General features: G+C 47.0%; 2 protein-coding genes across 6 annotated transcripts; one reads left to right on the top strand and one right to left on the bottom strand.

Moving 5' to 3' along the window:
- The first annotated feature begins 27,138 nt into the window (after window positions 1–27,138).
- Window positions 27,139–67,791, top strand: RNF44 (ring finger protein 44). 5 transcript variants are annotated; one of them, XM_075600773.1, is made up of 12 exons: window positions 38,886–39,261; window positions 45,742–45,920; window positions 49,851–50,029; window positions 50,395–50,596; window positions 51,349–51,516; window positions 53,598–53,765; window positions 60,677–60,838; window positions 61,109–61,224; window positions 61,763–61,850; window positions 61,969–62,090; window positions 62,442–62,541; window positions 63,440–67,791. In XM_075600773.1, the coding sequence occupies exons 3-12, from the start codon at window positions 49,926–49,928 to the stop codon at window positions 63,500–63,502; spliced, it is 1,293 nt and encodes a 430-aa protein (XP_075456888.1). In that variant the 5' UTR covers window positions 38,886–39,261; window positions 45,742–45,920; window positions 49,851–49,925; the 3' UTR covers window positions 63,503–67,791. The 5 variants fall into 5 exon arrangements, with proteins under 5 accessions (XP_075456887.1, XP_075456889.1, XP_075456888.1 ...); XM_075600772.1 differs by lacking the exons at window positions 38,886–39,261; window positions 45,742–45,920 and adding an exon at window positions 27,139–27,580; XM_075600774.1 differs by lacking the exons at window positions 38,886–39,261; window positions 45,742–45,920 and adding an exon at window positions 35,095–35,224.
- Window positions 67,792–70,033: 2,242 nt separating this feature from the next.
- Window positions 70,034–89,764, bottom strand: FAF2 (Fas associated factor family member 2). The gene is made up of 11 exons (XM_075600776.1): window positions 89,618–89,764; window positions 81,952–82,020; window positions 81,559–81,693; window positions 81,389–81,465; window positions 81,138–81,276; window positions 78,148–78,233; window positions 77,973–78,064; window positions 77,710–77,887; window positions 76,414–76,585; window positions 75,604–75,747; window positions 70,034–73,008 (listed from the first exon to the last, which is right to left on the bottom strand). The coding sequence occupies exons 1-11, from the start codon at window positions 89,678–89,680 to the stop codon at window positions 72,826–72,828; spliced, it is 1,338 nt and encodes a 445-aa protein (XP_075456891.1). The 5' UTR covers window positions 89,681–89,764; the 3' UTR covers window positions 70,034–72,825.
- Window positions 89,765–144,179: the final 54,415 nt, after the last annotated feature.

Below are 144,179 nucleotides of genomic sequence, written 5' to 3'. Positions count from 1 at the left end.
TTTTCCGTAGCTGGCTGGGCCTCAGTCCTTCCCTCTTGGTTGTAACGGGGGACTAGGGCAGCCTTGTCTGTCAGCTCCTCCACCTCCGTGGTTGAGGTAGAGCAAGTAACAGCATCTTCATCTCTGTGTTCTGCCATCTGAGATTCCTGCTTGGGATCTGGGACTGTAGACTGCAGCAGCACAGGCTTTAGAAACTGTGCTCCGCAACAAGCACACTTGGGACCCCAGGTCGGTTTGCCACCTGGGAAGTCACACTGGTCACAAACACATCTTATGCACCCGTCATCAGCCACCACTGCCAACCGCCATTCTATTGGTAGCCTAAAGGGGTTAAAGTCCATACCACCAGATAGCTTCAAATCCTTTTGTAGACACGGGCACAGAAGAAAGGGTATTTTTCCTCCTTTTGTCCGCCATGCCCCATACAACTGCGGGTGTGTTTCTCTACAATCTGTACTGTCTTTAGTGGGAACAGCGGTTGCTGATCGCTGTTCACTGAGCTTGCTCCCCCTGGTGGACTGTAGCAGCACGGGTTGCAGGGTCGGCGCCCTGCAGCAGACACATAAGCGTCCCCAGGCCAATTTACAACATGGGCAGTCACCCTGGTTACAGAAACATTCCAGGCACCCATCCTCGTTCGCGTCGTCCAACCGCCCCTTTATCAGGCACGTCAAAACATCAAAGTTCATACTACCCAACGGACTCAACGCTTCTGTCATACACGGGCACACCAAAAAGGATACGCACCCGGCTTTAGTCGGCCAGAGTCCATATAACGGTGAGCAATTTTCTTTGCCCCCAGTACTTTCTTTGATGGAGACAGCAGTTAGGGGTGAAGGCTTACAGTACTTGCTCCCCCTGGTGGAATCTGAAGGAGGGGCTCGCTCTATCACTGAGTCACTCACATTGCGGGGGCGGAGCTTAGGGTTTCCCGCCAAACCCGGCCAGTTTGCAACATTTTCCCGCGCGGGCGGGAAATCAGCACGTGACTTCTTCATGGCGAACAAAAATAGCACAATTTAGAAAAAAATATACCGGGCACCCCAGGTCATTCTCTCAGCAGCGCCTCCAAATGTAACGGGTATTCCCCCACCCAATCGCAGATTCTACTGTGTGAGTGCAGGAAACATATATTGTTACTCAGGTGTGGTGCATTACCTGTTGGCTCACAGGAGGGCTGAGCTTCCGCCACGGGGAACCTGGGGTAATTATACTAGGGGTGATCACTTACAACATCTTCTCGGTACAGCGCCTCCACCTGCGATGGCTCCCACCAGAGGGGGAGTGGTTCCTCGCAGGACAATCAATAATACCATACACAGTGCTTTATATAACGAAGGACTTTACTAACGAATAATAATGATAACCTGTGTCTCTCTCACGGTGAGACACTAACAGTGACGTCTCGCAGGACGATTCCCAAACACTAGGTGATCCCACCCAGTGTCCCAAGAACCCCACCCAATGTCCCGTACTCCTACAGAGATAGTCAATGGGTGACTGCGCAGTCACTAAGAACCTATAGGCCTGTTGGTGCACATGTGATGGTATAATACCTGCCGAGCACTCCTGTACTCGGGTCAGCAACAATCTTCTCAAAGGGTCAGACGTGTGATGGATCCGTCTGATCCTCCAACCGAACTCCTGGCACGTGCGAACCGCTTCACAGGAACCGCAGCGTCTGCTGTGTCCCTGTCTAATCTAAATGGTACTAACGTGACAGGAACCCTAACCTAGGGCCTGTCCCTGTAGTACAGCAACCTGTAGTGGCTTGGGGAACTCCTAGGGCCTGCAGGGGTAATGACCTGTCTCACTCCCCCAACTACCCAAGTCCCTTCGGTAAGTGATCTGGAATGGACTAGAGTACTCTTCCATGCAGTACTTGGGCGTCTACCTACTGTTGGCTAGCCTAGTGCAGATCCTCTCCAGAATTCCTGCTCTCAGTTACCAGTTTATCCCTTCAGGCATCCTACCCCTAGCGCTACCTCAAGGTGACTAGAACAGCTATAGCCCTTCTCCAGACCCACTACTCTCTGACTAGTCCCAGCGCCTACAGCAGCAAGCTGTAGCTCACTTTTGACTGCAGCCAACGTGCTACGCAACAAGGTGCCTGCCTGTCAGACCTCACAGCACTGACAGCCGTGACTCTGACAATGCAGCACTACACTAAGGGCAGCGTCCCTATCTTGGGCCTCCCTCAGCAATTACCCACTAACCTAGTGGGGAGTTGGGGCCTACCTGGGGTGTAGGTACCTATATGGGGCAGAAGCTGCACTCGCTCCCCGCACCCTACTTCCCTACAGCTCCCTGACTCCAACTCTATGTAACCTTCCTTTCCCCAGCTCCCACTAATGTAAGTGGCAGGGTCCCTAACCCGAGGGCTGCCCCTGGCAACACTCACCTTACTGGGGAGCTGAGCTATCTCGAGCCCTGGGGGTGCTGGCCTAGTACAGGGAGTCCCTGACTCCTGTACCCTACCTCCTTCCCTGGGCTGCTCCGGTCTCTGACTAATCTAACGTGCTCCAAGCCCGCCAAATGTATCTCTTTTCTCAGGGGTCTCCTAAGCCCTATTGGCTCCCTGGTGTCACATGGGGCTCGCAAAGGCTCTGGGGATATGTAGTCCCAGCTCAGAGCCTTCCCTGGTAGGCTAGGGGTTCGCGGGCTTTTCCCTACCTTCACTGCGCTTGCGCAAGCTTTCCCGGGCTGCCTCGACCTTCCCTCAGCTTTCCCTGCTCTCGCGCGATCTATCCCTGTCTCGGGGGCTGTCCCTGCGCCTACGCGTCCCTGCGCATGCGCAACAGTGTCCTCAATGGCGGCGCCCTGCTTGTCCGGCCGCCGGGACCTTAGAGACGCGATCGCGGCCTTAGCAACCGCCCGATCGCGTCCCTGTCTACCGGCCGCAGGCAGGAGAAGCCGCGCTGCTCCCTGCTCCAGCCCCCACCCTTGGAAGCAGCCGTCGGGTCTGTCGGCACCCGCGACCGAGCTGCACAAGGGGAGGGGGGTCTCCAGGAGCCACGGGAGCTCCAGGCTACATATAAATAATATAACCGGGTCAGTACCAAAAGGACACAAAATTAATAGTATCATTAAGAGTATAAAAAAATATATATATATAACACATACATATTGCTATAAAAATGTGTTATATTTTATATTATTAATTTTTTATTATATATTATAAAATTATGAAAAAAGTAATTACATTAAGCAACAAATTCACAATTAGATTGTTAATATTTTTAATAGAGTGACCAGATGTCAAGTTCTTCCACCAAGACGTGAGTCTGATTATCAGTCTCGAGAACCGTCTCTTTTTTTAGAGATGCTCAAGTCGAGATACCAGGCCCCCAGAGGTTCAGAGTGTTCAAGGTGAACAGAAAATGAAAGCGAAATTTAAACCTAAATTAATTAGGGTTTCTAAGTAAATAAATTAACTGATTGAATGCAAATAAATATCACCAATGGAGATGCTGCTGATGTAGGGGTTAAACAACCCCTCAGAAAACGACACAGAAAACACTTAATGCGCCAAACTCCCACTGGTTGTATTGAAGTGATGATCACACAAGGAATCTGGAAGCAGGAACTCTCAGGATAATATAAAAGAGAGATAAAAGAAATATAGTGCAACACAATTTAATGAATATATGATAGAGCAAAAGAGCTCAATCCACTCAAATGCTGTAGAAATAAAACAGGCGGTTTGGCCACTCTGGGTCCTGTAGTGCTATACAGCTGCAGTACTGGAACGTTTTGTGTATGCTTGTAAAACGACCAACGCTTCCCCACGTTGCCTACTTCCGGGTTCGGGTGACGTCATCAACATTGACAGCCAATGGAGATCCAAGCCTGGTCTCCAAACCAAACCCCGTAGCGATGCTAGTTGAGAGGTAGATAGTGGGTACTTCGGTTGCACAGCTCGTCAAAGTTCCAGGTCAGCATACTGCAGGATAGCTGGTAGTCCACGGATAGCTTTTAGGTAACCCAACGCGTTTCGTTCAGATAACCAAACTATCTTACACCCCTATTTTTGGGGGGGGGGGGTTCTGAGAGCTTGCTGGGTATCTGTGTGTTTGTTTACTGGTCTCAGCTGTTTTGGAGGTTAATGGCTCCGGCCAGCTGGGGTTTAAAGCTCGCCCCTCCTCACTGTCAAAGTAACCAGGTTTTCTTTTCATGCAGCTGATTGTGACAGGTTCAATGCCAGGACCACCCTTCCCCTAATTATAGAGATAAATAAGGATTTTAACCAGTTAGTGTTAGGACCTGCGATATTATGGTCATGCCTTGAAAGTGGCTCGCAAGGCTTATACGCTTTGGCCAAAGGGTTAACTAAATTACCCTTTTTTCAAGAGATATATAGGTATTTCACTGTGTATTTTTGTCACATTGGATGTTGCTCTGGACTTCTTTGTTTCTTGTTTTATCCTTTTATTACCAACTATAATTCCGGTACTTTTACAATACAGCCAATTATTAAAAAACATTGGAGCATATTGTCTAATGATCTGATTCTGGGCCCACATCTAGATAATAAACCAACTTTAGTTTCATGTATAGGAAAGTAACAAATCTAAAGAATGTCCTGGTTCCGAGTGACATTGGACCGAGTATAATTATACCATCGATCAGTACATGGCTTACTTCAAAGTCTTGGTAGCAGTTTTCAGTATCACAGTACTCCCCATTGAGATATATAAATTTTTCTCTGAATCAGCATCATTGTTTGTTAGGAGTCCCTATCATGATATATCTGCTATCCATGTACAGGCATACCCCGCATTAACGTACGCAATGGGACCGGAGCATGTATGTAAAGCGAAAATGTACTTAAAGTGAAGCACTACCTTTTCCCACTTATCGATGCATGTACTGTACTGCAATCGTCATATACGTGCATAACTGATGTAAATAACGCATTTGTAACAGGCTCTATAGTCTCCCCGCTTGCGCACAGCTTCGGTACAGGTATGGAGCTGGTAATGCTGTTCAGGACGTGCTGACAGGCGCATGCGCGAGCTGCTGTTTGCCTATTGGGCGATATGTCCTTACTCGCGAGTGTACTTAAAGTGAGTGTCTTTAAACCGGGGTATGCCTGTATTTTGTTATCATTCTAGCATAAATACACGGCCCACTGTGTTTTTAGTGTTTTGTTAGAGTCTGTTTGTCTTCAATTGGCTGTTTGTTAATAAAATTTATACTTTTGTATGCATACTAGTGCGCCCCACTTTTGAAGTCTTAGTAGGTCCTGCTCTATGGCACCTACAACTATTCCTTCTCCATTTACTTTGCTTCAAAGTCTGTAGGAAATTTTGGTTGTGGCAAGTGTAGGGCCTGCAGTTATCTTCACAGCTATAAAAAGACAATTACATTATTTGTCACCAATGCTAAATTCGCACAACGACCATCCGACTTCTCCAATCCCAGACCACGGCGAGTACAACGACGATTCTGACCTCTCCTACCCTGACATTGCTACACAACTTCACTCTGCACTCCAGACGCGGTTACGCGGTTACAGGCTGGTGTATATCAGTATCCCCTCACGGTCCCGTCCTGTTTGTGGTGTGCACTCGTTAACCATAACCGATAGGCCACTGGATTGATTTTCTCAATGATGGTAAATGGGCCAATAAATCTAGGTGCCAATTTCGCTGTGGGTACCTTCAGACGAATGTTTTTGGTGGACAGCCATACCTTCTTCCTTGGATTGTATGCTGGAATTTTCCGTCGATTCTGATCCGCCTGTTTTTTCTGCATGGAAACTGCTTTCTTGAGATTCTCTTGAATCTTTTTCCCATGAGTTCTGTAGTTGCAGAATCCTGTTGTCAGCTGCAGGCACCCCAGATCTGGGTCCTGTAGTGGGAAGAACTGAAGGGTGAAAGCCTTAATTGATAAAAAAAAAACGGTGAGTCCATTGTTGACTCACTACGTAAGTTGTTGTGAGAGAACTAGGCCCAAGGCAAAAGATCTGTCCAGTTGTCCTGGGTATCTGAAATAAAGCATTGGATGAATTGTTCTAGTGATTGGTTAGTCCGTTCTGTCTGCCCATTGGTCTGAGGATGATAACCAGAAGAGAAGTGGAGAGAGATCCCCAAATGTTGGCAAAAGGCCCTCCAAAATTTAGAGATAAATTGGGACCCCCAATCCAAGACAATAACTTGGGGTACCCCATGGAGATGAAAAATGTCTGTGATGAATACCTCTGATAATTTGAAGGCATTAGGCAGTCCCTTAAGCGGAATATAATGGGCTTGCTTGGAGAATCGGTCCACCACTACCAGGATGGTATCCATACAGTACCTTTGGATATCGGTAATTCCACAATAAAATCCATGGATAGGTGGGTCCATGGATGATCTGGAATCGGAAGAGGCTGGAGCAACCATGTCGGTCTGTTACGGGAGTCTTATTTTGAGCACATGTTAGGCACGCAGTGACAAATTCCTTGATCTCCCGCATTCCCGGCCACCAAAAGGTCCGTTCCAGCAGGTCGATGGTTCTCCTAGTTCCTGGGTGTCCGGAGCTCTTGAACGAATGACCCCATTTCAGTACCTTCCTACGATATGCAGGTGCAGTGAAAAGACATCCTTCTGGGACTTCGTGACCCTCAGGAATATCCGACTGACCTTGAACGATGTTCTCCAAAGAATCAAAGATATTAGCAGAGATTATGCATGATGGGGGAAGTATAGTCTCCTCTCGGTCTTCAGTCTTATCTTCCACCAGAAATTGGCAGGAGAGGGCACCTGCCTTCACGTTCTTTGAGCTTGGTAGATACAAAATAATAAAATTAAACCGAGAAAAAAAGTGACCATCATGCTTGTTGTGACCCCAACGACGAGCGCCTTCAATGTATAGGAGATTTTTGTGATCCGTAAGTATGGTGACTGCATTTTCATTGCCCTCGAGCAGATGCCTCTATTCCTCTAAAGCCATTTTGATGACCAGGAGTTCCTGATTGCCTACATCATAGTTTTGTTCAGCTGAAGAACATTTCTTGGAGAAGAAAGCGCACGGTTGAAGTTTGGCCTGAGGTGTCTTTCTCTGGGACAATACTGCTCTGGCCCCGACATCAGATGCATCCACTTCAAGAGTGAAGGGTGAACCAGGGTCCGGGTGCATGAGGACAGGAGCTGATATGAAGGCTGTTTTCAGTCTCTCGAATATCAGTAGGAGACCATAAGGCGGGATCAGCACCTTTCTGTGTCAAGGCCGTAATGGGCGCTACTATGGATGAGAAGTTCTGTATGAATCTTTGGCAGTAGTAGGCTGTAAGGAATCAGGGAGCGCGTCCCCCGGCGGCGCATTCTCTCCTTACCTGTCTCGCGCAACACTGCTGTCCTTACAGCGCACACACGCTTCCGTAGGAGCTTTTCTGACGTTGCGGAGTCTGGCTCCGCCCTCACTTGCAACGTGCATCAACATCGCGCAGCGCGCACACGTGACGCATGTGCAGCGCTCCCAAGCTGCATGTCAACTCTCCTTATTATGGCTACCTGTCTCCTGTGTCTCTCCGCCTATCCGTGCCTCCGCGGAAGCTGCGCCTCCACTCTCTCATTGGTCATGCTCTCCCATATATGTTCAGCTGTGCCACTTGCACTTTGGCTGAGCATAGTTCCAGTTAGCGCTGTTCTCCCACTTCCTGGTTCCTTGTCCTGCCTTGCCTTGTCTCCTAGTTCCTTGTTACAGATTAATCTCCTGTGGAGAGACCCGGCTATCTCCTTGGACTCCGCACTTCTGGCTTATCGACCCGGCTTACCTCTGACCTTCCGCATCTCTCCAATCCTGACCACGGCATACAGACCTCTACGCTCCTACTGGCTCCAACCCCTGACCACGGCTAAACGGACACTGACCATTCTACCGGCTCCTGCCTCAGACCTCGGCAAGTACCTAACCATTCTACTCTCATTCCTGATCTGGCTGCCTGACCATCCACACTCCAGACGTGCCCCTGTGTCTGTGGATGGCATTATACCCATTCCCACCTCAGTACCGGGGTCCCGTCTTGTTTGTGGTGAGCACAGCGTTACATTGACGAAGCCCATGAAGCTTTGTATGGCTTTCAGAGTCGTGGGGCGAGGCCAATCCAGGACCGCTTTCACCTTGGCTGGATCCATGGCAAGGCCCGTATCACAGATGACATAACCTAAAAAGGCCTTTGTGGTCTGATGGAACTTAACCTAGCGAATAGATGGTCCTCCCGTAGACATAGAAGTACCTGTTTAATATTACCAGAATGTTCCTGTACGGACTTGGAGAAGATTAGGATATCATCAAGGTAGACAATGACGTATTGGTCAAGGAGATCTTGACACACAATCTTCACCAAGTTGGACTTACGAGGAGCTTACAATCTAGTAAGTATCCATCAGGGGTACGAGTGGAAGATAACCTTCAACACCCGGGATAGATATTATGAATACCTTGTTATGCCATTCGGACTTTAAAATGCTCCAGCAGTATTCCAAGACTTTGTTAACACATTTTCAGGGACCCCTGCAGTCTGTCAAAGAGTTCAGAAATTAACGGTATGGGGTACCAGTTATTTATCATGATCTTAAGTCCCCGATAATCGATGCAGGGCCTGAGGGGTCCATCCTTTTTCTTTACAAAGAAAAAACCCGCTCCTGCGGGAGACGAGGACTTCCGGATAAATCCCCTTTGTAAGTTCTCTTGAATCTATTCCTTCATGGCCTTGGTCTCTGGAGGGGATAACGGGTAGGAACATCCTCGCGGGGGAACCGAGCTGGGCAGTAGATTGATGGGACAGTCGAATGACCAGTGAGGCAGTAGTTCCTCAGATTGTGCCTTGTTAAATACGTCCTGAAAGTCAGACTAGATTTCAGGTAATTGTATGTTTACTGTGTTCCGGTACTAAAACTCTGCATCATATTTTGGAAAAAACAGAGCAGTTCTTCAAGCAAAGAGAGCTCCATTGGAAGGGCTCCAATTCAGTCCAGTCTATCTGAGGGTTATGCACTTGGTGCCATGGGAGTCCAAGGATGACGTCGACCATAGGGGTATGGATCCTCTCGTTGTAAACCTCTCCTGTCTGCAACTGAAAGGGAATGGTTTGCAAATATATAAATACAGGTTGTAAGGGACGGCCGTCAATAGCCTCTAGTCCTACTGGTTACTTCTTGCGTACCAAGAGAATTTTATTTCTCCCTGCGAATCCCTGGTCAATGAAATTACCCCCTGACCCAGAATCCAGAAAGGCCTGTGTGGTGGTATGAAAGGTATCACCAGTTAATGTGATGGGGATTAAAATCCTAGTTGGCATTTTTTTGGAAGGAATGGAAGATAGTGTTCCCAGCGTGATTCTCCTGGCTCTCCACTGGGACTTGACGTTTCGCGACTTGTGAGGACAAGCAAGTACCTGATGTCCAATGTTACCGAAATATAGGCAGAGTCCGGCATTGCGGCTGCGTTATTTTTCGCCGGGTGATAGCTTATTGCCCCCGAGTTGCATGGGTTCCTCCAGGTCCGGCGGATACAGGTTAACAGACCTTGTGTAAAGACTATGAAAAGGTTGTATACTATAGAAACATTTCGAATGTGAGAGGATACTGTGAGAGAGGAGTCGAGTGTGACCCCTAGGCAGCAAGCTTGCACTACTAGGTGTATAACAGAACTTCCAACAGTAATGTGGAAGGAGGTAGTGTGGCCAATTTGGGGAGGAAGTACGAGGAGCTCTGTTTTTGCCATTTTAAGTTTAAGGCGGCGGAGGGCCATCCAGGATGATATCGCAGAGAGACATTCAGAAACTATGATCTGTACAGCATGTGTAAGGTCAGGGGTGGAAAAGTAAATGTGTGTCATCAGCATAGAGGTGATATTTAAACCAAAGAGATGTGATTAGGTCACCTAGAGAAAGTGTGTACAGAGAAAAGATTGAGGGCCCAGGACAGAGCCCTGGGGTACCCCCACAGAGAGATCGATAGAGGAGGAGGTGGTGTTAGCAGAAGAAACACTGAAAGTAAGATGGGAGAGATAAGAGAAGATCCAGGATAGAGCTTTGTTACAAACACCAAGAGTATGAAGAATGTGAAGGAGAAGAGGGTTCTATTTGTTTTCACCATATTTACTGGTATCATTGCCACTGCACACGATATTGCTATGAATGTCACTTTTGCATGTGATGCACATTTCGTATTTAGTTTTGCACATTTGACCAGAGACTGTTCATTATAGATTGTTTATTGTGCACATTATTCTGATTCATTGAGTGACCAGACATTTTCTCTTGTCACATCGCAGCACGTTAGATTTTTTGTGTACGAGTCATTAGAAGCCAGTATCTCATAACTGGTTTCCTCCTATTACTTCACACCTGGTCTATGCTCAGTGATACAGGCCATATAGTCACTAGGAGGTCTGGTATACGTACACATTGGGGACACACTGAAGGACTCATTATCTGTTAACAATGAGTACCATCTCCCTAACCAGTTAAGCTGGGAATTTAGAGTACTCCCCTGTATATATATAGTGTGCTATATATGTACCTCTGCTTTTCTAGAGGCAAGTTGTACTTCTTCAGATATTAAAGCTCTGTATTTGGAGTTTTACTAGTGACTCCATATATATTAAGGGAGTTATATGATCATCCCCGAGCTGGTTACTGACCTTTATCCACTACACTGCTTGAGGTTAGATAGTTAATACCTGTGTAATAAAATCAGGTCTGTAACCCATACTGGTACTCATCTGTGCTGCTTGCCTATTTTATTTGTAATTATATATTAGAGTGATACATGTCTTCATTTATTAGTATTAAATGTTACATTTTAATTAAGTTTGGTGTGCTTCCAAGAGAACTTCTTTCTTTGAGTGACATTTTCCTTTTTCACTTTTTGTTTGGTACATTTAACCTTAAGCTCTTCGTGCTGCACCCTAGCCTACTGTCAATCACTGTTATATGCTCTTCACACCCAAAATAGGGTCGTACTAGTAGGGATATACTGTAAGTTGATCATTTTTGCTGCAGTTTGTATATCTATTTACAATTGATCCGATAAAAAAACAAGTTTCATCTGATTAAAGAAAAGTTAGCCACTCTTATTAAAGAGTTTTCATCAATTAGACACTTTGTAACCTCCTATTGCTCTACTACTCCTCCATCCTGCAACATATTTTAAATAGATCGCCCCCACAGGGTAAAAGTCTAATCTCCATATTGTGCTAATGTGTTATACCATACATAAAAGAAAGTAAATGTAGTTAAATGAGGCAGTAAAAGTCGGAATGTGTGAAATTCTAGATATTGAAAGCTGGGAATATATCTAGGATTCAGTTGCAAAAACCTTCATCAATAGAGTAATTAAGGAAAATAATTATAAGATGTTCTATACAGTATGTGGTATTTCACTCCAGACCGATCAAATAATATATTTAAAGATACATCCCCGTTATGCTTTGGGCTGCATACATAATGTTTCATATATGGTTGCAGTGTCTCAAGATTTCCAATCGGTGGAAACAAATCTACACTCTGAATAACAATGTTCTTCTCTGCCTATCCCAACCTCTGGATCTATGCTCAACTTTACTAAACCGGCTAACTCATTGCCCATATCTTCCCAGCTAACACATGCTATATTTTAGCCAAATAATAACAGACATCTCCCAGTGTTAATCAAATAGAGATGGGCATTTGGCAAGTTATGTTTATGGAGAAAGATACCAGCTTTATTAATGATTTCTTCCATACATTTAAAAAAAAAATGTCCAAAAAGCTTGGTCAGACAAATGTCCGATATGAAATTTGAGGAGAGTCTCTACATAATGTGATATCTTATTACGTCTTAGATCTAAGATACCCCTGAGTAAGGTCCCCCTGGGTACGGAAACTTCAGGACTCTATCTTATGGTGAAGTGATCATTACATTTCTTATCTATATTCCAGTGCTGGTATCGTCATATTCTGTATGGGTGTGCCAGATTGGTGACGTTTTCATTTATATTTCACTGTCATTTATTTACATTCACTGGTTTGGTTTAATCAGTTATTTCTGGGTATACAATTGACATTTTATAGAAGCAGCCACTAGTGCCATCTTCTGGCATGGGCTAATTGGGCTGTAGCCCAGGATCCCAAACCTTCCAAGGGCCCCCGATCTTTCAGAGGTCCACAAATACCATGGCCCAAAATTAATTTTTACATTCGTAGTTCTATCTGAACGCAGCAAATGTTACTTCATTATAAAACAAATTAAATATAGATTTGTCGGTGTGATTACAACAGCATATTGTTTTTAATTTTATATAAACAACAAAAACTTATTACAGCATGGCAAACTGGAGTCAACATTTTGAACGTTGAAATTGCTTTACAAATTCAATGTTTTCCTATCAATGACGCCCACAAACTGCAAACGTGAAAGATCTTTTTCAAAGTTGAAGCTTAGTAAGATTGAGCTCCTCAGTTGCTGCTTCAACCGAGATTGAACGCTCTTTCCTTGATGACAATCGAATGGGACATACATCATGAAATCGAATTTAATGATGTTATTTGCGACTTTGCAAATAAAAAAAAAAAAACAGAAAGTGGCACGTAGATAAATCAAATGTTTGTGGTAATATTTTCAGAATTTCATTATAAGCTTTGAATGTTGTCCAATAAAAACATACTGTATTTCTATTAATGTGACCTTTGTGGTTGGGGCCCCCGAATTTACACTTAACCTAGGGCCCCAAAAATTCTTAAGATGGCTCTGGCAGCCACATATTTCTGAGGCAATAGATACTATGATCATATAGTAACAAGGAAATACACCGCATTTTAACGTTTGCAAATCTAGAGGGTATATTTAATCCCCCCATTAGGGTTAAGTTATCAGCATCTAAGGAAGGATGCGAGCTAGAGCTCGCAAAACACGTAGGGTGCTGTAAAGTGATTTACAGGGCGAGCCCCCAGTGACATCACTCGACGTTGTGGAACGTACGATGTCACCAGGGAAGACTGGCTTTGGGGAGCTGTAGTTGTACATCGGGGATTGCACGGGAGAAGGCGCTCTCAAGCCCAGTAACCACTTGTCGAGAGACGGATAACCATGTTATTATTGTGAGGGCATTTTATCTTTTGAATATATTCAATACATATTTTACTAGACCATCGGAGGCCCATCACTGGAAGCAGCAACGCCCTCCATGGGACCTGGGCTGAGCCACTACATTCTTGGACAGTTTAAGGGCAAATACACTTGATTGGTTATATAATTGCCTCTACGTCTAAATTCATTAATTGCACCTATTTGCTTTTCTACCTTTAGGATTTTATAATGATGTGACTCATAAGGGACTATCTTGCTTTTAATCCTGTATATATTCCTTAAATACGATATATTCTTTGTGTGGTTTACCAAACTGTTTTGGTATTTTTAATAGTATCTCTTGTAATTGCACAAATTTAGTTCACTGTTCATGTTTATCTGATTTATATAGTAGATGAGATGTTTCCACAGGACCATTATGTTGCGCCTGCTGGATCCTGCTTTCTTATTCCTATCTCCACCCCCTATTGTTTTGTGTGTGTAACGGGTTTTGTGAACCGGTCTGACCCCCCCAATCTCATATTGGCCCCTGTGGTCTAACCAGTCCCCATTACGGTGTAGTGTCTGGTGGTGCACCTGTTGGCTACAGGACTCCTGAGTCTCCCGCATGATGGTGTATGGGGCGGACCCGTCCAGACAGGCAGCTGAGGTAGTGTGCTTGAGTCCTACCTAGGTCCAGTGCAGCGCCTCCACCTCATCAGGGTCCCTTCGGTCACTTGGGGATAGTCCTGGCGAGGAACTCCTCTGTGGTGCAGCCCCTTGTGCAATCACTTCACTCTTACACACGAGGGTTTCTGTTATCAGCATCATCTTTATTGTACGGTGGGCCATGCTGCCCTCCACAATGGGGTGTAACTAGCCTTCCATTGTGCCCTTACTTCCCTTTAAAAGGTATTGTCTCCTTGATTAGGGATTCCCTATCCCAGCCGGGATGTCTTTATTCTGTACCAGGTCCCTGGACACAGACTCCTGCTTCAGCTACTAGATCATAACTGAACTTGTATTTGAACTAGAACTCTTATCTGACTAGAACTCCTCCTCCACTTAGCAAAACTAACTTTTAGACACAGTGCTGTGCCTTATGTACACTCTGGGGGCTGACACAACTCTGACATCACCAACCAGGGAGTCAGAGTCTGTGACCACTCCCATTCTTACACAGGGCACCTCACCAGGGTGTGAGGGCAAACCTCCATGATTACTGCTGGCATGCCCACAACTTACCAGGCCTTACTGTCAGCAGGAGAGATGACTGTAGCCATTTTACATGTGTTTGTCTGATGCGCGTTCATGAACACCTGTATCATATTTGCAATGACCGTGCCCACACCCCTTCTTCTCTTTTCATTTCTGTGTATATCTTGATTTATTTCGCACCATCCACGTACACAGCGCTTCCCAGCCGCAGTACACGCAACAAAATAATATGAGATATAATGGAATAAGCACGTCAAAGTAAACATTAAGCAAAAGAGTCCCTGACCCAAAGAGTTTACAATCTAAGTATATTTCAAAATGTAAAATCAATATAAATTAAGATTTAAAAAAAAAAAGAATGTACCTATGAGGTTTTCAAAGTTCTGTACACTATAATGTAATCTATGAAGAATTGTAATGTAGGTCGGCTAAAAAGCTGTCACATCCTGCAATTAATATGTCGGTCAGGTACATCCTTTAGAACTCTGGGGTAGATCCTCAGAAGGCCATTAAATGTTTATGATTAAGTGCTAACGGGGATCTTCAAAGATCACTAACGCTGAGTTAAGCAATTTTCAGCCGTAACATGCCCTTGTGTTACTATAACGCAGGGATGTTACGTTCGTTAGGTCATAGCAAAGGGTGGCGTTACACCCAGACCGTGAAATAGGTCTTTTACAGGGTGTGGGTAAGTGTAAGACCACAGTTAGGTGTGATTTAAATATCATATTGTTATTTACCAGGTTGCTTTCCTCGCCTTCACCTTTTTTTTTCTTTAATTAAACAATTAATCAGGGACCAGATAGAAGTAATGCCATCTTTGGGTAAAAGAGGATTAACGCCATGTTATTTGAAGTTAACGCGAGACAGTGCTAGCAACATGGCATTAAGCGTATGATAATTAGATAACTAACGACCATTGTTTTTGCATGCCTTTAGCTTTGAGGATACCCATTAAAGCTGCAGTTCAAGCTGTCGTTTTTAAAAATCCGATGTAGCCTGGTCCTCCCTTTAGCTCTCTTCACCTCCACTGCAGGCGGGTAGCCTGTAAGGGCGCCGCCATTTTGTTTGTGCGCTCGCATGCGCAGAAAAGGTTTGCACATGCAAAGGTTCCAGCAGCCCCAGGGGCTGCACAACACATGGCACAGTACAGCCAATAGGGCGGCTGTAATCTCCTGAGGGGAGATTGGAACTTTGGGTGTGCTTGAAGTTCGAGCTGACAGTTAGGAGAGTGGCAGTTGGAGCTGGGACAAGGAAGGAGTAAGTTATATGTGCAGATGTCAGTGGCATCTGCACTAGGCCAGATACCCCCTATTATGCCCAAGCTAGGCCCCGACTCCCACATAGTTTATGGCAGCGATAGGGACTTGCCCCTCAGATAGGGACCCTGCCCTGCTTAGCAATATTAGGGTTAGGGGTACAGGGAGATGCCGCACGATGGCTGCAGCCTGTGGTCCAGGACACAGATGGCCCAGTGCAACAACTCAAACACTATAGTGGGGCAGCGCTGTCAGGCACACCTTGAGTGGGGGAGCGGAGCATTGGAGGGTACGGCCGTGCGTGGCCTGGTTGCTGATATATATATATCCTAGGTTATTTATGTTCAGTAAAACTGTTATCTTTCATAAGCGTGTGTTTTATTGTATGCGGGTCCTGTAGCAGGTCATTCTACATCATAGAATCCTGTACAGTTAGAGGCGCTACTGACCAAACATCGACTCAGGTATACCCCAGGTTCTCAGTAGCGGAGACTCAGATCTCCTGTGCACCACAGGTATTGCAACATATACACACACCGTAGCCACACATCTTTCAGGGGAGAGATATCAGACCTGGGGTGCCCTACACAGTAGTCTAAATTTGTGAAACCCTTCAGACCGCCATGTTCACACCCACCGTGCAACAGGTCCATGACTAGTCCCTAGAGTGCCGTGTGTCCCCGCGCCACGTGGTCACGGTGGGAGGAATATCCATAATTACCTCAATAACTGCTGTCCGTGACTACGCACAAAACTTCCCGGGTCTGACCAATGCCAGGATCTTAGGCCACAAACTTGATGCGGGTTTCAGTTCTAGTGCCATACTATTGCCATACTACAAAGCATGAGATATGCTTGGACACTGCCCCTCAGGCCCTAAACCAATCCGAGGCCCATCCGAGGCCCTGCCCACAGGGCACCCACAGATATACCCTGAGTTACCAACCTCCATAGGGACCTTCACTCCGAGACTCACTTCCGAGGTTCCCTATCAGGCTAGGCCGGCCATCTCCGGGCTCTCCACCAAGGTCCTTTCTCTCGCTGATGCGTCCACCTCCCCCTACAGTCCTGGGGGATGGATGGCCGCAATTACCCCGTCAGCCGGTATCAGAGTAACCCTGCCCCAACTCCTAATCAGAACCCAGTTTATAGCCACCTGTCTCTGGGAACATTCAACTTAGGAGTGATGCTACCGCAACTGATAGAGGCCCTCACACAGTCAGCTCACAGTCACCAATACAGGCGACTAAAACCCTTTTCAGGAGTATGACCCACAACACTGGGCGAAGAGACGTTCGACGATTGGCGGGATCAGGCGGAACAGGTGCTACCCAGGTGGACATGCTCAGAGGCGATAAAGACACAACGGATCATAGAATGCTTGCGGCCTCCGGCCACCAACATCGTGCGGTTGTATCGCGAAGGTCACTCCAATGCGGAGGCTCAAGACCTGGTACGTGCATTGACTAGGACCTACAGCAAGAAGGATGACCCCACTTCCATTGCCTCAAGAAGAAGGAAAATGAAGACTTGTCTGAATTCCTTCACCGACTGCAACTAGCTCTGTGGACTCCACAAAAGGATCATCAGGATTGCGGAATTGGATGACTACTGAACCAGGCAATTCCTGGGGGAGTCTCCCTCGGGGATCGCCACTGATCCAGCTAGAGTGGAAGCAGTTGTGAATTGGCCCCGACCTGAGAATGTCAAGGAGCTACGTTCATTGCTCGGATTCTGTGGCTATTATCACCGTTTTGTGGAGGGTTGTTAAAGCAAGGCCAAGCATCTCAACAATCTCCTTAAAATATACCCAGAGGACACAGGGCGAAAGGCCACTTCTGCCAGACAGCCGTTCAATGACAAATGGATGGCCGAATGTGAGCGGGCCTTCCTGGGTCTGAAGAAAGGTCTAACAGAAGCACCTGTTCTCGCTTATGCCGACCCAGAACAGCCCTACATTCTTCATGTAGATGCAAGTCTCAACGGATTGGGTGCCATCCTGTACCAAAAATACCCAGAGGGACTCCAACCAGAAACCTACGTCAGCCGTAGTCTGACTCCCAGCGAGCAGAACTATCCGGTACACAAGCTGGAGATCCTTACTCTCAAATGGGCAATCATGAATAAACTCCATGATTACCTCTATGGCTTCACTTTTGAAGTAAGGACAGATAACAATCCGCTCACTTACATATTGACCACCGCCAAGTTGGATGCTACCAGCCATCGATGGTTGGCGGCATTATCAAACTACAGATTTACTCTGAAATATAAACCGGGGCCACTGAATATTAGAGCGGATGCCCTATCCCGAAAGCAGGCCTGAGCACCACTCCCGATGATGACCTCTGTGAGGAGATGCGAGCCATGTGCCATACCGTGACGATCATAGAAGATAGAGTGGCCTTCTCAGAGTTAAGGGTCGCAGACTCCTTAGGGTGCCACTCCAAAGCCATCCCCGCCGCATATTGTGACCCTGAAGGGATGAATATCACTCATGATAAGATCACTAGATGGAAAGACATGGTAGAATACCTGATGCGGGATGCTGTGGCGGGCCTTATTCCCCAGGTTATCCAGAGGAACAAGCCTGAACTTCTGAAGCATGCCACCGGCGACATGGTCGCTATACTTTGAATATATGAAAGCAATAACCCCATATTTGGGGAACGGGTGTCATTATTAGCTATATGCTAACGGTGCAGGTTTTTTGTTGCCTTTTTCACCCACCATAACTTAAAATGTACAGGCATACCCCGCTTTAAGTACACTCACTTTAAGTACACTCGCGAGTAAGTACATATCGCCCAATAGGCAAACAGCAGCTCACGCATGCGCCTGTCAGCATGTCCTGAACTGCAATACCGGCTCCCTACCTGTACCGAAGCTGTGCGCAAGCGGGGAGACTATAGAGCCTGTTACAAATGCGTTATTTACATCAGTTATGCACATATATAATAATTGCAGTACAGTACATGCATCAATAAGTGGGAAAAGGTAGTGCTTCACTTTAAGTACATTTTCGCTTTACATACATGCTCCGGTCCCATTGCGTACGTTAATGCGGGGTATGCCTGTATATGGTAAACCTACATAGCCTAGAAATATTACAAAGCAAGTATAAACCAACCTCACACTGATGATACCCATCAAGGTTGAAACATGTCTGTGAGTGGTTTGACTTGCTTTGCTAGTCCCATGCTGTGCTTAAAAGCGGTGTGTACGGCGATACATTTGCTTAAATGGGCTCCATGTGAATGGATATTCCAGGCAAAAGGTGACACATTGTGTGCTCATTTGCATGTAATTTCCCAGAATCCCTTGCTGCAGTGGGAGCACTGTATGCTAGGTGATAATGGTTGAAAGGCAGGGTTGCAGACCTGTCTAAGACATGTGAATGTGCTCACAAGTGATATTCTTTATATATATATGTAGCCCTCTTTCCCCCATAAGGTGTCTACGGTGCATGTGGTGCTTTACCTGCAGCTCACAGAAGGTCTGAGCCTCCGCCGCTGGGAGCCTGGGGTGTACCTGATTCACTAGGTGACAGCGCTTCCACCTGCACTGGATCCTAATTAGATGGGATACCCCCAAACAGGAACACAAAATAATACACAAGGCATATAACTATAACCTTTTACTAAGAATATATATATATAGCAGATATCGGCAACAATGATAATGGTAGCACTACTGGTTACAGCTATAGCTCCGTCACGCAGGGCCTTATCCCACCACAACACCTCCTAGGTGGAACCCCCAAAGTACTGGAGTGCCTGGACACTTAACCCTGTAATGGCCACAAGCCAATCCCTCCCCAAAGAGTATGTGTGGGATAGCGCGCTTCCCTTTTGTGTGTTGGTGCACTTAAACCATACCTTCCTGGTCTCAGTCCAGACCAGGACAGATAGTATAACTCCGTGAGTCAGCAGCGTGGATCCGCGCCGCAATCTGCTGCTCCTCTCCGGGGTGGAACCTTAGACTGGTGCCTCTGGAGGGGCCTCCAGCTGGATTGTACCTCTATAAATAGTCTCTCTCAAGGAGTCTTGGTTTGCTCACAGCAACAGGCCGCACTTCTCCCTCGGGGATAATGTTCTGCAGCTTCTGCCTCTGTCTCTGCCTTACTACTGGGAAAGGGTCCTTACCTGAGGCCTTTCCCACCAGCACACCATAGCTCAGCACATCTACTGTGACTCAGGGAATCTATCTGGGACCTTATGGGGATCTGGCCTAGTCCAAAGGAGCACAGCTCCCTAGACCCTACCTGTACCCTCTTTGTTCGGATGCTGACTGCCTCTTCTTCCTGAGCACGCCAAGCGTATCTCTTCCCCAAGCAGGGGATCTGGCCACGCGATTGGCTCCCTGGCGTCACATGGTATCAGCACCAGTGGCTGCTGGATACTGTAGTCCCCGCGGAGTCTCCTTACCATTGTCCCCGCGTGTGTGCCTCATCTCCTGCGCTTGTGCGACACTGTAATGGCGACCGCTACTTTTCTGCGCATGAGTGAGCTTCCGCGCGCACGCGCAAACACAACATGGCAGCACGCTCCAGAGAGAGCTGCGGCAAGCCCGTTGCCACCCGATACAGCCCCCGCAATTAGCGGAAGTAAGGAGGGGGGGAAACGGAGGGCCGGGGAGCCAGAGGGCACCTGGCTACATTTATATAAATATACAGTCATGTGAAAAAGAAAGTACACCCTCTTTGATTTCCATGGTTTTACATATCAGGACATAATAACAATCAACTGTTCCTTAGCAGGTCTTAAAATTAGGTAAATACAACCTCAGATGAACAACAACACATGACATATTACACCGTGTCATGATTTATTTAACAAAAATAAAGCCAAAATGGAGAAGCTATGTGTGAAAAACTAAGTACACCCTTACTGCTTCCATAGGAATTAAGATGCTAAGTAGCAGACAGGTGCTGCTAATCAAATGCCCTTGATTAATTGATCATCAGTAAGTGTGACCACCTCTATAAAAGCCAAAGTTTTAGCAGTTTGCTGGTCTGGAGCATTCAGGTGTGTGTTAACACAATGCCAAGGAGGAAAGACATCAGCAATGATCTTAGAGAAGCAATTATTGCTGCCCATCAATCTGGGAAGGGTTATAAGGCCATTTCCAAACAATTTAAAGTCCATCATTCTACAGTGAGAAAGATTATTCAAAAGTGGAAAACATTCAAGACAGTTGCCAATCTTCCCAGGAGTGGAAATCCCAGCAAATTGACCCCAAGGTCAGACCGTGCAATGCACAGAGAAATTGCAAAATACCCAAGAGTTACATCTCAGACTCTACAGGCCTCAGTTAGGCAATTTTCAAACAATTTTTCACATGACTGTATATATAACTAGCTTATATACCAGTCGATGCCCGGGATTTCATGTTTTATATGTTTATAAATATCCCTCTCTCTCCACTCCCCCCCCCTCTCTCCGCTCCCCCTCTCTCTCTCCGCTCCCCCCTCTCTCCGCTCCCCCCTCTCTCTCCGCTCCCCCCCCTCTCTCCGCTCCCCCCTCTCTCTCCGCTCCCCCTCTCTCTCCGCTCCCCCTCTCTCTCCGCACACCCCCCCTCTCCGCTCCCCCCCCTCTCTCTCCACTCTCCCTCTCTCCGCTCCACCCCTCTCTCAGCTCCCCCTCACACCGCTCCCCCCTTTCTCCGCTCCCCCCCTCTCCGCTCCCCCCCTCTCCACTCCCCCTCTCTCCACTCCCCTCTCTCCCTCTCCACTCCCCCCCTCTCTCCGCTCCCCCCTTCCCCTCTCTCCCCCCCCTCTCTCCCCCGTTCACATCAATTCGGTCCCCCCCTTCACATGGATCCGGTCCCTCCCCCCCCCCCCGTTCACAGCTCCGATTCTCCCCCCCCCCCCCACATTCATAGCTACTGTCCCCTCCGTTCACAGCTCCGGTCCCCCCTGATTCCCCTGGAGTACCCCTCACTCTCTCCCCCGGCGGGCGGGAGGGTTACTGGCGGCTCACTGTTTTGGGTTGCTCGGTGGCGGGTCACTGCGCGTGCGGACGGGAGGGTTGCTTTGCGGCGGCGGCGGCTCACTGCGGAGGCGGGTGGGGTTGCTCGGCGGCGGCTCAATGGGAATCACAACACACACACACTCAATCACCACACACAGTCACAACACACACTGCCCCTCCCCCGCAGCACCAGGCGCCGGGCCCCCCCGCAGCACCGCCGCCGCCAGCCACTGCCCCCGCAGCGCCACCACCAGGCGCCTCCCCCGCCGCAGTCAATGCCCCCCGCAGCACCACCGCCAGCCAATAGACTGAAAGAGGTCCGCATTGAATCATCTGTTGCTACACCGAATTCATTCCCCACTCTGAACCACACGCTGGTGGTGTGTTGTCGGAGGATACATCCGCCAAGGACTGACGTCGCAAGTTCCTGCTGGTACGGTGACACGTGGCGGGCAGCTCGGGCGATCGAGGTAGAGGAGTGCAGCAGTGGGGATGCAGCAGCTATTGATCGGAGCATGAGTAATTACTCATAACACGCCTTTAACACACATTTGTTTGTGAGTGTAAATTTGTGAGTTTCGGATATTATATATATATATATATATATATATATATATATATATATATATATATATATATATATATATATTTATTTCAGTATCAGGACATTTGTCCGTATACCTCCATAAGTGTTTGATCGAGAGCACTCATATAGTATTTATACATCGATCCTATTCACTTCACGTCGTTGTTCTATTTTTAAAGCCCTTTATTTTATATTCTTTTTGGACATTAAATAAAGTATTTTAATTATATCATTCACCATTTGCAGTGTTAGAGTGCTTGCAACTAGGTTTTCTGTTCTTTTTCTATTGGGTCAAGTAAAAGTTGCGCGCAAATTTTTTTTTTACCATGGTAGGTGCTCTATGGGTTGGGCTGGGCTGCTCCTTTCATTTGTCCTGGGCCCCATGATTTCTGTTGGCGGCCCTGTCCATAAGGTAAATACTTATTTTTTTTCTACCAAGGTATTTTTCTGGTAACACAAAAGTCAACTGATGGCTGATTTATTTCTACCCATAGCAAGCCACTCCTCTAGCTCGTTGCACCCCCATCACTATGACGTATTTGTTGCTTTTGCACACGGAGCTCTGCAATGTTGCTGATGACCTGCAATGAACCCCTCTCACCAGGAGATGGCAGCAGAGGGACTGCAGACCGGCTCTCTGGCCTTAATCTGGCCTCTTTGTGTTGTTTCTATTTATGGGTTATTGATGGGCTGAATAAACATGTGTTTCAAATGCTGTGCAGGCGTTTGCCATTTGCCAGTTATTCCTTCCTATGAGAATCAGTCTAGTCTATTAAGCGTGCATGTCTCTTTTAACCCCCTAGCAATATTTTACAAATACAAATGGTAGTGAAAAGGATAGTCATTATTTCCTAGGTTTCCAGTGGAAAACCAGTACATGTTTCATTAGCTGGAAATATGGTTGATCAATGCTCCCTAAGGGCTGCTGTCTATTTCTCCCCAGACCTCTTGCTCTGGCAGAGGAGAATGCAACATACTGTACTGGTTTAAAATGTGTTCGGGCCCTGTTGTCAGTAAAAAGGGTTTAATGGACACTTCTTTAACTATGATCAGCATAAAGATTACATAACTCATTACTAATTCCATAAGCACTTCATTGATCTCCGTACCGCTAGTTCTGAAGGAACCAACATGACATCATTAAGAAAAAAGGTGAAAATTACCGCGCACCTTTCCTTGAAGAAGTAGTCTTTAACTACGAAACGCGTAGGAATTAGAGTGCAAAATCTGCACAATTTGGACTCCAGATACAATGTTATTGCCATATAAGCTTGTAGCAATTAGACTTTTTGATTGTCTACCGACGAGTCGCCTACTCAGTGACACAGCCAGTGACATCATCAGCAGCCGCCTGAGTTTGGCAAGTGTAATCGGCCTAAGCCGTCAGTGTGGAAGGATCCCTACAGTAGCGCTCGAGCCACCAGAAGCGCGGACAAGCGAGGACAGATACTGGGAACATCAGGAACTGACTGCCCATTGAAAAGACGTCCAGGACCTCCAATCTGGTTGTAGCCTGTGGGAATCGTCACTCGGTGTGGGGAACAGATGTCTTCGCCACGTTGGTAACATGTCCAAAACATGTCATGCTTATTTGATTTCACTATGATGTACGTGCAATACTTAACTGTCGCCTGAATACCACAATATAATTAATTTACTACACCATGAGATTTTTTGCGCAGTTTTCTTCTCTATATGGCATTGTTATGTTAGATGGTAAACTCTTTGGTACAGGGGTTCCCTTACCTAATGATTACTTTTTTGTTGGACACCCTTATTCCCATTATGTCTCATATTATTTTGCTATGTGTATCACTGCTGTGAAGCGCTATGTACATGAATGGAGCTATGCAAATAAATATATACATTATCGTAAACTGATGACGGCTTACTTTATTGACATGGTAGCTATAAGTGAGGCTTCCTATGAAACATTTTGGTAAGTAGTTGTGAGCTCGGCTTCACATCTCTGAGTTATTGGAGCAGGTGATTGATGCGTGATGGTATAGGGGTGTCCACATTAATCAATGTTTATTTGAATTATCAAGTTTATACTCTCACCATTTTTTTCATAGGAGTTTATAGTACAGTATATACTTTCTGTTCAAAGAGCATAGTGACTAGTATACAAGGGAAAGCCTGCACGCTGTAAGGTGACTGCCAGGGATGTCGACTCGAGCAGGAAGGATTCCGTCTAACTTGCAGAACACAATACGTCGCACTCTCATGGACTTTGAAAACAGTGCAAAAGTTTATTAGAAACTGATCGACGTTTCAGTCCACAGAAAAAAAAGTCCACAAGTGGGACCGGAACGTCAATCAGTTTTTAATAATCCTTTACACTGTTTTCAAAGTCCATGAGAGTGCAACGTATTGGCTTTTGCTAAGAAAATAATGAACATGTATGTATGTATATCTTTATTTATATAGCGCCATCCAGGTAAATAGTGCGTTACATAATATTATAACACATTGGGAATAAGTGCTTCAGACATAAACCAGTGGGGAAAGGAGTCCCTGCCCCAAAGAGCCTACAATCTAAGTAACATAGTGAAAATGTCTTAAAAGTGTCCTTCCTGTCTTATTTCATAGGATTAAGCACAGTATAACTACTTTCTTGTGCCAGTGACCACTCCTGCAATGTGTCTTATTTTGGTCCACACCTCATTTACATATAATAGGCAACTGGGTCCTGGTATCTCTGCTGGTTGAATAAACATGTTCCTCTGTTCCCTTTTCTCAACCAGATCAAAGGTTTACCATTTCCACAATATCTTGTGGAAAATATAATTCTAGTAATAAATCAAGGCTGGGATCAAGTCAACCTGCTCGGGTGACTTGGTAGTAATTGTGCACGGCTCTTGTCTTTCCCCCTTTGGAGACCAAGACCCTCGCTGCAATAACGAGGTGTCTCTTTAACTGGGGTCTTCCACTGAAGCCAGTGTGTCCAGGGGGAGTGGGATTGGAGAGGATGCTCTTGCAGCACCCAGTGCCCTTGGCTTAGATGGTTCTTTGATCGGGGTTAATGCAGCATCTCCCCTCTCGGAGGTAGCCTCGCCGAGCTTTCTGCCCACATCACGGCAGCTGCTGTTGCTGGGGACTGGGAACACGCTGTTCGGAGGAGGGGACGTGACGGGAATGCTCAGCTCACTCTAGGCTCACGGGGGTTGCATGAGGACAGGCTGCCTGTCTCCCAGCGGGGACAATACACCTACCATTCCACCTGCAGCTTGAGCTGAAGCAGGGCTAGGACATTCAGTTGCTATGAGCATTTTTCCTGCAATTGCCGGTAGGGCACCTTTAAAATGGGACACAATGGAGGGCTGCAGAGCATCACGACCCTATGACCATACCAAATGCTCTGCAGCACTAAAAGGCTACCTGAGTTCGATTGTACGCTATCTGGGATTGGGATTTCCTTTCCTATTGTGTGATTGTATGTTTGTTGCACTTATTGCATTATACTTCCCTGTATTGTATTGTCTCTTTCGTAAAGTTATCTGTACATTGTTGGTGCTATACAAATAAAAATGTACGTACAATTAATCATTATTGTGCTGCTCTGTGTCACCTTGATCTGTAGTTCACTACAGCCCTCTGGTGGTGTCGAGTGCAGGAAAAGGGGATTTGCATTGAAAGTGGAGGCAGGTTATATACACGTATTCATTTACTAAGTTTTAGGGTCAGCAGAATCTTTTTCAAAATGCCCACTGACACTGAGGAAAGCCAGCCTATCTGTCTATGGGTACATTTACCAAGGCTCAACCATGACAGATTTACGTGAGCCAGCAATACATTGGAGATCGAGAAGAGGAGGGGCTCTACAAATGTCATCTGATATTTTATTCCAAATAAAACGTAAATTTAACATGTAATAATACTACCTGCAGATATGTCTGGTCTATTTTAGGTTATAGAACATAGGGCATTCTGAGGTGCCCATGGGTTAGGTTGTGTATAATTGTGTCTGTTTTAGAATATGTATGGTAGTCCTTGCTTTAATGCTCGTTATTTAACATTATGTACAGTAGTAGTGGCTATGGTGCACATATTGTAGATGATATGCTGAACAGCTGTGAATTGCTATTGTTTAAGGTGATGATGTGTCCTTCACATTGTCATAGGTCAAATCTGATTGACATCTGCACATTTTTGGGGTTGATTACGGTCGTCTGTGCACACATGCCCATGTTGTAGGTTGATTACAGTAATCTTTGTCCAGATGTTTGTGTTGTAGGTTGTTTATGAAAGTCTTTGAAGCCTTTGCCCACATTCACGTGTTGCGGGTTATGTCTGGAAGTCTTTGCCCAGATTCACATGTTTTGGGTTGTTTATGGAAGTCTTTGCCTACATTCACGTGTTGCGGGTTGTTTCTGGAAGTCTTTGCCCACATTCACGTGTTGCGGGTTGTTTCTGGAAGTCTTTGCCCACATTCACGTGTTGTGGATTGTTTCTGGAAGTCTTTGCCCACATTCATGTGTTGTGGGTTGTTTATGGAAGTCTTTGCCCACATTCACCTGTTGTGGGTTGTTTATGATAGTCTTTTCCCACGTACAAGTGTTGTAGAGTAATTACGATAGTCTTTGCCCATGCGCCTGTGTTGTAAGGTGATTATGTTAGTCTTTCCCACGTGCTGGTGTTTTAGCGTGGTCATTTTTGCCCCAGTGCAGGTGTTGTAGAGTGATGATAGTAGTCTTTTCCCACCTGCCCATGTTGTTGGCTAATCATGGTAGTCTATGATAGTGCCGGTGTTCAGGCGATTACAGTAGTCTTTGTCTATGTGCCAATGTTGTATAATGATTACAGTACTTTTTGCAAACATGTCCGAGTTGTAGGGTGATTAAGGTAGTCCTTGCCCACCTACCCATGTTGTTGGGTGATTACTGTAATCTTTGCCTATGTTCCCATAGGGTGATTACGGTAGTTTGTGCCAATATGTCCATGTTGTAGGGTGATTACGGTAGTCTTTGTCCATATGCCCGTGTTGTAGAGTGATTACGGTAGTCTTTGTCCATAATCCCAAAATATAGAGTGATTACGGTAGTCTTTGACAATGTGTCCGTATTGTAGGGCGCTTATAGTAGTCTTTGCCACCTGCCCGTGTTGTAAAGTGATTGCAGTAGTTTTTTATTCCCATGGTGTAGGGGGATTACGGTAGTCTTTGCCGATATGTCCATGTTGTAGGGTGATTACCGTAGCCTTTGTCTATATGCCCGAGTTGTGGGATGATTACGGTAGTCTTTGTCCATAACCCCGAGTTGTAGGGTGATTACGGTAGTTTTTGCCCACATGCCAGTTTCATAGGAAAATTACGGCCGTCTCCCCCGCCCCAGCTGTTCAGTACCGGGGAGGGGGGGTCCCGGTCTCTCCAGCCCCCGGTCCCCGCATTGCTGCTCCCGAGCACCGGGCCTCGGTGACCGCGTTCTCCCGGGGTGGATGGTGGGGGCCGCCATTGCAGAGGAGGGAAGCGGCTGACGAGAGGCAGCGTGATCCAGACGTCCCCGACAGGTAACCAGCAGCCACCTCCTGCCCCGTGCAGAGTAACGGGGTCAGTGCGGGGACCAGAGCTGCCCGGGGGAGGGGGGTCTGCACCTCATGCACCGAGACCCCAGCATAGATATAACCTCTCCTCATTACCAGAGCAGGGTCTGCAGGTGCAAGGCAGGGTCTGTATGTATACGATGCACATGTGCAAAGTTACAACAGTTCCGACCTCTATTTACAGAGCTACATGCATTCTTACAGCTCTGCCAGGTACAGGTAAGGTGTGTGTGTGTGTGTGTGTGTGTGTGTGTGTGTGTGTGTGTGTGTGTGTGTGTGTGTGTGTCGAAGCTAAATGTCTGCGGATCTGTCTAGATCTGCACACTAGATTTGTGTATTGGGACCCTTCAGTCTGCATGGACACAGCAGGCCTCAAAAACAGAAAAGCTGCTGATGTTTGGTCCATTCTGCTAATCTTTTTAAGGTGGCTATTTATTTGCAATTGGGAATTCATGGTTATATAGGCCTTGTCAGTGCTTTGCAATGTATTGGGAGGTTTGTCTGACATCTGATGTAAGCAGTGCCCTGGCCCCTGAGAGAGAGAGCACAGGAGGGAGCAGGCAGGTGCTGAGTGTGCTGTTTCTGGCAGTTCATGTCGGTGTGCCTTGATGGTCTGAGAAAAGAGGCGTGCACTGATATGCTCTCCTCTTCTGCAGGCTATTCATACACAAATAGTGACACACCAATAAAACAGGTCATCTTCTGCCTAGGCATATGTACTGTCCCCTTCCATAGTTGCAAAACTCCTCAGATTAATCGGGTAACAGGAAGGGCACCATAACTCACAAGTACAGGCAGGAAGGAGGGAAACTTGACACTTTAAACATTTTACTTACAACTCCTCATACTCTTACCAACCTGTATATGTTTCTGTCCTGTTTTTAGTTGACTCTGTAACTGACCCCTCAGCACCTCTATCTTTCAAGGGACATCATTGTAATGTTCACCTGGACACCTTGGCTGCACCACAATAATCACCTAGCCACTGTCCTAAATAACGTTGTGCCACTTTCTTTGGGACATTACACATCTATTGGCTGTGTATTATTTTGGGGGTAAGGAAGAGGACATGCTGCACTCGATTCCTTTTCGCTGTTGCTTACAAATAAATACACGGCACTGTAACTAAAGAGCATATACATATGTTATTGGGTATGGGTGAACTCACTGATTCTCCCAAAGTTAAGCTAGTGATCATCTGTTGGCCTTCTCTTAAACGTGCAGTACCACAGGGACACCTTGGCGTAATTGTCTTTCTTTAATTAAATAACCCTTAATGTACATTTTTTATTTGTATCTTCTGATAAATTAATATGTTTTGCATTTCTGTGGGAACATAGAGATCAAGCATATAAACTACTCTCGTTTTTCTGTTTGAATAATGATGGCATTATGATGACTTTGCAAACAAATAACAGAATAAAAAGCACAATATTCCCGTGGCCTTAAAGAGTGGCAGCCAGTCTTAGACATTACTAACCTACAGGACTTTTCTTTACCATGGCAACATTAGTTTAAAAAAAAAATGATATAACCTATGAAACCTGTATATACTCCAAATTAGTCACGCTTTAAAAGATTAATTCGGCTTTTGTACCAAGATGTGATATTTATGGGTAATTAAAGTGCGATAGTGGAGATCTGGTAATCCAGCACGGAATTCCAGTCAGGTGATTCGGCACTACCTACAATTCCCATTCTCGCACCTTAATATCCTACCCACTTAGTGTGCCTTTTTCACTGATGTATTAAAAAAGTCAGGCAAGGAATTACAATGTTGTCTTCATATTATTGTAATATGTGCTATTATGTGGGGCTGTTTTATTCAGCAGTACCAATAATATGGATCAAAATGTTTCCATTGGGCTTTGCTATTGTCACTTGTGACACAATGTTGTTGACTTAAAGATGCAAGTCTTCCTACTCCATTCTACTACAAAGCTTGTTAGGCTTTCTAGTCACTCCATCCTACCAATGAGCCTTGTGTATGATTAAATTCCAGACTTCTGATTTCTAACTCCTTGTAAAATCAAACATCAAAATCTCTATATTTTAGAGCAGTTTTAATTTTCTACAGATTCCCCACAAGCGCTCCGTTTTGATTTTTAAGTGACTGGACCTCTCCAAACATGTTGCAAGAGAGGAGCGTGTTGCGTGGTGCACTCAAGAATACATGATACTTGCCACTGGTGATCAGCAAAGGTGGTCCCGCAGCCTTCTGGATGCACCTACAATCCAGAAGAGTAAAGAAGTTGACATTCAAGTGGTCTTGGTGAAAAAGTATCCAAATTATTTATTGAAGATAGATCGACGTTTTCATGCCGCTTGCAGGTCATTCTCAACATAGTGAGAGGCCCGCAAGCGAACTGAAACGCTGATCTATCTTCACAATCTTTTGGATGCTTTTTCACGGAGACCACTTTGAGTGCCGACTTCTTTACTCTGCAGGAGAGGACAGAATATAATTGGTCACCTATGTCATGTGACTAAGTGCATTTCTCTAGGGGAGTTCTGCATTAAACTGTTGTTGCCAACTATTAGTGTGCTTTTATTCCTAATATTGAGGGTTATATACCTACATTTCCAGGCTACATTTGTGCAAATAACAGCACCAAGTGAAAACAAACGTGAGCAGTACAAAAACATAGTGTGTAGCCCTAATTTTGCACACAGGGTGTGGGATTCGAATCTAGCTAACGTGTGTGTTATGTACACAAGATGGATACATGCAGTAATTGCCATGTGCCCTATTAGGCATATCCAGTAATTCACAGAAGAATATCAATGACCGTATTTGCATTGTGAATTACAGGCTTTGAATATGAATAACTGGATTTGTTTTTTATTCCCAAAGAGTCCACTTGTGAATTAATTCAGCTGCATTATGCAGCATAAAATACTATCTAGGGAGAGAGATGGTGATGGCATCACATGGTTCAGGTGAGATCTTAAACCACTTGTATCGCTCTTGTGGTTTTTAATATTTTCTGACCCACGAGATGTGATTACTTTCCTGTAATCTACAGTTGCCTATCTTTTATAAGTAAATTCAAACGTATTAAAGGTTGTTGTTCTTTTAGCAAAAACCCAAAGATCAAAGTAATCTTTAATTAGAACCTTCTTCTAGTTTTGTATTATTAGTATTTCCAATTGCATTCGAGTCGGTGGCAGTTACCACTGGATCAGGGTGTGATAGACCACCTGGTGGTACTGACCTATGAGGCCCTTCTGCTAAATTTGCATGTACTATTCCTTTTAATGCAGAGAAAGCAGAGACTGATCGAGAGGAGGGTGAAGGTTATCCTTACAGTGGCATTTTTAATAAATTGAAGAGTAGAAAGCTGTGAGGCGGGGAGGCCATTGTGGAGAAGGTTGCAGTAGTACAGGTGGGAGAGAATGAGGGCATGCATTAACTTTTTAGTAGTAGAAAAACAGAAAAGGTTGTATTTTAGCCATGTTGTGGAGAACTAGCAAAAGCATTAATGTGAGGAAGAGCAAAAAGGGAAGAGAGTCAAATGAGACAACAAAACGGGCATGGAGAAGTGAATTGATTATAGCGTTATGGTGAATGGCACAATGGGAGTTTGATTACGATGGGCTTATGAGCACCTCAGCCTTTGCCATATTGAGTTTAAAATGTCGAGCTGCCATCCAGAATGAGATTGCCACAAGATAGTTGGAGGCCAGGGACTGTACTTCAGACATGAGGTTCAGTGTGGATAGATAGTTGTCATATGCACAGGTGATGCTCAAAGCCAAATCAATGAATCAGGTTACCAAGTGATAGTGTATATAGACAAAAGAGGAGATCCCAGAACCATGTGTTGAAGTACACCAGAGAGGTAGGAAGAAGGCCAGCAGAGGGCTTTGTCCTGAAAACCAAGGGAGCTGAGAATGTGAAGAAGTGGCTGGTCAACTGTATCAAAGGCTGCAGACAGGTTGAGTAGAATGAGAAGGGAGTAATGTCCTTGGGATTTCGATTGAAAAATCAAGAGACTAAAAAATCCCAAGGTAGTGCTGCACAGCTGAAGCAGAATCCCAGCATCACTGATCACAATGTAATGTCCATATATTCAATGATTTGGAAGTCGTGAAGGATAGGTACGGGTGAGAGGTGAGTCAATTTTATATATGTAGATCTGGTGACAGTGTTCCCTCTGTACTATATATTCAGTCCAGCAATGATCCAGAAAAAATTAGGGTATACAGCAAACACTGAGCATTGAAAGGGGAGGAGGGGGATATATAAGCAAAGTGGGTTGCAGTCCAGTGAAGACTCTGGACGGCCCGAGCAACCACTCCCTCAATAATCACAGCCAGTGATATCCCCAACCAGATATCACTTAGAACAAAGTCAATGAATGAAGAAGTGCCACAATGGCCATAAGCTACTCGCTTCACCCGACCTGGGAGCGTATATTCCAACCTCCGTGAGCGTGCAATCTCCACAATACGATAGAAGACATGAAGAGGAACATGGAAAGCACTGCTCCAATAGCAAAAAAAAAACAAAAAACTGGGTTCCAGACAGGAAAAGTTGATGACAGTTGATTTATTCACAAACCGGAACCACTAGCAACATTGAGTTGCACACAGGTAATCCTGACATGTTTCACACACAGGGCGCTTTTAAGAAAAAGAGGATTACCTGTGTGCAACTCAATGTTGCTAGTGGTTCCGGTTTGTGAATAAATCACCTGTCATCAACTTTTCCTGCCTGGATCCCCAGTTTTTACTGTTGGAGCAGTGATTTCCATGTTCCTGTTCTCCATGTCTTCTCTCTTTGGGATTTAGCAATGTGGGGGCCATTTGCTACTTTGAGTGCTGTTTCACTTGAGTGAGCAGTGTGAAAATATGTTTGGAGAGCATAGGAGCCAGGGGGGGGGGGGGGGGGGGAAGCATGCAGGATTATACACACTGTTCCAGAAGTTTGGAAGCTAGAGACAGGAGAAAGACAGGGCAGCAGTTAGATGGGTTAGTGAAGTAAAAGGTGGTAATCTTGAAAATAGGTCTCACAACTACATGTTTAAAGAGGAAAGAAAAAAAAACTAGAGGAGAGGTAAGCGTTGAAAATGTGAGTGCAGAAATCCTAGTAGGAGCAAGAGATTGGAGAAGATGGGAAGGAATGGGATCAAGTTGGCAGGTAGTACAGGGAGAAGCATAAGGCTGCACTTATAGTGCTGGCGACGCGACGTCGCGGCACAACAAATGTATTGCCGCCATTGCGTGAGCTTATATTAAGCACGATGCGACGCTGGCAGCGCAAATTTTTGGAGCCGGTCAAATTTGATTTTTCAGAGGCTGTCGCCACGTGACAGCCTCTGAACCAATCAAAGACCTGGTCGCCCGCGACCTTGCCGGAAAGCGAATTACAACTTTCGCTAGCGGCAACGGGTGATGTCATCCGTCGCCATCACGCGCACTATAAGCGCGGCCTTATAGAGCTACTTCCTTCTCTGTTACAAGGGTGAAATCATCTAAAGTGGATGAAGGGATTCGGGTGAATAGGTGTAGATGAATGAGCGTATTTCTCATCTGATCATGTCAATTATGTCTTTGTAGTCCATAAAAGTTTGAGAAGAGATGGAGGGTGAAAGAGTTGCCTTGGGTTGGACCTGTGAGTATTGCTAAAGGTAAAGAAATGTCTAGAAATAGTGTTGTAACAGTGAATGTGTAGTGGAGGAAATCAGAAAGAATGTGAGATTTCCTCCATGGACCCCTGGGGTTCAGGTTTGGTGTGGCGAGGGTGCCATAAGAGAAAGGGGAGAGCATGCTGGACCACACAGTTGGAAAGGATAACGTTGTAGGTGGTTACAAAATTTGTTGGGGTCACTTGAGGATGGAGAAGAGAGGTTTTAAAGCTCAGGAAGGATTCCATAGGTTGAAGATCCACGGATTGGAAGTTTTTGGAATAGTGAGTAGAAACATGAGGCATAGTAAAAGATGAGATTAAGTTATGGTACAAGAGTGGAAAATGGGAGAACAGTTTTTAGTAAAGACAAGGTAGACGAAGTACTGGCTGTGATTATGGGTGCTGGAAGCGGGCCATAGGAGGCAGTAAGACCATAAAACATGAAGTCTGGGAGAGAGGGCAGTCATCAATATGACTATTAAAGTCTCCTCCAAGGAGGAGGGTTGGAGAGTCCAAGGAAAAGGAAGATAGATTGAAAGTCGGAGAGAAGTGGATCTATTTTGATCTGGTTTGAAACTGATTGGCCGGCGAAGCCGGCCAATTCAGTTGAACAGCAATTCTACTTGTTACCAAGTAGAACAAAAATAAACCAGTCAAACAAAAATTAAATGAACCCAACAAGTGCACTGATGAAGTGCACTTAAAACAGAAGGGTTAAATCTGAAGAACCCTGATTGGTGGATACCGAGCAAAGCACCCCGCCTAACGCCCACTGGGAGGCAAACTCTGAAACCGTCCCAGTAGACTCGGCGTACGAGTACTCTGCCCGAATACGGGAGTGCACCAGCGCCCGGAACATGACCACGATGTTTGTCGGGACCCCCCCCTCCAAACACTGCTTCCTGGTTTTCGGAGAGAAGTGGAAGAAGGATGATGAATGGGAGCACTATGTAGGGAGAGTGGAGAGAAAAAAAGACTGCATGAAATTCAAATGATGGGATAGACAGAAGTGGAAACAGATGGAACGGCAGTGGGGAGAGAACTCCCTCCCAGCTTGTGTATGGCAAGGAAAGACAGCCGCACACACTAGGTAGCGTGCCTGTACAGGCAGATGTGGTGCAAGGTAAAGAGGGGTAAACTGTAAGTCTCTATAAGGATCACTGATCTGTCCCTTCACGGCCCCTGAAGAAGGTCCTGGGAACCGAAATGTCAGGCTAAATGTTTGCTTGTTGGACTTAATTCATTTTTGCACACAGAAGACAGAAGCACAAAAAGCAGACACATTAACACAAATTTTCTCTCTCTCTCTCTCTCTCTCTCTCAAAAGTAGTAATAAAACTGCTGTTCATTTTTTTAATTTATTTTTTTATTTTTTTACAGACCTGTCACACTCCCTGATTTGTAGTATCCAGGCTTTAATAGACTTCTCATTCACAGCAGTTTTCCACTTAAACTCATTTTTTTTCTCCCCAAACCCCAATGAATTTGGTCCTTGGAAATTGACTTCTGTTAAACATATTGCTGCCAGAGGTGGACTGCAATGCATTCCGGCAGCGAAAAAAGTTCTCTAGAAGTTGAAAGCCCGGGCATTAAGAGATGATATTGTGCTTGTAAATCTGTTTACACATATAATCCCTTTGTTTCTTGAGGCCTACAGAGTTTGGTCTGAGCTGTGTAGCAGAGATGAGGGTTGTAGCCATCCAGCTCACACATCCCCTTCAGTCACATTCCATTTCCTGGGAGCTTCTGATCCTTTTCAAACCTAGAGGGAGGAGCACACGCAGCATGGTGACTCTTCCCAGGCTAATCCCTGTAGCTGAACTGACCTAGATTTGGGTGTAGTACAGCCCATCGTCTATTCTCCCAGCAGCTGTGTCCAGCAGGGAAACAGGGCAGGCACGCTTCTGAACTGGGTTGAACTGAGCCTAGCTGCTGTCAGTGACTGGTGCAGTGATGTCAAGTTCCAAGGGCTGAAATCGGTGAGATTGTGGGGTTCTGGGCCAAAAAGTGGCATTTTAATGGAAAAGTGCTGATCTTTTGTCCGGGAGGTTCTATTGATGTCTAGGTAAAAGCTGATGCTAAAAATCAGTGACTCACAGAAAATCCATGAGAGTTGGCATTTGTATATTAAGCGCCTTACTGCAGTGTTTCCAAACCTCAGGCACCGGTCTTCTAGAGGGGCCCAGGACACTGAAGAGGGTGATTGGAGGGGGGGGGGGGGAGGAGTGTGAAGATGATAGGATGGTCATACGCTGAGATTACAAAAAGGGGGGGGATAAAGGAGGACAGAGTGGCAAAAAGCTATAAAGGATCAGATAATGCTGGAGACTGTGGCTCTAATCAATCATCCAATTTCTATATTCTACTCCATAGAATTCATGTTTTTAGAGTCCCAATCCACACATCTTGGTCATCTGCACTAAAAACAGAATGGGAGTGCCAAAGGCAAACCAATTGTTACTGCGGGTCCCAGCTGAAAAGGATTGGGAAGCACTGCCTTATTGCAGGGAAAACTTAAATCAGAACTTGCATCATTCTTGTGTGTTTTGGGGCAGAACGTGCATTGCATAAATACACCAATGTCAAAGTAGTGACACTGCTTCAGTGCACCAAAGCACAGTTTTTTTGATTAAGGGAGACAGCTCTATAGACTCCATAATTCGCGATGTGTGTGTTTTAAACACAGAAAGGGAAGCTGACAATGCATTGCCTACATAATATGGAAACATAAAGGGGCCTATGTACTAAGATCATATTTACATTATTGTTCTGCGTCAATTCTAGTATGAAAAAGTAGTACAAACCTTCATAAAATGTGCGTCGTACGTATGAAAACTTTTATAGTTTGAAATCAATTTTGACACATTACATCATTTCAATACCTGATTGCTACAATTTAAAACCGAAAAGTGTATGTGCTCACAAGTGGTATTTTTATTTGCTGTACGCATTACGGTGGAGCGTTTTTTTTTAAAATTTCACTTTTATACTCACCATAACGCGTGTGCGTGTGCGTGTGCGTGTGTGTGTGGCCACTATAAACAGAATTTTTAGGATTTCTGGCGGGGGGAGAGTCGGATTCCAAAAATAATGTTGGCATATAAGATTTCCATCTATACATCAAGCACAGTTCATCTCTGTGCGGCCAAACAAAGAATAAAACAAGTAATGTATGGAGCAGTCTGAGACGTTTCAATTTTGTTCTACACAAATCTGTTTGCGACACTTGGTACATAGACTGGTACATAGGCCCGACGGTTCGAATAGCAGAGAAAGCAGGTCGCAGTTACAGGACTCTGATCCAGCCTGCAGCAACCAACACCCTCTGCAAGCATCAATACATGTGACACATGGACATTTTACATGCAAATGTACAAGGCCTATTACCGTAAAACAATCCAAAATGGATTTGATCACATTGGCAGCTGCATGTTACCCTGCACAACACTGACATGTCCCAATGACTTTTTGTGGGTTGTGTGTAGAGGGGGAGGGGGGAGGGGTGGGAGGCAAAGGGACACACAATTTAGCTCATAGGCTTTTCTCCTTAGTAGGCTGCTGTTTAATGGCATTGTAAGCCCAAGGCAACATTAACATCAGATTGTAGAAGATCGCAGCTAAATAGCGGAGCGTGTTATTGAAGGCATGGCATATTGTTAAAGCTGTTTATTTTAGGATTGCGGCCTCAGACACGTACGTGCCGTTTGATCTTAATTACATCCTTTTTTTTTTCTTCATTTATTTTTGCTCCAGTGCATCATGCCAAACATTATTATAATTAAACAAATGTTTATCTGTAGCATTTGTGCAAAAGCTTAAAAAGCGCGGTCACTAATGCACTAATTTTACTTGGAATAGTATAGCCCACCAATGTTAACATATCACAGATATTTGTTTCATTTTTAACAGGGGCACCTCAATGTGGCTTAGTATACATCTCTAGCCCTTCATCTTATTCCACTGTAATTGGTTTGCCTCTGGCAGCAAAAGGGTTCAAAATAAATAAATGATGCGGCCCTGTAAATAAAGATGTATTGGTGCTTTGTAACATCACATACAACCACTAGTTCAACCTTTAACATGCTAAAAATTACCCTGCATGCACTAATAAGAATATTAAATGAATTCCCTAGCATGTATTATTTCTGCATGTAGTTGGTGTACTGGTGCGGTGCCCGTACCCATCATCCCCGAATCCCGGCAACAGTATCTGGTATACGTAGTGTACAATAGTAGCTGGTTATCCTCGTCGTGTAGTCTGACTAGGTTACTGAAAAAAATGTGGGGGTTCCCTTATTCAGTCTGGACTCTGAAAGAACAGCGTGGCCTGGTTTTGCCTCGCTGCACACTATGGACCCTGAATTAGTGTTGAGATGCTAAAAGTAGTCCACACGTTTCACGTATTGCAATAGTGAAAGTCATTTAAAGGTCAGCAAGCGGGAAGATCTAAATAGAAAACATCTGAGTGTCTGCCTGTAGTGTTTGAATGTACAGTCATTTAGGACCAAATGTAATTAATGGTAGTGATAGATTTGCTAAACAAGGTAATTTAATCCTTTTTAGAAATACTTCTACCCATCATTTTAGAGCTTATCCTGGCAATGTTTGTAAACACTGTAACCTACAGTTTAGAATACATGATATTGCCCTTATGTCCCTTTTTTCAATTCCCTCATGTTAGGAGTGGAAATCCAGAAGTCTGAATACATTATTATTGGGGTGATCAAGATTGGCAATAATCATTTTCCTTACCCCTCTCCTCCCTTGTGACTGCGAGCAAATAAACGTTTTCAAACGATGGTTAAATAATTGTCTTTTTTATTATTATTATTATTTAAGTGGTCAATTACTTCGTTTTTATCTATTAAACCTATCGCTGCATTTAATTCTCTTAGGTCTCAAACAAGACTGAACATGTAATATTTTGGGGGTAACCTATTCTGCGCAGATCAAGTGTTTCAGGAGCTTCGTGCTCTTTGTATGACTAAGCGCCATTGATTGACAATTCTATATACATTATAGTTTGTCACTGACCTGTCTGTTAAGATAAATGTTTGGGGTGACTTGTTACAGTAGTTTTCCATGCAGCGGTTGGCTGGTTAGTTGTGGGGTGATAGTACTGTTATGACTGATACCATGTGTGGGGTAACTGTACAGTTAGACGGGGTATCAGTAGTTACAGATGGATACTTACCCTTAGTGGGGTATCCAATGTTCCTGCCTTTTGGTGTGGTGTTGGCACAGTTACAGGATTTTGCACCTCGTGGGGTATCAGATACATTTGCCCTGGAAATGGGAGGGCACCTATACAGATATAGATGGGTTTCAGGTGTAAGTGGGGTGCTAGCAGAGTTACAGAAGGGAGGTTTATGGATCCCTTAGAGGCTTCTGTACAGTTGGAGGTGAGTTTTGCCCCTAATGGGGGGGGGCGGGTATATAAACTGTTACACGAGTGTTTTGCCCTTGGTTAACGGTATCGGCACTCTCTCACAGGTGCATTTTAGGCCAGGGGCATATGCATCACGTGACTACAGATACACCCCGTGAGATGGGGGGGAGAGTAATGAGTTGTGTAGTGATGGTATTGTTGTGGGCGTGGCTTGAACACGTCATGCCTGTCATTGGTGCACGGGCGGGGCTTAGTAGAGGAAGTTGCATGTGATTGGTCTGCGCGCTGTAGACGGGACTAGAGAAAACGTCAGTGCTCGACACGAGCGGAGATCCGTGAGCGTGCCAGTGCGCGCTCCCGTCAGGTCACGCTGCGTACGCGCCCCCGCCTCGCGCTTTGGAATGTTGTGAATTGAAATTTGTCGTTTTGTGTCTTTCGGGGCCGCGCCCGGTTCCTTAAAGGGGCAGAGAACGGAGCTCGGGAGCGCGCATTCCGAGTCCAAGCCACGCTCCCTCCGTGTCCGGGGTGGGGGGAGCGATGTGTCCACCGTAACCCCCCCCCCCCTCTCTCCTCCCGCTGTTCGTGAGGACGGAGATAAAGAGGCCCGAGAGACCCCAAGCCTGGCAGGTAAACCACCAGCACAACGTATGTGACACACACACCAGCACAACGTATGTGACACACACACACACCAGCACAACGTATGTGACACACACACACACACCAGCACAACGTATGTGACACACACACCAACACAACGTATGTGACACACACACCAACACAACGTATGTGACACACACACACACCAACACAACGTATGTGACACACACACCAACACAACGTATGTGACACACACACCAACACAAAGTATGTGACACACACACCAGCACAAAGTATGTGACACACACACCAGCACAAAGTATGTGACACACACACCAGCACAACGTATGTGACACACACACACCAACACAAAGTATGTGACAGACATACAATGTGTGAGACGATGCAATGGACACCATGCGACAGTGAACGGCCAACACAATGTGTGACCATGGCACATTTTAAGACCAACGCTGAACTGATGCACTGTGACACATTAACACGTGCTACAATGTAATACACTGTCATTGTCTCATTAACACAATCCATGTCATAATTTAACACACAGTAACAAAACCTGTGACCGCCAATGTTGGATAATGGGTGTATCTATCATTGGTGTTTGTGGTGTGTTACATTGTTATGGGTTGTGTTAATGTGTGCCACTATAGTACGCACACCAATACTGATGACACAATCACCCCAACATGTCTTTATGGGCTATGTAACCTCTCTCCCTTAATTAGCCGTCAGTGACTTTCTCCCAGATTATTAGGATTCAGATATTGCTGCATAGGCTGAACAAGTCTTTATTTACATGGCAGCCTGTTAAAGAGGCTGAACAAGTGCCTTCTTTATCTGGTTTGCCTGGTAGATAGCCTCTACCTAATCACACACCCTAATTTGACCCATTAACACAAATCCGTGATACACACTGACAGCAACACACATTAGCTTAATTTGTGACACATTGAGTGTCATACACGCTGTAACGGTCCATCTCATTAACACTACTGGTGACATCTGATATATAATGTATACCCTGTTCCCTTATGTAACTATGTATTTGTAACCATGTATTATTTGTCATCTTAACTCTGTGCCCAGGACATAATTGAAAACGAGAGGTAACTCTCAATGTATTACTTCCTGGTAAAACATTTTATAAATAAATAAATCATTAACGTAAACCATGACACATTAACACAGCCCATGAAAGTCAGACACACAAGCAAAACCCTTGACACAACGTGACACCAATAACTTGACTTGTATTGAGACAATCTGACAATGCCGCACATTAGCGCAACAGGCAAAGATGACATTCACGTCCAATTTCCCAAATCAGCCATGTAAATTGCAAATGCACCACCATGCACCATGTTATACTCTGTAACACTCATTAACATTACAAGACACATACAATGGGATGAGCACTACAAAACTGGTAATGACCAACTTTTTTTTTTTTTTTTTTTATATAACTTGTATTTTTATTTAAGTCATGTTTAGATACAATTATAACATGGCATAGACATATGCTGTGAGAATATGAGTCAATTGATCAATAGAGATATTACATTGTGTTGGAATTAACAGCAGGACAACATATAACAAGACGAACTGGGACAACGGATAATTTCTCGGCAACTTGGTATTTCTTGCTCATTTAGGACAGACAGGACATACTCAAGAGTGAGAGGGAGGGGGGGTTGACTGGGGGGGGCAAGGGATTTGGTAGGCGTGGGAAACCTGAGGGGAAGAGAGTGAGGGGGGAGTCTCCCCAGACCTGCAGGGCCCCCAAAACCTTTCTATTAAGGTGCACTCTTGCCTCCTTGGTATCTAGAGGGTTTTTTTCAGCTCAGTAATATGTATTATTTGTGATCTCAGCGTTGGAGCGAGGCATACACTGGACTCACCAGAGGAGAATGCACTTAGAACTATTTGTGTCATATTGTGGTACGCTCCACCCCGGGGATATCTGTTTGGGCCAACCAAGATACCCAGATTTTTAGATATTTGATGCCAGTGTCGTTAACCAGACCTGTTAATTTTTCCATCTGGCAGACGTACCAAATCCTGTTCCGAATCTGGGGGATGGATGGAATCTCATTACGTTTCCATATTGCTGCGATCTTACACTGGGTCGCCAGGGCAATGTGCCCGGTTTAACTTATTGTTAGCTTTTGGCAGCCACACCAGTTGTCTATTTAGTAAAAACAACCACGGGTCTAGGGGGATTGGGAGGCCCAAGATCCTCCGAGTCTAATCTCGAATTTCTTCCCACAGAGGGGTGATCCGCGGGCAAGACCACAGCATATGTAACAGGTCGGCCGACTCTCTGCACTGTCTAGGGCACAGCGAGGAGAGTCCTGGCACATACCTTAATAATTTTAGTGGGGTGTGGTACCATCTCATTAGGACCTTATGCATTCTCCTTTAGTGTGGTGCAAATTGAGCTTTTGGCTGTAGCTAGGTATATATCATCCCAGAATGACCAACCTTTGACAATCGCACTGCTTGTGATTATAGACCCACTGTGACATGCTCAATACATAATCTGATGAAAACTGCACAGTAACACAGACTATTATGATTGTACACCATCACAATGACACACTGTGGCAATGACGCTAACAACAATTGATACACTTCATGACGCTAATAAAACTAGTTGGGAATATCATTCTGTGAAAATATGCAGGTTAGCACAATTTGTGACACTCATTAAGATACTGACATTGTCACAAGTACAACTGACCACCCACAATAATGCACACTGAGAAATACCCCTCTACCATTCCCTTCCTGTTATCTATCACCTTATACCCTGCGCATACCTATCTGCACAGTGAGAGACTGCACGATCAGGTCCAGTGTTTTGTGTATATAACTAAACCGAGCATCTGCATTAATTGAAGGGGAGAGCAAAATAACACTGGCCTCTCCCACAATAACGAACAAGCAGTGGTTAGCCATAAAGTAGAAGCTTGGTCTAAGTTAGTAGGGTCAAATCGTCTTGAGGGTGTTGGCTTTTCTTGGCTCATATCTTATACACCTTTCCGACTAAATCACCCATTTACAGACCCCTCCCAACTGTATTTTATGATCAGGTTCTGCGTCCTTTACTATGTTTTAACATGGATCAGGTTCTGCCCCCCTATATCTTATGAAGGCAAAGGGTCTGCGCCCCCCCCCCCCCCCCCCCATACCCAATCTAAAGAATCAGGCTCTGCCCCCCTACATTTTATGAAGGCCCATTGTCTACCCCTTCCTTATAGCGTAGGAGGGACCAGGGTCTCCTCCCCTAAATCGTATGAGGGACCAGGGTCTCCTCTCCCCTAAATCGTATGAGGGACCAGGGTCTCCTCTCCCCTAAATCGTATGAGGGACCAGGGTCTCCTCTCCCCTAAATCGTATGAGGGACCAGGGTCTCCTCTCCCCTAAATCGTATGAGGGACCAGGGTCTCCTCGCCCCTATATCTTACGAGGGACCAGGGTCCCCTCGTCCCTATATCTTACGAGGGACCAGGGTCTCCTCGCCCCTATAATCTTACGAGGGACCAGGGTATGCTCGTGGTGTGAAGGTGCTGGCTGTATCCCCCAGCTCCCCTCCCTAACATCCTGCGCACGTGCTGCAGTTGCTGGTTGTTCTCTGGGAGGAGGTGGGAGATCCTGTGCCCGCCAGCGGTGCGGGTGCGAGGTACTGAGCAGGGGGTGCCCTCGCTTCTCGCCCGGGCGGATCACTTAACACGTGCTGGTCAGTGTCCTTGTTATTGTTGTTGTTCCGCCGTCTGCTCTCTGCTTCCTCTCCCAGCCCTTCCCTCCGCCCCCATCTATCCCTCCTCTCTTTCCTTTTGTGTCTCGGTGCTTTTCTCTCTCTCTCCCTTTATTACTGGCACTCCGTCTCGCTGTGGATGTCCTGGGCCCTGTGGGTGACCCGCAGGGTGAGTGTTTGGGGGCTGATCGGGGTGATCGTGGTTTGTTTTGCACATGCTGTTTGTGCCCTGGGCTGTTTCCTTTGTTGCTTTTGTGTAATTGTGTTTCCTGCTGAGCACATGGTCCTAGACGAGCTTGCTCTTAAAGCCACAGGTTCTCTCCGGACGGGCGCCTCTGTCCCCACATACCCTCTGCCTTCTCCTGACGTGCCCTCAATAGCTCAGGTTAAAGGGGGGGGGGGGTTCATGTGCACACATAGAGGATGACAAATCCTTCACATATTTCATCAGCCCTCACTGGAAGCGCAGAGCAGCAGATCAATAAACAGACATTACACATGTCGGGAGAAATAGCTACACGTTATTTTCTATCTTTATTTATTTGGGGCAGAATTGGCGTTTACCTTAAGTGCCCTCCTCGTGTTGCAGCCACGAGCAGCTGATCGACCCTCTTGTTTGTGTGCTAACCTCCCATGTTCTGCTCAGGCACCTGGTGTACAGTACATATACTGCTACGTACAGCACACACCAGCTCCCAGCCCAGCAGATGATGTCGGATTACCATGGTGCTTCCATGCTGCTGCAGTTTGGGAGTTGATGTCCCTTGTCTTTCTTTATATCGGCCTCCATTGGCGTAGACTATGGTTTTACACAAGAGATTAGGGCTTGTCACAATGTCGAGTTTGACCAGCATTTACAATATTAAGCAAACCCATAATGGAATGAGCTAGGGATGCTGTTCTGTAGAAACATGTTTTGTTTTTAAGGAGGAAGCTTGGGTAGATAAGGAATTTAGGTTTTGGGGTGGTGAGATATGTAATGCAGGACAGTGTGGGGGAGCTGGCAGTTGGTTGTGGGTGCCAGATGTGACTGGGATCAGAGGGTAGGAGATGTCAGAAGGTTTGGGTAGAAGTTAGTGGGCGAGGGGCGCAGATGTGGGTAGAGGTAATTGGGCAGGGGGTTGAATGATGTGGGGCAGAAGAAGTAAGCTGGGGGGTGGAGTATATCGGTAGAGGTCAGTGAGTAGGGGGTGCATGGTGTGGGTAATGGGGTGCATGATTTGGGTAGAGGCAGTGGGTGTTATGGGGGTGCAGGGTTTGAGTAGAAGTCAGTTGGTGAGTAGTGACAGTTTGAGGGCAGTGAGTATGTTTGTGAGAGTTTATTCATATATCTGACAGGTCTGCAACGCTGCTTTTCACCATTAATTCTTGGCATACAGTGCTTCCACTGCAGATAGGGATTATGGGAAAGGACATGCAAATGAGCGCACAATTTTTAATTATCCATTTTAACATGGACCCCTATGAGCTTATGTCTGCTGTATTACACAGCCTTTCAGCAGAGCCTGGGTTAAAGAAGTGCATGGTCAGTAAAACCTACATGGACCATGTTGAAATGGACATGAAATAAAAGGTGACAGTGTTCTTAATTGCATGTCATTACCCAGAATCCCTAGCTCCAGTGTATGCCAAGGCTTGTAATATAGTGTGGGCGCACGGCGTGGCGCAGGTGTTTCTTGTGTTGAGGGTGAGCGGTAATTCGCGCAGCTAGGGGTCGTCACAGCGCTAGGCCGCGCTGTGATTATGTGACGTGGCGACAGCGCAAAAATACAGTTCTCTTGTACTTTCCCTGGTCTGCCGCGCCACCGCTCATGGCCGTGTGCGCACGCTTCCCTATTATAGAAACGTCTGGCTAACACAGCCAATTCTAATTGACGCGCGCACTATATTACAGGCCTAAGACATAATGGGGAAAAGCAGCATTGCAGACCTGTCTGAGACGTGATATTTTTATTTGCTGTACACTATACAGTGGAGGATTTGTCCCTTTTTTTTTTTTTTGCCCACCATAACTTATTGTTTTTGTTATATATGTTTTTTCAAAATTAAGAGAGGTCAGAGGATGCTAGTGATGTCGGATGAGATGTCAATTACATTGAAATGTTTACTCATCCATTAAGCCTGCTTTTGTTTCAAAAGATTAAAATAAATACAATTTATACAGATTGTGAATTACTCCTGGTGTAAAATAAAATCTACAGGAGTCAATCTGATCTTCACAGCAACTCATCCAGTACTAAAATGCCTCAATCTGATTTTAAAAGCGCAGTGCCACTTACCAGACAAACAATTGAACAATTTATCAATGCTATAAAATTATGTATTAATCCATACAGTACAAACATCACTTATGTGCTGTGAAAAATGAATGTAGTATTTTTCACTGCAAACTGTATAATTCTGTGTTACCAACTAACATGCCCTCTCTACTTACCTTTTTGGCTGATCATGGATTTATCACTTCTACTGAGTAGACAGGAAACAACCTCCTATTTCCTCCCCCTAAATCACCTGATTACCAATGGGGTTTGTTCCTTTAAGCATTTTAGAGCATTGCAAAGTGGGACTGACCCACTTTACATTACATGTAATAGATGTATCCGTGTCATGGGTGAAGAATGTATTGTACATATTAAAATGTGAAATACATCACAGCTATAATAAAATTGGATTCTGCAGTTCTAGATGAAGTACAACGCTAACATTATTTTTATTTGTTTTTATTTCAGTGTTTGAGTATTTTCAATGTGTAAATACCAACACGAGTAGTTAGTTCCATTTGCCTGGGTTTCTGCCTTCTAGAGCACAGGGAGTTGCTGATTGTCATACTGCTGTGAGCATAGAGGACACAAGTGCATACGGAAAGTAGTCCAGTAACGTCTAACGTAGTACTGCAGGTGCCAGCAAGGTATTACACTACATTAGAGTAACTCTAGTAATGGTTTTCGGTTCAAATGCAGAGCAGAAGGCTCACGGTCAGCTTCCTCCTTACTCTGCTACACTGCTTGTGTGTGTGTGTGTGTGTGTGTGTGTATTCCACAGTCAAACTAGCAGAAAATCCCAAATCATAAAAGGCTAATGCTGCTTCAATACAGTCTCCTACTACCCTTATAAAGGTGTAATAGTTAATAGAAAACAGAAGCACCAAAACAAATCCCGGTTCACATGAGCAGGTAAGCATTATCCTCTTCGTGTGTCCCGGGTAGGTTTATTATATATAGATGGATATCAGGATTCCCACTTGTCTCCAAATTACCTGTTTATTTACCGTACAACGTTATTCCAGCTAAAATTTACCCCATAGGGGTAATTTAAATGGGCATATGGGAGGCCCGTTGTATGTATGGACAAAACGCCCCAATGCTGCATCCAATATAACAAATTCTATAGCTAATCACTTATCTGTCTTCTCATAAGTATTTGTCATTTAGTCCATTTATTTTTCTTGGCCAAAGTATCTTTAAGCCTGTAACCATTAATAAGTTAACCCTTTTTACAGGTCCCAACACTCACAAACTCCGTAGCATTCCTTACGGCACATATACACTGTGGTGCGGTGGATATGGGTTCTGAGCTTGGACTGTGTGTATATATTGGACACCCTAAAGAGTCTTATCTATACTATAATTCAGAATGTTTGTTTGTCCGGCTATACAAATCCACACGCTTAAGGCTGCGTCCATACATGGGCAGACTGCGCGGACGCGTCCGCACACTGAGCGATCAGACTACCTAAAGGCAGTGATCGCGTCTATACAGCGTGCGCGAGAGAGGGGACGCGCGATGCGCATGAAACAACTCAAAACTGATTTATCGCGCGATGGGGCGGTCATGTGAGTGGTTCACCCAATGCGGGCGAACCAGCTCTGTGATGTCAATGGCCCGCCCATAGACACGCCCCCGGACGGCGCACGTACTAAGGCCAGGGAAAGCACCCGCTTTCCCTCGGCCTCCGCACGTCTGTACCCTCTGGACGCAGCCTAATCCTAGAGCCACCAAACTTGGAAGGATTACTTTTTGTATCGTAATAAGGCGAGCTGTCATGGTTTGGATCCTCTGAAACACTCCAAAGGGGGTGCATTCTGTGAGTTATTACAGCCACTGGGGGTTGTACCTTTTGTAGGTTATATATCTGGCACGTTACACGAGTCGGATGGCTATAAATTTCACACAGAAAGCAGACAAACATGGGCAGTCATTTGGCACGTGAGGAGAAAGCATGAATGCTGGAGAGGGAGAGAGGCGGAAAGAATTGGGGACATCAAAAGGTATTAAAGGAAAGTGATGGGAGGGAGAGAGGTGAAGGGGGGGAGGGGATGAGGTTGATTTCTTAGAATTTCGAGCAACGCTGGGAACTTTCAGCTAGTTTCATATAACATAGCAGTTTGACTAATATAGAGGGTGTGCAAACTGGGGGGTGGGCACAGTGTTTTGGGGGGGTACGACGGTTACAGAGTCCCCGTGCTCTTCCTCAAGGCATTTAAAATAAATCCTGGAGGAGCGCACAAGGCCTCTAGCTCGCTTACCTTGATTCAGCTAGTTGGGTGTCGCCATGGCAACGCGGCGTCAAATGACACCGTGGGTCACATGACCCCGCTGCATCATTTGACGCATGCGCAAAGTTATGGGGGGGCCACGAGCACTGGGGGAGAGCAGGCGGGGGGGCACAGCACCCAAAGTTTGCGCGTCCCTGTGTTGGGCTGATCTTATACTCCGTGTGTTGGCGCACGTCAAAAACAAATTGCAGACTCTTTGAGGTCGCCCCTAGTACTTATGTGCACGCAATGGCAGGAATGCGTTTTCAAAAGACAAGATTTTTGGCCCGGTGGACGAGCAATGGTCACGGCGGTGGTTCAGCCAATGAGGGCGAACCAGCTGCGTGATGTCACGGTCGCAAACCCGAACACCCCCCCCCCCCATCGCCTGAACATCGCTGGAATTAGAGTTTACAGATCGCTTGTGCAAAGTCCGCGCTGCACACCGTGTGTGCACTCTCGCAAGCAAGCGGACTCTATAGTCCCGGCCTTAGACCATGGTTGTTACTAGTCTAGGCTGTTTTGACATGATGGTTGAGCTGTAGATCTTGCTGATCACCATAAGGTGGCAGTGCACAGACTGACTTTCAGTACCAGTTTGTGCTGCAGAGCAGGAAAACTCTTCAACATGGACACTTTTGTGCCACAGTGAATTTGTTACACATCATTTAATAATACAGGCATTCCTCGGTTATCCGACGCAATGCGTTACTCAAAATGGCGTTGGATAGCGAAACGTTGTAAAGCGAAACCCGTTTTCCCATAGGAACACTGTTTAAATGAAAGGTTCCGTTCCTGAAGACATTTTTAATGCTAAAATACACAAAATATTTTACGCAGGCAATAAGATACGCAGCACACACACACACATTATATAGTGCATATACTGTATTATATATATATATATATATATATATATATATATATATATATATATAATATATAGTATAATATATATATATTATATACACATAAACAACTTTGCAAAGCGTCGTAAGAGCGTTGGATAAGCCGTTTTGGCGTTGTAAAAATGAACATAGGTATGCATTGCATAGCGTTGGATAAGCCATTCGTTGTAAGACGAGGACTGCCTGTACACATTGCTACACCTTTTGCTCCACATCTCTCCAGAGATAGTAGTATTTGGTGGCTGTAAGTGTTGAATGTTTTAGAACCATTACATTGGGATTAGTATGAGTGAGTTATGTATATTTTATCTCTATAGTGCCCACCAGACTTTGTGACATTGTCGCTGCATTGTATTATAATTTCATATATCAAAGCCTAAAACATTAGGAGGAGGGAATCTTTGCCTAGATTATTTTACAACCTTAGGTGTTTGTTGGAAGACATGCAGAGATGGATCAGAAAGCATTTCGGCCCTGAGGTAGGACAAATAGCATTCGGATTAGGGGTTAAGGTTTTTAGGGTTAGGGGATACATTACCTGCAGAGGTAAACTGTCCTGGTGGCCAAATGTGCCCGTGGTGAAACGGCCGTGGCTAATTGTGTGTGACGGATAGTTGTAAGTGCTTTGAATTGTAGTGTCTAGACATGAGGCTAAATAAGTGTATTTGGAGAGGAGGTGGTCATTTATTAATGGCTAACCAAATGCTTTGTTCAGAAAGTTATTTCAGATTAAACTTTAAGCAATTGGGACAAATTATGGCTACGAATTCACTAAAGTGCATAGAAAGTGTGTATTTAAAAAAAAAAGTACCTACCTTTGGCTGGGATCTGCATCCATCCTCTGATGGATGCCAACTTGTTTTCAGAAAAATTGGGGATTCAGAATGATGGTCTCCTGCTTCTGCTGTATTTCACGTATACCTGGCACAGTATTGGTGAGGAAGTCCTAGAGACACAGCTTTTGACTAATCCGAATCATCCATAGGATCCCTCTGTGGCCCATAACATGGCTGACGAGAGAGGTCTGGGTGAAAGGCGTGTGTCTGTATCTGATGGGAGTTCTTGGCAGCTCTAGTCTACATAAATACAAAAGGTGTGTGTGTCTGTCTCTGTCTGTCGACAGCCGAGGTGTGCAACATTTTAGCTGTGATTCTTCAATAGCAGTTGAGATTGTGTACATAAGAGGTTGGAGGTGAAACTGCGATAGTGGTGATTTGAGCACTCCTTGACTTCACTGGGTGTTTACATGTGAGAGTGCCCCCAATCAGAACGATTGCTGTTTAATGAATAATCCCCACAGTGTTATGTTTCTAGCTATGAGCTGCTAAGGTTTTACAGATTAGTTTAGATGAAGCCTCCAGTTGTGGGGTCTTAAGGTCCTCTGGTTCTTGGCAGAGAGAAGGTGACGGGCGTGAAGATACGGCGTGTTGTGGAAGCCCCTCTCGCCTCTCCGCCTTCCCGACGTCACAAATGCGACCATGGGAGCTGGCAGTGAATAGGTGGCCTCCCTCAGCCCCCATTAACCAACGGAGGTTCTTGGGGCCCTGCAGCACCCCTGCACAACTCAGACGAAGGTAGGAGCACCGGAACTCTAGAACATGTACCACCTATAGCACACTGTGCATAAGAGGCCAGCTCCCACCTGTCTGACACTGCAGCAACATTGTTACTGGGTTTGTTTTTGAAGGGAATGTTTTGGCAGTACCATTTGTTGGGATGTAGTGGCACCTTGAGTAAACTGTGATAAAACAATTGTTTCCTCTTCCTTTTTTTCTTTTTTTTCTCCCCCCCCCCCCTCTTGACTATCTCCCTACTTCTCTCCATGTTCGTTTTCTCTCCCTTTTCTCTTTCACACTGCCCTAACTTCTCTTCTACCCACTTTATTTTTTATTTTTTCTCCGTTCACTCCTTTTCCTCCCTACTTGTTCCCTGTTCTTAGTCCTCCAGTAAGACGTCAGTGGGGACGGAGGGACAGACCTCAGCAGAGTGTCCTTGGTCAGGATGACCGTTCTTTGCGGCCTGCCTTCTTTCCTGTAGATGAGCATCGAGTCTTTGCCCTTACCAGCTCTCCACCACGAATGCTCCACCCCGCCACACACTCCTCCCAGCAGAGCTCATTCATGGTTGACCTCCATGAGCAGGTAATGGTGATATTGTGGCTGGAGTCAGATAAGCATAGCCGTTTATGCTACACGGCTAGATCTAGATGAGGAGCACAGCATATGTTTCAGGGCAGACTTCAGTTGAGTGGCACAGTTGCGTTATAGTACATGATTCATGTGAGGAACACAATGTGCAGCATTCACGTGAGACGCACATTGCGTATGGAGCTGTGCAGGATTCACCTGAAGAGCATGCTGTAAGTGGTAAAGGGCCGGAAACGGACCATTACATTTGTGTGCCATATAAGGCAGGACTTCTATACACCATAGGACTGGTGCAGTACTGTGGGATGCAGGCACGACTGAGGTGTACAGCTGGGTGTGGGTGTAGTGCACTACTTGGCCGACGTCCAGGGTTGTGTGCACACTACTGAACGCGTGGTTGCCGTTGGATACGGTTGGGATGTTGGACTTGTGTGGTACATTCCAAATTTAGCATATACAGATGTTTTTGTGTGGTTCATGGTAGCATGATAGTACAGGGGGCAGGATTCAGCTGATATTGAAGCTTTTTTTTGCTCAAAAAGTGGTGCTTTACCCCCGAGCCCCTGATAACTAAACAGAGAACTTCAGCACCCTCTTCTGTCATGAATAAATGCAATAGTAAAACAACTGTAAAACCCTTGTGCTGGGCTTGTGAGTGTGTACTGAAATATACTTGCAATGGTCTAATAATACAGGAACAATCTAATAATATTGTCTGAGGGCTTTCTTCTTGTGCCATTTTGCAGGTACACCAGGGACCGGTCCCTTTATCATACACCGTTACGACAGTAACAACCCAAGGCTTCCCCCTGCACACTGGGCAGCATATCCCAGGGTGCGGCACCCAGCAGTTGCCAGCATGTTCAGTCATGTTCAGTGGGCAGCATTATCCGCTCTGCTGCCTGCCTCCTCCGGTGAGTGGGACCTGAAAATCATACGACTAGAAAGTGTCGGAGAAACAAACATTATACCATAATTGGCAGCACAAATGGATATGCATCTTGTAAAGCAACAGTAATTATGTTTTAATGCTTTCTTTTTACCTATCTCATTGTAGTGACAGTTTCTTTCTTTTCCATCCACAACATGTATGTGTGTATATACATCTAAAGCTCCACCTATCTGAAGAATTGAGATGTGATTGACATGGGCTAATGGTTTCTAGCTGCTTGGTCCCTCTTGTCCCTTTAAACTATAGCAAACTTCAATAATGCCTACTGAGGTCAAGGCACTTTTAGTTGGATATTATTGTGGGGGTAATTTGAGTTGTAATTAATCCAAGGAGTATGCTTGGTCTCACCGTACAGTGTATGTTGTTACATTTCAGGGGCGGGGGGCAGTATTGTTTCCCACACAATATAAACTGTTTCTTTAAACATTGGCTTCCATAATGATGTTCCCTGATCCTTGCTAATCATGTTAGAGTGTTCTCTAGGTGGTGATTGCATCGTTACTAGCAGTGAAGGTAGAAACTGTAAATGTAGAGTACAGGAGAAACGGGAGCAAATCCTAGGGCAGAGCATTTTACAATAAACAGGTTATCAAACCACCAATAAAGCTCACTGAACACCAGGACTTATTTTAACCCCTTCGCACACCAATGCATTTCAAGCTTGTGCAAGACCTCAGAAGCCTTAATTAGGTGGGCGTCCGTTACCACCTACAACTAGCGCAACATCAGAAATGAAGGCACAGGTGCAATCTAGATCAGGAGTGGCCAACTCCAGTCAAGGGCCACCAACATGTCAGGTTTTGAGGATATCCCTGCTTCAGCACAGGTGACTCAGTCATTTACTGATCCACTTGTGCTGAAGCAGGATATCCCTAAAACTTGACCTGTTGGTGGCCCGCGAGGACTGGAGTTGGCCACTCCTGAGCTAGAACATCGTATTCTTTCATTATTCTAGGTGCAGTCCAACTAGGCACATATCTATACATCCATCTTTGTAATGTGAAAATACTGACCCAAGTAACAACTACAGTTTTTAGCATTTTGTTTTCTATGTAATATATATTTGATAGTTTTTCACATTCACATTTTTTCAGGCAAACTGCGAAAGTACAAACGCCACAGGATACAAAATACATGTTGCTTTTGTGGGGGGCTGGTGCCCAAGAGGGTAAAGAACACTGCAGAAATGCTTTGAATCAATAAGAAAATGACAATCGCCTAAGTCTCCCATTCTTTGCACTGCTGTTTTATACAAACTAGGCAATTATGCAAAATCTCACAACCAAGTATGCAAAGAAGGATGGGTTTCCATGTTGGTCCTTTTTTCCATGTAATAACAAAGGAGGGAGAGGGAGTGGGTGGTAAGATACCTTTTCTTGGACTAAGTGGTTGAAATGTTACAAGCTTTCAAACCTCCCGGTGTCATAGCCGATGAAGGACCCTGAGTGTTTCGAAAGCTTGTAACATTTCAACTAGTTGGTCCAATTAAAGGTCTCATGCCACCAACTCTGTCTCCCTACTTTGTTACTACATAACCAAGTACAGGCATACCCCGCATTAACGTACGCAATGGGACCGGAGCATGTATGTAAAGTGAAAATGTACTTAAAGTGAAGCACTCCCTTTTTCCCACTTTTGATGCATGTGCTGTACTGCAATTGTCATATACGTGCATAACTGATGTGAATAACGCATTTGTAACAGGCTCTATAGTCTCCCCGCTTGCGCACAGCTTCGGTACAGGTAAGGTGCCGGTATTGCTGTTCAGGACGTACTGACAGGCGCATGCGTGAGCTGCCGTTTGCCTATTGAGCGAAATGTACTTACTCGCAAGTGTACTTAAAGTGAGTGTCCTTAAAGCGGGGTATGCCTGTATGTGATTACAATAAAATGAAAAAAGTAACGTTATTAAATGAAACTGCACCTTTTTGAAAGAGAAATACATTAGGTTGTCCCTGGCTGCCTTGAAATGGTAGCATGATAAATCATTTGAATAAGCAGTGAGTAAGCTGCACTTTAGCTAATACGACTTTCCTTTTGCAGCTGATTCCAGGGTGCACCATGCAGCAGCTTCCCGTCTCGTACCAGCCATTTCCTCCACTGCTACCCAGCGAACATTACATCTTGCATCCTCACCCGCCGCTACCCCCACACCAGCCCCCTCATCTGGCGTCTCTTGCCCCCTTTGTTACAGTGCAGCCGCAGAGAATGGTAAGTCCCACGGGGTCTCCTCTGTAATGAATCCTACTTCTTCCTGTGATGAGGGCGCAAGGAGGTCATTGGAGACTCTCAGGCCAGGTTGTGTGCTTGTTTTCTGGCTGGCATTAAAGCTGCAGTCCAAGCTGTGGTTTCTTAAATTAAAAATAAATTAATTCAAATTCAATATGTTCATCAATGCTAAAGTACAAAGCAAGAAATCTGCCCTCGGGCTGTCCTTTAAAATCAGCTGAAAATAATCCGCTTGCAGCTGTGCACGCTGGAGCAACTCCCCACAACGCTCCTAAAGTTGAGAACTCCTGAAGGGGATCCCAAAAGACAAACAGAAAATGCACACACAGCGCACCACGAATTAATTAAAAATGTATAACAATTTTAATACCCTATTTCCTCGATTCTAAGACGCCATCGATTCTAAGACGCACCCTTGATTTAATAAAAAAATTGTGGGAAAAAAAAACCCAATATATTAAATGTGCAGATTTTTTTATTTTTTTAAGCAAACAGTAGCATACATTTATCTGCACTAGAGAGAGGCAGACACAGAATGGGGAGAGAGAGAGACAGTATCGGATGAGCAGAGAGAGAATGGATGGGGGGAGGAAGGAGGGAAGGGGGGAGAGAAAGGAGGGAAGGGGGGGGAAAGGAGGGAAGGGGGGGGAAAGGAGGGAAGGGGGGGAGAGAAAGGAGGGAAGGGGGGGAGAGAAAGGAGGGAAGGGGGGGAAAGGAGGGAAGGGGGGGGAAAGGAGGGAAGGGGGGGGAAAGGAGGGAAGGGGGGGGAAAGGAGGGAAGGGGGGGGAAAGGAGGGAAGGGGGGGGAAAGGAGGGAAGGGGGGGAAAGGGGGGAAGGGGGGGAAAGGGGGGAAAGGGGGGAAGGGGGGGGAAAGGAGGGAAGGGGGGGGAAAGGAGGGAAGGGGGGGGAAAGGAGGGAAGGGGGGGGAAAAGGAGGGAAGGGGGGGGGAAAGGAGGGAAGGGGGGGGAAAGGGGGGAAGGGGGGGGGAAAGGGGGGAAGGAGGTGGGGAAGGGGGGGAGAAAGGAGGGAAGGAGGGGAGAAAGGGGGGGAGAAAGGAGGGAAGGGGGGGAGAAAGGAGGGAATGGAGGGATGGGGGTAGAAGGGGATGGGGGAGAAGGGGATGGGGAAGAATGGAGACAGTGGAGGGGAGGGAGACAGTGGAGGGGAGGAGGGGAGGGAGACAGTGGAGGGGAGGAGGGGAGGGAGACAGTGGAGGGGAGGGGGGGAGGGAGACAGTGGAGGGGAGGGGGGGAGGGAGACAGTGGAGGGGAGGGGGGGAGGGAGACAGTGGAGGGGAGGGGGGGAGGGAGACAGTGGAGGGGAGGGGGGGAGAGACAGTGGAGGGGAGGGGGGGAGGGAGACAGTGGAGGGGAGGGGGGGAGGGAGACAGTGGAGGGGAGGGGGGGAGGGAGACAGTGGAGGGGAGGGGTGAGGGAGACAGTGGAGGGGAGGGGGGGAGGGAGACAGTGGAGGGGAGGGGGGAGGGAGACAGTGGAGGGGAGGGGGGGAGGGAGACAGTGGAGGGGAGGGGGGGAGGGAGACAGTGGAGGGGAGGGGGGAGGGAGACAGTGGAGGGGAGGGGGGAGGGAGACAGTGGAGGGGAGGGGGGGAGGGAGACAGTGGAGGGGAGGGGGGGAGGGAGACAGTGGTGGGGAGGGGGACACACATAGAGACACATACACAAACACAGAGTGACAGAGACACACACACATACACAAACACACACAGAGTCACACAGAGAGAGACACATACACACACACAGAGTGACAGAGACAAACACACACAGAGACACATACACAAACACACACAGAGTAACAGACACACAGAGAGAGACACATACATACACACACACAGAGTGACAGAGAATCACACAGAGAGACACATACACACACACACACACACACACACACACACACAGAGTGACAGAGGATCACACAGAGAGAGAGACACATACACACACAGAGTGACAGAGAATCACACAGAGAGAGACACATACACACACAGAGTGACAGAGACAAGGGAGGGGTCGGAGGGCTCGTGGGGCTGGCAGCTGAAGCTGTGAGTAGCAGAGGGGGGGGGGGGGAGCGGAGGGTTCATGGGGCAGGAAGCTGTGAGTAGTGGAGGGTTCATGGGGCAGGAAGCTGTGAGTAGCAGAGGGGGGGCGGAGGGTTCATGGGGCTGGAAGCTGTGAGTAGCAGAGGGCTGGATGCTGTGAGTAGCAGAGGGCTGGATGCTGTGAGTAGCAGAGGGCTGGATGCTGTGAGTAGCAGAGGGCTGGAAGCTGTGAGTAGCAGAGGGCTGGAAGCTGTGAGTAGCAGAGGGCTGGAAGCTGTGAGTAGCAGAGGGCTGGATGCTGTGAGTAGCAGAGGGCTGGATGCTGTGAGTAGCAGAGGGCTGGATGCTGTGAGTAGCAGAGGGCTGGAAGCTGTGAGTAGCAGAGGGCTGGAAGCTGTGAGTAGCAGAGGGCTGGAAGCTGTGAGTAGCAGAGGGCTGGAAGCTGTGAGTAGCAGAGGGCTGGAAGCTGTGAGTAGCAGAGGGCTGGAAGCTGTGAGTAGCAGAGGGCTGGATGCTGTGAGTAGCAGAGGGCTGGAAGCTGTGAGTAGCAGAGGGCTGGAAGCTGTGAGTAGCAGAGGGCTGGAAGCTGTGAGTAGCAGAGGGCTCGTGGGGCTGGAAGCTGTGAGTAGCAGAGGGCTGGAAGCTGTGAGTAGCAGAGGGCTCGTGGGGCTGGAAGCTGTGAGTAGCAGAGGGCTGGAAGCTGTGAGTAGCAGAGGGCTCGTGGGGCTGGAAGCTGTGAGTAGCAGTCAGGGGCGGTCAGCTCTTGGTGCCGCTACAGCCGCACTGCTGTGGGTCGCAGAGGGGGGGCCAGCACTTCAAGCAACCAACTGAGACAAGGGGGAGAGCGGGCGGGGGGCCGTGGTTCAAGCAGACGGCTACCGCGCTTTTTGTTAAAACGCTGAAAGCTGCACGCCCTCCGTCTGTAGCGCCCCCAAGCAGGTTTTTTTTTTTTTTTTTTTTTAGTACATCGATTCTAAAACGCACCCCTATTTCAGAGATGTGAAATTGGGAAAAAAAGTGCGTCTTAGAATCGAGGAAATACGGTATCTTGTCAAATGACCACACAAATGATACAATAACAACCACAAAGATCAATGTAAATGAAACCACAATAATTGCATTAAATACCAGGACACTCCACATAGGGATACTGAACTGACGAAGCACGCTGTTGCGAAACGCGTGCAGGTCACGAGAGGCTGCTCTACGCGCTCACACATTGGCTGGGATGGAGGGACCAGGAAGCGCAAGCGGAGGGAAGTTCTGCCGAGTGCTGGTGCAGTCCAGACATATCGCGCCAACCACTGCTACCCGCTATCGCTTGTGGTCAGTATCTGGCCCCCTCATTGTGGTATTTGAATCATGTTGCTAAGTAGAACTTCTATTACAAATGTTTTGTTAGATTAATTAGGTTCTTGGTGTAGGCTTCACAGAAGTCAGAGCTAGTTCAGTATCCCTATGTGGCAGTGTCCTGGTATTTAATGCAATTATTGTGTTTTCATTTACATTGATCTTTGTGGATGTTGTTAAATCATTTGTGTGGTCATTTGATCAGATATTAAAATTGTTATACATTTTTAATTATTTCGTGGTGCGCTGTGTGTGCATTTTCTTTTTTCTATACATTGACAATTGATTAGCTAACTTGCCATTCGATCTGTTCTCGTGATCGATCGGCCAAGATTCGGCTTGGGGTTCACTAAATGTATCTTGAGTCCTCTTCTTCTGCACCGACAGCCAAAGTTCTGTGAGGAAGATCATGCGACTAGAGAGAGGACAGGGCTAAAAAAGATGGTGCTGTTTCAGAAGGGAATGTGACTTTGTAAATAGTTGCAACTAGCTGAGAGACCCGGCGTTGCCCGTGAGTTAAATTTCCTGCTCCCTCCTGTCCCCCCTATTTGTGTGCTCCCCCTCTCCCACCCCCCAGAGGGAGGGAGGGACAGTGGACAGGAGGGGGGGGGGACAGTGGACAGCAGGGGGGGGGACAGTGGACAGGAGGGGGGGGACAGTGGGAGGTGAGGTGAGTGAGCGCTGGGGAGTGAGGTGAGGCCTTTTTTATAAGGGGCTGGTAGCCATGAATGTTTATTATAGACAGAGGGTGGCCCTCACCCCACACAAAGCATGTCCGCCCACTCTGTCTGACATTGACACACCGACTGGCTATGTCTGCATTGTGACTGACCCCGCAGCGCGGGTAAATCCTGTAGCCTCTCTGATAGAGGGAGCAACCGTCACGCGCCGAGGGGGGAGGGGGCCAGGGGGTGAGCGCGCGGACAGTGGCGGGTCTTTGGGCGGGAAAACACGCACCTGACAGGAGCCGGGCGGGAACAGACCGCCTCACTATTGCCAACGCCACCATCTTGTGTGACATTATGCGAGTGCCCAGCAGAGGGGGTAAGCGCGCGGACAGTGGCGGGTCTTTGGGCGGGAAAACACGCACCTGACAGGAGCTGGGCGGGAACAGACCGCCTCACTATTGCCAACGACGCCATAGCCTGAGGAAAGAGAGAGCGACATCTGGTGGGAGCAGCTGCAGGAGGAAGGGGGTACTTCCGGAGGCTGCCTGGCCACTGCCTGGCCACTGCCTGTCCCCCTGCCGGGAGGGAGGGAAGTGAGCGCCGGGGAGGTGTGTGTGTGTGTGTGTGTGTGTGTGTGTGTGTGTGTGTGTGTGTGTGTGTGTGTGTGTGTGTGTGTGTGTGTGTGTGTGTGTGTGTGTGTGTGTGTGTGTGTGTGTGTGTGTGTGTGTGTGTGTCCGTCCATATTAATATGTAGGAAGGGGAATTTGAAAGTGGGCATATTAATATGTAAAGTGTGTGTGTGAAACAGGACATATTGTGTGTGTGTGTGTGTGTGTGTGTGTACACAGGGGTGAGAGTGTGAGATGAATTTACCAAGGACTCTGCAGGGCTTCTTTGGGGGTATGCTCTCAGTGCAAGTGTGTGACAGTGAAGTAGGTGTGTGTCAGTGATGTCAGTGTAAGTTTTGGCCAATGACAGTCGTGTGGGCGGTGTGTGTCACAGTGGGGCGTACCTCTTGGGCAATGACAGTCGGGCTGGCCACGGACCAATCACATTCACCGCAGCTAGTACCAACCTTTGATTTTATATATTAAAGAAGATAGGAGCCAAAATGCTTGTTGCATTAGAATACATTAAAAAATGTCTAACATTTTATTTTATTTTTAAATACTGTACAAGTATTTTCTCATAGTACAGAACTGATTTATTTAAAAAAAAAAAAACATGTTGGATATTGCTTGAACTGTAGCTTTAATGGATATGCAGACGCTAAAATAACATTTATGTTGTATTAATAAGATCTAGAATAAACAAGGGATCAGCATTCAAAATACACTTAACAAAATATATATATTTTAATAGTCCTGTTTTTAATAAAAAATAAAATGGTTAAAAAATGTATAAATGTAATAACCCAAAAATATTTAAATGCGTATGCACTTGTATCCAAATGAGGTAAAAAAATAAACCAGTAGGATGTGAAAAATAATTGAAAAGAAAACAAAAATATATAAAATATGTAAACCACTGAAAACTCCTATAGAGGGGGAAAAAAAGGAATGGAAAAACACACAAAGCAGAAGGAAAAAAACAGGAGAACCAAAGAGAATTAGATTGTTGTGAAAAAATGTCTCTAACGAGATAATCCAATCAATTCATCAATAAAATCCAACTGAATGTGTCCTGCATGCAGCTGTTACCGTACAGCTCCCAATCGGGACAACAATTGTCAAACTAAGTAGTAGATCTCACGCAAGACAATGGACAGGTCATCTTTCCATTTCAGATGTCCCATCTGTTTCAATGATCCCAAATCTATTTATCTATCTTTATTTATTTATTTATTCATATATACTCCTGTTCATGTTGTCCTCCGTAACGGCAATGCTGATTGCATCCCTCTAATCGGACAGCGTGACGTTTCGGACCTCGCTGGTCCTTCATGGCCACGAGGGGCCTTCGTTTAGTAATTATTACCCCGATTGGGAGCTGTATGGTAACAGCTAAGTGCAGGAGACATTCCGTTGGATTTTATTGATGAATTGATTTGGATTATCGCGTCATAGGTATTTCTTTTTCAAAGACACAATGTAATTTTTTTTGGGGGGGAGGGGTTCCCTTCATTTCCCCCCCACCCCCCTTTTATAATGGAGTTTTTTTTAGTGGTAAATAATGTTATTTTGTATCGTTTGTATATATTTTTTTAGTTTGTGAATTTTTTCAATTCTTTTTCACATCCTACTTTTATTTTATTTATTTTTTACCTCTCCTGGATAGAAGCGCATACTTATGTGTATACATTTATATATCATTGGGTTATTACATTTATAGTTTTTGAACAATTTCCTTAACATATGACTATTTAAATAAATGGGTTTTTTAAATTTTTTTTTAGACCGTGTATTTTGCGTGCTGATCCTTTGTTTATTCTGTCTTTTATCCTGGCCCTTTTGTGAATCTGGCTTATATGTAAATGAACAGTGCGATGAGGTTCATTATGGTTTGTTTTAAGGAGGTGTCTGTTTATTTCTCTCATGTATCCAATGCTCCCTCTCTCTTCCTTTTTTAAACATTTTCATTTCCCCTGCCTTCTGCCCCCTTTTCTGCCCTATCTTTATCCTTTACTCCTTATTGCTGGTTCCCTTCACTATCCTGCTCTGCTCCTGACTTACTCTTTTTCCCTCCATCACCTGCCTTCTCTCTGTCATGCTTGCTTGTGCTTATGTGATATCCCCTCCTGCTTTCTGTTATACCGGTCCTACTACTTTCATTCTCTATCCTCCTCCTGCCGTCTTCATTTTTCCCTTCTCTCTATTAAAGCCTCTGCAGAGGATAGAGAATGAGTTGGATCTTCGGGGGGACCAGCATCACATGGGCAACTTCCCGTTCCACCACTCCCACCCTGTATCTGCGTTGCCTCCTTCAGTGCCCATGCACTACCTCTCCCATGATGCATTGCACCAGGAGCTGTCCTTTCCTGTGGTGAGTTCGACATGGTCACAAAGCAATTGTGCCACTGCAACTCCCTTATGCGCGCGTGTATTTACTGACGTGTGGGGTCATGGGCCTGGTACATTTTGGGCCATATTTACTAAGCTGTCCTCTACCATAAGGAACCATCCGGTGCTTGGAGAACCTTTCAGTCCATTCAGGACCCAGTGTCTAATGGCAGAATACGGCTCAGTAAATAGGAGTCTGCGATTAATGCGCGAGTATCGGTCTTCACACTACTCTTTACCTTCTTTTGTGCAGCCATACTCTCATCTGATGCCACGGCGACTGAATGCCCAGCGATATCGTCTGCAGCAACCAATGCCGCCTCCTCCACTGCCTCCATCTTATTACCCCAGCTTCCTGCCCTACTTTCTGTGAGTATCATACTACAGGCATACCCCACATTAACGTACGCAATGGGTCCAGAGCATGTATGTAAAGCGAAAATGTACTTAAAGTGAAGCACAACCTTTTCCCCACTTATCGATGCATGTACTGTACTGCAATCATCATATACGTGCATAACTGATGTAATTAACGCATTTGTAACAGGCTCTATAGTCTCCCCGCTTGCGCACAGCTTCGGTACAGGTAGGGAGCCGGTATTGCTGTTCAGGACGTGCTGACAGGCGCATGCGCGAGCTGCCGTTTGCCTATTGGGCGATATGTCCTTACTCGCGAGTGTCCTTAAACCGGGGTATGCCTGCACACCGCTCCTAGCAATGTGAGGGATAGAACATGAATGTGAAGACATGATGGAACACAATAACTTTTACCTTAATCTCTGCTATCCTTTTATCCTTCTCTGTTTTAGTCCCTGTTACTTTTTGGTCCCCCTTTTTTTTTTCTGCTCTTATGGATCTCTGATTTTTTTTTTTTTTTTTTTGATCCAATTTCTTCTTCTCTTGGCAGTTCCATGCTTCCCGTGTCTCCCACCTCCGTTGGTCCGGCTATCAGTCTGGATTTGGATGTGGATGATGTGGAAATGGAGAATTATGAGGTATGTTTGACTCGGCTTATGCCCCCAACTTGAGCGCATTGTGGCCCCATTCTAGCACCGGGTGAGCTCGCACAAGCTCTGCCCTTCCTATGGTGTATGAGTTTTCTCTTTCCCGCAGGCATTGTTAAATTTAGCTGAACGTCTGGGAGAGGCAAAGCCACGGGGACTCACCAAAGCCAACATTGAGCAGCTTCCTTCCTACCGCTTCAACCATGAGAGCCACCAATCGGAGCAGACACTGTGAGTAATATGACTTTGGGTCTGGCATTGTATTCCATAGTGCTACAGGTTAACATAGAAACTTGCCTGAGAAGGGAGATGTGTATGAATGATGCGTGTTATAAAAGCACTGCCTTAGTGTGGGAAAGCACCCATTTTTGATCATGCTCTGTCGGTGTTAAGAGTTAGAAGAGACTGGCATCTACCCCCTCAGCTTCTTAAGCACCCGGGGTAATTGTTCATATTTATTTTCTATTCTTGTTGCTCTCTCTTAGTATTTTACCCACATGGGTGCAGGTGCCAAGCCCATGAAATGGCTATGGATTTAAAATGACAGCGTGGGTTGTAACCATTTTTGCTCTGATTTCCCAGGTGTGTTGTGTGCTTTAGTGACTTTGAGAGCCGGCAGCTCCTCCGGGTGTTACCTTGTAACCACGAGTTCCACGCAAAGTGTGTTGATAAGTGGCTTAAGGTAGGTTGCTGTGCCCTCTCCAGCATTCCCTCATAACCGAAGGGTAACACAGCAGTGCTGTACAAGGCATAAATGGATGGGAGGTATAAGATTAGTTACTGACCGTAGTAGTGGTTTGGGGTGTTTTTTCAGGTTAAATGCCTAGAATTAGAAAGATTGCGATCCTTCATATGTTTTGTTAACTGTTGTACAATCCGTGCACCAGGCATCCCTGGTTTCCGAGATAATTACCGGTGTACTTGCTCTTGCGCCCTCCTGGGGATGAAATATGGGCGTCAAATCTCAGAGAATCTGTGGACCAATTGTCATAGTTTGAGGCTTCCTTTTGACCGATACCGGGTGGCAGTATTGGTTTTTTTTAATGGGGTAGCACCGCACTTGCATATAACTCGAATCAGAGGTTCCCCTGCTCTGACAGTAGGGGTTCAGCACCAGAGCACCACCAGAGCTCAATTTACTATTTTTGCAGATTGCTGCTTTAAATGGTGGTGAGCACTGCATGTTTTTTCTTCTAATCCCCCACTGCGTTGGAGTTCGCAGTGATATGGTGAAAGGCCTTCCCCTTTAGGAATGTTGTCCCTTCTCTTTATGAAGTAATATCACCACATACCTTGTTATTATCCCTCCTCCACTCACACAGAGCTGACAAGGTTTTGAACCCTAAATGTTCTCTATAATCATTAAGCAAACATACTATATATTCTTTATTCAGTATCTGTATTCTTCATTATGCATCTTTATTTTTAATAACATGTTTCAGACACGTGCGGTTAATTATTTGTACTGTAATAGTGAAGCAACTGCTATAGTCCTCTGTTCTTGTAACTAGGAAATATTCATTTCCTGATGCAGACCATACATGACACATCTAACCCTTGTTCTGTTCCCCCTCCACCAGTCAAACCGCACATGTCCCATCTGCCGGGCTGACGCCTCTGAGGCTCACAGAGATGGGGAGTGAGGACAGGAGAATGCCCTCTTGCCTCCCGCCGGTGCACAAACCCAGAGGGATCAACACAAAACAAACCAGCCTCCTTGCCTGACTCGGATGCTTCAGCTTCCTTCTCCACCTGCGCCTGTCCTTCCGGCTAGGACACAGCAGCGTTGGATCTGGAGGTGGTGTCGAGTCACACATTCCACGGTCTCCATCCTAATACCTCTACACCCCAATACTTCCCAGCACTGCCTGCGCATTGTCTCATATTTGTGGGCACAGGGAGGGATTTGAGGTGTGTTGGAGATGCATTGGGTTGCGAATGGGCGAGAATCTCCCTCTTCCCCCTTCCTTTTGAGGGTAGCTGAGGCTTACAGAAAATGGACTGGGTCATTATGGCCAGTGCTAGCCCCCAAAGGGCATCTCGAGGCATTACCAGGGACACCCCTGTTCAAACTCTTCTGCTGCCAATCCCTTGGTTGAGGGGAATGTCACAGCTGCTTCTTTGAATATGTTTGCACTGAAGCTCCTAGTGGGAGCTGTTTTATTATTTTTGTTTTAATTGTTCTGGAACAGCGGCTTAACCCCATTACTGCCAGTATGATCCCGTAGGATCTCTTGTAGCCAGGAAAAGGGTTAATAATGATTTTTTTTCCTTTTTATATTGGCATCGCTACTGCATCACCTGTGTCTGACCCTCCCCTAGCTCACTTATCTTACTTGGCCACCCCCATGCAGAAAGGTAGAGGAAACTGCTGCTGATATGTAGAGGCTGGGCCAAGTTGTAAATGGTAATAGACTGGAGATTTGATGAGCCATTCGGTGCTGGAGGAGAGTAAGCATTGCAGACGGCTCCTACCACAAAGGCGCTACACATCTAGCAAAAGCCGCCTCCTCTTTTTTTTTTTTTTTTTTTTTCCTCTTCCCTCCACTGACTTAAGACACTTTTTTTGTTTTTCTCCAATTTTACTTTCCTCATCCAAAGTTCTTGCATTTTTCCCCACGGCTTCAAAGCCGAGAGAAGAAAACGAATGAGCAAGGCAAAAAGTGTCTATGGAGAGTTAAGGGACTAAGGCTTTCTGTTTGTGATTTTTAGGAAGGGTCACCATCCTCCACCGGCTTCTAGCACGTGTGAAGCTAATAAGGGTGGTAACCCCTCCTTCACCATCACTCGCATTACTAGCTCCTTGTTTTACATACCCACACACTGCTAACTGGAGACTGGTTTAGACAACCGCATTTTACAGAACCACGTAATATTAGAGAAGTTGCATTCAATTTGGTGTAACTTCACTGTTTCAGGTGTTAAAATGTATCATTTCAGTTCCAGGTTTCACCTGCCCAGTAGCAGGAAACTCGGATAGCTTACTGAACTTTATTGGACCAACATTTTTCAGTCTATCATACTGTACACTATCTTTTGAGACCACAGATGTCTCTTGTTTAACTATAACGTCCAATAAGAGAACACTAGAATATTTAATGTGTAATAACCTTTTCTTTGTCTCCTAACAAAGGTGTTGTACTAGTCAGTCTCCCTTTCCGCTGTGCAAGGGATGTTTGCCCACCTCTTTATTCTCCCTCCCTGCTAATGAGCGCCCTGGTAATGCCTCTGCAATATCTTTTGTTGGGCAGTAAGTAGGTCACACAACTCGCAGGTCAGTGTCACGCCACGGAGCACACTCTGTTGCACGCCCAGCGGTGTTCTCGTGAGCGTGTTGCACTTGGCACCCGCGTTTTTCCCATCCCAGCACCCGCGAGAGCCAAGAAACACGGTGCACCCGGGCACGCGGCTGCCTTATTTATCAATTTTGTATCTGTTTCAGTTTGAGTTTTTTGCATGATTGAACAGTGAGAAAAAAAACAAAACAAAAAAGAGCCAGCCAACCATTTCCGATCTGTGCGCGCGTTTAACGGTCGGGCAGAAAGAGTCTGTCTTAATGTTTCACAATATGCATGTCTGAGCAGCTTGGAATATGGTATTCGCTAACCCTTGGCCGTCTGTGGAGTGACGTGAGGGGAAGGGGGGTGGGGGAGGGTGGGGTTGGGATAAGCGTTATATAGGGGTATGTATCATGCTGAGCTGATTCCTGCTGTGCACTTGTTCGCCAAGCAGAAGGCACCTGAATTGTTTGTAGGGATTTGAATGTCTTGCCTGTGAAGGTCACACTCGGGCAGGGATTGTGTGCAATGGGGTGTTTTTAGAAAGTTAACTACTTCAGTGATGAGGTCCACAACACATTGCAAGAGCAACCTGTTAACAATGAAAATGTTAATGGGTACTGCCACTACATAGGATTGGAACTATTCTGTTTATTTTCTGTTGCATTCCCTTCCTAAAAAGGGAGGTTCATTCCTCCATTTACCAGTGCCCCGAACCCTGTACCCGAGATGACAAAAAACTGTAGGCACTGCAAACTCTGTAACCTGAATTAATTCCAGTGTCCTATGTTGCCTTGGGACAAAGCATCAGTGTCTGAGGATGGGTGGGACATTGGAGTTAATGACGGTTGCTGGTTCTTTGCTTTTGCAGCCTCAAATGGAGATGGGAACTAGTGGTTCAGCTGTCTGTGTGCCAGTCCCACCTTGTTTGTACTGAACACCGTAACAAATATTTGCTGGATAAGTGGGGCAGTAACCTTTAGCTGCCAGATGGGCCTGTAACACATTGCTTGACTGTCTGTTGCTGACCTCTTTGGCATCCCAGGGCTGACCTCTTTCCAGCTGTAGATGTCTTCCTCTCCTCTCACATCTTCACTGTTCTCACTGCTGGAGGGCCATGGAAATGCATTGCAGATCACATAATTTATTATATACATACATATGCACTGGAATCCACGTTGTAATTGCCTTGTTGGCCACATTATAACTGATAAAAAGAATAGTAGTATGAAAGTACAAGAGGTTCTGATCACCTATATATCTTTTGCAAGCTGTCAGCACTGTAGCATGATCTGCTGCAGCCCTGAGAGATGACCAGGCTCACTAATCAAGACTGTACAGCAAGGTGACTGGTTTTCCAATATAATCGCATTGAGAGCTTCACCCTTTTGATGTACACCATTCCCACTATATGATGGCTTCCCTGTCATTCATCCATTTCATCTCTATATACATGCAGGGCAAGGGGTTTTAAGCCATACTCCTAACAGTGATAACGGTGGGGAATTTGCCTGTTCCATATGCTGGAGCGTGATTGTATCTTTGCCATTTCCCTTCCTCCCACAACAAGTAACCCCCGTCATTGCTCCCAACTCTCCAGTTCTTACAAAGGGGTAAATGGAAGCAGGTAGTGAATGCAGCAGAGAACAGGCTCAAGCACCTGTTTTACAGCACACAAATTACCAAAGGTCTTACTGTATATATCAACAAGTCAGAATTATTTCAAGAGATTCAAAACAGACAGACAACAGCAGTATCTGCTGCCTATCCGTTAAAATGCCTTAGCTGCTGGAGGCATCCGTCGCTCTTACACATAATAACCACACCTTCAGCAGAGGCTGGGTTAATAATTAATCTACCCTCTGCTCCGCCGTATGAAAAAGAAAGACATGAGGTTCTTCCTCTAGTTTAAACTCTGTAGGAACCCCACAACCATAGCTTGAGTGCTGCTGAATTCAGTATGAGAAGCAGTTATCACTTCATTATCAATCTGAGACTTGCAACCCATTGATTTAGGATGTCTGTGATTGCTGCATAGATGCCACTTTTTTTTCTTTTCCTTAACCAATGATTTTTACCCCTATGGTGGGATATAGTGGATTGTTTACTGTTTCATCCTAACCTCCTGGACCCCTTATTCACACTGGGCTGTTTTCTCTCAATTATTTTTCCCTGCTCCTTCCCACTAACATTCCTGCCCCCAGAGTTGTGGCTTCCCTTACTCAGGGTCCCGGAGGTGTCTTCTGTGTTAGAACTGTATATCTATATGTGTGTGTATACATATATAGATATATCAATATAAACTTTTTATTTTTGGCTTTTGGTACTTGCACATTTACTGGTTACCTCATTTCCCATGTATGTATTTGAAGAAAAAAAATGCTAATATATAGAAAATGGTTCTTGAAGCTATCAAAGTGTGTTTGTTTTTTTTTCTCCATTCCATTGGAATCATATTGGTTTGTAGCATTTAACATAACTAGTAATATTGTATTATATATATGTGTATACTGATTGAAATTTTTAACAGATTTGTACTTTTTTTAAAATGAAAGTTGCTAGTTTTGCTTGACCTGGTAGTGCAATCATTTATTTTTTTTAATGTTGTGGCTGAATTGAGAGGGTTCTTCACTAATAAATGTACAAGGACAATACCAGAACATTTCTCCATTATTTCAGCCGGTATGACTTGACGTGTGTGTGCGTGTGTTTTTGGATTAGGTTCCCACACAGTCCTTACACCAATGAGGGAGAACATTTTGTAAGCTGTGACCCACCTCCAATAATATGGAAAATGTGAATGCAGACTGTGTGGCCAGTGCTGGTAAAATGCAACTAACATTTGCCAGTCACAGTAAAGTCACTTGCCCCTCCTTTTGGCACAGATGTCCTCCCTTGGCTCAACCACACAACCCCCCCCCCACCCCCATGCCAATAAAGATCCCCCCCATGCCAATAAAATCCCTTACCTTTGTGATGCAAGACGTTGCAACTATTTAGGAGGGGAAATGTGCTTGCCATTCTATTTATTTTATCAGTTTGACTGTCCCGGGTACTATATTTTGGTTTCTGATCCTATCGGGAACACCAAACATGGTAATTGAACTAAACCGCACCATATGGGGAAGTCTTATCATAGCAGGCTCTCAACTTTTTCCCCCGTCGTTTCCTGTCGCGATCTATAATAAACACCAAGCTACTGGTTGGGGCCTGGAGATAGGCGAATCTGCCCAAATCTGTTTCCCGGATTTTTGCCGATTATCCCCAAAATTCGCTGTGTAAAATCCGCAAACTTGACTTTAGACGGCTTCAATCTGCACAGATTCAAAAACAGCCATTGGATACAACCCGTGGATGGATTTGTAGAATCCAATCCGCAGATTCAGCAATCTGTTGGCGGATTCTTAAGACTTCTACAAATCCATTCACGTGTTGTGGCATCTGCGGAGCGTATTGGCGTTGATAATCCGCAAAATGCGGATTGCCTTTTTTTTATCGACCTGCTGGAATCCGCAGACCAAAGGACCTGGCGGATCCAAAATTCACCCATCTCTATTGGGGACCTAGGTCATACACAGTGGGATGTATTTTGGATCTTATAAGATTTCCTCTGCATTTTCAGCAGCAACATATTCATGCAAATAATTTCTCAAAGGTGCTTGCAGTTATCTTGATCTGGAAGCTTTACTTCCTCTCCTGTGATGAAGTCCTGATAATGGCGCACAGGAAAGACCATTTTGAACTGATTTTCAGGGTCTCTTAATGTATATTGCTAAACCAGCAATCTATACTGTATTTTTATTTACCGCTTTATGAAAAAGGTGTTTCTGCGCCCCCCCCCTCCCCCCCATTCCATTTTTAAACTCCTTTACAAAAATGATTGTTCTGGAGAAACAATGACCATTAAAAAATTTTTAATAAAGGTTTAGTTTTTTTTTGTTTGTTTTTTAGCATTAACTGATGCACAAAAGTAATTCAAATAGGATATTAGTACATAGGCTTCATAAAAAAATGCGGATCAACCAGTGTTTGAGGAAAATGGTGAAGAAAAAGTATGGCTTGCATACATAAAAAAAAAAAGGTGAGTCCCAATTTTATTTTAGTGTAGGATCTCAAATACTTGCAAGAGACACATGGGAGAAGTCAAACATGGTTTATAAAGCCTTACAACAATATAGGGAGGTTTCAAGTGATCTTTATCTGCTGTTCCTGTCCCGTTTTTATATTAACAGCTGCTAGAGGATAAGTAAACACTGGAAGACTTCCCCTAGTGACATTTCAGGGACAAGACCACCACATCTAGATATGCAAAACAGGCATTGATATGTGATTGTGATCAATTGGAGTTCTGTACAGAGCAGATTGCTCACTTGTGGGGGTTACAATGTACATACTCCAAGCATAGGGGGGTTCCTTTATTTATTTTTTTTATATAATGTGCAATCACTTTCTAATAGGCTTCTTAAACAATCACATGGTTTACAGCACAAATTCCTTTTGTTCAGGGTCCATCATTGGGAGGTGTTTGTCAAACAAGTGTTTTCTTTACCATTGTCCTTGCTCAGAGCCAATATAGATAAGGGAAGGGGGTTGCTAGTGCAAACTCTGGTGAACACCATGAGAAACAAAATAGAGAAATCAGATTCCTCCCAAGTCTCCACTTCCCGTGTGCAAATGTTAAGGAATTATTTCAATGTCATTCCATGTGTCTGATTTTGGTAAGAAAACAAGAAACATCCCCGTAAACGTCACTGCCATTAGTACACCATGGTTCTTATAGGTACTGCCCCTGCAATATGTAGCATGAATGCACCATCATTGTACTGCACTTAAACACCAGATCAAAGTGCATTGCTTCATTTACATTCCCATATTATGCTACAAGCAGTTCATGAGTTTAGTTAAAATATTTATTTCTAACAGAAAACAATGCTTCTTACAATAGATTATCATGCATTCATTACTACATCCTGCACCTAGCTTTCTATATGATATTTTGAAAATGGGCTTTCTGCTAATACCAATTAGGATTTACAAGCAGAATTCAGAAGTATAGAATACTTATTTGATTTTAGAAAGTCCTTAAAGCAGCATGTCATCTTTAAAAAGGGTCAGAGCAGTGGTGTCAAACCAAACACCCTGGCATATAAAGCCATGTAATACAGACAGTCCTTGGAATCCAACGGGCACTTTATCCAACGGAATCCGTTCTGGAAGTAGCGTTGGATAGTGAAACCGTTGTAAAGTGAGTCCCATGTTAATCAGTGACTGTGAGCGTTGGATAACGCATTCTGGCATCAAAAAACAGCCCTTGGGTTGCATTGTAAAGCATTAGATATGCCATTCGTTGTGAAGTGAAACGGATAACGAGGACTACCTGTAATAGTATATGCAACATAATGCATGAAACCCCTCCATCTATAATTGCCATAAGCTCATGCCATGGATGTTGTAGCTGCTGTTACCCATGTGTTGGAGCTCTTAAAAAAAAAAAAAACCAGTTCACGAAATATACAAGATGGGAAAAACTCATTAACACAGTCCTAAAGCAGCAATTCTCCCCCAGTTTTTTTTTTTTTTTTTTTTAAATGTACTGTATATTCTAAATCTAAACAAGTGATCCCACAGAGCCAATATGGTCCCCGACCCCCACATACGCACAGTTCCAAAAAAATGTTGTGCCTGCTCATAACACAAACGAATTGCAAATAAAAGCTGGGATTTGACATCGCTTTCTATTGGCTGCCAGTGTGGCTGACCCCCACTGCAATTTTGTTTCCACCAGGAAATTATCTCGAGTTTGGCAAGTCCCAATGGTCAGATACCACTGATCAGCACTAGTGAACCTCCTGGTTCAAATATTGAGCATTAGGAAAAAAAACTTGAATGGGAACTGCATGCGCTAAAGTGCTTTCCCTATTGAGCAAATACAGTTATCTTCTAAAAGGTGGCGAGTGTAGAAAAAGCTTGTAATCATGGAATATTACCCAATCCCACAAACATTGCATTTCATTAAACATTTGCAGAGTAGCACTGTCCCTAGAGAAGCAGTCATCTCTCACATCCTTCTTGTATCAGTGTAGTCATTATCCGCAGAGAGGCTGAACAGCCACACAAGTCACCAAAAGCCCTGCTCGGGTTATTTAAGATGCACTTCCTCCCGATTATTTTTTTATTATTATACTGTACAAGAAGGTATCTGGGGTCAGCTCTAGGTTCTGTATTTCCTTTATCGTACAATAATTATTAAAAAAAAAAAACGTTTTGGCTACACCTCAGATAGTTCAGCAGTGACATCATAATGCAGATATGGATAAACTTTATAGGTGACAGAGTGTGTGTCAGTTGACATGTGAGGAGAAATGAAGAGTGCTGGAAAGGAGTGGGGGGAAGATGGTGGGGAAAGAAAAACAGAAGTCAAACCAAGTGTGAATGGGCTGAGCCCTCGTGTCTAAAAAACAAAAACTTAAGTTAACATGGCAGCAGAAACCCTTGTGACATCACTGAACAGACAAGGTGGGTTGGAGCAAATATGAATAAGCAGCGGAGGTGAAGAAACGTTGGAATCAGACAGCAGAGGCTGCCATACCTGCTGTAGGGCTATCTTACAGACAATGTTAAACAGCTAGAATGTCAAATACAAATGGTAATCTGTTTTAATGTGCAATACATTGCACCCCGTTTTATAATAGGTTGTTTTTGCACCTTTAAATAATTAGTTTGGGGATCAAAAAACAGTTTAATTGGTTGAACTGCTACATGCGAAGAAAAACGTTCACAGCAACTCCTGGTCATCCCCACATCCGCAGGCATTCAACATATACATTTAACACGCGTCAAAAGTCTAAAATGTTTTTAATTTATATGTGGAATAAATTATATCTGGAATATGGTCCAGCCGGGAGATATATAATACTAGTGACAAGAGAAGGCATCTAAGCAGGGAGACCAGTCACTAGATATTGCCTTTATTACACTACAGGGGGCTGGTAATCTTCCCCTCCCAAAGCGAGTTCCATCACGTACGCGCCTCTCTACAAACGGGATCTGCTGAAAAGCCCTTCATATGACAGAGCCACGACAGCTGCCAATCTCTCTCCTTTGGTCTTTTAGAAAGCAATGGAAAAAAAAAAAGTAAATTAAAAAAATTGCTTTATACAGAGTAAGGAAAGAAATACATTTTCCTCTTGTTCCTCAAAAAAAATACACTCACGACAACTAAACCCCCCCCCCCCCCCCTCACCCTCCAAACACCTGTCAGAGGCAATGGGAGTGGGGTGTTACCTCCGCAGACAGATGGTTCTTCCTTTGCCAGAGCGTTAACTTTCATAGGTGGAGGGAAATGCAAGGCAATGTACTGCAGGCTCCTCCCACAGGTAAAAGACTACTCCAGTCCCTGGAGAATACCAAATGGGCCCTGCGACATCTCCCTGCACTCATGTATGTTCAGTCACTTAGCCTTTGTGGGGGAGGGGGGGAAAAAAAAATGCTGCTATACGCTGCCCCCTTGCCTGGGCAAGGATACCTGGATCCAAAGTCTGTAGCAGCAGTCATTAAAAAAATAATGTTACGAGAATAGGTATCTTCTTTCTTCTCTCCTTACCGGCATTTTTTTCCTTTCTATTTTTTTTTTTTTTTCTTTCCCAATTTTTGTGTGAGGGGAGAAAAAAAAATTCATGTTTATAGTGTCACTCGTCCGTGAGATCCTGTACAAAGAGCAACTGTGAGCGGCCGAATCCGGCCTCCTGAAGGGTGGGAGGCACAGGGACCTCGTCGCTGGGAAGGCACGGAAGCACCCGGCGAGGGAAGTTTGCCACTATCTGGAACTTCTCCGGAGTCTCTTTCAGGGAGAACAGGAAATCGTGAATCACCTGGAATGAAAAATAAATATATGAGGGGAGCGCATAATGTTGGAGAAGGAAGTATAAGACACAGAGGTGCCTACACTACACTGTTCGGGTTAAACAGGACATACACTGGCTCATTTATTCATATTGTGATTACAGATGGAGGCAATGACTGGTGCAGCTCTGTGGCAGTACGTTTACAGGATTTGATGTACCCACTATTTTCTTCTCAGTGACAATGTACACAGTACATATATACCTTTCACAAGCATAGTGGGTCACTGTCCTGAAGAGCATACAATCTAATTTCCGGTGCCTGAGACAAACCAAGATAAAGTGTCTGGCACAACGTTAATGAGAGCTAGGACTGGGATTCTACTAGGTTCACCAACATTAAAGGTTGTATGCATCTCTCACTAAAGGCTGAAGGAGTAACGAAGTGACAAGCATCCTAAGGCTGCGCTTATAGTGCCCGCGACAGCGACGCCGCGTCAAAACAAATCCTTATAGAAAGCGCGATGCGACGGCTTGGTCGCGATCGCTGGAAGTCATCTCAATTTGATTTTTCCAGCGATCGTAGCCTGACGTCGCCGGCACTATAAGCGTAGCCTTAGTTAGCTGCGAGGAGTACACAAACATCTGTTCATTGTACAGCGAGCTGAACAAGGCGAGATGCTAGCCATGCATCTAGAATGCCGAGAAGAGATATAGCCATGCATATTGTTGTGGGTGGAAAAGTGATATTTATCCATGGTCTAGTCAGCAGTGAAAATATTGGTAGCTGTTCATCTTGTAGTAAGAGGAACAAAATAAGAAAGATCCCACAGTGAGTGAAACAAAGTGTGAGGTATGCTGCACAGAGCTAAGTTACAGAGCTGTGCATTAGATGGTAAAATGGCATATATGTTTTTAAGTTCAAGTAATGTTCAGTAGGGGTAAAAATCAATTTGCATGGGAGACAGAGTGGCTACTCCGCCCTCTAAGCTTCAAAGGCAATCAAGGATATGGAAGTGTTAAACCATGTGTTAGCTTGCTTGGTGGGGGAAGAGAACTTCAATAAGTCACCCTGCCCAGACAGAGCGGCACTAGGTACGAGGGGCAGGGTCTCATATACCAAGCGGCAAAGGGGCAAAGTTTGCACGTGCCCAGAGCAGAATGAGAAGCCACCTCTGCCAGGTTTGCAAAGTATTGGCAACTCCGTGATAGGGGGACGTAAATATTCCCACAGAGAGAGAGGCTGCACTAGTTAGATATAGGAATGTTAACCCTATAAGAACCCGTGCAGCCCATCAGGAAGAAGATTCATGTAAGAGTTTCATACCATCTAAGGGCTGTTCCATACTGCTTGCAGGACATAGCGCGATACGCAGTGCACGCGACAGTTTTAGTTGGCTGAGGTTAGTCAGCCATTCTATAGTGTGTATGTGTGTGTGTGTGTGTGTATGTATGTATATGTGTGTGTGTATGTACACGTGCGTATGTGTGTATGTGTGTATGTATGTATGTATGTATGTATGTATGTATGTGTATGTATGTATGTGTGTGTGTGTATGTATGTGTGTATGTATGTGTGTATGTATGTGTGTATGTATGTGTGTATATATGTGTGTATATATATGTGTGTATATATATGTGTGTATATGTGTGTGTGTGTGTGTGTGTGTGTGTGTGTGTGTGTGTGTGTGTGTGTGTGTGTGTGTGTGTGTGTGTGTGTGTGTGTACACGTGCGTATGTATGTATGTATGTGTGTGTGTGTATGTATGTATGTGTGTAATGTTAAATTAAATACTTTAATAAATTGTTTATTATTTCGAAACTTACTAAAAAAAAACACACACCTCACACACCTCACACACCTCACACACCTCACACACCTCACACACCTCACACACCTCACACACCTCACACACCTCACACACCTCACACACCTCACACACCTCACACACCTCACACACCTCACACACCTCACACACCTCACACACCTCACACACCGCACACACCGCACACACCGCACACACCGCACACACCGCACACACCGCACACACCGCACACACCGCACACACCGCACACACCGCACACACCGCACACACCGCACACACCGCACACACCGCACACACCGCACACACCGCACACACCGCACACACCGCACACACCGCACACACCGCACACACCGCACACACCGCACACACCGCACACACCGCACACACCGCACACACCGCACACACCGCACGTGCGTTCTCACAGGCACGGCCGCACACAGTATAGAACGGCCCTAAGGATTCATGCAAGAAACATCTAAGTTTCAAGATTTTAACGTTTCATCACGAAAGAAGCAGCTCCAGCGGAGTAAATGGCAGCGGCACGTTGCTTCAGGCTCTTTTAACGAGCAACTCCCGCTCATGGGAAATTGCTCCTAGAGACTTTGTTTTGGCAACATTTCCTTTTGGGAACATTTTATTTTGTTTGACCCAGTTCCAGTAAGTGTATTTTTTGTTGCAATTGTAAATTAAGCTGTGTATGTTCATTCTGTAAATAAATCGCAATTTATTTTATCTCTTGCTTTGCTCAAAGGATCCGGGTATTTTGGTGTTAAAAGTTCTGGTCTACCGTGACACTTACTAACAGTGACTGTGTGAACAGGAACCTCCGCTCCACCCTAGTATCGTTTGGCATCTTGAAAATAATTTTCACACCATCAGGATGGTCTGGTAGGGGCTCTGCAGGGAGACACTCGGATTTGCGCTCCTTTTCCTCCTGCAGGTTCTATGGGAGAAGAGGATGGTGAAACCTCAGACCACGGCAAGAAGGCAGTCCAGCAACGTCCCATTACAGCACAATACATTTCCAAAAGCCACATATTATCCAAACTGGAGTTGAACAGAAACATAGAATTTGACAGCAGATAAGAACCACTTGGCCACCTTGTCTGCAATGTTTCCCGCCTGCTGTAAATAAGTCCTGTGTTGCTTCCTGCAGTTTCCCCCTTTTCTATTCAGAGACACGAACGCCTCGGTGCTGTGTGAGGGGTGCAGCTTCAGGGTGAGGGCCTTCTACTAAAACCTTCCAATATCACATTGAAAATGCATTACTGGAATCCTAAATAGTGACACGTGTGTGAGGGTTTCCATGGCGTAGGAAACGCATACTTCATGAAAGTGATCTGTAAACAACATCCTGAACCCAGAAAGTAGGGATTTTTGTGCGCTTTTAGTTACAGCCAAAGTAAAAGAAATACTTTGGTGTTCACAAGAACAACATTTCAGGAACCTGTTAACCAAACTGCTGTATGTGCCAGTTAGTGATAAGAAGAGGCTCCATTGGTTACTGACAGGGCGTTGCACTCATCTGATAAAACCTGGATTTCATTCAGAAAGCGATTTTTGCAATAAGTGCAGGTCCATGCTGTTGCCTTCCATTCCTGATCATTACCCGTATCTTCCTCTCCACTGCCAACTGTCTAAGCTGTGCCTGCTCCTCCTCTCTTTTCTTCTGCTCCTGCTTCTCCCTCTTCTTGCGATCCTTCTCCTGGTCAGCTCGCAGCGATGCCAGATATGCCTCGTCCTGCTGCTGCCTCAGCACCTGAGTTTGATTCCGCTCCTCTCTGAGGAAGACACAAATCATCAGTGTCAACAGTGCAAATGTGACCTACTGTACATCCATACAGTGATGGACAGGCATGCACTTTATTCTGCTTCTGCACAGAAAGGGTTAAAAGAGCAATCCATGCAATATCCTGCATGTTTTTTTTTTTTTTTAAATAAACAGTTCTGTAGTATTAAATTTAAAAAAAAATTTTTTAAAATAGAGGAAATTTTAAGTAGTATTCAACTCTTAATGCCATTTTTTATGAGTTGTAATACACTGAGCATCCTTTGATTTCTATAGCAGGCTTTAGCACACCTGCAAGATCTTTGTAACACTTTCCTGTTTATGATAATTAGTTGCCAATATTCCCAGCAATTTGAGCTGCAAACTGTAACAATAGATCATGTTACCTTAGTAATATCAGGATACATTGTAGCTGCTGAGTTACACTGACTGAAGAATTGATTGAAACGGAAAGGCAGCCATTTAGTGAATCCTGAGAAACACGGGAGAACTAAATCGATCGGCAGTTTTGTTTTTTTAAATACACTGTGGCTTGGGATGTCTCTTTAAATAGGTGCTAATATTAGCAGGACGCACTCATGCACCCACGATTAATAAACTTGAGATAGCCAGTTACTCCTCCTGCTACATCCCAAATGAAGTGGGGATTTGAGCAAAGGGGTGGAATTAGGAGGGGGGAGGGGGTGGAATTAGGAGGGGGGAGGGGGTGGAATTAGGAGGGGGGAGGGGGTGGAATTAGGAGGGGGGAGGGGTGGAATTAGGAGGGGGGAGGGGGGAGGGGATGGAGGAGTGTTATTCAACGCACTAAAGAGGTCTAAAGTGCAAAAAAAAAAAACGTATGTTATGGCCGATTACACCTTTTAAAAGCATGTTCCTGGTGTTTGCGGCGATTCCATAATTTCAGTATTTTCATATGCAGTCGTATTCCAAAGGAATGTGTCTTTAATTAGGGGTGTATAAACTGGCTGTAAGGAGCTTTACACTATTTTAAAGTTTTTGTTCATGCAGAACAGAATACAAAATATTCCCGATAGATGAATTACTGTGTCTCTGAAAGCCTGTATTGCAGGAGGGATTGCAGGCGCCCATGTGAAGCTGCTCTCCCTGCACACTCACCGTTCCAGTCTCTCTGATACCAGATAAGTCTGGTTGGCCTCCATGATGAAGGTCAGCTGGTTAATCAGGTCCTGAGGCTGGATAAGACCCTCCAGCCTCCCCACCACCGTCATCTTGCGATCTTTCAGCGTTATCATGGCCAGGAAAGGGTAGGTGTTCTCACGCAGGGCCTGGGAAACTTACAGCACAAAAGACAACGCAGTTAAAAAGGAGTTCATAGTGCGATGACAGAGGAGACAGAGCACGAAGTGCAGTGAACTTACCCCTGAACCCCTCAGGCTTGTTTGTGGAACATGCCCAGAAGAGCATCCTGCTGTTAATGAAGTGGATGACTTCAGGGGTGCAGAGTGTGGTCCTACAGAGGGGAGAGATACAAACACTTTTGTTCACACTGCCCTCAAGACAGAAGAAATCCTAGGAAGGAACAAGAAGACTCACCTGCAGAATTCATCAGAGTCCTGATGATCTTCTCCATGCAGGTAGACTAACAAGAAACGCAGCTCCTGTTTGGCATCATTCAGCGCCTGGTGAATAAAGAGCATGAGGAGGGTCACATGTAAAGGGGTTAAAAGTCATTCATATAAAAAAAAAAAAAAATTGTAAAGAGCCTACCTACAACATTTACAAGAACACGCGCACGCACGCACGCACACACACACACTTTATGTATATTCCGTCTTCATACATATGGGTCACCTTGTGCAATACTTTGGCCAAAATACTGAAGTTTGCCGTTAAAACCCAGAAGTGTCCTACTAATTATTAGGGCACTTCTGGTTTAACTGCACTGTAGCTCATACATAGCACACAGTGCTTCTTACATTGTAACCCTTTAGGCACCACAAACATGTCACACACCCCATGCTGTATGCAGCAGTATGGGTTTCCTCTTCTCTATGCAGTGGATGAAATATATGACAGTACTATTGGTAATATTGGTAGTGTATGACCTACTGAAATTGGTTTAACGTGACATGGTTGTAGGCTTAAAATATTTTGGTCAAAGTATTGAACTAAATGACCAACATGTATGAAGAAAGAATAGATAAAATGCATATTAATGTACTAAATAATGTGTCATTGGCATTGGGGCTCGTCTTTTGTTGTATACATTAGGACACAAACCCAGTAGCACTCCAAATGATACATACAGGCATACCCCGCATTAACGTACGCAATGGGTCCAGAGCATGTATGTAAAGCGAAAATGTACTTAAAGTGAAGCACTATCTTGTTCCCACTTATCGATGCATGTACTGTACTGCAATCGTCATATACGTGCATAACTGATGTAAATAACGCATGTGTAACAGGCTCTATAGTCTCCCTCCTTGCGCACAGCTTCGGTACAGGTAGGGAGCCGGTAATGCTGTTCAGGTCGTGCCGACAGGCGCATGCGCGAGCTGCCGTTTGCCCATTGGGCGAAATGTCCTTACTAGCGAGTGTCCTTATACCGCGGTATGCCTGTATAGATATGTGCGCTAGTGTGTGCTTACACGCCAACATGTTAATCCTGGAACGTGTTATTTTTTTGTTCCCAGTCTTCCAGAACTCAGAGATAGACTTATTTTATGCAAACCCCCTCTAAATTATTGTTCACGAGTGCAAGAAAAAGAATGGATATTCCAAAGACTGGTAAAAATCAGGGAGAAGATAAAGGTGCACGATATTAAATGTATTTCAATCCCAGAACGTGATGTGCATTTTCGGTTATACTGTATTTCAATGTGTAGCTAGCACAACCTAGAGCAGTGGTTCACAACTTTTTTTTCTCTCAACACACCCCTAATCCCAGTGCTTAGTTGCTGAGCCACCCCCACAACAGGACAGTCAGTGACAAGACACAGGACAGAGTCAGACCGCCACAGACAACACACACACACACACACACACACACACACACAAACAGGACTGAACATTTACACACAGGACAGATGGACAGACACCAAGCCTCTCTCACCGCCCATGCTGTTTCCTCCACTGCTTGGCCACACCCCCAGGCTCCTGACACCACCGGATTGACTGCATTACCCAGCAGCAGCCAATCAGAATGGAGGAAACTGCCCAGCCCTCTAGCAACTGCCCTGCTTCCCCTCTGCTCCGAGAACCCCAGTTGGGAAACACTGACCCGAGTTGTTATACAGGAGCTATACTTCAAAACAGAGTTCACTTGGGAGCACTCCTAGTGCACAGAAATGTATCACACTTAACTTGTACTTAAAAAAAAATAAAAATTAAAATGACCATTTCCTCACATCTAAAGCCTGCAATAAAAGTAGTATTTAGGCATTACTTACAAAGAGAGTAAGCTAGATATGAGTCAAGTAAACGCCCCTAGGGAAGCTGTTCCTGCTAGGCACCGATTCTGTCAGCACCCCGTTTGGCGTTTAGACTGCCAAACAGATTAGTAGGATTTAATATTAGTGATGTTGGGGATAGTTTGAGCTACCTGCATGAACTTTGATTTGGAGATGGGTAGTTGGTAAATGTGGGGATTGATAGACAGCTAGAATTGCGAGAGGTTATAATGACATACATAACCAGCCCATACAATTCTATCAGCCTATTTGCTAATCGCACGCCATATTCTCGCTCTCAGTATTTATCCCCTACTACCACCCTATTGCTCTTGTCATGCACATCACATCCTCTAATACATTATGATCTCATAATTATAGGTGACATATACAGATTGGTCACCTGATCAGTACTAGCATAAGGACTTTATTAGGGATGTACAATGTCTTCGTGACATCTGTATTCACTCGAGTGGCTACTTATATCTAGCCAACTCTCCCTAGAACCAACACCTAAATACTGTTCAGCCCAACCCGAACCTTATAACGCTGTGCTTGAGGTCCAAAGAATCAGATCGCGTTATAAGCGAATCGCGTTAAAAATAATGTACCATTGTATGCATTGTAAAATAAAGTATTTAAGATCCCAATAATCGTGTTGTAAAGTATTCATAAATAAGAAAATTGGGAGCCATGTTTGCATCGCGATATAAGCGGATTCGCGTTGTAACGGATCGCGTTATAACAGGGTTGAGCTGCATTGATTTTATTGTAGGTTTTAGGTGTGTGGAGAGTAGCTTTTTTAATGTTTATTAAAAGTAAAATTGTTGTACATTTCTGTCCACTAGAAGTGCTCAAAAATTATCTCTGAGGTATAGCCCTGTATACTCACTCTCTAGGTTGTGCTTGATTACTAGTTCAGTGCTGCACCCCATCCCCCACTTAGTAGTTTAGGGGGATGTAGCGGCTTATTGGATTATTCTTTACATTATCACTATTCTTACGTAGTGAGCTAGTTGAAGGCTTCCTCTATTACAATGTGTAGCTAGGATTGATATTTACAAGGTAGCATCTTGGGATACATAATGAGGTATGGCCTTGAGCCTTATAGATCTAATGCACAGGCCTCACCTGGCTGTAGGTCCCCTGGTAAAATACTGGGTGTATTCTGCCGTACTTCTCCTCAAATAGCTGTATAAAGGACACAATGTCCCCAACTGGGTCAGTGACTCGGCTGCGAGGGTCAGGCCGAATAAAACGAACAGCCAACCTGGCAGTGAGTGAAGACAGAAGAAGGTTGTCCAGAGATTCCCAAACCAGTGACATGCATAGAGAACACAGCAGGCAATGTGTGTGCAAAACTGCATAGGACCCACACTTACCGAAATATATCAAGTATTGTGTAATATGTGATGCGGAATGGAAGCATGACCAGGTAGTAACCCCATCCTAAAAGCCCCTGTAAGAGGAAGACCGTGTTATTGGGTTGCACACGAGCCATACAGAAATAACAACCCCACCGTCCGACCCAGAGTGATGCCACTGAACTCACCCTTGGCTGTGGCCGGGACACCACGTAGCTGTAAACCCTGTGGTCTGCTGTATTCACCTGCAGCGGCCTGTTGGGAGTGGTGTTAAACACGCTGGGGACTCCCTCCTGCTCATTCAACCTATCCTGAACTGCAGCCTGCAGGAGAAACAAGAGTTTAGCAGAAAAGGCAAACAGAACGATAGAGGGATTGAGGAGATAAGCAGCGGTGAAGCAGGGTGATACATAAGGTGTAGGATGATACACAAGGAGGAAAAGGTAGAGTACAGTCCAGGATACTGCCCAGCTTTAATGACCAGACAAGCATTTAGATTGATCTAGCAACTTTAACCTCTCAGTATTAAGTGATTGTGATAACGTAACCGCTATGCAGTCACGTCGAGCTGTCCTGCATACCTCAATATTCCAGTTGTGTTGTTGCAGGGTTTGGCGACATTGGTCCATTGACTCGATACCTGTCAAGTCCTGCAACGAGAGACAAGAGACATGAGGAGCCTTGCACAGTGACGGCCACATCATCTTCAGAGACCCAGCACCAAGAAGCCTGTTACGGTCTCTGAATGCTTTCCTACACTCCCGACTGGCTCAGTGTATCAGCAGAAAGGATCCCTGCAGCACGTGTGCTGTTTGCTCTGAGGGACATTGGGATTTCGGAATTGTGTTTGACCATTCATTGGTAAGGTAATAAGTAAACCAAGAAAATCATCACAAAAAATGCAAAGAACAAATACGTAAACTGATGATTTTTTACAAAACAAACATTCAGCTCAAGCTGGGCCCTCACCCCCACAACTAAAAAAACACCACACCCATTAATGATTAACAGTAAGTGGTCTCATTTCAAGCTGTTCTTACGGCCTGGTTAATTTCCTCGCAGTCTCTTTACTTCTTGGCTTTAGTACATCAGAAATACATAATCACATCGTAACAAAGGAGAGGGAGTAGGTGGTATGATACCTTTTATTGGATCAACAAGTTGATATGTGACAAGATTTCAAACCTCTCAGGGTCCTTCAACGGGTATGGCAGAAATACAGAAACAATATTACATACAGTGTATGTAAGGCCTTGGACATGCTTACCGCTGGCGTGCTGATGCGAGCTGAGGCTCAGGGAAAGCGGGTGCTTTCCCTGGCCTTGCGGTTGCTTGTCCTGCTCGCCGTAAGGGGGCGGGCCTGGGGCGGGCACGTCACTGGCCGGGGGCGGGCCAGTGACGTCACGGAACTGGTTCGCCCTCATTGGGCGAACTGCTCACGTGACCAGCCTGTCGCGCCGGCAAGCGGGGGAATTTTAAATTCCCCTAAGACCTGCGCTTCCGCAAGCGCGCAGAAGCGCAGGTGAGCCCCTACAAAGCCGCTCTAATTGCGGCTGTAGGGACTCAGTGCTGAGCGGGAGCGCGCGTCAGCACGCTTCCGCCAGCAAGCGGTAAACATGGCCAAGGCCTAAGAGGGATATCTGCTTACAATTGATGTAGGTTGCACTCATGGAAGACACCAGTTGTGGAGGAAATGTAGTATCCCAAGGTCTCAAAATTCCTTCATAGGCCATTCATATTGAATTGCACTTAAATCCATATAGAAAATGTTAAAAAATGTGTTTGGTCATAAAAGGGAGTATATGGGGTGTGAGGGTATATATACATAATGTTAAGTTAAAACAAATGGTGGTGCGGAGCTAAGAGTGGGCAAGTGGATCCACAAATTTTGCCCAGTTATAAAGAAATGGAAAACGACCCTCAATGGGTTAATAATTGTTAGGATCACACGTAGCCATTAAAAGGTACCATCAACCTATATTAGATATAAAAGTATATATTTATACCCTCACATATAGTGTTAGGAATATTCAATTTAGGACAACAAAATCTCAGTAAGGCTGCGCTTAAAGCGCCGGCGACGCAACCGTCGCGTCAAAACAAATGCATTGTCGCTGTTGTCGGCGCTTATAGTGCACGTGACGGCGAAAACGCGACGGAGCGACAGTGCTACCAAAAATCTGGTAGTCACTGACATTTGTTTTTTTTTTTTTCAGCAACCGTCTCTCGATGTAACCAATCAGGAGCGTCTCCGTCCCTCTGCCGTCCCCTTTTCTGCCGTCACTGGCCTTGTAGCCAGCGACGTCGCCTAAACTTGAAATGTAACTTTCGCAATGGCGACATCGTCGCATCGCCGTCACTAAGCGCGGCCGTGGGCTGCGCTTATAGTGCCTTGCGACGACACGTCGCTCCAAAATAAAAATACATTGATTCCGTCGCAAGTGCTTATAATAAGCGCGAACGGCAACGGAGCGACCAAAAATTTTGAAGACGGGTCTATTGGATTTTTTAGAGACAGTCACCACATGTGACTGTCTCTAAACCAGAGACCGCTGCCCGCCCCCTTTCGTGACATCACTGGCCTTGTTGCCAGCGACTTCGCTAAAAATCAAATTACAACTTTCGCCAGTGGCGACATCATCGGTCGCGTCGCCAGCACTATAAGCGCGGCCTTAGAGTGAACAAATATAGTGTGTATCACAGTAAGAAACACATGAACACTTCTCAAATGTTCACTGTGAATTGGCATAGTAAGTATATGCAAAGCACACTGTTGCATTCTGCCAAAAGGTATCCTATGCACACAGATCCCAAGCATAGAGGAACATCCCTGTAATGGTCATGGATAGGTGGTGGAATGAGCTTACTAAGAGGAAGGGAGTCTCTAAACCAACTCCCCCCTCCCACGACACTATTCAAACTATATTAAACCTTGGTGCACCGTGGTATTGATGGTAATACAGGCATACCCCGCATTAACCTACGCAATGGGACCGGAGCATGTATGTAAAGCACTACCTTTTTCCCACTTATCGATGCATGTATTGTACTGCAATCATCATATACATGCATAACTGATGTGTTATTTACATGTGTAACAGGCTCTATAGTCTCCCCGCTTGCGCACAGCTTCGGTAGAGGTCGGGAGCCGGTATTGCTGTTCAGGACGTGCTGACAGGCACATGCATGAGTTGCCGTTTGCCTATTGAACGATATGTACTTACTCGCGGGTGTACTTAAAGTGAGTGTCCTTAAACCGGGGTATGCCTGTAGATCACAGTGTGTACTGGACCATGTACAGAAGACACCTATGGGGATGGGTGTTCTAAGTACTAACAATCTAACCGTGAAGGTTTATTATAGTTTGAATAGTAATGTGCTCGTGGGAAGGGGGAGTTGGTTTCAAAAATCCCTCTTAGTAGGCTCATATTCCACCACCCATCTATGACCATCCATACTGAGCAGCATTGCTGTTGCACTCTGGACTTTAATACCATGTATTTTATCATCTCTGTGCCCAGGACATACTTGAAAACGAGAGGTAACTCAATGTATTACTTCCTGGTAAAATATTTTATAAATAAATAAATTTTGATTTAATAAAAAACTTTTAAATATTAGTACATCATATCATTGTGTCAGTTCATCATATCATTGGTGAATTCTCTAGTAGCCATTACTTATAATTACCATTAGCGTACATTTATTTTCTTTCCTTATAGAGTGACATTGAGTGCATATCATTAGGGGATCTTTTCTGAATCACTGGCCCATCTGGACCACGTGTCTGTATATATTTGTTCTCCCCTAATGCACCATTCACTCCCATATTTTGTTAGGAGTGCTGATATCCCATCTGTTCTCCGCCTTAATAAAAGTGCCTGATCTCAATAGAGATTAGTGCCCATTAATGTGATCCTCAGCATAATAAGGTCTAGCATTATTCATGATTGTTAGGTATTATAGGGTTAAGTATGGTAAGTTCCACATAAAATTATAGTGCTCCTCTATTATCTGCAGTGTTTCTATGTCAATTTATAAATTGCAGCAAATAGCTGAACCAGTGTCCATAAAATTCAGAGCTGCTGTGGATATTCTTAGTAAAGGCTGCATGCACGTACAGGATAACACTAAATATTCATGAAATTCAATTGCCAAACAACCAGCGTTCAGTCGCATATATAGGGGCACATGGGTTCGCAAATATAGGGTTGCACGTGTGTATATAGGGGCACATACAGGGGCACGCGCGCACATACATACAAGGGCACATAGACGCGCATGCATATAGGTATGCATGTATCGAGGGGTGTGTGCATGCGCGCATGTAATTGCGCATGTATAAAAGGTGCGTTTGTGCGCGCGTATGTATATATAGATATATATACACACACACACACACGTGTGTGTGTGTGTACGTGTGTGTGTGTGTGTGTGTTTAAATGTGTGCGCACATGCTTGTATACACACACAAAACAAATCACAAAGGTGCAAAATAAGAACACCTCTTTGCTCGAGATGTCATTTAACAAATGAATCGTAATTATTTTGAACCTGAAATGTAATCCATATGAATGAGTATATAGAATAGATATAATATAGACATGCATCAGTGCTTGTAAAACCCCTAAAATAAAACGTACAAGAAAGTATCATTTATAGAAAAAGAACACGCACAGATCAGAAAATGCTGAAGTCAGATGAATCAAGTGCCAGAAAGATTTAAAACTGGTCCCTCAGCACAAGCCAAACAGAAACCATGTAACCAGCATCCTACCAGCACATTCCAGGGAGAACACACGCACCACAGCTACCCTAAAAATGGTGCTCTCTCTCCTCCATCACAGGGAAATGATCACATCCCTACTTACACGTTATGACTACAGGTATTGCTCTTCCATAAGCAGAAACAATGACTTTTGTGAATATTTAATGCAGAGTTGCGAATGACAAAGGCACAATGAAATGACACTGCAGCAATATGCAATGTAGGGACTATGGTGACTTGGTGATAACAATCTCTCACTTTAATGCCTTAACCAGCAGGACAGTATATTTGCTACTAGTCAGCATTTTCTGCCTCAACGCTGGAAGTAAAAAAAGGCCCTATGAAAACACTGTTACAATTAACATTTGCACCTAAGCCTGGGTGTTTGCATACTGACAGAAAAGCATGGTTTGGTTAAGTTTACCAAAAAGACAGGAAGTAAAAAGGGTTTTATTCATGGATAGATGTGGGGGTGGAGCTCTGTGTATTATGACAGTATTTTTCCATAAACCCCAAAGCGTTCACTGTGAAAGATTCCTCACTAAAGATTTGTAATTTTACTGATCTGACACCACATTCTAAGAATGATCTGCTTATTTAGAATTACAAACACATATAGTGGATTGTCAATGCTGTATATACAGCCCATTATTCAAACCTTGCAGTATTTAAAAGCCTATATCAATGTATTTACTGACATGCAAAATAATGTTCTATTTTTTTTGAGTTGGTTGATGTGTTCTAGTTTGCTCTCCAATACACTTTCACAGATTTATTTTTTATGGGGAGAATCCGAATCCCACGGCACATGGAAAGCATTAATATTATGTCTTTGTGTTTGGCTGAGCATCAATATATAAAATGTCCCATTATTACTGGCAAAACGGAGCGACTCCATAATCCTCATTACGTGAATGGATTCCAGTACATGACTGCACTATTACCATTTGCCTCTTTGCCTTAAACACCTTTATAATTTGATGAATATTGAAAAATAGCAGAACAAACACAGACAATGTTCATGCTTACTGCAGGTTTTTAGTCAGTTTATTCACAACAAAATTGCCTTTTTGACAGGTGAAATAATAGGCTAACAATGTAAATGTAATTGTCTGGGAAAGATGGCAGCTGAACACAAAAACTCAGGCACATCATCATCTGTGTGGAATTAGGTTGCTGATCCCATCCCACAAGTTCAGCATTGCTGCTTCATCACTGCACTTCTTGTTAAGCAATCTGGTTCCCTCACCAAACACAGACTGTGACATTCCTCATGCAAATCCAGTCCCCACAGCTGTCAGAGGATGAGAGAACAGCATATCCCACTGCCGGGCCCCCAGCAAGTAGTCTAAAACCTAAACAGCACAAAAATCTCTGCCACAATAAACTTGTGCTTCCCATCTCCCTCCTTTCAGATTGTAAATCTCCAGCAGCAGGGGCTGCATCCATAATGCATTTTAACAGTATATGTTTACATTGTGATATTTTATGTTGTACCCATATGGTATTTCCCACTCTGTATACTGCAATGCAAAATGTCAGGATCGCATAAGCAGATAATAAAACAGCTGCCAGAAGGTGGATTGCAAACCAAATAAGTTGGAAGTGATGCAGCACAGGTTTTAACCCATTTATAAACAAAAAAAAAAAAAAAAAAAAAAGAAAGATTACAGCCAGTTTACTTCTATTAAAATACTATTGCGGGTATGAAGATGCCAGTCTATAAAGAAGAGGACTGAGACAGATTATTGCTTTGAGTGCATATAGTTGTGTTTCAGGTAACCATAATTAGACTATGATTTAAGAATGTGATGTTCAGGATAACAGTGCCCATTAAAATCCAAGAGGGATGTGTCATACCTAGAAATGATAATTACAGGACATGCCTCACTCATTCCCTGCACTAATGACCATATGCAATTCAACAAATAACTGTTTGGAGAGTTTCCCAACTAAAGATCATTGAAACTAAATCTACCTGTGGCTCAGTGAGTAAAGAAACTGACTCTACACCTGAGGGGGGCAACCCTGTCGCCATTCACCACTTGTGGCGAATTGGCAGCAAAATGTGGTGAATTGAAGATTCTAGCGCAGGCGGCCCGTCTGAACTCCCTGTGCAGCCCGCAATGATGGTGGCACGTCCCCACAACCCCCCACCCCCCCCCCCCCGAGGATGGTAGGGAAGGAGCACCAGCATTGTGACGCGCGCCCCACCTCCAGAGCCCACTCTGCCGACACAGGGAAGATGGTAGGGAAGGAGCGCGGGGGAGATGGGGGGGTTATAATGTTGAGGGGGACTGCTGAAAAGGTGCTGGGGGAGATGGTGAGGAAGGGTGCTGGGGGAGGCTGAGCTAAAATGTACATTGAGTTCAGATATTCAGCCAAAGTTTCTGTAACTTGTCAGAAATAAGGATTGTCAAATTTTGCATTAAATTGTCTTACATTTTCAAATTTGAACCATTTTCATCGTTTGACTACTCAGTTACAACTGCGTCAGACGCAAAGTGTTCATGTTTTGAATAAACTTGTTCAAAAAGTGCGTGTTTAAAATTTTCACATGCGCAACATAATACCTCAAATTTTACATGGTGTGGCTATTTTCACTTATAATTTGCCACACCTGTGGCTACATTGAAAAATAGGTTGCCCACCCCTGCTCTACACCGAGTTTGAATCAGGGGAGTCTAGTTCAATTCCTAGTGTCGGCTCTTGTGACCTTGGACAAGTCACTATCTCCCTGTGCCTCAGGCACCAAAAACAGATTGTAAGCTCTATGGGGCAGGGACCGTGTCTGTAAAACTTTTCTATCCTATGTCCTGCATACCACGCACAATATACTGTAATTTGAAAGTCCTTTGAGTCCTATTGAAATAAAAGTTATCATCATGACATATTTACACCTGTTCTGTCACTACAGAGTATATCTAAACTCAGTCTCACTGCCACCCTCATGCCTATCACATGGACTTGTGACCCCCATCCCTGGCACTAATGTCCGGGCTCTCTGTGTCATCCAGATACAGGGGACACTTCAACCTGTGCTTCCTATTTATGTATATTATTGTATTTATATAACACCAACAACCTACACAGCTCTTTACAAGACAGGCAATGCAGTGAATTATAATACAATGAGTGCATAGAACATGAACTCAGACAATTAGGAAGGAAATCCCTGCCCTGGAGTAGTTACAATATAACAATCCATCAGTACACACCCCAGACCCAGTCTACCCCCTTTACTATATATAGTCCAGATCGCCCCCTGCATACACCCAACTCTGCATATCCACCAATGCACAGCTCACACCTCTTGCCCCCCTCTCAATACAGCCCAAACCCGGCCTATTGCCCTCATTATACCGCCCCCTCAGTATACAGCTCACTGCACTTCCAACTAACTATCTGGTATAGCCCGTGGGCTCCAGTACACAGCCCCAGACCGGCTCCGCGTCCCGGTGTCCCGCTTCCTCCCACACCTGAAACTGCAGCAGCTTCTCAGTCTGCTCCTGGGTTAAGTCCTGCTCCTCAGGCGCCGCCATCTTCCCTCTCCGCCTTCTGACCCGTCACTCACATCCACCGGAAGTGACGTCGCGCGTCCGGGGAGGAGAGAACTAGCGAGAGGACAGAGAACATCCGCGAGGCGGGCGCGGCCATCTTGTTTCGTTGCTTAGCGACAAGTGTTTCCGGGAAGGGACCCGGGAACCTCTGGGAACGCAATGTAATGACGTGCACACAGTGACGCGCTGTGTAAACTGGGCGCTAGTGGCTGGTGTAGGGCACCGGTCCTGTCCGCATGCAGTTGTACTGATCTATTAAAGATGTATTATGGTTGTATAAATAAGTTCCCCTGTTGTGTGTTTACATAGTGTAATACATGCTTCTGGAAGAGCCTGCAGAGCTTTAACCCTTTGTATTTCATTGATGTGCAGCACTTGGAAATTCACATTTATGGGGGAGATTTCCTGATAAATTGGTGAACAACGTAGCATTTATTTTATACTTTCTCCCTGAAAAATATATACACACAATCTTGATAAATACTCCAGTGGGTAGCTGAAACGGGCCAATCATTTTTTTTGTTGTTGCAAATCTTAGGTGTCCCTATCCCTTTGTTATTTGTGTGTGTCTATATATATATAGATATATATGATTTGCAATTGAGATGGGGTTAAAATGTATTCACTGGTTCCTTGCGGAGGAGAAAGGAGGTTGGCTAGAGTAGGCGTGTGTATTAACCCTGGTTGCATATCAAAGTCACGTGTTCAGTTGTGTGCTGTTCGTGGCGGTGGTATATTGGGATGGATTTAGGAGACGTACAACTCATTTGAGAGACCTTTGCGAAGGTGAAGAGTGGGGGCAGTTTGCTGGTTGTGTATTGATTCTTGATCCTGTAGTAGGGTGACCAGATTTCGAAAATGAAAAACCGGGACACCTTAAAAAATAATTTATTAAACAAATTACATCACGTGACGCCCCCCGTTGCCATGACAATGAGACACTGATGCCCCTGTAGTGTTAGGCATCGGGCATGGTCACGGCACTGAGCCCCTGCAGCCGCAATGAGAGCGGCTTTAGCAGGGGCTCGCACACGCGTCGGCACGCTTGGGGAAGCGTGTGTCTGACGGAGGTTTGAGATTTCCCCGCTTGCTGGAGCGCAGGGCCGGTCACGTGAGCGGTTCGCCCAATGAGGGCGAACCAGCTCTGTGACGTCACTGGCCCGCCCCCTGACGGCGCGATGTGTAAGGCCAGGGAAAGCACAGCTTTCCTTGAGCCTCAGCGCGCCTCAGCGCGCCTCAGCACTGTTTGGGGCACTATGTCCCAGGCCTATGTGTGTATAGAGGTGGGGGCTTTGCTTGGGCCCTTCAACTCTTACAGCCAGGGCATTACTGGCCAGGAATGCCCAGTTCGGAGGGGATTACTACTTCAAAATGTATTTGATTCGTAACAACATCAAAAAACTGTAATACCAATAACTAATAACCACAGACAATGATAATCTAAACCAGCGGTGCGCAAACTGGGGGGTGCGGGGTTTACAGAGGCCCCGCGCGCTTCCCGAAGGCACTTAAATTAAATGGCGGGGGAGCTACAGGGCCTCTGTAAACCTTACTTACCTAGGCTCCGGCGGCTTCCTTCCTGCGTCGCCATGGCAACGCGGCGTCAAAATGACGCTGCAAGGTCATGTGACGTCACGTTGCTATGGCAATGTGCCGTCATGACACCGGAGTGCAGGTAAGTGGGGGTTAGGGAGGGCGCGGGAGTGAGGAGACTGCCGACAGGGGGCCGCAGGGAAAAAAGTTTGCGCCACTCTGATCTAAACCATCAAATAAAATGTCTACGGCCCTTGTTCAAGCATGTTTGCGGTACTTACCAGATAAATCAGTGCCTGCAATCCACGACTGTATCCACCTCTCCGAGCGTCTGTAAGCAATCCAGCGATCCTGGTGTGTGACTGAAGAGGTGAGGGACTCCCTCCTCTCAAACAGAAAAGAAGAGCACAAAATAGAGTTAGAACATACCCATCATACAGGGATGAGAGAGAGGAGAGAAGAGCGAGAGAGAAACAAAAGTAATGTACTGTATAACCATTATACCCTACCCTATTATTCGTGTAATCTTTGTCCCACACCCCCTATTACTCACGCTTTGGCAATATTGAAATGTTCTTTTGTCATGCCAATAAAGCTGATTTGATTTGAAAGACACACAGAGAGACACAGAGACACAGAGAGAGAGAGAGAGACACGGGCCTATTCAGTAAGCGTTGATAAGGCTGCGTCTATAGTATTTCAGACGGAGGGAAGGCACACCCACGCTGCAATACACTTGCTGAAGCCTGAGTTTTTTTATGGCTTTGCAGGGTATGCAGCGGGCGCTATTTGGGGGCGTGGCAATGAATATTTGGAGGCGTGGCAATGACGTTCCGGCGCGGACGTCACTTCCCTACCTCACATCCCGATCCACCGCCATTTTTTCAGATGCAGCATCTGAAGCACTGTGCAAACAAGTTCACTTTCCCCCGGTCTGGAAATTAACTTTAATTTTGTGTGTGTTTGTGTTGTGTGTGTTTACCACCAGCATACAAAAATGAAAAATGGTGTCACTTTGAAAATGTAACTTCACTTTAATTGGACAAGACAGGTCATGTGATCATGCCATCGCGCAAAAAATCACTTGGCTCTGTCTCCTTCAATTTCGCACCTTTGCCAGCTCTGTCTGACGTGCGCGCTGGCGCCATCTATAGACATCCTCAAAGAGGACCATAGATGTGAACGCACAGCGTGCGCGCCACTCCATTCCGCTCCGTCTGAAATACTATAGACGCAGCCTTAGGCACTTATCGGGCAGAATGCCTACTATTATTCAGTAAGCCTCGATAAGTGGGCGATAACGGCCTGTATCGCCAAAAAATCTTTTGAAGAAAATCAAATCGCCGACTGAGCGGCGATAAGCCACGTAGACACTTTTCTGAATGTTCATAAACACGCGCGATTCCAGTAGCCGCGAGTCGGCGATCGCCGCCTATCGCGGCCCTAAAATGGCAATTTTCTCCCGAAATCCAAACAGTAAAAAAAGATTGGTGGGGAGAAGCATCGATGAGCGGCGATACGGGACTTAGAAAAATGTTGGCTTTTTTCCTGCATTGAATTGATGCCGGGATCTCAGGCGCTGATACCCATTAATACCATCACCGGAGACCCCCGGCATGAAGCCGATGCAGGGAAAATGCATTTACAGCCACTTCATTACCTTAGTGGCCATGGCGACGCGTGTGAGAAGCCACCGGAGCCAAAGTAAGCTAGGTTTGCAGAGGCCCTGCAGCTCCCCCGGTACTTAATTTTAGTGCCTTCGGGAAGCACGCGGGACCTCTGTAAATCCAGCGCCGCCCCGCATTCAGTCTCGCGCCCCCCCTGGGGGTTGTGCCCCCCAGTTTGCGCACTGCTGACTTAAATACCAATTGTATTTCAAAAAGCGAGAAGTATCAAAACTATGATAGCACCTTGCAGGTTATGAACAGAAAACAAGGGGAGTTTAATGAATGGACCTTCCCCAAATGGTAATTTCTCCTGTGGGAGAACACGGTGCCTTACGTATAAACATCATAAGAAAGTGGATACGGTTACCTCCCACTCCAATGGAGTGTCATATCCAGTGGTAGGACATATAGACTGTTTGTCTACAGATATAGTATATCTGCTCACCTGTCCATGCGGTCTCCAGTATGTTGGGCGGCCAGCACATACATGACGTACACGCTTCCTAGTCTTTCAAGACATTATTCCCAAATACATAATAAGGATTCGGGTTCTTTATCTCTGATCGGCTTTGAAGCTATTCCATCTTATCTATTAAGTGCTGTGATAGGTTCAAAAAATTGAGCCTTAGGGAAACATATTGGATTTATGTCAGGGGAACATTCAATCCAAAAGGTTTGAATGAATGCATTGCCATTAGTACAGTTGTTTGAATTTGGGTTAGGAACAGAGGTCTGGGGGTGTGTAGACGGACGTTCACAGAGGTACACAATTGGAGACTTTATAAGGTGAAATTATAATAGGCTTTATTGTGCCTTTTTCCTTTTCATCAGGAAATCATCCAAACACAGAGGGGGGGAACAAAGCTTCTATTCACTTGGGAGTATCTCTAGTGAAAATACCATGCAATTAATTCACAACTCCCTAAGTCAAGCATGTCTCGCAGCCCCAAAACATATAGCATGAAATCAGCAGATATAAGCAGTCTCTTAATTATGAAAGTCTTATCTGTTTCTTGCTGTAGAGTAAGCTTCTCTGCTCTCCTGGAACCGCACCCGTGCGTGCACAGAAGATATCAGCATCCAGGTTTAGAAGTCTTATTTGGTGTCTTGCAATCAGCTATGCCGGGCAGAGCTCAAGACCGGTCAGCTCCAGAGATGTGTGTTCTCTTGGTCAGTCTCTCCTGGGAGACTCAAGAACACTCCTCTGTCTCCAAAGGTCAGCTCTCATTCAGAGCTAAGGAGTCACTTCCTGTCTCAACAGACAGGCTTTTGTAAGCAAACTAGATCAGGCAGGTGGTGTTTATTAATTGACTACCAGCAGTTAACCACCACACTGCTAGATTAAAGGCACATTACTTGAACAGGGATTACTCCCCTGTTACAGGGTGAATGATTTATTAAATTTCCTCTGGAACTAGTTCGCAAATAGGACCCTTGGTAGGAATTTATATATACTATATCTTCATCACATTCATAGTAATGACATTAAAAACACATTTATTCACAGAATTAAGTAGTCACTGTGTGGGATTAGTTTAAGATTTATTTATTAGATAATTTATCACTATGTAACACACTTTAAATCACAAATAAATAGGTATCACATTGCAATGTATTCAGTTGTAAGATATTAATGTTATTTGTAACACACAGTAGATTAGAAACATCACAATAATTAAGTATTAAATGTAATATTTATTGATCACTATATCACTATTACAATTTGTTGAAATGGTAATGTATAACAGGGGAGCGCAAACTTTTGAAGCTGCGTCCCCCTGCCTGGCCTTCCCCTCCCTTGCGCCCCCTCTCCTACCTGCCAGCTGCGTCAAATGACACTCCGGGGTCATTTGATGCCGCGTTGCCATGGAGACGTGTCTGTATCCCGGTCAGTGTTACTGTTGCAGAGGCCTCACGTGATCCCCGGCATTTCATTTAAATGCCTTGGGGAGGAGCGCGGGACCTCTGCACCCGCCCGCGCCCCCCCAGACAAATCCCCCGCCCCCCAGTTTGCGCACCGCTAACCTATAACATTATGTAGCTATGTAGTTAGGTTCAAATTCTCTGGATTAGTCTAATTGGATTTCATTCATTCCAGGACTCTGACCATAATCATTGGGTTCAAATCAAGGACAGTTTCCATTGAAAAATGTATAAATGTGTGGAGTCACTGAGTACTGAGGAAAAAAGAGAGATCCAGCGCTCCACGGATTTCAAGATAAATGAATTTATTGTGCCACACGACGTTTCGACCAACAGGTCTTTTTCAAGTGAAATCCGTGGAGCGCTGGATCTCTCTTTTTTCCTCAGTGTACATTGGAATTTGCCTGGCAGGTACTTCCTTGAACCAGCAGCACCGGTAAACTGTATGTATTTATTTATATTGTGGTGTGCAGCCTTAAACCCCCTTTACATTGTCACTGAGTACTGAGCACTCATAGTTATCACAATTTAGCCAAATATGAGTGTGTTCAGTTTCTCCACAGACTATCTATCCTTATCAAATGTTGTCTTCCTTTTCAATTTTATTATTTATTTTTATCATATATTTTGTTATTGTATGGTAATTAATTAGCATAACTATGTGTTGATATTACATCATCATTCCTCTATAAGTGTGTGTGTGTATATATATATATATATATATATATATATATATATATATATATTAATTATATATGTGTGTGTGTGTATATTGTATTGTATTGTATGTCTTTATTTATATAGCGCCATTAATGTACGTAGCGCTTCACAACAGTAATACACGTGGTAATCAAATAAATAACAGATAATATAAATAACAGATCATGGGAATAAGTGCTTTAGACATTAAGGAAGAGGAGTCCCTGTCCCGAGGAGCTTACAGTCTAATTGGTACTGCTGCGGCACAGTTTATTCGAGCATTTGCCCGTTCTGTGCCGCAGCAGTAGCCTGGCGCGCGCCCGAGTGTGACGGGCGCGCGCCGAAGCAGTGGAAGAGCGCCCTCCGATCGGGGCGCTCTCCCTCCCGCTGCCGGGTCCGTCGGGTCCCCCGGAACCCCCTGCCGCCGTCCCGCAGATCGCGGGACACCAGGGCTCCCTCGGGGAGCCCTGGACGCGCGTGCAGGGGGCGCAGGCTCCCGAAGACGCGTGACCGCGCGTCTATGACGCGCGGCACGCCGAGGGGCGGCCACTAGCAAGCCGGGAAATCTCCCGGCTTGCGGATCTGGCCGCACTGCGATAAAGTGTGTCGCCAGTGTAGGTAGGGAGAACGTACAGAGACAGTAGGAGGGAGTTCTGGTAAGTGCGTCTGCAGGGGGCCAAGCTTTATGTATCATGTGTTCAGAATATCCACAGTGCTTTTCATATGCTTCTTTAAGCAAGTGTGTCTTAAATTGGGTCTTAAAGGTGGATAGAGAGGGTGCTAGTCGGGTACTGAGGGGAGGGCATTCCAGAGATGTGGGGCAGTCAGTGAAAAAGGTTTAAGATGGGAGAGGGCTTTAGATACAAAGGGGGTAGAAAGAAGACATCCTTGAGAAGAACGCAAGAGTCTGGATGGTGCATAGTGAGAAATTAGGGCTGAGATGTAAGGAGGGGCAGAAGAGTGTAAAGCTTTAAAAGTGAGGAGAAGAATGGAGTGTGAGATGCGGGATTTGATCGGAAGCCAGGAGAGGGATTTCATGAGGGGAGATGCTGAGACAGATTTCGGAAAGAGTAGAGTGATTCTGGCAGCAGCGTTTATGATAGACGGGAGAGAATGAGGGCTTGAGTCAGAGTTTTAGCAGTCGAGCAACAGAGGAAAGGGCGTATCTAAGTTATATTGCGGAGGAAAAAGCGACAGGTTTTAGAAATGTTTTGAATGTGAGGGGCGAATGTGAGAGAGGAGTCGAGTGTGACCCCCAGGCAGCGTGCTTGGGCTACTGGGTGAATGTTCGTAGTTCCAACAGTAATGTGGAAGGAGGTAGTAGGGCCAGGTTTGGGAGGAAGTATGAGGAGCTCTGTTTTAGCCATGTTGAGTTTAAGGCGGCGGAGGGCCATCCAGGATGATATAGCAGAGAGACATTCAGAAACTTTGGTTTGTACAGCAGGTGTAAGGTCGGGTGTTGAAAAGTATATTTGTGTGTTATCAGCATAGAGGTGATAATTAAACCCAAAAGATGTTATTAGGTCACCTAGAGAGAGTGTATAGAGAGAAAAGAGAAGAGGTCCCAGGACAGAGCCCTGGGGTACCCCCACAGAGAGATCAATAGAGGAGGAGGAGGTGTTAGCAGAAGAGACACTGAAAGTATGATGGGAGAGGTAGGATGAGATCCAGGATAGAGCTTTGTTCCGAATACCAAGAGTATGGAGAATGTGAAGGAGAAGAGGGTGGTCCACGGTGTCAAATGCTGCAGAGAGGTCGAGTAATATGAGCAGAGTGTAATGACCTCTGGCTTTGGCAGCATGGAGGTCGTCAGTTATTTTAGTGAGGGCTGTTTCCGTGGAGTGAGCAGTGCGGAAGCCAGATTGTAGAGGGTCTAGGAGAGAATAGGTGTTGAGAAAATGGAGCAAGCGAGAGAATACAAGTCGTTCAAGGAGTTTAGAGGCAAAAGGCAGGAGGGAGACAGGTCGATAGTTAGATATGTATATATATATATGTGTATGTATGTATATATATATATATATATATATATATATATATATATATATATATATATGTGCAGTGTTCGACAAATAATGATAACCACTCGCCCATGGCGAGTGGATTTAGGCCGCTGGCGAGCCTCGGGCCAGAGGGAGGAAGAGACGGATGTCCTGAATCCTAACGGAGGAAGGCATCAATGTCCCTGGAGACCTAGGCTTTCGGGCTGAAATCTTCAGGGAAACTGTGTTCTAAGGGCGGGTCTGACTTCGGTTGGACAGTCCAAAGGCATGCTCCCGAACCACTGAAGTGGTTTGGGACCCGATGAGCGAGAGGGGCAACCCTTTCGGGAGGTAAAAAAAAAAAAGCTGTCTGTGGGTGGTTTTCTGGGTATGCACCTTAACCCTGGCTGTGATCAAAGCTGTGACCATGCAGCAAGCTTAAGCCTATAGGGAACATGTTAAAAATGGTTTTTGAGGCAAAAAGTGACACTGTGTGCTCATTTGCATGTCATTTCCCAGAATCCCTTGCTGCAGTGTAAGTGCTGTATGCTGGGTGATAATGGTGAAAGGCGGGGTTGCAGACCTGCCTAAGACATGCAGATGAGCATACAGTTGTATTTGCATATTTGCTTTCCTGTGGAGGGTTTTTCTCACTTTTTTTACTCACCATAACTTAACTCAGTATTATGGTATAGCCTATCCCATAGCCTCTTTGCATACCCAGTTAAAATCAGCCCCACACTGATGAGACCCATTAAGGTTGAAACAGCTGTCTGTGGGTGGTCTTTTTGCTAAGATCAAGAGGATGGAGGTCGCCACGGAGCCCGCCGGGACCACCCTGCACAAGGAGAAGAAGACGAAGAAGGAGAAGCACACGGCACCCCCGGAGACGGTCCCCAGCAGCCAGGAGACGGACGGAGGAGGCCCAGCGGCAACCAGCTCCAGCGGCTCCTGCGACATTGCCACCCCCAGCGGCCTCACCCCCACTGCCAGCACCAGCAGCGGCGGCCCTAGCTCCAAGCCTGGAGCTGGGAGCAGCAGCAACAGGAGGATCCCCCGCCTGGAACCCTGGATGAGGCAGATGGTGGTGATGCAACTGAGGGAGGCCGACGGACAGCGCCCTCTATTGGACGCTGAGACCTTTGCCAAGGAGCTGGTGAGCAAAGCAGGCTTTACTCCGGACGAGATCCTGAGCATCCAGGACCTCAGGGGTGGCCTGTTTTTCGTCACCTTTGCCACGGCGGGAGCCTGCAGGAGGTACTGGGAGGCTTTCCAGACCCTGAAACAGGAGGTCCCCTTCTCAGAGTTCGATGTGAACTGCCCTATCCAGAGGGACGAGAAGAGGATCACTGTGACGGTGAGGAACCCCCATATCCCTGGAAAGGATATTGCTACCTTTCTGCGGCGCTCTTGCGCCGTGGTGAGGGAGCCGAGCAGGATCAAGGACAAGTTGGGGTACTGGGTGGGAAAGTGGAGCATGGTAGTTCGCTTGTGGCCAAATCCAGAAGCGGCGGATCGGCTGCACCACCTCCCTCCCAGTTTTTCACTTGCGGGCAGCTCAGGGAGGATCTTTTACCCTGACCAGCCCCAGACCTGCGGTAATTGCGGGAACCTGGGGCATCAGTGGAAACAGTGCACCCTGAAAGCCTGCAGAAACTGCAAGAACACCGGACACGAAACTAAGGATTGTCCCCGCCAGAAAACCTGTGACCTGTGCGGAGAGACAACCCACATGTTCCGGGACTGCCAGCTGAGGGTCAGGAGCTACGCAGAGGCCGCGGCGAAAGGCGCGACACCGGGCGCTCCCCTGACAGCAACCCAGAAGGCACCCAAGAAGCCCCCTGCAAACCAACCCGTAAAGGCAAAAGGTGGTAAGTATCAGGAGCAAGGGCAAAAGGAGGCCACCCAAGCAGCGCCTGCTGCGGCTCCTGAGCCCGCTGTCCCTTCAGTAGCAGCCCCCACCCCAGCCCTTCCCACCCCCACCCCTGCAGCAACACTCCCTCCCACACCCACTGCTGCTGCAACCCCCACCCCCCCTTCCCACCCAAACTCCCCCCCCCACCCACCACCCCCTTGCCCCCTCCTCCCAACCCCCCACTGCAGCCCCCCCCCCACCCTCCATGAGGCTGCAGCCCCTCCCACTGTAACACCTCTCCCCAGCCCCGAGGCTGTTGCACCCCTCCCCCCCCTCTTCCCCCCTTGCTGCAGATGCCGCCCCCAGAGCCCAGACCGGAATGGAGAAGCAGGGAATTAAGAGGAGAGCCCCTGAGACGGAAAGCCCGCACCAGGGGCTGGAGCAGAAGAGGGCTCAAATGCAAATCGGCTACTCACCCACTTCCAGCGACGCCGACAGCAACCTGGAGGAGGAGGAGGGGGAAGCGGAGATGCAGGAGGCAGCCATTGCAGAGGAACAGGCGGCCATTTTAGAACAGCCACCTAGCGAGACACAGGTGACCGTGGAAGAGCTCATAAGAGAGGGGCGAGAGGCAGCAGAGACCCTCCTCCTCGATGACAACCTTGGGCAAACCATGGATCTGCTGGCCCAGCTGTGCGAGGAGATCAGCAAGACCACCCACGCCAGCGAGGATGGTAACTAGTATCACTGCATGTCTGTCTAATCCTTTATTCCCAAACTAATGGCGTCTTTTAACATTTTCTCCATTAACGTAAGGAGCATAGGAGAGCGGATGAGACGTGCCAGAGTACTAACATTCCTTTCTTTACAGAAATGCGATGTGTATATGCTACAGGAATGTGCCTTACCTTTTTCTCCGTCCTACAGGCACCTGAGCGGGCAGTGGTCTCACGGCCCCTCCTACTGGTCTGGGGGGAACGGGTGCAGGAACGCGGGTGTAGCCATTTTGATCCGGGGGGGATGTTTCACTGTTGATTCTGTCCATGAACTCGTCTGCGGCAGACTACTGGTCGTAGACGGTTCGTGGGCAGGGGAGCCGATTAGGCTCATCAATGTGTACGCCGCCCCCCCGGAAAAATGAGCGCTTGGAACTTTTCCAGCACCTTCGCCCTTGGCTCGCAACCTCCAGGGCAGTGGTGATGGGTGGGGATTTCAACTGCACGATTGAGGTGGGGGGGCGCGTGCCCCCCAGCAAATCATCAAAGATAGATGTTACGTCCAGGCTACTCAAGGCGATGATTGGGGAGGCATCCCTGAAGGACGTAGTGAGATCTATGGGAGTAGGCGCCGCAAACTACTCTTGGTGCCACCCAAATTGTTCCGTGCGTTCTCGGATTGACTTCCTGTTCACCACCAAGCAGGTACAGCACAGACAGCACTCCATGGTCGCAGTACATTTCTCTGACCACAGAGCCATTCATCTCCAGGGGCGCCTGGGAGGAGGTTTCCCCCCAGGGCCAGGATCTTGGAAGCTGAACTGCGCACTGCTGGAAAGGGAGGAGATCATGGAGGAGCTGAGAACAGCATACACAGCATGGAAAGAAGAAAAGGCCTGTTTCCCCAGCACTGCAGAGTGGTGGGAATTCACGAAGATAAGGATCCGCTGCTTCCTGCAGGCAAAGGGCAGACGCCTGGCGTGTGAGGGGAAGGGGGAGTTCGAGGGCCTGCAGCGCAAGCTGCAGTCCCTGCATGACCTCAAACGCTGCGGATGGAACGTGGCTGACGACCTGGAGGAAACCAAGGAGAGCCTGCAAAAGCACTTTGAGGAGGAATCCAGACGAATCATCTTCCGTTCCAAGGTAGAGAACCTTGAGAGGGGGGAGAAATGCAATGCCTTCTTCTTCAAGAAACTCCACTCTGCCCACACGCCCCTGAGGGAGCTGCGAGACAAAGATGGCATCGTGCAGCAGGGGAAGGAGGAAATCATGGGTGTCGTGAAAGATTTCTATGAAGACCTCTACTCCCCAAAAGCATCAGACCGAGACCAGGCTGACAAATTCCTGTCAGGGATTACAAAAACCATCGACCCGGCAGGAAAAGCAGCTATGAACGCCCCCCTGACGCTGGAGGAGCTCCACGCTGCAACCAAATCCTTTAAGACGGGTAGGACGCCGGGCGGAGATGGTATCCCAGCTGAGTTATACACGAAGCTGTGGGACCTGATCGGCCCGGACATGCTCGAGCTTTACAGGGAAATGGAAGCAGAAGGTAGGATGCCCCCAACACTGAGGGAAGGAATGCTGACGCTCTTGTACAAACGGAAGGGGGAGAGGTGCGACCTCAAGAACTGGCGTCCCATCTCCCTCCTGAACGCGGACTACAAGATCCTAGCAAAAGTCCTAGCGAACAGACTGAAGAAGGTCATCAGCCAGATCATCCACCCAGACCAGACGTGCGGCATCCCCGGACGCAGGATCGCAGACAGCCTCGCCCTAATCAGAGACGCAGTCCACTACATCAAAGACCGCCGTGTACACGCGGCCCTGGTCACCCTGGATCAGGAGAAGGCCTTTGACCGTGTCTCCCATGATTTCATGGACAGAGTGCTGCGTGAGTATGGGATGAGGGAGATGTTCTGTTCTTATGTTAACCTGATGTACCTTGACATTTGCAGTGTGGCGATCGTGAACGGATGGAAGACTAACCCCTTCCCTGTCCTCTCTGCGGTTAGGCAGGGCTGCCCTCTTTCACCTCTCCTTTTTGTCTGTTGTATAGAGCTCTTCGCCCAGTGCATCAGACGAGACGCAGAGATCAGGGGGATCGTCGTGGCAGGACCCCAGAGACGCGAAGTGAAGTGCTCGCTCTACATGGATGACGTCACCATCTTCTGCGCAGATAGCCGGTCGGTGAAGACGCTGGTCCAGACGTGCGAGGATTTCGGGAAAGCTTCAGGAGCAAAAGTCAACTGCGGGAAGTCAGAGACCAAGCTATTTGCTCTTTGGAACCTGACTGCCGACCCCCTCCCCTTCCCCATCAGAGCAGGCCTCATTCAAATCCTTGGAGTCTGGTTTGGTGGGGGGAGCGAGGCCGCTGCCCAGAAGAGCTGGAACGAGAGGCTGAACAAGGTGAAGCAGAAGATTGGATTGTGGCGCTTCAGACCCCTCACCATTGAGGGGAAAAAGCTGGTACTGCTGAACGAGATCCTCCCTGTCCTGCAGTACGTGGCCCAGGCATACCCGCCTTCGACCAGAACCTGCCAAGAGATCTCCATGGCAGTGTTCCGCTTTGTCTGGGGGGCCAAGTTTGAGAGGGGAAAGCGCGAGGTGATGTGCAAAGAGCCGCACAAGGGGGGTAGAGGAATCCCCGACATCCCCACTATGCTGCGCGCCTTCTTTGTGAGCAACTGCGTGCGGATCACCCTGAGAGACTGCGACAAAGACTCTTCTGGCTACTCCATATCCCGCCTCCTACTCCTGCCGCTCTGGAGAGCACTGGGGTGGGACAAGTGGGACAGCTCCATCCCTTGCAGCTGGCGCACGCCCTGGTTCTACAAGGACGGGAAGAAGTTTGTGAGGCAGAACAATCTGGAGGGAGTAAAACCAGACCTGTGGAAGCCCAAGGTCATCTACAAAATGATCAGGGCTAAAGACATCATGGAATCGGTACCAGGTCTCCACTCCAACACCTTTGGAACGGTGTGGAGGAATGTGGCATCGAAAAGACTTACGAACAAACACAAAGACATTGCTTGGCAGGCCATACACGGGGGACTCCCTGTGAATGCGGACAAGTACCAGAGTAAACTCAGCCTCGTGAGGCACTGCCCCAGGTGCAACCCAGTGGAGGAAAGCATCATGCACCTCTTCTGGAACTGCCCCTTTGCGCAGGCCTTGCTGCGTGCGCTGGACACGGACTTAAAGGATTGTATACCGAGGAAGTGCATCACGTACTACTCGGTGTTCCACGGACTTTTCACAGGAACACACACAGAGGACGCAATCGAAGCCGGTTGGCGTCTAATGTGCTGTTTCAAAGACGTTTTACTATTCGCCAGGGAACGTTTGACCAAGGGGAAGAAGAGAATGTCGGTACAGGACTGTCGCAGGCTGATTCATAGCCTGCTCAAAGACTATTCCATCATTGACGGTCCTGAGGAGGAGGACTAAACACCCCCCTCCCCACCCCCCCTTACTCCCCCGCCCCAAAAGTTTTTTTGTGCAATAAAGTTAGAGATAATGTTTGTATGATATGTCATGTCTGTGGTGCGGTGCACCGGCGTGTTCGTCACAGTTTTTTTTACTTTTGGGGAAACCATTAATAAAAATGTATGTGAGTTGTGTGGGATATGCACTGCGCCGTTGTTTACGTCGCGTTTTTTTTTTTTTCCGTTTGGAAAATGATTTATGTACTGTTATAATCTTGTTGTAAAGATTCGCTGCATAATAAAAGAATTTTCAAAACAAAAAAGCTGTCTGTGGGTGGGTTTTCTGGGTATGCACCTTAACCCTGGCTGTGCTCAAAGCTGTGACCATGCAGCAAGCTTAAGCCTATAGGAAACCATGTTAAAAATGGTTTTTGAGGCAAAAAGTGACACTGTGTGCTCATTTGCATGTCATTTCCCAGAATCCCTTGCTGCAGTGGAAGTGTTGTATGCTGGGTGATAATGGGGAAAGGCGGGGTTGCAGACCTGCCTAAGACATGCAGATGAGCATACAGTTGTATTTGCATATATATATATATATATATATATATATATATATATATATATATATATAAAAACATACTATATGTGTATGTATGTATGTATAGGTATATATATATATATATATATTGCGCGCACACACACACACACACACACACACACACACACACACACACATATAACGTTTTATCCAACTTTTCATTTATCATTTGTAGAGAAAATGAACAATGTCGCCAGAAGCGCTATTTTTCAAAATGTAGCATCTCTACTAATTAGTGTAAAATGATACTTCATATAAAGCAGGTTATGGGACACTATCAAAAGACCATCATGTCTCTTATCACATCCCAGTATATGGATATCTTCTATTATCACAAGCTGCTAACATCTGACAGGGCTAAGGGTCTGTGCCCAGAATGTGACATACAGAACATTCTCATTCTACATTTCAAAAAATATTGTGTTTATTTCTGACCTGACTGCCGTGGTTACAGCTCAACCGCTCTGTGCCTGGGTTCTACTCTATGTCACCACTTTCTGCCACAACCAGCTGACGGTGGATCAACAAGCAGTTCAACGCTCATTGGCATCACATCTGTGGCTTGGTTGACGTATCATTTCTCCAGCTTTTTATTGTATTGTTTTTAAATAGATTATATTTATTTAGTTTAATAGATTATATTTCTTAGTACAATAGATTCGATTTATTAGTTTAATAGATTATATTTATTAGTGTGATAGATTATATTTAGTAGTTTAATAGATTATATTTAGTTGTTTAATTATATTTCTTAGTTTAATAGTTTATATTTCTTAGTTTAATAGATCATATTTGTTGGTTAAATAGATTATATTTACTAGTATTTAAGTCTCCCCCTCAGAGCCCCATTAGAGAAATATTTTAGGACCCTTGCGCATATTTCACACCTTTTCGGAGTCGCTTATTTTTTAGACCCTCGGGGCCGAAACCTAAAGGGGTAGGCTAAGAAAGTTCGGATCAAGAGGAGCCACACATCTTAAAGACAGAACATTTCCAAGAGAGATGGAGACACTTTGGGTAAGATCTGATTAAAGGACAATCTTTGGGGAAGGAAAGGGTGACGGGGGAGTTTAAGAGGGGCCTGAGAGAGCAAGGTGGTGTGTCAGATTGGGGCAGAGCAAGAGAATGCAAAAATGATGGGGATTTGCTGCACACCAAAAAAAAAACAATTAGTGATACTTTTACCGGTGCCCCTTAGTCTCAGGGAAGACCGGAATTTCGTCCAATGTATGCAATATAATTGATGGAAAGGAACACACGGATTTGAATGAAAAAAGATCATTTATTGTGCCACAGACTACAATGTTTTGGCTGCTGGCCTTTGTTTACTGGATTTAGTGGGTTTAGCCACTTTACCTGAGAAAGACCAGCAGGCCGAAATGTTATAGTCTATGGCAGTGCAAGAGAAAACAGGTTGGGGTGGGGGGGGGGGGGGGTTCTCGCAAGGTCGCCAACCCATCGGTGAGAGTCCCCGGTGGAAACTAGTCCTGGGCCCCGGGAAAGCTGTCTGTGGCCCATACAAGCTGAGTAACATGTAGAAAGGACACATGTATGTTCAGAATGAGTTAGCATGGTATTTTGAGAGGCATCATAGCAGGTCAGTGCAAGTCAGTGCAGAGCACTGCAAGGTCAGTCAGTATGAGGAAGGGTCCGATGGAGGAGTTGGAGGGTCCCAGAATATCTCTTAAAGCAGGGGTGCGCAAATCGAGGGGCGCGACATTTTCTTGGGGAGGAGGGGCTCGGCGCTTACAGTGGCCCCTCGCTCTTCCCCACAGCATTTAAATTAAATGCCGGAGATCGCGCGCAAGGCCTCTGTACGTTCCCTTTCCTTGTCTCCGGCGGCTTCTGGCGACCGCAACGTGGTGTCACATGATGTGGCATTGCCATAGCAACGTGATATCACATGACGTCGTTACATCAGAACGTCGGAGACAAGGTGGGGAGGGTGGAGGGGGGAGCAGGGGAAAAAGGTTGCGCAACCCTGTCTTAAAGCATTGTCCTGCATACAGATCAGAGGCGAAGAATGGATATGGATATCCGATGTGAAGCCGGAAATAAGCCTGAGAATAATACCGTTTCGGGTGAAGAAGGTGAGTGATGAAATAGCCGTCACTGTCTAACTCTTCCAATTACCTGCAACTTCATGCAGAGAAATAGCAACGCTTGTTTTTAACGCGTTAAGCGTCAAGGGGGAATTCAACTGCTGAGAGGTTAAGGGAGCTACTAACCCAAACTCAGCGACGTTTCTGTGTCCCTGTGATAACTCCGCCAGCACATGCCTGAAAAACTTCAATGAACCTAATAAGTGCCAACCCCCTGCCAGAGTGCTCGCTCATTGGGTAAAGGCCAGAGGCACTCGATCCAATGGCCGTAACTCCCCCCTAGCCGGGCCCCGTCTGTCTGGTGAGAATTGGCCCCAGGAACGCACACGTGTAAATGAGCCGCCCCCACTCGCCACTCCCAGCCACCTTTTATTTTATTTCTGTTATTCATTTTCATTGTTTATTTATTCTTTTTTCTTTTAAATACATACAACCAAAATATTTACCAGTATTCACAATAAAGGGCAGGGTGGGCGGGACTCTCATGGCAGGTCGTAGACTGACCCTGCGCCCCTGTCTAATTCTAACCTCCCCGGCCCTTCCCCTGGCCGTGTCACCGTCACTGACGGGCGGGTTGAGACAGCCTAGTCCCTCTGGTCATAGCGCCCGGTCACCAAGGGCTCAAGGCTACTTTTCTGGGTTATTTTGAAATGAGCTACACTGGGGAATATTTAGGGGTCTCCCCAGACACAGAGAGAACATTTAGGGGTCTCCCCAGACACAGAGAGAACATTTAGGGGTCTCCCCAGACAAAGAGAGAACATTTAGGGGTCTCCCCAGACAAAGAGAGCACATTTAGGGGTCTCTCCAGATACAGAGAGAACATTTAGGGGTCTCTCCAGACACAGAGAGAACATTTAGGGGTCTCTCCAGACACAGAGAGAACATTTAGGGGTCTCCCCAGACAAAGCGAGAACATTTAGGGGTCTCTCCAGACACAGAGAGAACATTTAGGGGTCTCCCCAGACAAAGAGAGAACATTTAGGGGTCTCTCCAGACACAGAGAGAACATTTAGGGGTCTCTCCAGACACAGAGAGAACATTTAGGGGTCTCCCCAGACACAGAGAGAACATTTAGGGGTCTCCCCAGACACAGAGAGAACATTTAGGGGTCTCTCCAGACACAGAGAGAACATTTAGGGGTCTCTCCAGACACAGAGAGAACATTTAGGGGTCTTCCCAGACACAGAGAGAACATTTAGGGGTCTCCCCAGACAAAGAGAGAACATTTAGGGGTCTCTCCAGACAAAGAGAGAACATTTAGGGGTCTCTCCAGACAAAGAGAGAACATTTAGGGGTCTCTCCAGACAAAGAGAGAACATTTAGGGGTCTCTCCATACACAGAGAACATTTAGAGGTCTCCCCAGACAAAGAGAGAACATTTAGGGGTCTCCCCAGACAAAGAGAGGACATTTAGGGGTCTCCCCAGACACAGAGAGAAGATTTAGGGGTCTGTCCAGACAGAGAGAGAACATGTAGGGGTCTCCCCAGACACAGAGAGAACATTTAGGGGTCTCTCCAGATACAGAGAGAACATTTAGGGGTCTCTCCAAACAAAGAGAGAACATTTAGGGGTCTCTCCAGATACAGAGAGAACATTTAGGGGTCTCTACAGACACAGAGAGAACATTTAGGGGTCTATCCAGACACAGAGAGAACATTTAGGGGTCTCCAGACACAGAGAGAACATTTAGGGGTCTCTCCAGATACAGAGAGAACATTTAGGGGTCTCTCCAGATACAGAGAGAACATTTAGGGGTCTCCCCAGACACAGAGAGAACATTTAGGGGTCTCCCCAGACATAGAGAGAACATTTAGGGGTCTCTCCAGATACAGAGAGAACATTTAGGGGTCTCCCCAGACAAAGAGAGAACATTTAGGGCTCTCCCCAGACAAAGAGAGAACATTTACGGGTCTCTCCAGATACAGAGAGAACATTTAGGGGTCTCTCCAGACACAAAGAACATTTAGGGGTCTCCCCAGACAAAGAGAGAACATTTAGGGGTCTCCCCATACAAAGAGAGAACATTTAGGGGTCTCTCCAGACACAGAGAGAACATTTAGGGGTCTCTCCAGACACAGAGAGAACATTTAGGGGTCTCCCCAGACACAGAGAGAACATTTAGGGGTCTCTCCAGACACAAAGAGAACATTTAGGGGTCTCCCCAGACACAGAGAGAACATTTAGGGGTCTCTCCAGACACAGAGAGAACATTTAGGGGTCTCTCCAGATACAGAGAGAACATTTAGGGGTTTCTCCAGACACAGAGAGAACATTTAGGGGTCTATCCAGACACAGAGAGAACATTTAGGGGTCTCTCCAGATACAGAGAGAACATTTAGGGGTCTCTCCAGATACAGAGAGAACATTTAGGGGTCTCTCCAGACACAGACAGAACATTTAGGGGTCTCTCCAGATACAGAGAGAACATTTAGGGGTCTCTCCAGACACAGAGAGAACATTTAGGGGTCTCTCCAGACACAGAGAGAACATTTAGGGGTCTCTCCAGACACAGAGAACATTTAGGGGTCTCCCCAGACAAAGAGAACATTTTGGGGTCTCCCCAGACAAAGAGAACATTTTGGGGTCTCCCCAGACACAGAGAGAACATTTAGGGGTCTCTCCAGACACAGAGAGAACATTTAGGGGTCTCTCCAGATACAGAGAGAACATTTAGGGGTCTCTCCAGATACAGAGAGAACATTTAGGGGTCTCTCCAGACACAGACAGAACATTTAGGGGTCTCTCCAGATACAGAGAGACCTTTTAGGGGTCTCCCCAGACAAAGAGAGAACATTTAGGGGTCTCCCCAGACAAAGAGAGAACATTTAGGGGTCTCCCCAGACACAGAGAGAACATTTAGGGGTCTCCCCAGACACAGAGAGAACATTTAGGGGTCTCTCCAGACACAGAGAGAACATTTAGGGGTCTCTCCAGACACAGAGAGAACATTTAGGGGTCTCCCCAGACAAAGAGAGAACATTTAGGGGTCTCTCCAGACAAAGAGAGAACATTTAGGGGTCTCTCCAGACAAAGAGAGAACATTTAGGGGTCTCCCCAGACAAAGAGAGAACATTTAGGGGTCTCCCCAGACACAGAGAGAACATTTAGGGGTCTCCCCAGACACAGAGAGAACATTTAGGGGTCTCTCCAGACACAGAGAGAACATTTAGGGGTCTCCCCAGACACAGAGAGAACATTTAGGGGTCTCCCCAGACAAAGAGAGAACATTTAGGGGTCTCTCCAGACAAAGAGAGAACATTTAGGGGTCTCTCCAGACAAAGAGAGAACATTTAGGGGTCTCTCCAGACAAAGAGAGAACATTTAGGGGTCTCTCCATACACAGAGAACATTTAGAGGTCTCCCCAGACAAAGAGAGAACATTTAGGGGTCTCCCCAGACAAAGAGAGGACATTTAGGGGTCTCCCCAGACACAGAGAGAACATTTAGGGGTCTCTCCAGACACAGAGAGAACATGTAGGGGTCTCCCCAGACACAGAGAGAACATTTAGGGGTCTCTCCAGATACAGAGAGAACATTTAGGGGTCTCTCCAGACAAAGAGAGAACATTTAGGGGTCTCTCCAGATACAGAGAGAACATTTAGGGGTCTCTCCAGACACAGAGAGAACATTTAGGGGTCTCTCCAGATACAGAGAGAACATTTAGGGGTCTCCCCAGACAAAGAGAGAACATTTAGGTGTCTCTCCAGATACAGAGAGAACATTTAGGGGTCTCCCCAGACACAGAGAGAACATTTAGGCGTCCCCCCAGACACAGAGAGAACATTTAGGGGTCTCCCGAGACACAGAGAGAACATTTAGGGGTCTCCCCAGACAAACAGAGAACATTTAGGGGTCTCTCCAGATACAGAGAGAACATTTAGGGGTCTCCCCAGACAAAGAGGGAACATTTAGGGGTCTCCCCAGACAAAGAGGGAACATTTAGGGGTCTCCCCAGACAAAGAGAGAACATTTAGGGGTCTCTCCAGATACAGAGAGAACATTTAGGGGTCTCTCCAGACACAGAGAGAACATTTAGGGGTCTCTCCAGACACAGAGAGAACATTTAGGGGTCTCTCCAGACACAGAGAGAACATTTAGGTGTCTCTCCAGATACAGAGAGAACATTTAGGGGTCTCCCCAGACACAGAGAGAACATTTAGGGGTCTCCCCAGACACAGAGAGAACATTTAGGGGTCTCTCCAGATACAGAGAGAACATTTAGGGGTCTCTCCAGATACAGAGAGAACATTTAGGGGTCTCTCCAGACACAGAGAGAACATTTAGGGGTCTCCCCAGACATAGAGAGAACATTTAGGTGTCTCTCCAGATACAGAGAGAACATTTAGGGGTCTCCCCAGACACAGAGAGAACATTTAGGGCTATCCCCAGCCAAAGAGAGAACATTTAGGGCTATCCCCAGACAAAGAGAGAACATTTTGGGGTCTCCCCAGACAAAGAGAGAACATTTAGGTGTCTCTCCAGATACAGAGAGAACATTTAGGGGTCTCCCCAGACACAGAGAGAACATTTAGGCGTCCCCCCAGACACAGAGAGAACATTTAGGGGTCTCCCGAGACACAGAGAGAACATTTAGGGGTCTCCCCAGACAAACAGAGAACATTTAGGGGTCTCTCCAGATACAGAGAGAACATTTAGGGGTCTCCCCAGACAAAGAGGGAACATTTAGGGGTCTCCCCAGACAAAGAGGGAACATTTAGGGGTCTCCCCAGACAAAGAGAGAACATTTAGGGGTCTCTCCAGATACAGAGAGAACATTTAGGGGTCTCTCCAGACACAGAGAGAACATTTAGGGGTCTCTCCAGACACAGAGAGAACATTTAGGGGTCTCTCCAGACACAGAGAGAACATTTAGGTGTCTCTCCAGATACAGAGAGAACATTTAGGGGTCTCCCCAGACACAGAGAGAACATTTAGGGGTCTCCCCAGACACAGAGAGAACATTTAGGGGTCTCTCCAGATACAGAGAGAACATTTAGGGGTCTCTCCAGATACAGAGAGAACATTTAGGGGTCTCTCCAGACACAGAGAGAACATTTAGGGGTCTCCCCAGACATAGAGAGAACATTTAGGTGTCTCTCCAGATACAGAGAGAACATTTAGGGGTCTCCCCAGACACAGAGAGAACATTTAGGGCTATCCCCAGCCAAAGAGAGAACATTTAGGGCTATCCCCAGACAAAGAGAGAACATTTTGGGGTCTCCCCAGACAAAGAGAGAACATTTAGGGGTCTCCCCAGACACAGAGAGAACATTTAGGGGTCTCTGCAGACACAGAGAGAACATTTAAGGGTCTCCCCAGACACAGAGAGAACATTTAGGGGTCTCTCCAGACAAAGAGAGAACATTTAGGGGTCTCCCCAGATACAGAGAGAACATTTAGGGGTCTCCCCAGACAAAGAGAGAACATTTAGGGGTCTCTCCAGATACAGAGAGAACATTTAGGGATCTCCCCAGACACAGTGAGAACATTTAGGGGTCTCCCCAGACAAAGAGCGAACATTTAGGGGTCTCCCCAGACACAGTGAGAACATTTAGGGGTGTCTCCAGACAAAGAGAGAACATTTAGGGGTCTCCCCAGACAAAGAGAGAACATTTAGGGGTCTCTCCAGACACAGAGAGAAAATTTAGGGGTCTCGCCAGACACAGAGATCACATTTAGGGGTCTCTCCAGACACAGAGAGAACATTTAGGGGTCTCTCCAGACACAGAGAGAACATTTAGGGGTCTCTCCAGACACAGAGAGAACATTTAGGGGTCTCTCCAGACACAGAGAGGACATTTAGGGGTCTCTCCAGACAAAGAGAGAACATTTAGGGGTCTCCCCAGATACAGAGAGAACATTTAGGGGTCTCCCCAGACAAAGAGAGAACATTTAGGGGTCTCTCCAGACACAGTGAGAACATTTAGGGGTCTCCCCAGACAAAGAGCGAACATTTAGGGGTCTCCCCAGACAAAGAGAGAACATTTAGGGGTCTCTCCAGATACAGAGAGAACATTTAGGGGTCTCCCCAGACACAGTGAGAACATTTAGGGGTGTCTCCAGACAAAGAGAGAACATTTAGGGGTCTCTCCAGATACAGAGAGAACATTTAGGGGTCTCTCCAGACACAGAGAGAACATTTAGGGGTCTCCCCAGACAAAGAGAGAACATTTAGGGGTCTCCCCAGACAAAGAGAGAACATTTAGGGGTCTCTCCAGACACAGAGAGAACATTTAGGGGTCTCTCCAGACACAGAGAGAACATTTAGGGGTCTCCCCAGACACAGAGAGAACATTTAGGGGTCTCTCCAGATACAGAGAGAACATTTAGGGGTCTCTCCAGACACAGAGAGAACATTTAGGGGTCTCTCCAGACACAGAGAGAACATTTAGGGGTCTCCCCAGACACAGAGAGAACATTTAGGGGTCTCCCCAGACACAGAGAGAACATTTAGGGGTCTCTCCAGATACAGAGAGAACATTTAGGGGTCTCTCCAGATACAGAGAGAACATTTAGGGGTCTCGCCAGACAAAGAGATAACATTTAGGGGTCTCCCCAGACAAAGAGAGAACATTTAGGGGTCTCTCCAAACACAGAGAGAACATTTAGGGGTCTCCCCAGACAAAGAGAGAACATTTAGGGGTCTCCCCAGACAAAGAGAGAACATTTAGGGGTCTCCCCAGACAAAGAGAGAACATTTAGGGGTCTCTCCAGACACAGAGAGAACAGTTAGGGGTCTCCCCAGCCAAAGAGAGAACATTTAGGGGTCTCTCCAGATACAGAGAGAACATTTAGGGGTCTCTCCAGATACAGAGAGAACATTTAGTGGTCTCTCCAGACACAGAGAGAACACTTAAGGGTCTCTCCAGACACAGAGAGAACATTTAGGGGTCTCCCCAGACACAGAGAGAACAATTAGGGGTCTCTCCAAACACAGAGAGTACATTTAGGGGTCTCTCCAGACAGAGAGAACATTTAGGGGTCTCTCAGATACAGAGAGAACATTTAGGGGTCTCTCCAGAAACAGAGTGAACATTTTGGGGTCTCCCCAGAAACAGAGAACATTTATGGCTCTCCCCAGACACAGAGAACCGCACACACTTAGATCCCAAAAGCTCAGCCTTTCCCAAACTACAGGAGGAGGGGTCAAGATTCCAGTTTTTTAAATAAAACGTTGTTACCCAGAGTGTGTCTGGCCTTTATTGGAACTTGTCCTGATGTCTGTCACCGATACAGGTTATCTATATGATCATTTCTCTGTGTGTATCCGACTGTCTCTTTCTTATTAACCCTGCGCATGGCTGTCACTTGTTATACTAGATCGGTCACTTTTCATGTTCCTTTTGAGTGTATCTTGTGTCTCTTCATGTTTCGCTCTCTCTCTATGTGTTTGCTAAGACTCTCACTGCTACAGTGCTAGAGTCCTAAAAGGTGTGTTGGTAGGTGTGTGTAGGTAGATGTGTGTGGGTGTGTGTGTATAGGTGGGTGTGTGTGTAGGTAGGGGTGTGTGATAGAGCAAGAGAGAGAGAGAGAGAGAGAGAGAGAGAGAGAGAGAGAGAGAGAGAGAGAGAGAGAGAGAGAGAGAGAGAGAGAGATAGCGGCACAACGTTTCGTTCCTATATATACACACAAACACCTATACACACACATGTTCCTGCTCCTAATAAACTGCAGGAACGGAGTACCAACAGTTTATTTATTGTATTACATTATACTACAATTAGTCCTTGTTACGTGTGTGTGTGTGTGTATGTGTGTTTGTGTGAATGTTCCTGAACCCCATAACTAGTGCCTGAACGCCCCCGCGTCACAATATCTAAAGCAGCAATCCCGCCTGGGATCTTTCCTGATCCGCAGTCCCTCAATGTCCAGGTACCTCATTCCCACAATGTTATACATTGGAGGGGATGTGTTCCCTACCTGTCTTCTGGGTTAGGGGGGTTCAGATGTCTTCCGTGTGAAGCTCGAGAGTTAGATCTGGAAGAAAGCTGTACAGGCAGTCCTCGTTTTACAAAGCTTCGCTTTACAACGAATGGCTTATCCAACGCTATGGAATGCATACCTATGTTCATTTTTACAACGCCAAAATGGCTTATCCAACGCTCTTAAGACGCTTTGCAACGTTGTGTATGTGTGTTTATATATACACATTCACATAAACAACGTTGCAAAGTGTCGTAAGAGCGTATATATATAATATTATACTATATAATATTATACTATATAATATATTATTTATTATGTTATATTATATATATAATACAGTATATACACTATATAATTTATGTGTGTGCAGCATATCTTATTGCCTGCATAAAATATTTGGTGTATTTTAGTGTTAAAAATGCCTTCAGGAATGGAACCTTTAATTTAAACAGTGATCCTATGGGAAAACGTGTTTCGCTTTACAACGTTTCGCTTTACAACGCCATTTTGAGTAACGCATTGTGTCGGATAACCGAGGACTGCCTGTATAGGTTATTTCGGTGTAGGTATAGGGCAGTTAAGATATATAGGGTAAATAAGAGATCCAGAGTGTGAGAGAGAGTGTGTGGGTGAGAGAGAGAGCGAGAGAGTGTGGGTGAGAGAGAGATGCGAGAGAGTGTGGGTGAGAGAGCGAGAGAGTGTGGGTGAGAGAGCGAGAGAGTGTGGGTGAGAGAGAGAGAGAGCGCGAGAGAGAGAGCGAGAGAGTGTGGGTGAGAGAGAGAGAGCGAGAGAGTGTGGGTGAGAGAGAGAGCGAGAGAGTGTGGGTGAGAGAGAGAGCGAGAGAGTGTGGGTGAGAGAGAGAGAGAGAGAGAGCAAGAGAGTGTGGGTGAGAGAGAGCGAGAGAGTGTGGGTGAGAGAGAGCGAGAGAGCGAGAGAGTGTGGGAGAGAGAGAGAGCGAGAGAGTGTGGGTGAGAGAGAGAGCGAGAGAGTGTGGGTGAGAGAGTGTGGGTGAGAGAGAGAGAGAGTGGGGGAGAGAGACAGAGAGCGAGAGAGTGTGGGTGAGAGAAAGAGAGCGAGAGAGTGTGGGTGAGAGAGTGTGGGTGAGAGAGAGAGCGAGAGAGTGTGGGAGAGAGAGAGAGCGAGAGAGTGTGGGAGAGAGAGAGCGAGAGAATGTGGGTGAGAGAGAGAGCGAGAGAGTGTGGGTGAGAGAGAGAGAGCGAGAGAGTGTGGATGAGAGAGAGAGCGAGAGAGTGTGGGTGAGAGAGTGTGGGTGAGAGAGAGAGAGAGTGGGGGAGAGAGACAGAGAGCGAGAGAGTGTGGGTGAGAGAAAGAGAGCGAGAGAGTGTGGGTGAGAGAGTGTGGGTGAGAGAGAGAGCGAGAGAGTGTGGGAGAGAGAGAGAGCGAGAGAGTGTGGGAGAGAGAGAGAGCGAGAGAGTGTGGGTGAGAGAGAGAGCGAGAGAGTGTGGGTGAGAGAGAGCGTGGGTGAGAGAGAGAGAGCGAGAGAGTGTGGGTGAGAGAGAGCGAGAGAGTGTGGGTGAGAGAGAGAGATCGAGAGAGTGTGGGTGAGAGAAAGCGAGAGAGTGTGGGTGAGAGAGAGAGAGAGAGAGATTGAGAGAGTGTGGGTGAGTGAGCGAGAGAGTGTGGGTGAGAGAGAGAGAGAGAGAGCGTGGGTGAGAGAGAGAGAGTGGGTGAGAGAGAGAGAGCAAGAGAGTGTAGGTTTAGAGAGAGCGAGAGAGTGTGGGTGAGAGAGAGAGAGAGAGAGAGAGAGAGAGAGAGAGAGAGAGAGAGCAAGAGAGTGTGGGTGAGAGAGAGAGCGAGAGAGTGTGGGCGAGAGAGAGAGAGCGAGAGAGTGTGGGTGAGAGAGAGAGCGAGAGAGTGTGGGTGAGAGAGCGAGAGAGTGTGGGTGAGAGAGAGAGCGAGAGAGTGTGGGTGAGAGAGAGCGAGAGAGTGTGGGTGAGAGAGAGAGAGATCGAGAGAGTGTGGGTGAGAGAGAGAGCGAGAGAGTGTGGGTGAGAGAGCGAGAGAGTGTGGGTGAGAGCGAGAGAGCGTGGGTGAGAGAGAGAGTGAGCGAGAGAGTGTGGGTGAGAGAGAGAGAGAGAGAGAGATCGAGAGAGCGAGAGAGAGACACAGACACACAGACACACACAGAGTGAGAGACACACAGAGAGAGAGACACACAGAGAGAGACACACAGAGAGAGACACACAGAGAGAGAGACACACAGAGAGAGAGACACACAGAGAGAGAGACAGGAGATCAGGGGCAGGAGGGGGAGGAGATCGGGGGAAGGGGCTAACCCAGAGCTGCATGCCGGCCCTCTTCCCCGCATTAACCCAATCAGGGAGGGGGATTATTTATTTATTTTAAAAAAAGAATTTGGCGCAAGCAGGGGAATTCATAGAGCCGCAGCACGGCTCGCCAGCGGCCTAAATCCACTCGCCACGGGCGTGTGGTTATAATTAATTGTCGAACACTGTATATATATATATATATATATATATTATATATATATATATATATATATATAGGGAACCATGTTAAAAATGGTTATTGAGGCAAAAAGTGACACTGTGTGCTCATTTGCATGTCATTTCCCAGAATCCCTTGCTGCAGTGGAAGTGCTGTATGCTGGGTGATAATGGGGAAAGGCGGGGTTGCAGACCTGCCTAAGACATGCAGATGAGCATACAGTTATATTTGCATATATATATATATATACATACATACATACATACATACATACATACATACATACATACATACATACATAAACATACACACACACACAATCACACTACTCATTATGCTTTACAAACACAAAAACTGTCAGACAGTAACACACGCTCACTCAGATACACACATTAATGGTTATATACAGACATATGCGCCCTCTCACTCACACACACTCACCCTCTCGGTGTACAAAAAAACCCAATGCTTATAAAATAAACCCAATACATTAAAAAAAAAACAATGCATATAAACAAACCCCAATGCATAGAAAAAATAGCCCAATGCATATTAAAAAGCCCCCAATACATATAACCCACCCCCCCTGCATGCATATAAAACAACACCCCCTCCTCCACCCCCAATACGTAAAAAAACAGACTTACCTTGTGGAAGGTTAGGCCTTGCCCGGTGTCTGCAGGGGCCCCGGCCGGCGCTGCAATTTCTACAGTTCTTTTCTGCAGGCCCCGGCTCTCCCCTCAGCTGCAGGTCTCTCTGTGCCATGTGCTTTTAACGCTGGCGCACGCGGGAAACTGGGCCAAGCTTACTTCCGGCATGCTGACATCAGAGAGGTGCGCCGGCATTGGAAGCTCGGCGTGGGACAGAAAGAAGAGGCCTGCAGCAGAGGGAGATCCGGGACCCGGCCAGGAGAGGACCGGCAGCCGGCCAGGCTAGAGGTCGGGCCCAGCTTGCAGTGCCGGCCAGCTGAGACCCCTGCAGACACCTGGCCCGGGACACCTGTCCTGGCTATCTCCCCCTGTCGGGGAATGTGCCTTGAAGGAGTCTTTTACTCCGAAGTGTTGCTAACATTGCGAAGCAACGTTGAGTTGTGAAGATTGTTACTGTTTGAGTGCTGTGGACAATTGGCTTAACCGTCAAGCCCCCCACATACAGCACCAGCACATGTATAGGAGTGAGGAATACATGTGATCACATTACTATCCTCTGTATCACAGGCATGGGAGGAGTTTGACAGCGAGGAGGAAGAAGCAAAAAAACGCACTTCACAGGTAAATGGGAATGGCGGAACTGTGAATCTGCCGCATACACGGTGCTATTAGCTGTTGTACAGGACACTATTTATGGAAAAGTCTGCAACACTTTACAGTGTAATAATACAGAACCTGCAGGAGATGGTTTAATGAAGGTTAGTGGGTCCCTGTTTCCTCGGGTCTCATGGGATGGGAGCGTTCCCCAAATCTGAGGTTTGTGCCCCTATTACATGGGGGGGGGGAGAGAAATACATAGAAACAAAAATAAGGAGAGACAGAGATAAATAAAAGAGATAAGATTAAAGGGAGAGAGAGAGAGAGACTGACAGAAGAGGGAAAGGAAAGGCAGAGAGTAGGGAGACTTCTCACCCAAGGTGATGAAACAGCTGTGACACATGGACACCTTCTCTGAGAAACCTTCCACTACCCATGTGACATTACACCTCCACCGTAGGGGGTCCTGCGTCAGGGGAGGGTGTGTGTAAAGGATCCTGGGGAGGGGCATATAACGGAGTTCTGAGCCTGGGGAGGGGTATATAATGGGTACTGGGCCTGGTGAGGGGTGTATAACAGGGTACTGGGCCTGGGGAGGGGTGTATAACTGGGTACTGGGCCAGGGTTAGGGTATATAATGGGTACTGGGCTTGGAGAGGGGCGTATAACAGGGTACTGGGCCTGGGGAGGGGTGTATAACTGGGTACTGGGCCTGGGGAGGGGTGTATAACTGGGTACTGGGCCTGGGGAGGTGGGTATAACTGGTATTTGTTCTGTGGAGGGCGGTATAACGGGGTATTGGGGAGGGGGTATTAGTGGCACTGGAGCTCTTGCGATACAGAGTATCACTGTCCCTGGTTACAAACACTTCATGTCTCCTGCAGGTCAGGACACGCACGAAGGTGGAGCCCTTTGTGCCACCAGACGACGAGGCAGGCTACGAGGCGGACGACGAGGCAGGCGACGAAGCGGGCGTCAAGTGGTGCGACGAGGTGGGCTACAAGGCGGCCGATGAGGCAGACGACGAAGCGGACGTCAGGTGGGGCGACGAGGTGCACGATGATGAAGGGGAATACGAGAGGTGTGGACGGATCTGCTGCTTCACCTTTTTTAGGCGGCGAAGAAGAACCCGGGAGCAGGTAGCAGAGGAGCCAGGGCATAGAAACAGGGGTATTCTAGGGGCCCTGAGAAGTTGGTTTGACCGCAGGAGAGGCAGATAAGATCAGGAAGGCTGCGGGGAGGGGGGGGGGGGGCAGGTACTAGAGGGAGATAGGGATATTGGGCGTGAGAGAGTGGGAGAGAACAAGGAGCAGGGCCGGTGCACGGGTTTCCTGCGCCCTAGGCGAAACTTAAAATTTGTGCCCCAGTTGTATAAAAAATAATAAGATAAATAAAATAATAAAATAAACAGTGGCGTAGCTATCGGGGCTGCAGGGGGTGCGACCACACCCCAGTGCAATGCAAAATAAAAATAAAAGGGCGCCAAAATACTGGATAAAAAAAAAGAAAAATAATTAAAAAAAAAAAAGATAAATAAATTAGAAATAATTAGAGGAAAAAATAATAATGATTATTAATGCGCCCCTAGGACCTTTGCGCGCTAGGCGACCGCCTATTGGACGGCCGGCCCTGCAAGGTATGCGGGAGGAAAAGGGGTGAATGGGATAGATATGCAGGGGGATGGGGGAGCAGGTGAGTTATACACAGGGGCACAGGGGCCCCATCACCCGCATCTCTATATACTGAGTATGCTCCTGTGTATAACAACGCTGATCTGTGCTGCTCCATCTGATCTCACTGTGCAGTGATCCAGGGACCATCCGATCGCCATTTAATGGGGTCAGGAAGGAATTTTTTTCCCCCATTGCACAGCAGGGGTTATGTTTCGCCTTCCTCTGGACCACAGCAACAAACTGCCCTTTGTGCATGAATTATCAGTGAGATCTTTATACACCCTGCATTGGTCTTCACCCCTTTGCTGCCGGAGGGGCCTGCAATGCATTGCTCTACGTGTTACTATATCGCTCTGCAATGTGCTGCAGGCCCCTACCAGCAGAGAGATTAATTATTTAAATAAAATACTCTTTTTAATCAAACCTATGTGTAGTGTCTTTTCTATCCGTTGTATCTATTGCTAACAGCTCAGTGATTCTTCCCCAGGATGCTGCACTAGTGTCACGCTGCCAAGCCCGGGTGTGAGGAAGGTTTATAGGGTCACATATACACTTCTGCCAAAACACAAGTGCAAACAGGAAGCCCCTCTGATCTGTCATATCTTTTATTACACAAAACGGTATCTAAAAAGGTAAAAATAACATACATGGGATTCTGCTACAAATATCTCTCTAATTACAAACCAATTAACAAATCATTCAGATTAGAGTCGAGCGAAAAGAAAGGGTTAAGTATCTCATGTACAGTATGTAGCCATGCATAACAATGTCTACAGTCATCTCTCCTGCTGGCAGCAAAACCTGGTAAGTTACAGGAATGCCAGCAGTAATCATGGAGGTTTGCCCTCACACCCTGGTGAGGTGCCGTATGGATGGGAGTGGCTACATGCTCTACATGGACTCTGTGAGTCCCTGATTAGTGACATCAGAGATGTGCCTGTTTCCTGAGGTATATAAGGCACTGCACTGCCTAAAGTTAGTGGTGGTTGCTGCAGGTTGATGCTGCAAGGTGAAGACGAAGCAGCAAGTTCTAATGTGCCCACTAGTGCAGTAACTAGTGGCATGTTTCAAAACCAGCCAGAGAAGGCCAACTGTGTCCAGGGACCTGGCACAGGGGTGGTCTCCCTACGGGGAGAGGGGATCCCACTCCATTGGGAGGGCGTACCTTTTAAAGGGGAGCATGGAGCAATGTGCGGCTGAAGCACTGACTGTGAGGGGCAGCTGGCCCATATCACCACGCACAATAAAGATGACTTGTTCAACGAGAACCCCATGGTGTGAGTCTGCAATTACTCTCCAGGGGCCATCACCACCAAGAAGGAGTTCCTCATCAGGACCATCTACCTGCGGACGCATAGATCCTGATGAGGTGGAGGCGCTGCGCATGATATAGGTAGGACTCGCACCCACTACCTCAGCTGCCTGTCTGGCATGACATCCCCTAATACCATCATGCGGGAGACTCAGGAGTCCTGTTGCCTACAGGTGCACCACCAGACACGAACATGTAATGAGGGCTGGATAGACCACACTGGCCAATATGAGATTGGGTGGGTCAGACCAGAGGGAATACCCGTTACAAGTATATGCAGTGTAGGCTGTTCTGCAGCATTACATGCAGGGGTCTACGTTTAGGAGATATAAGTAATGCTGATCTCAGGGCTGCCCGGCTGACCTGCTCTACTGGCTGACCGGCTGACCTGCTCTACTGGCTGACCGGCTGACCTGCTCTACTGGCTGACAGACTGACCTGCTCTACTGGCTGACCGGCTGACCTGCTCTACTGGCTGACCGACTGACCTGCTCTACTGGCTGACCGGCTGACCTGCTCTACTGTCTGACCGACTGGCCTGCTCTACTGGCTGACCGGCTGACCTGCTCTACTGGCTGACCGACTGACCTGCTCTACTGGCTGACCGACTGACCTGCTCTACTGGCTGACCGGCTCTACTGGCTGACCGGCTGACCTGCTCTACTGGCTTTCCTTCTTTCAGCTAAATGACCTGAATTGTGGCCCCTGTATCTCCCAATTAAACGTTTTATTGGCATATTCTTGTTTGACTCGTTCTATACAGACATTTTCTGTATATTCATTGTGGGATTTGATAACATCTGTAATATCTCTCAGAATATCACATTCTGTACGTTTGTGTTGAAGATTTTTCCATTCTCAATTTACTTAATATTAGTTTTTGACTTCAATTATTTATATTGAGTCCAAAATACCTTTATACAGAATGCTGTTCCCTTTATCCCACATATGCTGCTTCATTAAAGCCCATGGGTGGCACTTTATGCATTCTCAAACTTTTAGGCAACATCCCTAATTTCCAAAAGTGGGATAAAATCTGTGCATATTTAAATGGTTAATTTTTACATTTTTCCATTGTGACAAAATATCAGTTTTCTCATTTAGACTACTAAATCCCTCCCCAAATATATCAGTTTCACATAAAAGTGCGTGCGCTTCTCCTTCAGTCTAACTGGCATGTCGTCCTTACGGGCGCCACGCCTTGTAACTCCACGCTGCCCTCCAGTGGTAAAAGAAATAAGATACATTTACTATACTCGTCTGGCAGCTGCTCCCGTATTAGGGCTGGGACCCGCTGAACTCGGCGGCGCGGACGGCCGCGCGAGCGTTCCCCACCAGCAGGGGAATCCTCCCTAGCCAGTCCCAGTCCCCCCTCGCTGACGGCTCACTACGCACTGTGACGCGTCAGCCGGCAGGGGATTCAAGAAAATTGTGATCCCGAGCGGTGACGCGTCACGTGGTGCGCTGATGAGCCAATCAGGGGCGGGAGCAGGAGCTGTCATCAGGCAGCTTCCTACTCTCGTGTGTGTGTGTGTTTGTTTGTTTTGTGGCAGAAGGGGGAGGGAGCTGCTTACCTTACAGCAGCCCGCAGCAGCTCCCTCCTGCAGCCCGAGCCCGTGGAGGGAGGGGATAGGAGTAGCGGGTCCCTCCGCTCAAGCCACGCCCCCTCCCGCCCACCTCCCGCTCCGGCTCCCGCTCCCTACAGACCGCATATCGCGGTCTGTGTCTGTCAGCGCCCCGCCTGTCTGCAGTGCGGGCGCGCTGACTGAGGGAGCGGGGCCTTAGCCTAAGGTGGGTAACTCTGTATTAGGGGTCTTGGTAGAATATATTTTATACTTATGTCGGATAGATGAGGAATTAATATTCCTAACGGGTTATTGTGAGAGTTATTGTGGATCTTATCCTATATGCACGCAGCCCTTGCCTCTCTGACCTTGAACACATACTTCAATCTGATTTTTTGAGACTTGAAACTGGATTTCCCAAAACAAACTGATTTTAAACACTGACAAGACTGTAACAATGGTATTTGGGACCAGAGCTAAATTGCTAAAGCTACCAATGACTGAGCTTCAGATAAAAAAACAACTCTAATACCATCCTAGCACCTGTTACTTGTTTTAAATATCTGGGCATATAGTTCAACTCCCATTTAACATTCGGGTTGCACATTGATACCCTGGCATCCAAATCCTATGCCAAACTAGGTGTACTTTATAGGAACAAATCCTCCCTAAGGCCCTCATGCAGTAAGCAGCGATAAGCCACTTGTCACCAGCTTATCGCAAAAAAAGCCTACAGCGATTCAGTAAGCCCAGAGAAGCTGGCGATAAGAGCAAAAATTACGGGGTTTTTTGCTGGAAAAAAAATAAATGAATTTTTTTTTTAAAATATCGGCAGACGCGCGGTGGTAAGCCACTTTTCGACACTGATCGCCAGTTTTTGAAACACGCTCAATTCTCTGAGCTCTGATCAGCTTATTGCGGCTGATCGCCACTTTAAAATTGCTGGTGGGGTAAAGCTGCGATGAAAATAAAATGCATGTGTCCCGGAGCTGATATCCATTAATATCAGCACCAGAGACCCCCGGCATGGATCCGGTGCATAAAAATTGCATTTACAGGCAACTTCATTACCGCCAAGGCAATGAAGGGGTTATACACCCTTGCCAGGCTTATTGTGGGTAGCGGGGGTGGGTGAAGGTGGTATTTGGCCCTGGGTTGGTGTTTAGGCCTTGCAGGGGGGTTGCGGGATGACTTATCCTCTTCTTTACCTTTGCGGTTAATACCGCTAAGGTAATGAAGGGGTTAACCCCTCCCGCTACCCCCCACTCGGTAGGCCTAAACACCCTTCCTTGAGGCCAATACCCCGTTCACCCACCCCCACTACCCACAATAAACAAAAATACACATAACAGCCCCACTACCCACCTCCTAGGTCCCTAATAAACCATTACAATATTCATAAAACCATTATTTGTTTTACACACAGGATTAATACCGCAGTCCAGCAGGGGTCCCCGGTGGTCCAGATGGGTGTCTCCGCAGGTTCCACAGTGCACCCTGGGGGGTGCCCACCGGTGTCTGGGGCTATTCGGGTTGACCCCACTAGGCTCCGTGGGCCTCCAGGTGGTCCCCGTGGGTGTCCGTGGGCACCAATGGCTTCCACGCGGTTGTCTAGGAGCCTTCAGGTGGTTCCCACAGGTGTTTAGGGGCCCTTGGGTGGTTCCCACGGGTGTCTGGGGGGCCCTCGGGTGGTCCCTGTGGGAGTCTAGGGGTCCTTGGGTTGTCCCCGTGGGTCCCCGCTGGCCTGCTGTACGAATCCTGTATTTAAAAAAACAAAAACATGGCCTACGTTTACATCAATACAGCTCCCCCCACCCCACCAAACACACACAGTACAGTAATGGGCACAATAACTATTAGCAAGATACGTGGTCATCTCTCCATCTTTACTATACAGACTTGCACAGACGATAGTTGCGGGCTGGGACTCCCAGACAGGCAGAAAGCTGCAGTAATACCCAGGGGGTGGTGGAGAGACCTCTGATTGCTTCCTCCTCTCCTGCAGCATCTCCTCCAGTGTATCATCCCATACAGGAGTCACATCATGGGGGGGGGGGGAAACCCCATCCTATATTGCAGAGGAAGGATAGCAGTGCCTGTCCTACCCCTCCTTGTCACATGGGATTAGGGCTATGTTATTGAGTGAGGGGTTGTATGGTTGTATTAGTAGGGACAGGCAAGGCCGGAGCCAGATTGGTTTCTCCTGCCTCTGTCCTCCCTGTCTCCTGACTAGGGTGACCAGATTTTGAAAATGAAAAACCAGGGGACACAATTTTTTACATTAACAGTTTATTTATTGTATTACATTTATACTTTACTACCATTAGTCCTTGTTACGTGTGTGCGTGCGTGTGTGTGTGTGTGTGTGTGTGTGTGTGTGTGTGTGTGTGTGTGTGTGTGTGTGTGTGTGTGTGTGTGTGTGTGTGTGTGTGTGTGTGTGTGTGTGTGTGTGTGTGTGTGTGTGTGTGTGTCGGATGACCTCACTAAATCGAACAAAAAAAAAATCCAGACGTGAATGACTTCTGAACCCATTAACCAGTGTCAGGATGCCCCCTCTTCACAATTTCTAAAGCAGCAATCCCGCCTGGGCTCTTACCTGATCCTCAGTCCCTCAAGGTACTATACTGGAGGGGAGGTGTTCCCTACCTGTCTTCCGATGTCTCCCGCGTGAAACTTGAGTCAGATCTGGAAGAAAGCAGGGTAGGTTATTTTGGTGTAGGTATACGGCAGTTAAGATAAGACAGGGAGAGAGGGTGACAGACTGAGTGAGTGAGACACAGAGAGACAGACACAGAGAGAGAGACAGAGAGAGACACAGAGAGAGACACAGAGACAGAGAGAGAGACAGAGAGAGACAGTGAGAGAGAGAGACAGTGAGAGAGAGACAGTGAGAGAGAGACAGTCAGTGACAGAGAGACAATGACAGAGAGAGAGACAGTGACAGAGAGACAGACAGTGACAGAGAGACAGGATGACAGAACAGAGAGACAGGAGGACAGAATAGAGAGACAGGAGGACAGAACAGAGAGACAGGAGGACAGAACAGAGAGACAGGAGGACAGAACAGAGAGACAGGAGGACAGAACAGAGAGACAGGAGGACAGAACAGAGAGACAGGAAGACTGAACAGAGAGACAGGAGGACAGAACAGAGAGACAGACAGAGAGACAGAGGAACAAACAGATGACAGATGAGAGACAGATGACAGAGGAACAAACAGATGACAGATGAGAGACAGATGACAGATGAGACCGAACAGAGAGAACAGAGACCGAGAGAGAGAGAGAGAACAGTGAGAACAGAGAGAACAGAGACCGAGAGAGAGAGACAGGGAGAGAGAGAGAGAGAGACCGAGAGAGACAGGGAGAGAGGGAGGGAGAGAGAGAGACAGAGAGGGAGACAGAGAGAGAGAGAGACAGAGAGAGAGAGAGACAGAGAGAGAGACAGACAGAGAGAGACAGACAGACAGACTGTCTGACACTTGGGTGGGTGGGTGGATGGGTGACAGACTGCCTGACGGGTTTGACTGCCTGACACTTGGGTGGGTGGGTGGGTGGGAGACTGCCTGACACTTGGGTTATGGGAGACTGCCTGACACTTGGGTGGGTGGGTGGGTAGGTGGTAGACTGCCTGACACTTTTATGGGAGACTGCCTGACACTTGGGTTAGACTGCCTGACACTTGGGTGAATGGGTGGGTGCGTTATGGGAGACTGCCTGACACTTTGGTTAGACTGCCTGACACTTTTATGGGAGACTGCCTGACACTTGGGTGGGTGGGTTATGGGAGACTGTCTGACACTTGTGTGGGTGGGTGATGGGAGACTGCCTGACACTTAGGTGGGTGGGGGTTATGGGAGACTGCCTGACACTTGGGTTAGACTGCCTGACACTCATGGGTTATGGGAGACTGCCTGACATTTGGGTGGGTGGGTGGGTTATGGGAGACTGCCTGACACTTTATGGGAGACTGCCTGACACTTTTATGGTAGACTGCCTGATACTTTTATGGGAGACTGCCTGACACGTGCGTGGGTTTTATGGGAGACTGTCTGACACTTTTTTATGGGAGACTGAATGTCACTTGGGTGGGTGGGTTGGTTATGGGAGACTGCCTGACACTTGGGTTTTATTGGTTGGTTGGTTGGGAGACTGCCTGACACTTGGGTGGGCGGGTTGGTTGGGAGACTGCCTGACACTTGGGTTTGGGAGACTGCCTGACACTTGGGTGGGTGGGTTGGTTGGTTGGGACACTGCCTGACACTTGGGTGGGTGGGTGGGTGGGTTTGGGTTGGTTGGTTGGGAGACTGCCTGACACTTGGGTTTTGGTTGGGAGACTGCCTGACACTTGGGTGGGTTGGTTGGTTGGTTGGGAGACTGCCTGACACTTGGGTGGGTGGGTGGATGGGTTGGTTGGTTGAGAGACTGTCTGACCCTTGGGTTCGACTGCCTGACACTTGGGTTTGGGAGACTGCCTGACACTTTGGGTGGGAGACTGCCTGACACTTGGGTTGGGTGACTGCCTGACACTTGGGTGGGTGGGTGGGAGACTGCCTGACACTTGGGTGGGTGGGTGGGAGACTGCCTGACACTTGGGTGGGTGGGTGGGAGACTGCCTGACACTTGACGGCCTGACACTTGGGTGGGTGGGTTGGGTGGGAGACTGCCTGACACGTTGACTGACTGCCTGTGGGTGGGTGACTGACTGACACGTGGGTGGGTGACTGACTGACATGTGGGTGAGTGGGTGAGTGCGTTGGTGTCTGTATACATTCTGTCACTGATACACACAGACACTGGGAGGGGGCAGTCACACACACTGGGGGGGGGCAGTCACACACACACACAGAATGGGAGTGGGGCAGTCACACACACACAGAATGGGAGGGGGCAGACACACACAGACTTGGAGGGGGTACATACACACACTGGGAGAGGGGCATCACACAGTGGGAGGGGGCAGACAGACACACACAGATACACAGACTGGGAGGGGGCAGTCACACATACACACAGACTGGGAGGGGGGCAGTCACACACACACTGGGAGGGGGGGGCAGTCACACACACACAGACTGGGAGGGGGCAGTCACACACACACAGACTGGGAGGGGGCAGTCACACACACACACAGACTGGGAGGGGGGGCAGTCACACACACACACAGACTGGGAGGGGGGGCAGTCACACACACACAGACTGGGAGGGGGGGCAGTCATCAACACACAGACGGGGAGGGGGGCAGTCATACACACACAGACTGGGAGGGGGCGCAGTCACACACACACAGACTGGGAGGGGGGCAGTCATACACACACAGACTGGGAGGGGGGCAGTCACACACACACAGACTAGGAGGAGGGCAGACACACACAGGCGACATGGGGCTTACCTGTAGTGCCACTGTAGGGAGCCAGAAGTAGTGAGGCTTTTTTCTAGTCTGCCAGCAGTTTCAGTTGCCAGCTGTGAGCCTTCCTTCTTTGCGCACCGCCGCCGACTCGCGCACGGGACCAGTCACCAGGGGCAAAACCCGGGACATTTCCGGGACGGACTGTCAACTGGGACAGCACAGAAAAAACCGGGACTGTCCCGGCAAAACCGGGACGAATGGTCACCCTATCCTGTAGAGGAGATATTGTGCATTTGACGGACCTCTGCGGAGGTGAAAAATGGGAACACTTGTGGGTGTGAGTATTAACCCTTGTCCCCTATGCAGGTCGCATGCTCGCAGGGTGCCGTACATGTCAAATGTACATACACACACACACACCTTATTTGGTCAAGTTTTTGAAAGATGTATGCAATATTCCCCCCAAAAGGGGGAAAATCCCTTGTTCTTAAAAAGAGCACAGTAGGATTGTAACTAATAAGCATCTGGTTCTCCATACCCCCCTAACGAAATCACAGATATATTAAGCCCCCACATTTCTTCAAGGCTCGACAAGGGCAGGTTTACATGACACAGCAATATGGTGTAAAGTGGCAGGCGTGTTATTTGGTGTATCATTGTCTTAAAGCTGCAGTTCAGGCAATATCCTGCATGTGTGTTTTTTTTTTTAATAAATCAGTTCTGTAGTAAGAAAAAATACTTTTAGCATTTTCTGTTTTAAAAAAAACAACTTTGAAAGACCAATTTTCTTGTATTCTATTTTCACAAGCATGCTTGTTCCTATAGCAATGATTTACACTCCCCATATTTAAAGATGTCGCCAAACTTTGCCGATCAATAGACGGAGAACGAATTGACCGGCAGCTATACAGTTCTTTAGGTAATTAGAGATTGCACACATGAAACTATTGAAGTTAAAAAAAAAAAAAAAAGACTGAACTGCAGCTTTAAGTGGAGTTTTACTGAGAAAATTGAGACATCTTCCATTCAAATGTTATTTTTAAGCTTATAAGCTCCACAAGGTTATTAATTCAACTGCGATAGTGCAGTTTCCTTGCGATTATGCTCCAATTTCAAAATACTTTTTCCCAGTTATTAACAGCGTCAGAAAACGTATCATTCATATTTTTACAGCCATTAAATGTACAGCAGCAAACTGAAACGGTTCAATAATTACCTCTAACATTGATATTAACAAAAACGTCTGTGGCATGTTATGTCCAGAAAAACTAGTTTGTTTTATCAAAAAATACCATAAATAAATATCCCAAATTCCAGCGTCTGGGAACCCTGGTCAACAAATAATAATGATGATCCTTATATCAGTACACCTCTACTGCAATAAGCAACAACTACCGTATATAAACATTAGATATACTCACCGTTTGTGTAAGACCAATAAATGCAACTTTCTTCTCCTCCCCTTATTTTTTCCCCTTCTCCCCTCTTCCTCAACACATGAAAGTTTACGTTAAATTCCAATGTTGCCACCTTGTACCCCTTCCATCTTCATCTTTTTCTACCCCATCTATATTGAAAATCAAAGTAATGCATTAAAAAAAAAATAATTTTGGAAAACTGTTTCTTTGTTTAAAGCAGGGTCTTCAAATAGGCAACATTTATTCTACCTAAATGCTTGGGTAATCAGGTGCATGCCTTTATTTCTCCCTTCAAATGACCAGTTAGGAAAGGGGATAGGATAAGGAAAGATAAGGCAAAAGCCACCTTTATCTTCAGGTTAAAATGTTTACAAATATTTTCATGAAACACTCAAATAATATATATGTTGCCTCCTTTACCTATGACTATGGGAACTACGTGTGCTGACTTTACCTGTGGCTCACAGAAGGCCTAAGCCTCCACCGCTGGGAGCCTGGGGTGAGCTCTCGCCTTCTCTGTACAGCGCCTCCACCAGGAAGGGATCCCAGCGCAGCGGGATAACCCCTCACAGGAACCAATACAGTGATAGTAACACACACAGGTATAATATAATGGTTTACTAGCACGCTAATAACAATAGTACCCTCAACACAACGTCCCCACAATACAATGCCCACACAGTATTTCCCACTCCTGTGGGGTTCCCACAAAGTACTACTGGTGTCCTGAGTACCTAACCACCCTGTTGTCCACAAAGCAATGCCCACCCCAAAATGTGTGTGGAGTAGCGCTATGTAAGGAATCGGGGAACACGTCCTTTACGGCGTGTTCCCTCCTTACCTGCTTCTTCACAGCCCTCTGCGCTGCTTGCTGATTGTGCGCGCATCCCCGCTCTGTTTACAGAACGCGCACACACGCGCAGATCTACCCGTGCCACGGTGCCTAGCTCCGCCCCCGGATGCCCCGCGCTTCTCTTGCACACGGCGTGCTCACGTGACGCTGTGCACCACTCACCAGCTGCGTGGCAAGTATGCTGAGTGCCCCTTGTCTCCTGCAGCCTATCCTGAACTCCGCGGAGGCTGCGCCTCCGTTCCACCCCCAGTCCCATTGGTTCCTGTGTGCTACTTAAGACTTTGACTTTCACTTCCTGATGGCTGAGCATAACTCTTGTGACCTTGTGTTCCTGCGTTTGTTTTGCCTTGCCTTGCATGTGCCTTGCTGTGTTCTCTGTTGCTTTCCTGAGTACCAACCTGGCTTGACTAGTGGACCCCCTCTGGATAAAGACCTCGGCTTGACTATTGGACCTCCTCTGGATAAAGACCCTGGCTTGACTATTGGACCTTTTCTGGAAAAAGACCCCGGCTTGTATCTGACTACCTGCACCTCTCCATCCCAGACCTCGGCTTTCGGACAATCTACCACTCTCCTGGCTCCTACCCTAGACCACGGTACAATTGACACTGACCACCCCACTGGCTCTGCCCCCGGACTTTGGCAAGTACTCATACTAACCCACTCTCTCCAACCCAGACCCGGCTACACTGACTATCCACCCTCCAGGCGTGCTCTGTTAGCACCAAAACCCCATCTCCTTCCCTGCATCTCTCCCTAAGGCTCCTGGGACATGTAGACATGTAGTCCCTTGCGGAGCCATTCCAAGATGGCCGCTGCAACTCCGGGTTACTGCGCATGCACGATCACTCATTGCGCATGTGCAAGGCACCTAAGATGGTGGTCCCGCTTACCGGGTATGTCGCGGAGCTTCAGCGATCCGGTCGCCCGGCAGCCTTCCCCCACCTGCCAGGAAGGTGAGCAGAGGGCTGGGCTAAATCCTCCCCCTGGTGGATTAACGTCTCCACTTGGGAACAACATGACAATACACAGAGTTTATATAATAAAAATGCAGTGCATAACATACAACTTAACTCAGTGCAATACATCTAAACAATGTTAAATAGTTCGGTGAGCATGGTTATAACAGAAGCGAACCTGCTCTGAGACAGCTGCTGAGACTCAGTCAGTCTAATGAATGAGTCAGTGGGTCTAATGAATCATATGCCACTCGAGTTGGAGAGCGTCTCACTCACTGACTCCTGCGAGTCTCTTCTCCAGCATCTTCTTGGTCAGTGTAACGCGTAGCTAACCACAAACGAGGCGTGACCGCAGGGCTGAGGTAGGGATTGATATAGAACGCCGACCACAGCCGCGAGGGCGCGTCTAGAGTGTAGGATAGTCTTGCAAGCCAGGTCGGGGTTATAGAGGACGGCATAAACGTTGTACTTGCCGGGTCTTGGAGTGGAGAGTAGCGAATCGTTGGGGTACGTAGCCGGAGATAAGATTGGAGAAAGCAAAATCGTCGTTAAGCCAAAGCCAGGGTCAGCGCAGGAGAGAGCAGGATCATTGTATTCCAAAGCCAGGGTCGTATCAGAATGTCCAAGGTCCAAGGTAGGGTCAAGCAGCAGCATAGGAATCAGGCAAGGCAGGATGCAGCGAGGTTCAGCGTCACAAACAGGAGTTATGCTCGGCAATGCAAGAGGGTACAGACAAGGTATATAAGGAACCAGGAAGTGGCGGAACCCTCATTGATAGGCTGCTGGATCGTGCAGGTGCGTCCTATTATGCAGCTCATTAGGAGTGTGGGTGGAACCTCTAACGTGCGCGTGCGCCTCGTGCATAACCCGTGTATCCCGCTGGCGACCCGGTCACGTGCCACTCTCACGCGTCACGACTCCTGCGTCAGTGCGGGGGCGGAGACCGGAGGCGGGACCCGAGGTGAGGGAAGGAACGTGTGTGGCTATTGTGCCGTGTACCACCGACGTCAGAGCGGGGGCGGGGCCGGGGCCGGGGAGAGGAGACCATGGAACTCTGAAGAGAGTACGCACCGCGCGTGCATCGCCACTGGGGGACGTGAGTATCCTGGAAGTGAGAACCATGGAGACCGACTGAGCCCGCACACTACCCGCGCGCACGCGAACCGCCGCTGGGGTGCCCTCTCTGAGTGTCTCTGGAACCTGACAGACAGGTGAGGGTTATGGGGACAGAACCGCTGGAATGGCGAATCCTCACAGTCAGAGAGGCAACCTTCGGGTTGAGGCCCTGGCCCTCTCAAAAGGTGTGACTCCATCTCTGAACAGTCACTTTGGGGAATGAAGCTAGGGCTTCTTGGATCGAGTGGACGGCTTGTTGAAGCCACTGGGGATGGTATATTAGGCACTGGCCCATTACCGTTGCTTCCTCTGGTGGTGGCCACCAGTCTTCGTTCGAGTTGGCGGAGGTTCCTTCCAAAGGATCTCGATTTGGTGTAGCTACCGAGTCTGGATTCTCCTCGGGCTTTTCTGGCTCGCTGGCTGTTGCTATTGAATCTGGTTCAGGGTAATTTTCCCCCACTTGAGGAATGGGTAGCAAGTGATCCTGGTGCCAGACCTTTACTCTCCCATCCACATCGCGTAGTCGGTAGACAGGGAGGCCCGGCATCTGGGACTCTACCTCAAAGGGAGCTTCACGCCGGCGGTCCACTAGCTTATGATTTCACGGTATTCCCAAGTTTCTTAGGAGAATGGCATCTCCGGGTCGAAGCTCCCGATAGCAGATCTTGTGGTCATAACGTTGTCGCTGGTTACTCTCGTTCAATTTAGTGGTGGCTTTCTCCGCCAACTGATATGCTCTGTGAAGATTTTCCTGGAGCCGTCTCACATAATTATAATGTGTCATATTTGGTACCCCATCGGTAGATACCCATAGATGGATGTCCACAAGCAGTCATGCCTCTCGCTCGAACATCATAAAGAAGGGGGTATACCCCGTGGATTCAGAAACAGTGTAATTGTAGGCATGCACCAGCGGTTCGACATGCTTGCTCCATTCGGCTTTTTGGGAGCCCTTTAGAGTGCCTAGCATATCTAATAGGGTTCGGTTGAACCTTTCTGGCAGAGCGTCTCCTTCAGGCTGGTATGGAGTAGTGCGAGACTTGTCGATGTTGAGCAACTTTAGGAGCTCTTTGATCAACTTGCTCTCGAAGTCTCTCCCTTGATCAGAGTGCATCCGATTCGGCAATTCATAGTGGAGTATGTACTTCTCCCACAGCACTTTGGCTATTGTGAGAGCTTTCTGATCTTTAGTGGGGAACGCTTGGGCATACCAAATGTAGAGATCGGTCACTACCAGGACGTTCCCTATGCCCCTTGAGTCTGCCTCGATACAGAGAAAGTCCATGCAGACTAGATCCATGGGAGCAGAACTCTTTAATTGGCCCATTGGGGCTGCGTGGGTGGGCATTGTTTTCCGCTGTATACACCGCAGGCACTTTTGACAATGGCGTTCTATTGATTCCCGCATTTTGGGCCAGAAGAACCTGTCTCGGATTTGGCCAAAGGTCTTGTCTATGCCCAGATGCCCATGATCATCATGAAGGGATTGTAGAACATGGTACTGTAAGCATCAAGACAGTACTAGTTGTTTCCTGTCAGGGTGATTATGATAAAGGACGAGTCTGCAGAGAAGACCATGTTCCATGCGGAATTTGTCTCATTCCCTCATGATGACAGCGACCGTGTTGGTAGGAGCCCACCTCACCAAGCAGGGATTGTTTTGTTGGATGGCCTGACGTATAGCTCTAGCCACCGGGTCTCGCATCTGGTACATCACCAATTCTTTCCATCTAATGATGGTGTCTTGGGTGATGGACATGCCCTCAGGATGACGAAAGGCGTCAGGGAGTGCCTTGGACTGGAATCCCAGTGAATCGGCTACTCTGAGTTCAGAGAACACAATATTGTCTTCCACTATTGCTGCTTTGGAGCACATTATCCGAATCCAAGGTCCAAGGATTTCTTCCCACGGGCCATCGTCTGTCATTATAATCAGTCCAGGTCTTCTGGACAGAGCATGGGCCCCGATGTTCAAGGGCCCGGCTTGTACTTGAGGGTGAATTGGTAATTGGATAGGGTGGCAACCAATTTAGTGGAGGTCAGGCTATAGGTTAAAGGATTGCTGTCGGTCTGTACCTCGAAAGAGACCCCGTACAGGTAGTTGTGCAGCTTATCGACCACCGCCCACTTGAGTGCGAGAAACTCCAGTTTGTGAACCAAGTAGTTTTGTTTACTCCGCGTCAGACTGTGACTTACATATGCCACTTGGCGAATGCCAGCAGGGTACTTTTGATGTAGGACGGCCCCATGTCCATTGAAGCTTGCATTCACATGCAGGATGTACGGCTGCTCCGGGTCGGCGTAGGTCAGGAGAGGGGCTTCCATGAGTCTCTTCTTAAGCCCTGTGAATGCCTTTTCGCATGCAGACGTCCATTTGTCTCCGAAGGGGGTTCGTGGAGATGCGGCCTTCTGCCGAGGTTCTTCGTGATAGATCTTCAATAGGTTATTGAGGACCTTGGCCTTGCTGGAGTACCCTTCTACAAATCGGCGGTAGTATCCACAAAATCCCAGGAAGGATCGTAGCTCCATCACGTTGTCTGGTCTGGGCCAGTTCACTACGGCTTCGACCTTAGCCGGGTTGGTAGCCACTCCTTCTATGGACACTATGTGGCCCACATAGGTTACCGAAGTGCGGCAGAAGTGACACTTGTCCAGAGACAACAACAGTCCTTCTTTCCCCAGTCTATCCAGGACTTTCAGAAGGCGTTCTTCATGCTCTTCTAGTGTTTTTCCAAACAAAATGATATTTTCCAAATAGACCAGGCATTCCCGGGGATTCATATCCCTGATAGTCTTCTCCATTAACCTCTGGAAGGTTGCAGGTGCATCACAAATGCCTTGGGGCATTCAGGTGAACTGTAGAACCTGAGGGGGCAGACAAACGCCGTCTTCTCCTGGTCTTCGGAGCTCATGGGTACCTGGTAGTATCCAGACCTCAGGTCCAGGACGCTGAACCACTGACTGCCGGATAGGGAGCTGAGGATTTCTTCTATCCGCGGTAGGGTGTACTGATCTGGTACGGTGCAATGGTTCAGGGTGCGGTAATCTACGCATAGGCGGACGGACCAATTCTTCTTGCGCACTACCACGATGGGAGAGGCATAGGGGCTACTGGATTTGGTTATGATGCCTGCCATCTCCATCTCCTTCAGGACATCTCTTACGTCCTCCATATCTCTGGGAGTGATGCGTCTGGTTCGCTCCCGGAATGGTGAGGCGTCATTCTGCCTAATCGTGTGCTGAGCGCTCTTGCTGCAGCCCACATCCATCTCGTTGGTAGAGAACACCTCCTGGTGCTCCTCCAATTTGGCACTTAGCTGTTTTTTCAAGTCCGCAGGCAGGGTTGATTCCCCGAAGTCGAACTCCAACCCGGCAGGAGATTCTTCCACGGTAGCAGCGTTCACATGAGCCAGGGTTTCCACGGGCGTCACCGGGTATATCCGACCCTGTGGTTGACCGACGTCAGACCGTATGGGGTGGGGCGAGATATTCTGTATCACCACTTTGAAGCGGTTAGGAAGGGCCATCTTCCATTCCTTCATTTCTAGTACCACCCTGAACCCTTTCTTGGCTTTCTCTTTGGGTGTGGTCTCTAGGGAGAAATACCAGTCAGCTTCGTCACGTCCCGGATAGTTAGGTATCGCAGCCATGTGTTTCACTCCCCCCTGGTGGAATCTCGGTCAACCCCTTCTCAAGATTGATGAATTGGCCGAATCCTTCCTGGGCCGAGATCCTATAGCACTCCTCCTTGAATACCGGGTGGATCTTTAGGGAGGATGGAGGTAATTCGCCGGCCTCTTGCAGATAGGCCCGGATGAGTGCATGCACCACATCTGTGTTGGTCAACCAATATGATTGGGGAACGTGGATGTTCCCAGGGCTCGGGGCATATCAGAGCCTCCACTTCCATGGAGTGGGTTTTATTGATGTTCAGTTGTGGAATATTCAACCGTACTTGAATCACACCATTGATGGGGTTGTCTTCGCTACTAAGGCCCCACAGTTTCATCTTCTCTGCCGATTGCATAGGCAGATGTTTCAGATGCTGGACATAGAATGGTCGGTAGATAATTGTCACTTGCGACCCAGTATCCAGCAATGCAGAGTATATTCCTTCCACTAGGACTCGTATGATAGCCGCAGGCCCTACTCGACTGTAGGCGTACAGTTGGGATGCCTCTTTGGGGCTGGGTGCAGGAGCTCTCTCTGATGACGTGAAGGGCTGTTCCAGGGTTTGCACTGTGAAGGCCATAGGCCCAGGGGTGGGGGTTCTTGGCTTAGGACAGTCCTTGGCAAAGTGACCTTCTCGGTTGCAGTTGTAGCATCGGGTAACTCAGGTCGCACTGGCACAAGGTGTAGTGACTAGTTTCGGGGCACCTTAGAACCGGAGACAGGTGCCACTGAGGGAGGATTATCCTCGGCACTTTCCGTCTCCTTAGACTTCTGGGCTGATGCCCTTTTGGTGGACTCTCGCGCCATTGTGGGAGTTTGAAACCGCAAGATTGTCTTCTGCTCTTGTATTTGGTCCATTAGGTCCTCAAAGTTAGGAGGATCCGTTGTGGAGAGAGTACAGCAGATCCTGGCCACGAGGGGATGTGTGAGCGACGCACCCCGTAGGAATTGCTTGGTTCTATAGTCATCCAGCTCAGCCACACTGTGATGGTGAGGGGGTAACCCGGCCAATAATAAAGGTATTATGCCTGGCTGGTTACCTCTGAGCCACATTGGGGAGTGTTGAAGTATCAGCTCTTGAACCCCGTTATGGCATGTGCACTGTAGTGTAATAAAAGATTTATGTGCGTTTTGCCTTTCCAGGAGTGCTAACCAGTGGAGAGTCACAGGGTGTGAGTTACAGGGGGGATTTTACGGTAAAAGTGTTGTCGGATTGGGCCTAGGTAGAAGGGGACCAGAAATGTATCCTGGAATTGGATCAGATTCCCAGGGACATGTAGGCACAGACCTCCGGACAAAACCCTCCCTAGAAAGCAGTTACGCGACTCACAGCCAGGTCTCCCTGCTTCATCACAGACCAGAAAGTTAAAAAGGGGCATGGGGATAAATCACATCCTGGGTATGTCCAAGGGGTCCCCCTCAGTATATGCCCCAACCCACAGAACCAGGTATGAGGGTTCAGAATATCTCCCATCAGCAATAAGGTGGCGAGGATGAAAATATTTTCTAAGTCCGGCTCAGTGAAAGTATAAGGAGCCGGGAGATTGTGTCTAAGCGTTTTTTTGAGCCAACTTTTTTGCTAACTTCTGTTAGGAAGCTCGTAGAGCTCTGGGAATGAACGTGCAGATAGTTCCAGTAAAACAAAACACAAGAGGGACTTAGAAATATTTTGAGTGAAATTTTATTAACCAGATGTTTATATGGTGCCACTAAATCTGCTCGGGTCCCGGACTTGAAAGTCTCAGAGATGCCAAGGTGTGAAGGGAGGCGGAGTACCCACGTTCTGGCTTGAAAGGGGGCTATCCAGCAACCATTTGCCCAGCCCAGACTCTGAGGAGGGTTCTGCATAGTAAGTGGCAGAGGTGCCAAGTTAGCGCATGCCCATGGCAGAATCTAAAGCTGTGCCCGCCCGGCTTCAGAGTACCGGCAAATCTGTGATAGGCTGGTGAGGAAATTCCCACGCGCTGATTGGTGAATGGAACTGAGAATCCTATAAGAAACCCTGCAACCAAACAGGTCGAGAGATTCTAACCGCCAACCGCCATGCTCTGAGAGATAGGGACGCGAGCCGGCTTCAGAAATTTCAAGGCAAGAAATGTTCTATGTCCCACTTTTCAGGGCAAAGTTCTGAGAATGGAACGTAGTGGTCGCGGCTGGAACTACACGCCGAAAAGAGTACCAGGACGTTTGGTACTCGCTCCTGGTCCAAGGATTTCAGCACCTCCAGAGTTGAAAGAGCGGTGGCGGCAGGAACTGAATGCCGAGATCAGTTCCAGGACTTTTCGGGCTTAGTCCCGGTCCTCTAAAGGACTTGTAAAGACTTTGTTTTCTGTGCTATACCAACTAGGAAAGGTTAGTTTTGTAGCCCAGACCCCAGTAAGTGTGTTTGCCTCTGTATAATTGTAATCCACTGTGTGTATGTCTGTTTCAATGGAATAAATGACAATTTGTTTTACTTATTGGTTTTGCTCAATGAATGATCCTGGTTTAAAGGTGTAATTGCCTGGTCTCCCATGACACACACGGATGACATTCTTGTTAATCAGGGTCCATAACACCAGCTATAATCATCGTAGAAAGTCGGCTAATTCTTCCCTCTCTTTTTGCTTGAGGGCATGAAACTGGGCCAGCAACGCAATAGGGTCATCTTTAGTGCCATAGGCCTTAGTTAGGGCTCGAATCAGGTCTTGGGCATCAGCCTCTTCAGGGCCACATGATATAATCATACGATGTTGGTGGCTGGGGGCCATAGACATTCCATGATTCTCTGCCTCTTGACAGCGTCTGTACAAGTCCATTCCAACAGTACTTTCACCGCATAGTCACTCCATTCTTCAAACGCCTCTTCTCCTAGCGGCATGGGCCGCACCCCAGAGAAGGCTTTCAGCTTGCACTAGGGTTGCGTCGGGGACAGCTGACCTATCTTCCCAGTCAGCTTCTGTAGGACTCCAACGAGTACTTGAGCTCCATCCAAACTGCGGTGGCTCTGACCAGACCATCGGCTACCAGCTCTGCTTCGGCTAGGACTTCTTGGGAGAGGTAAAGATGTAACCACCGGAAGCTCCTCTATGCTAGGGCTGACACTAGACTTCTCCAGTTTTATAGTCAGTTTGGGGTATATACACGGACATTCGACGAGAGAAGCTCCAGGGAGCATCAGGAACTGGGGAGCATTTTTCTCCGTTATATCATGGAGGCAGGTAACCAGAATTGTTTTCCATAAGAGGGTGGAATCCCAGGCTAGATCTAAGGGGCGGACATTAGCAAACCCCAGAATCTGGCGCAATATTATGCACACATCGTGTAATAAGAACCTGGAACCTAATCGTGTAATGAGAATGAGGAACCTGGCCGATGGTGACCCCGTGGCGGGGAGGTGCTCGGCATTGCAGGGCCCATTGTGGACCCTCTGGCGGTAAGGACATGTTCCTTACTTTGATCTGATTTATCTTAATTTAAATTGGGCACCCCAGGTCTGAATCTCAGCAGCGCCTACAAATCTAGCCGCCATTCCCTATGACAATGGGAACTACGCGTGCTGACTTTACCTGTGGCTCATAGAAGGCCTAAGCCTCCACCGCTGGGAGCCTTGGGTGAGCTCTCGCATTCTCGGTACAGCACCTCCACCTGGGAGGGATCCCAGCGCAGCGGGATAACCCCTCACAGGAACCAATACAGGGATAGTAACACAAACACCCAGGTATAATATAATGGTTTACTAGCACGCTAATAACAACAACAATACTACCCTCAACACAACGTCCCCACAATACAATACCCACACAGTATTTCCCACTCCGGTGGGGTTTCTACAAAGTACTGCGGGTGCCCTGGGGACCTAACCACCCTGGTGTCCACAAAGCAATGCCCACCCCAAAGTGTGTGTGCAGTAGCGCTACCCCTGTGTGAGATCGTTGGTGCACGTGGTACCTCTTCTGTTCTTAGACCAGACCAGGATATACTGTAAATGTGGATCAGAAGAACCGCAACGTGATCCCACGACGCTGGGTCTGCCCAATCCTTTCTCTCCTCAACGGTGATGTCCGTGTCTTGAGGGAGCTCCATCATGAGTGTCTCCCTTAATGTCTCTGAGGTAGCCTGGGTCTGGTCCCAGACCGCAGGCCGCAGATCATCACATGGCCTTCCGGTCACCGCTGGAACGCTAATACTGTGCCCAAAGGGAACGCGTCCATATCTGGGGCCTTCCCTACAGCACACACAAGCTAACAGGGCTCAGGGGCCCGCGCTCCATTCGCACCAAAACCCCATCTCCTCCTTCCCTGCATCTCTCCCTAAGGCTCCTGGGACAGGTAGTCCCTTGCGGAGCCATTCCAAGATGGCCGTCGCAACTCCGGATTACTGCGCATGCGTGATCACTCATTGCACATTCATAAGGCACCTAAGATGGCGGCCCCCCCTTGCTGGGTACGCTCCGGCGATACGGTCGTCCAACAGCCTTCCGCCACTGGCCACGGTGGTGAGCGGGGGCTGGGCTACATATATTTTTTTAATGCTTATTTTTATCTGACATTTTTATACAGGCATCAAATTGAGACTGCACCTTTAATTGGTTTTATGGAACACAGGCAAAAGATGTAGCAATTCTAAAAAAAAATAATGTGTACTACCATATATCTCTCTGATGTATGTGCTATAGTACTATACAGGCAGTCCTCGGTTATCCGACACAATGCGTTACTCGAAATGGCGTTGTAAAGCGAAACGTTGTAAAGCGAAACACGTTTTCCCATAGGAACACTGTTTAAATGAAAGGTTCCGTTCCTGAAGGCATTTTTAACACTAAAATACACCAAATATTTTATGCAGGCAATAAGATATGCAGCACACACATAAATTATATAGTGTATATACTGTATTATATATATAATATAACATAATAAATAATCTTATACTATATTAGTGAAAGCACTGTATGTTTGCCTGCCTGGATGTCCGGTGTCCCTAGGGGAAATCTCATTGGTCCCTTGGGCCGCCCCCGCACACCTCTCATTGGCCTGAGGCGGAGTGACGGCCCACACACACACACACACACACACAACACAGCAGCTCTATACACACACACACACACAACACAGCAGCTCTATACACACACACACACACACACAACACAGCAGCTCTATACACACACACACAACACAGCAGCTCTATACACACACACACACACACAACACAGCAGCTCTATACACACACACACACACACACACAACACAGCAGCTCTATACACACACACACACACACACCCTCTGTCCGCCCCCCTCCCCCCCCCTCACGTGCGCCGTCCTGCACTGGCTCCGGACGGGAAGCGCGCCCCTCCTACCCCAGCCGCTCCCTTACCTCCCCGGCGCTACCACCTGCTCAGGTAAGTCACTGTGCGTCCCGCCTCAGCCTCAGGCCCACTGCGCGTCCCGCCTCAGCCTCAGGCCCACTGCGCATGCCGCCTCAGCCTCAGGCCCACTGCGCGTCCCGCCTCAGCCTCAGGCCCACACACACAGGGCGCTTCCTACCGCCGCTCAGCCAGATGCCACATTGAGCGGGCGCCGGGGGGGAAGGGGGAGCGCGAGTCTTAGGCCCACACAGGGCGCTTGCTTCCTACCGCCGCTCAGCCGGACGCCACATCGAGCGGGCGCCGGGGGGGGAGCGCGAGTCTTAGGCCCACTCAGGGCGCTTCCTGCAGCCGCCTGCACGCCTCACTCAGCAGGACGGCACATCGGGGGACCAAGCGGGCGCCGGGGGGGGGGGGGTGGTGGTGGGGTGGGAGCGCGAGTCACAGGGAACGGGGGGGGGGGAGTCACACGGAACGGGGGGGGGAGTCACGGGGAACGGGGGGGGGAGTCACGGGGAACGGGGGGAGTCACAGGGAACGGGGGGGGGGCCACCAGCCGAACCAGCAGGGGGACGGACGCACGGAGGAGGGGGGGGAAATGCCCATACATAAATTAGGACAATACATATGCCCACTGCTCTCCACCCCCCCCCCCACTCCCCTTTCCCCCCTCCCTCCCCTTTCCCCCCCCCACCCCTTTCCCCCCCCCCCACTCCCCTTTCCCCCCCCGCTCCCCTTTCCCCCCCGCTCCCCTTTCTCCCCCCCCCGCTCCCCTTTCTCCCCCCCTTTCTCCCCCCCCCCGCTCCCCTTTCTACCCCCCCGCTCCCCTTTCTCCCCCCCCGCTCCCCTTTCTCCCCCCCGCTCCCCTTTCTCCCCCCCCCCGCTCCCCTTTCTCCCCCCCCCGCTCCCCTTTCTCCCCCCCCGCTCCCCTTTCTCCCCCCGCTCCCCTTTCTCCTCCCCCCCGCTCCCCTTTCTCCCCCCCGCTCCCCTTTCTCCTCCCCCCCGCTCCCCTTTCTCCTCCCCCCCGCTCCCCTTTCTCCCCCCCCCCGCTCCCCTCTCTCCCCCCCCCGCTCCCCTTTCTCCCCCCCCGCTCCCCTTTCTCCCCCCCCGCTCCCCTTTCTCCCCCCCCGCTCCCCTTTCTCCCCCCCGCTCCCCTTTCTCCCCCCCCGCTCCCCTTTCTCCCCCCCCGCTCCCCTTTCTCCCCCCCCGCTCCCCTTTCTCCCCCCCCGCTCCCCTTTCTCCCCCCCCCGCTCCCCTTTCTCCCCCCCCGCTCCCCTTTCTCCCTCCCCGCTCCCCTTTCTCCCCCCCCGCTCCCCTTTCTCCCCCCCCCCCCGAAACCTTTACAACAAATACTCACCTATTGTTCCACGAGTTATAAATAATACTACCTATTACGCATTTACATCCCGGGCAACGCCGGGTCTCTCAGCTAGTATATTATATAGTATAATATAATATTATATATTATATATATATATATATATATATATATATATACGCTCTTACGACTCTTTGCAACGTTGTTTATGTGAATGTGTATATATATATACACACATATACAACGTTGAAAAGCGTCGTAAGAGCGTTGGACAAGCCATTTTGGCGTTGTAAAAATGAATATAGGTATGCATTGCATAGCGTGTTATAAGCCATTCTTTGTAAAGCGAAGCGTTGTAAAACGAGGACTGCCTGTATAGCTCATAGTTTGTATGTTCCTTAGATGAGGGAATAGGAATTTATATCGACCGTATCACTGTGTGTTAACAGTCGATCATTATCATTAACAGTTATCATGTTTGTATGTTTTATTATATAATTGTATGTCACACCTATTGTACTACACTGCATAATACGTTGGAGCCTTATAAATAAGATATGCTAATAATAAAGTCAACTCTCACTAATTTTAAGCATACGTAATCTCATAAACTTCAATGGCGTATCACTGGTAAAAAGCATTACGTTTCCATTCAATTGACATTTCTCAGAACTCTCACATCTCACCAATTTTGGTCCTTGAGGGTTGACACCTCTGTAATTAACAATAATAATCACGTCATACATTGTGATGCTCCTTATAGCTATGCACCTGTCTATGGGAGGTGCAATCAGGTGGGTATCACTTACACCATCCCGACTCTTGCGTTCTTCTCAAGGATGTCTTCTCTCTACCCCTTTTGTATCTAAAGCCCTCTCCCGTCTTAAACCTTTCTCACTTTCAGGGAATAGCCCTGATATATTTTCCTAAATCTCCCTCTTTTCCAGTTCTTTTCTCTGTCCACCAGGTGTGCTGCTGTTTCTGTCTGCTCTGGGGTTCCTCTGTCTGTCTGTCTCCTCTTGTTGCTCCTGTCCTTATAGTTTCCTGTTTCCTGTTCATCCCTTGCCTTTGTTTTGTGCCCAGACTCCCTCTACCCTGATCTGTTTATGTTTCTGTTTTGAGTCCTGTTCATATTAAAGGCCCTTGCTATTGAACTAGATTGCCCCAGTCTGTTTCCTGCTAGCAGGTCTCAGTCCTTTCCCTGCTCCGTAGTATCAGTTCCTGCTCCACTGCCCTGCTCCTGCCTTCCTGTTGCTGACCCTGCCTGAGACCACGACGATCCTGCTTGCTGCTTGCCACCGAACCCTGCTTGTGACCCCAACAATCATTGCCTGCTCCCCACTGTTCTTCCACCAAGGTCCTACCTGCTCCAGGTGTCTCCCCTTAACAGAAAACAAAGGCCATCTCTGGACCTCGCCGGAACATATTATCTGCCTTCCTGCTTCAGCAGACCCCATCCCTTTGTATTGGTTGAAAATAAGTACTTTTTGGGGTGGGGGGGTGTTTGGAAATCCCATTTGGGAACCGGAAGGTTTTTGTTGCCGCAAAGGGTTCTGCAGGTTTTTTTTTTTTGTGCCATTTTCTCCCTGAGAAGAATTCCCTTTAAAAAAAAAGAAAAGGGGGGGGGGGGAAAGCCTTCCCTGCAGTACCTGTTATCGCCACTTCAGACTCAGACTTTCTTTCCCTAGCCAAGCCTTGTCTCTTTCTCTGCTTACCCTGGTTGGACCATTGCTGTTTTACAGGGTTCCATTTCAAA

The sequence above is a fragment of the Ascaphus truei genome, chromosome 5 (assembly GCF_040206685.1).
Source record: "Ascaphus truei isolate aAscTru1 chromosome 5, aAscTru1.hap1, whole genome shotgun sequence".
Taxonomy (NCBI): domain Eukaryota; kingdom Metazoa; phylum Chordata; class Amphibia; order Anura; family Ascaphidae; genus Ascaphus; species Ascaphus truei.
The sequence above is the reverse complement of the archived record's forward strand: the minus strand, read 5'-3'. Positions and strand labels throughout refer to the sequence as shown.

Excerpts from the sequence above, each read along its gene's own strand:
- RNF44 (XM_075600770.1), top strand. The coding sequence starts at position 43,152 with ATGTCCTGGGCCCTGTGGGTGACCCGCAGG. Across the intron at positions 60,839-61,108 it reads AGGAGCTGTCCTTTCCTGTG|CCATACTCTCATCTGATGCC; the intron begins GTGAGTTCGACA and ends TCTTTTGTGCAG. Across the intron at positions 62,542-63,439 it reads GTGTTGATAAGTGGCTTAAG|TCAAACCGCACATGTCCCAT; the intron begins GTAGGTTGCTGT and ends CCCCTCCACCAG.
- FAF2 (XM_075600776.1), bottom strand. The coding sequence starts at position 89,680 with ATGGCGGCGCCTGAGGAGCAGGACTTAACCCAGGAGCAGACTGAGAAG. Across the intron at positions 81,694-81,951 it reads AACACAACTGGAATATTGAG|GCTGCAGTTCAGGATAGGTT; the intron begins GTATGCAGGACA and ends TTTCTCCTGCAG. Across the intron at positions 76,586-77,709 it reads GTATCAGAGAGACTGGAACG|AGAGGAGCGGAATCAAACTC; the intron begins GTGAGTGTGCAG and ends TGTCTTCCTCAG.